The sequence below is a fragment of the Sinohyriopsis cumingii genome, chromosome 10, assembly GCF_028554795.1.
Source record: "Sinohyriopsis cumingii isolate HCF-2022 chromosome 10, ASM2855479v2, whole genome shotgun sequence".
NCBI classification, from domain to species: Eukaryota; Metazoa; Mollusca; class Bivalvia; order Unionida; family Unionidae; genus Sinohyriopsis; species Sinohyriopsis cumingii.
The window spans coordinates 97,885,083-98,029,261 of NC_142970.1; the positions used below are offsets into that span (position 1 = coordinate 97,885,083).

The window sequence follows — 144,179 nt, forward strand, 5'->3', positions numbered from 1 at the left end:
CTGAAGACCTTAATGAGTCAGTCCTCACAAATTAAAGCTGTGTATATATATGTATCTCATATTAATTGGGCATTCTGACTCTTAGAAATAAAGCTTGCATCATTCCATCTCTATATATCACGAAGAGATGTACTTATTTTATAATTTCAATTTACTGTATTTTGTTCATTTTCCTTTCAATTTCCATCAAGGCCTTATAAACATTTTTTTTTCCAATCCAAGATTGCGTACGGTAATATAATAAATAGAAAAACTTACATTACTTCTGGGAAAATACTTTTCAATAGTCTTTTAACTAAACAGAGAAATCGCAAAATATAGGTTTATTCGTACAATTAGTAGGCAAATCGATGTTGTCTCAATACAAACCATTTCTAATAAAAAAATACGATAGTACTTGGTTCTCAATGCGAAATGTTTCTCCTAAATAGTACGATAGTACTTGGTTCTTGTGTCATGTATATGTAATGTGTATTGTTTGTTTGTTTGTTTCTCCTTGATTATGTGTTATGTATAGTTGTATTTTGTAATTGACCTTAGTCCAAAGTCAAATTCACTGTGTACCTGACATGGGTTATTGATTTTATAAACAACATAATACATAGATAATATTTCTCTGTGAATGAACATTACATATATTATGATCATTATCAGTGGAGCTAAACATGTTTATTTTAATCTGAATCTGGTAGACTGATATTTCCCCCATGGTAAACCTGGTGTATCTGATGCTTGCCGTATTCTTTACTAAATTATTTTTTAAGTAATAGACCTTATCTTTTTGACAATTCAGAATGTTCTCGAAATAAACTTTTGACCCGCATCTTGGTTCTCATGTTGTGTCTTAGCTGTTTGATATAATGTTGATTTTTCATTCTTGCCTTAACATCTTGAAGCAGAGTCAGTCTTATTTTTTGTGTTGAGATTTTCATTTGGGTCTAATTATTCATTAAAATTAGCTTTCACTGAGAATACAACGTGCTCATCAACAATATTCTTGGACTGGAACATCAGATTCTTAGAACATTGCCACAACCCAGGCCACTCTAACATAACATAGTCGAGACTACAGGCACATCAATACATTAAATACTGGAACCTATTTGGATTACCACAGGGATTCATGTGGAATTTCACACATTTGGATTTGTAATAAACCTTTTAGACTATCTGGGATTTAATTCACAATACTTTAAATTCTTTTTAAATTTTCACTATGTTTTATAGGATAATAAATTATTTGTTCACTTCTACAAAACTTGTTGGTGTTCTTTCTTTTCTGTTACTTAGTTTAAGACCATAGAGTCATAACACTCATTAAGAAATATTTCTCCTAAATAGTACAACAGTATTTGGATCTCGATACGAAACATTTCTCTTAAAAAGCAGGATAGCACACGGTTTCATTTGTTATTAAACCAGAAAGGTGTTAAAGGGACACGGACGCCATATCTCAGTGTCTGAAAATTGACTTCAGTAATAAACCTAACGAGGTGGCATGCAAAATAACACTATAAGCTTGAACCATTGTCGTACGGAGCATAAACACAACGATATACACGCGCAAGAATATTTAAGTTGCCTGACTCTTATATCGGACGATTTAAACAACCACACATACGCGCGCGCGCACGCTGTGCACAGAAAAACAACAAAAACAAAACTATTTTATTTTAAGAAAGTGACATAAGCATTTTCAAATCAAATTTGATAGAATATAGTGACAAATTTAATAGATTCTGCTAACTAATGTAATTTATAGAAGTGCTCTAACAGAAAATTATCATTTGAGATCCAAACTGATAATGCTTCTATTGGTTACAAACGCGCGAAGAAAACTATGTCAGAAAAGTTTCTAAGAACCGATCTGTCACTACCAAGTGCACCATAAATGCATTTCAAATACACTCTGTCGTTATTATTAACTGAATCGTTTTAGCAGATATGTGACTGAATTGCAGCAGTTATACATGAGATACATTGAAATATCTTATCTAAGCGTGACAGCCCCAAGCTGGGAATATATTATTACATCATTCGTTGCCAAGATCACGAATATTCCAAGAGCGAGACTCGTCTGGAGTCGATAACGTTGGAAAAGGTTGCTACACTTATCTCTTCCTGATGTACTGGTTTATGGCTGATAAAGCATACATAGATAGCAGATAAAACTGGATGGTGATATCGGCCGAAGAGGACACTTCCAAATGAAGGATATCTGATTGTATGGCGGATTCTTACATAGTTCACTTCTTTATTATAAACGTTGGGAGTCCTTAATACACGGGTTTTACTTAAATATGCACATATTTCTTAACTATAATATATTGTACGTATTCCTTTACTAAAAAACATTGTATATATTCCTTCAGTAAAATACATTTTACATATTACTTCACTGTAAAACATTGTCCCTATGACTTCACTTTGTAAATAATATTCACTGAAATACATTGTACATTTAACTTCACATAAATACAGTGTACATATTACTTCACTGCAATAAATTGTACATATTTGCTTCAATATATTGCATATATTACTTCACTGATATATGTACATATTACAGATTTAATTGCTGCTCTAGTCTGTTTTATTGACTCTCTATTCAGTTAAGCGGCCATGACCTGGCCTGTGGGATGAATCCATCTCCACAATGTATAGTCTAATTAGTAGAAGATCATTTATCTTGAAGATCAGAGAATAATGCCTACGGAAACTTGATTCATGTTTTATACTGATTAATTTACTTGGTTATAGCAGATCGGTGTCGTTGTTTGATAACATACTAATAAACATAAACTGACTGCCTAATGACAAGCATTGAGAATGTGTGAATAGTATTGTAATGTGGCAAAATTACAACACATGGCATTTTTATTTTTGTACTGGTACCTATCAAATTTGAATCGTATACAGTGCTACAAAAACCGGATCGGCCGACGCCTCGTGTCTGTCTGAAACTATATGAATCTCTTTAGGGCTAGTATATTTTTTATGGGGCAAGTGCCCATGATCTTAGTAGCAGCACTATTCGCGACGATGCAATGTGTTTTGTTTAGATGAATTAGATCTCCATAAGTGATATCGACATTTGTATCGATTGCCTTTTTACAGAAATAGATTTCTAGTTGTATGCATAAATACATATATTATGTCACTAACAGTTTTCCCATTATAGCCGTGATCAGTGCAGTGAACGTGTGACAGAATTTTGAACTTCTCTGGTGACTAGGACTTGGTAAACATATTTTCCTTGAAACTGGTCATCGTTTCCAATAACCCATCCACTGCCCAGTAAATTCGAAGAGCTCGTCGAGCGATGATAATATATTCCTATCCACATGAAGCCTGCTCACACAAAGTCTATCTGAGTGTTGTAGAAAGATTTACTGAACGTTTTTCTGTTGTAGTATGAACAAATTACGTCAAAGCCATTTTTCGCGTGTCAGGATAAATGTTATCACCAGTCTGCGCCAAGACAGGGCATCAACTTTACTTGCATGTCGACTTGTTTATTGTACTCGGTATGTTTTCCAATTTTGCGAAAAGTGCTGGCTAGTGTAACAACATGTTAACGTTATACGGCTGGAAGACACTTATAAGCTGTGTTTCCCGCCTTTCCAGCAATTGTATTTATCCTGGCGAATCACTGTTTATTGATGTGACTTTAATTGCTGGCCAGCCTACATGGCCGTTTGGTGCTGCAGTAATATATTAAAAAGACATGCACGTCAGTGTCCTCTCGTTGAATAACCAGTCTGCTGTCTGTGAAGTGGATGAATCAGTAAATTAGCATGCAGAAGCATTCATGTATCGAGGTCTTCTTCCCTCGAGTACTGAAGTGAAAGACCAGGCAAGTATTAAACATACATGCATGTTGCATGCTTTTTTGACGTGCCAACCATTATCGAAACCACAAACTCGCACAATAAATGCTCCTTTCCGGGAACAGGCTTGACTCATTTAATTTAATGTGTTTGGTATGACATAATTCTTATCTGGTTTTGTTTCAAGGACTTATCAGAAAGCGGTCCTTTGACATAACGTATTTTCCTGAAAATGCTTAAGTCAGATATCACCTCCAGCTTAGTTTTGTCGTTCGCTGAGCTTTGCCGAAAGTGTTTCGTCGTATCTATGGAAAACAACCACAAGCTCAGCGATAGATATTTTGCTACATATCTTTGATGCCAGTCACCATGATACAACCTCAGCATAGTAATTTAAACGTATATAAATTCTTTACTAAGTGACTGGAGGAAACCATATAGTTATTGTTACTCCGTGAATGGCAGATGGCCTCTGGATGCTTTACCTATACAAAACGCCTCCAGCAAAGTAGCAATGTTCACTCAGGGCACACGATCCCACCAACTAGTAAGAACAACTGATTGTCACAACAATAGTCTAGACAACGTCACTGTAAGGTCTGCAAGCATTTGTTGTCCATGTTCGTGAAGGTTGCAAAGTGTCTGTTCTATTTCCACAGACGCAACTAGGCCACTAACAAGTTTGATAGGTGGTTAGGGACACGTTCAGGTTCAGATAGATTCCAATACTGACATTTCATGATATTCTTAATCTATGTTATGCCTGGGTCATTTTTTTTAAAGCATTTTCTACACATACTGATCTTCATCATGCTGATTTCACACACTTTTTTGTTTCAATGCAGCGATTTTAATGTTTCAACATTGTCTTCACTATTGCGATTAGGTGTCAGCGACTAGTTAGTAAAACTCTTTGGACATCAAAAAACACTTAAACATCCTTGACCTTTACCATTTATGGTGATTTCGTTTTCCAGTATTTTATATCTGTTAATAGCTTGAAACTGTCAGGAACCGTTATGAGTAAACATAAACCACCATTTGTAATTGCTGTGTGACCTTAGTATATTCTTGTTAAAGTGCAGCCCATGCAAAAATCAGTGTTTTGGAATAACTTTGATCAGCTGCCATAAGATGAAAAAGGAAGCTTGCCGAGTGAACTACGGTTTTGCCCTGAAACAAAAACACAACTTCAAATTTCACTGTGCTCTAAGCAGCGCGAGACAGTACAAATCATTTAACAGGTGTCGACACAATGCTTGAGCTAAAACTCTTTGTATGAACATAGGAACATTCTGCAGATCTGTGTGCACCAATGGCGTTAACAATTTGGTTCACCCATCATCAGTCAGGCCTCTACTGCTATGAATAACTGTAGCCATTTTACGGCTTTTTATACCTCTAGCCATGGCCTGACCTTCGATCACAAGAGGAATAGTAGAGTCTGAATCCCACCAGATTCTGCCAGGAAAGACATAATCCCGACTCAATGAAAACATTCAGGTTAACGTGAAAAAATTATTTGTCAGGTGGCTGACTCAAGTTACTGCCAGTCAGTTTGCTCAAATCGGGCCCATACAATTACATGAGCTGTGAAGCAGATCTCAGGGTAAGCTGCAATTGGAATACTAGTATGCCACTAACCAGATGGTGATAGTAATTGGAGCTAGTAACAGGAAGGTAGTATAAGCTGTTGACAGTCTTGTTGGCAAAGCAATATCAGTTGCCACTACAACACCAATACAATAATATTGTCAGCTGCTGACCCATATGATCCCGAAACCGGCCATAATGAAATAAACTGGTTTAGGTTGTTTTTGTTGTCGATGTTGTATGTAAATGATCAAGAAGAGAGCTTTCGTCTCCGCGATCATGAAACTCGAAACTTTTTAAACTAAAACGTTTACAATTACAAAAATATCCACCGGTTGCATATTTTTGTTATCATCTGCCAAAACAATAAGATAACATCCGTGTGTCATAGTCAAACCAGGATTCTTGAACCATCAATTTGTGTTTCAGACATATTCGAATTGTTCCTGCAAAAATCCAGTTTAAGTAATCGTTTAGAGCACAGATGTTTACAAATTTCAACTTTTCTTATCATGGTAACCATGTAGATTAAGAAGTCAATAACCTGCATAACATTTCCAAAATCATCTTTTTGTTATTTCTGAAACAGTTATTGTTCAGATGGCTATGTGATGCTCTAAAGTGGGAATCAGAAACTATTTATTAAGAGGCTGTATGAATGTTTGGTCAAATTCCAGATTATAATGGTTGATCTTGCACGATATAAAGCCCCAGTGTTTCATTTATTTACTCCAAACGTGCTCTTCAGGTGACGCTCTCACTTGCTCGAACGTCACCGTCACCTTTCTTGCGGAAGCCTACGCAACTGTTTTAACATAATTTTAGAATTAAATCGCAATATAGAACGCAAATTATAATAATCACAAGCCTCGAGCTAGCAGATGAATAACATTTATTGGAAAATGATTGCCTTTTCTCGCTGAAATTCAGCGCAAGAATGACAGAACAAAAATACACTCAAACAAGCATAACCCAAAGGTCAACAGTTTTCTGCATGCATAATGGCATTCGAAATATCCTTTTTTTTCCGTCACATGTTTTTCGACTCGCATCAGAAAGAGACAATATGTTCCGAATTATATTGATGTTGCTTATTATGTTATCAGGTGACCAGATTGTTCTTTACATTGGATCTCGATATTACAATGAAAGACCATGTCTTCTGCGTTGCGAACACCACGGTTTCAAGGAAGAAAACTGTCACCACTAAATCTATATATAATTGTGAATTTTTTAAAAGAGAATCGATTTTGTAATACTTTTAAACATTCATTCAACAAACGATCACATGTTTTCTTTGGGGTGTGGTTGTGTTAATTTCCCCATGTAGGTGTTTGTGCCAGGAAATGTCAAAAACATACACCGCGTGATAATTCCACCTGCACAACTACGTAAATTTACCAGGTAAGACGCCAGCCAAGGCAACCCCTACGCTTAGATAATTGCATCACATTCAATTTAGATGCATTTTATCTAATCATTTTTCTACGGTGGCTTTAGTTCATAATATCAAGATTTCATCAGAATACTTAGAAAAAGATAAGCAAATTTTACTTGCAAAGTACGAGTATACTTCTAACGATGTTACAACGTTGCACACGACAGATGTCACAATATACCGATAACGTCACAGTGAAGAGCATCGGAGCCACCTTAGTAAGTCTAGATCTTTATCTGCCGCTTTTGGTTCGATCTTATTCTGTGATTAGAGAAATTAGGTAGGATCCAGTCCATGTACTGGTGTACTAATAGAAAGAGACGAGGATCTAAAGTTTCCATGACCAAATGGTCAAAAAGCGGCATGGAAGTCATCATTTCTGAAAGAAAACTGAAAGGACCGTGTGTCACGGAATAGTATAAATTCTTTTATTTATTAAATACATGTACTCGGGTTTCGTTTTTCGTGTACAACGATAACCGAGGGCGATTTATGTAGATTGTGTTGTATTTCGAAATAGCGAGTTCAGTTCATCCTATGCCGCATGTGCGAAGTGCTTTCGATGGGAAGAACCGAATGCCTTCAGTGCACAGACGATATATGTGTATAAATACCTCGCCGTAGGTAAAGCTCTTTACATTACAGATAGTTTTGTAAGTCAGCGGTCTACTATAAGGACTTGCATATCTTCAGCTATAGAGGTATCTAAGTTTATTAATTTCTTGTATATAAGATATAACTATTGTACTACCACGTTTATTTGTGTATGTTTGCTACGTAGCTTTGGTTTATGCAGTATAATGCACGTATTTCTATTCTTGTTTGCGACTTAGCAAGGGATTTATATTGGTCATATAAGGCTGTGTATTTAAGAAATGTTTAGTACAGTAGGATTCTTATCGAGCATGGTTAGGTTTACTTCTGAACCTGTTGTTGTGTAATTATTGTACCGGTAATGTAATCCGTATAACTTACCATGTATAACGTCATTACGTTTTTATGCCCTTGTCGTGTATATTACACGGTATTGGATATATTTTCAGCTGTTCGGAATGTTCCGAGTGTCCGGAGTGTGTAGAGCTGTCTGGAGTGTCCAGAGTATCTAGGATGTCAAGAGTGACCCGAGCGCTCAAAGTGATCAGTGATCGGGGTCGACGTGGGTCAAGCTGTAAAGCCAACCACGTGAATTAACCGTAGCAGCTGTGGAGCTGAAATAAAGTGTGCTGGTGACAGAGTGTATCTCCTTACATATAATCAATTAGCCGTTGGAGTGAATTCATTTTACTAGGAGTAAAATTCTACATTGTTTACTGCTACTTAGTGTGTGTGTGTGTGTGTGTGTGTGTGTGTGTGTGTGTGTGTGTCCAATATCACAATATGGAATCACAATATGGATGATTAATTGTAACATTTACTCAGAAGTTGTCTTGCCTGTTAAAGGAATAACGTAATATTTCCTGTTTGTTGTTTTGATATTTCCTGTTGTAAACGTCACGTACAGTGACACATAATGAAGCTGGTACAGTCTCAGTGGTTACTTTCACCAAGATTGTTTGTATTTATTCGGCTTTTTTCATTATTTCACTTTCTTTATGGATATAATACAACTAAGTGCGTAATTTATCCATGGTTTTTTGTGCGCGCTTCCGTCTATACGTTCGTAACAAATTTTGCACGATATCTCACAATGATCATATATCTCTTTTTTATACTACCTAAATTCTTACCTTACGAATCCATCTAACATGTATAATGAAATCAAACAGGACATTTAAATGATATTTTTTTCCTTCTTTTAAACATATAATCATTATACGAAACGCTATTAGCCGCTCTGTTATACCGATAAAACAAATTTCATCATATAATGGAGTCAACGATCGAACTCAAACTGTCGGAAGTCAGGATAAACCTTCCATTCCTTTAAAAATCACGACAACTTCTTCGGGTCATCAACCGTAACTTGGCTGTCTGCTGTCTTTCCCCACTATGTGATGCACAGTTATGGAGGTATTTTCCTTTCTGCCTTTACAGAGACTCTCCCTTTTCTATAAAACAGAATCTCTCTCTCTCTCTCCCTGGGTCAAGTTCTCTCAACTTATTCCAGAACAACGTTCCTTGGACGATAGAATTTAACGAGCAAAAGTAGATATTTCTTTTCCTCTGAAATAAATTCTAGCTTCCCACAGAAACGAAGACTGATAATTTCGTGGGGGAGATTACTTAAACAATGGATTTCGTCTGTGAACACACATCCCCTCGTTTGGCTTAGCTAATTAGGATTAACTTTATTTAACTGCAAATGTTTAATACTCCCATAGAATTCAGAATAATTATCTCTAGTCCTCCTATATTAGTAACTGTTCTGGAAAATATCATTTTATGACACCTACTTCAAATTGCCCAAGATATCCCAAAAAGTTGTCTCTGGCTTATCCCAACCCTGTCATGTCATACAAATAACCCTACATTGACTTATCTATGGGATCGTTATCCTAACGGATCCTAACTGAAATTTAATTTATGCCCCAAACAGAATATATCCATCCATTCGCAGGCAGAAATTTATTGCAAGCCCATACGTAAATCTTCATTGTTACCGGTCACCCTGACCAGGACAGACTGTACTGCGAGATTATGTACAGAATTTAGCGCCATGTATATATCGATCGGGGAGCCATCCCACGGACTACCTTACAATTCGTTTTCTACCGTTGTCTTTTCTTATCTATAAAGGCTTCAGGCAGCTAGATTCTGAGCTATTAAAATGGACAACGTCTACTAAAGAAGAAAATAAGATAGAATGTGGAAAGAAAATATTGTCAGGTGTAAGAAAGAAAAGAGAAATATGAGCAGAATAGAATAGGAAATAGGAGTCTTGTCAAAGTAAAAGTAAATAATTGGTTTGCATATACGTCTCATAAAACTAGCTCCTGATCATGTGTACAAAAGTGTAACCAAGAGATAATTAAAGATTGTATATACATCAACTGATTTCATAAATGTATCTAAAACATTTCCAGCAGAAAATGAGTACTATTAAACTAAATTAATAAATGTAAGCCCTTCAGTTTCAAAATATTCATTTTGTCGTTTCCTTTGGCTATTCCCATCTCACAAGTTAAGTATCGTATCTAACAGAAATAAAGAAAGGTATGGATGGGGGTTTTCTATCATGGTGCATAATATATATGTATCTTTTAGATATCAGCAACATAAAATTAATTACATTGCCTGCTTCTAACATGCCAACAAATATAAATTACTTTAAGTAAACGGGTATGCAGGATTAGTGTAGTTTTTAATCCACTGGCTTAAATCTCTCCAAAACCGTTTAACAGTTGCAAAAGGACATTTATCATTATTTGCTATTCCAATTGTTTCTAGAAATGTGTTAATTTTATGTTCTAATTTATACTGAGACTAAATTAGATTATAATCTTTTGTAATTTTATATGCTAAGGAAAAATACCATCTCCAATGCAAGTGGTATACAAGTTTAAGTTGCGTTTTCCATTTAAACATTGCTTTAGTTTTTAATAATTCTATGTCTTTCACCAAAATACTATAAATATTTCTGCAACCTTTCTTAGTTTCAAGGACAAGTAAAGTCTTTTTGCAATCCAAGGTTTTTCAAAAATTTCTGGTTGGGATTCTATAGATAATCTATTCATATAAGATTTCAAGGAATTAATGACCCTAATATATTGTAGAAAGTTAGTTACAACATTATAAATTTCATTAACTTTTTGACATGAAAGATATAGTCCATTATTCTGGACATTATAGTTTAGAATACCTTTTTCAAAACCGTCATTTGTTATACAAAAATAAACTCCCAACTTTAAAATTTTCATTATACAGTAGGGCCTCAGTAAAAATAACCTTAAACTCATTGGAATAAACTTCAATGAACTTTTGATTCACAATACTGTAAGTTCTTTTTAAATGCTCACTTTGTATTCTATGGAAATAAATTATTTGTTGAATTTTTACAGAACTTGTTGGTTTTTGCTCTTTTCTTTTGCTTTCTTTGAGACCATGAAGTCGTACTAGTTTATATCTGAAATGGGTAAAAGTGATCATAAAATATTTATTACTCTTTAAAATGGTCCTGTCAGTCAGGGGGTCTTTAAAATGGTCATGTCAGTCCGGGGGTCTTTAAAATGGTCCTGTCAGTCCGGGGGTCTAAAGTTAATGGTGTGCTGCAGCATTCAAAAGGTACGAAAAGCATGGTGTCGCAACTATGAAAGCCGTAAGAAAACCTATGGTTCACAGTGGCGTGCCTTCCCCCACCACCACACCCCCGCCAAGCAATCCCTGCAAAATGAGGGAGGTGAGACCATTAGGGGCCCAAGCGTTCCATCAAACATTGAAAATTTGATTTTGAGGTTCCTCATAATTATGTTTTGGGGTTGGGGAGGACCGGGGGCCTATAATTGCTTGCCACGCTACTTTGTGTCGCTAGAAATCAGCTGCGACGTGCGGCAAACAGTTAGGATTTGGGTTTCAAACCCGTTCCTCACTGACATCGGTGGCATTTGCCAACGTTTAGGACATTTACTGGGTCTCAAATGTACTTTGATATAATTGAAAATGCAGTACCATTTTTTCGATATGATATTATCAGCAACTTTGCATGTTATATCACTTGTTTTACCGACGTTTGTGACACTCAGATGCACTAAAGGGCTACACATAAATGCGACGAATGATAATGTTCAATGTTACTTCAACATTCGCGTGCAATGCATACATCTGCCCGGGTGTACTTTCTGCCTGTGTGGATATCAAATGTGAACACACGTAAACTTTCTTGACTGTATTTGCAAAAATATATGCGCTCACTTTCTCGGGAAAGGGTCAGTATGACCACCTTTTGCCGCTGGTTCATGGTAACCTTCAAAGTAAAGTAACTTGTTTTCATTCAAGCGTTCTATAGGTACCAAATGATGCGAGTATTTAGCTCAGTGTCATTTCTGAGTTTCAACAGGAAACAATGCGGTCAGAGTAAACACCCAGTATTGTAATGCAAAAGTGTATACTAAATATTTTAGATTAAACCATTAATATTAGCCAGATCTTTAAAGGTTGTACTTATTACGACATTATGGCCTTAAGTAACAGAAAAGAGTCAAAACCGATAGGTTTTGTAAAATTCAACAAATAATTTATTTTCTTAGAATGAAAAGTGAAAATATAAAAAGAATTTACAGTATTGTGAATTAAATCCAAGTAATCCTAAATATCTATCACCAGTCTTAATGAATAAATTTCTAAGACATGCGACTAGAATCAGGATGAGAGTCCCAAGTTCATTACTAGAAGATGCTAAGGTGTCACCAACTAGAAAAAAAATCTGTTACTAAAATTATAATAAGGAATATGGTAAACATCAGGTTGAGCTGGTATTTAATGGGGAAATAAAATACTCTAGACCCATATCTAAATATACATGTTTACATTAATAATAGTCTCAATATTTAGTCAACATTCATAGAGAAATTTTTTAGCTATGTATTATGTTGTTTACCAAAATGTATGAACCTAGTCCTGTACACGATGAACTTGACTTTTGACATATATCGTATATACATTACAATTATTCATATCATTTGATTCATAAGAAAAGCCATAAAATAATACAAATTAAATATACACACTGGAGAAAGATACATTAAGGTATATTATCCATACGAGTTAACAAATGTGGACTAGTTGTAATCATATTTACGAATTCATTAGCTCATTTAAACTGGTGCAGAATAAGTCCAACTTCAAAATACAATAGAAGCATCAGCTAAATCGTATTTTGGATGGTATGAGATTATTTTTATTTTTCTAATTGGCAGTTTTACGCGGCAGAAGGTGACGTTTTGTTCCAACCGCGGAGAACATCCATCAAATGACTGGTATCATCATGGTTTCCAAGCTAAAGCCTATAATACGTATAAAAACAAATGTAAAGAAACCAGTAGATGTAAAAAGGCTCGATCCAAATATTGTGTACATAGGATGTGCATGGTTTACAAAAAAATATGAAAATTTGATGCGGATTATATAAATATGAAGAGGTATTTCATAAATTCTAAATCCTTTTGAACGGGCGCTTACCAATTGCAAAAAGGCCTTAGGACACCATGGACAACCGCAGATTCGGCTAGAGGAAGTTGAAGTTTGAGAGTATTAACCTGCGGGAAAGTCTTATGTTACGTGTTTAGGTTCTAATAAACAGTAATAAAAAAAGAGTTAAAACAACAACCTTTGAAAAATTTGACAAATAATTTATTTCCTTGAAAACACATTGCAAAAATAGGAAAAAAACTTACGGTTTTAAGAAATCAAATCCCAGAATAATCCAAGAATAATCCACGAATTAAATTTAAGAAGCGCTAGTAATGAAATGTTCTAATGAATTCTTGTTCGAGTCCCGAAGAAAATGCCAAAATGGAAGGCGATGACGTATACTGTTGTCAGTATAGCGCTGATGTGTTTGCAGCTCTTTGTGAACCACAGAAAATAATATCCCGCTGTTTGAATTCCGAATAAAGTTTAAATAAATGTTTTTGTCAAAGAATTCTGTTTAGCACTCAAATATTTCCAGGTAAAAGAATTAATCTTTCAGTATCCAAATAATTTGAAGAAAAAAAATATGACCCGAAACTGGTCACAAACACAACGAACACCTTACGTCCCAGAGTTTAGAAGCCCGACTGACTAATTTCTCTATAAACAAAGGTTATGCAGTAACTCGAGACGTAAAACAGATTCCCGGATGAGGATCAACTCTCCAGAATTTCGAGAACAGCGTAGAAGTATTTATGTCTAAAGTTATGTAGTCGCCAGCCAGCCTCGATTTCACTATCATCATTCACACATTACGAATGGATTAAACAAAGACGTTGTTTACTTGAGTCTCAAAGTCAGAAACTAGGCCAGCATAAGATACAAAGTTCGGTGTTTACAACAGTCAGGTCAAACTAATTTCTGGAAAATATCAAATTCCAAGCAAACAAAATTACATTACTTTGATATGTAATGAAATTAAAAATAAAACGATTTTAAAACTTACAAACAATTAAGTTAAATCAAATATACACAACACAAGAATGAGAGAGAGAGAGAGAGAGAGAGAGAGAGAGAGAGAGAGATTTGTACTACTTTAAGTAATGCAGGTTTTCGACTACGGTCTCGCAATATTACATATCTCAGTTTATTTAGCGTTTATATGTAGCACATTCTTTTAATACATGTTCATTAATGCATACAGTTTCTTTCATATATCATTGCTTTATTTCACACGATACGTGGTTAAAATGTCATTTGAATTTGGAGTCATTGTCAATGTCGGTGTCGCGTTCTCGTGCAGACATGATAATGTAAATATGTATTATTTTATGCACGTTTTGACAAGTAGGGAATACATAGTTTTATTCAAACTTATCAGTTACATTTTTCAATTGTAATATTTGTATCTATACAGGATTCGCAAACTGTCAAGTTCTAACCATAGTCAGGGGCAGCTACGCGTGAACTCCTACATGCCTACTTGATACTTGACAGAAGATCGATACAAACCTACTGTTTTTGGCTAATAATTAAATATTACATTTTCCCAAATCATTCTTTACAGTGGACTTTACTGGATTTATTTATTCTTTAAATGGTGACAAGGTGAAAATTGTTAAGTAAATGGATGAAAATAAGTGTTCGCAAGTCATTCAGTTGAGGACAAATAAACTATTAAAACAACCTTGATTTTGATATAGTCGAAGAAATGCCTCTGCAAACAGTATTGTACTAGCTGGGGGCGGGGAAGGGGTGGACCACCCAGGTTATCCAGGGCATCGGAGGTCTTGGGGCTTAAAACCCCTTTGGGCCTTCATCCTCACCCTGGCGCCATTTACCCTTAATATGCCACTGTCTGCAGGCGTATGTCGGCAAAAAAGCCAACTCAAGAAATTTCATCAATTAACTCGAATGAATATCTTCCATTGAACATTATCCAATAGGTTGCTATGTAACCTGACCGAAAGTTCCAGTCATCGTCGATTAATGAGTATCCTTGGCTTAAGTATGAAAATTTTTTTCGGTTCAGTGTCCGTCCATTTGTCTGCCTGTTATTAATAATACAGTTATTTGCCGAACCCTTACAAATCTATCCATGTATTTATTAATATATATAGATGTATATGTCTATCCTTGATCTTTTGACTATAATTGCATTATATCCACTTTGTCTTTTCACTTACATTTGAATATTAGCATATGGTTTTAAAGTGCATGCAAAGATAAAAAGAAAACAAAAGTACTTATTTCTAACTTAATGTAATGAGATTTTCTTTTTTTAAACCCATAGCTTTTACCTTAATTTTTAAACTGATCTTATGTTGTATATTTTAGGGCAAACTCAAATCTCATGGGCATGTTCAATTTTGCAGTCAGATTTTCCGGTTTGATATTAGATTTGTAAAGCTATACAGTATAAATTAACTCCATGTCTCTCGTATTGTTAAAGTTTTCCGGAGAAAAAAAAATGTAAACTTCTGTCCTCTATAATGTCAAAGACAAATGGCGAATATATAAACGTTATTTAAAAGATCTATAAAATAACACTTAATGGTAGAAACAGTAAATTCTTTAAAAATGTACAGGGTCCTGTTTTTTATACTTCATTTGTATTCAACGTTTTCGTTTAGATAATTCAAGATTTCCTCTAATAGCATATGATAGAAAAGCTTCTTAATTGAGTTAAAAAGGAAGAAAAATAATTGTCTCGTAGGGTTGAAGTCGACACATACATAGTTCGAGGGAATTATGTTTAGTACATTATACCGTGTGTTTACAAATACGTTCGAGCAGTCCAGGGTATTGGAGATATTGTTATAGCCATTGATAATAGGGGCCTGTAAAATGTTTAAACGAATTTTGTTAAAGCCTTCATATTTACATAAACCGTGCACATTTATACGTAGTCACAAAGGAGAATAATTTGGTAGAGCTGAGACAGAGAGACAGACTCGCATAAAAATAGAAAGCAAAATTAAACAAGAGCACATTGATACGATGGCGCTCTAATGACTGGTATCAATTTGCAGAAATTCAAGATAAGACCGCTTTTGTCTTTTAACTGCATCGTGTTAAGGAATTTTTAACGTTTCTCAGCGATATAAAGACTTTCAAATTAACTGATATGTTGGTCTTATTGTATGTCAACTTCGCACTGTTTTCATATAGGACCACCAAGGCATAATAAAAGGTGTTCTGGTGGTAACTGCGTGTTGATATGACTTTCCGTTTGTGAGAAGCAACAAAGATTTTCAAGACCGATGCCATGCTGGCCATATTTGGTATCAGATTTGCACCATTTCCATTTAGTACGAACTAGATATCATAAGATGTCTTTCGATAAAGCACAATTTCGATACGACTTGCCATGCAAGAATATTGATAACAAGACTTTCAAGATGGACAATTGTGGAAGTTGTATTAAAAAATGGATGGTACCGTCTTCATTTGCGACCAATTAGACAGTATTAGAAGTCCCACTGAAAACCCCACGCTTATATGACCATTAATCTAGGAGAAACGATGACTGCAAGATTTTTATGATCGTCACTGTAACGGGCATTTTGAATGTCTGAATGGTACCATTAGAACCAACTAAACATCATAAGAAGCTGTTCAGCAAAATCACCATGTTGATACGACCATCCATTCAGGAAGAGTAGGGAAAACAATATTTACACGCTGGTCGATGTTGTGGTACTGGACATCAGATCGACTCATTTTCACTTTGGACCAACTACGGTACGCATCATAAGAAATCTGGTGAAAAGCTCATGGCAATATTACTTTTCATTCAAGAGGACCAGCAACAAGAAGAAATTCAAGATGGGCATCGTGGCAATCATATTGGACAACAACAGATCGGTACCAATTTGATTTAAGACCAAACATACATCATAAGAAGTTCTAGTGAAAACCTCGTGTGGATACGACCATCCATTTAGGAGGAGTAGCGATAGCAGCTTTTCCCGATGACAATTGTGGCGGTCATATTGGATGTCCGAGCAGCAACATTTTCATTTAGGACCAGCTGTTGTCACTAGACCAAGTGATGAATGTGCATGTGTGTAAAGTGTCATTGTATGATTAGGAGTAACGATAACAAACGGGCACCATTTGGCGGACACGAAACGGACGACGGACAACAAAACATCCCATAAGCTCTTCTGGTCTGTGGAAATAAAGAGAAACAACTGTACAGTGAAAACCGCACAATATATAATATTCCTGCTAGTAGGCACAAGAAGTGACCAACAAATACAAATGACATGGACCGTTGATCTTGAGCTAACCATAATGTGCAGAAACCATTATTTGCATACTAAATTTACCGTGACTGTGAGCTCTGATCTTTAGTCTCTAGAATCTACAGGCTTATTATCCAAACTGCAAGTCATCCACAAAGATTGGTTAAGGAACTTACTCTTTATTAAAGATATATTATCTAGAGCCAGCTTTTCTTTGTGGCACAAAGGTTTTGTCAACTGACATTTTGACCAAACAATTACAATCCTCTTCCATGCCGTAATGGCAAAAAAAGCCCTCCTGAAACCTTGGTAAAAGTATTTGGTCAAGAACTAAAATTATTCAAAAGCCCATTTGTTTCTTTCAATAACAATGACATGACCTTGTCCTTTAGATGTTGGACTACAAAATCAGCACGAATTTTCTTTACCCCTGGTGAAAACCATCCACAAAGTTTGGTATACGTTCATGGTGCAGATTTAATCATATTGCGCGGAAACCAGTTGTCTTTCTTTCAGTTGCAGGAACCTGACATTTTGATGTTTCGACCCTAATGTTGATCAGGTTCTGCCCTACCCCGAGTGCAAGCCATCCTAAAAGTTTGGTCCAGGTATGCTATTTTGCGTAATCCAAATTAATTTTTTTTCAGCAACAGTGGCCTTGACACCTGACCTCATGACAATGAACTTTATAAGATTTCTTCCTTATCCGATGTCAAAGCTTTCCACAAAGTGTGTGGCAACCGCAGCTTTTGTGCAGAAACAAAATTAGTAAGACAGACGAACATTAAACATCATTAAAAAAAAATACACTCCGTCTTATGGCAGAATTACTGAACAAGGAAAGTAGATAAAAAATAAAGTATGAATTGAAAGAAACTTAAGAAAGTGCGTGCATTTCAAGCACATGAATAAAATCAAAACCTTTACAGTCTGTTGAAATAACTTTATTTTAATCATTAATTAAAAACAAAATGAAAATGTCAATAAATTTGCATAGTTAACACTCAATCGTACAACTCGAATCGACTAAACTGACCTGATTTCAATCCCGAAGATGTAACATTAACGAATGTCAGCATGCAAAACTGTTTTTACAAACAAACAACGAGAAATAAGGAATTCAAAAGAGGTATGATGTAATATTTCTTGTTTACAGATTGATCACTTTATCTAAAATCTAGAAAAGTGCATACACCATACAAGTATGGAGAATAACTAACCAATCATTCAACTTTCATGGGGGGAGGTGTACCTGGACTTTTTTGGGAAAGAAGTTTACCCCCAAATAAATGTAAAAATGACGTACTTTACTCTGATTTATAGAAAAACTAAGAACTAACAAATTATTAATTATACCCATTATATTAGCTGAAAAATGCATTATTTCACCCCACCCCACCCACCCCCCCCCAAAAAAACTACACAACAAACAACAAGTTTTGAAAAATCAGCCCCTCCCCCATTAATTTGTTGTCGTTAACATTGGTCTTCTGAATTTCTGGAACATTTTGTTTCCTAAATGTGAATTTGGTGTCCTATGATAGAATATATATGCCGATAATAGTCTATATACAAATATATTACATTCTGTAATTCATGCTAAAATAAAGTTTCATCTGATATGCGAGTTCTGAGTTCAATATGAAAAAATGCAAAGTGCATCTAATAGTAGTTGTGAAGAAAATACATCGTCTATCCTTAAAGGAATGGAAATTTAAATGTACAAGAATATACGCTTATCACTCAATATAAACCCAAACAGATAAAAGAGAAACAAATTTACCAATGATGTAAATTTCGTTGTGAAAATGTTGTATCTGCATTAATTATTACGCCCAAACTTTCATGCACAACTCATAAAAATATTAAATAAATACATAGAGAAATGGAAGAAAATGTAGTGTGAAGAATGCACTGAAACATAGTTCCAAACTTTTTATTATGGTATTTATGTTCCCCCTATTAGGCAGTAGTTTACACAAATATCCCATCAAACATATACAGGAAAAATAGACCTTATATGTGGAATTTATGTAGGAATGTACTTACAAAAATAAAGAAAATTAATCATTTATACATACTGAACACAACAAATCAGAAATTTAGTTTTCTGATTTTACAAAGGTCTAATTTATGTGGCTTCCAAGAAAAGTCTGTCCTCTGAATCTTGTATTAAAAAAGAACATGTCATTTATTTTCCTCTGTTTGTGTTGCTGAAGTCTGACACCGTTATATTATTTAAAGTTAAGCACAAAATAAGGTTTGTCCTTAATAATTGAAAAAACTGAGTAGAAATAATAAGAATTCGAACTATACATTACAACAAAAAAATTATCTAAGCTACACATAAAGAACTGTATGTGAACTACTTAATACAATCTAAAAGTGAATTGTTTTTCTTTATCTGATGATCACAAACAAGACTGGCCATACAAAAATTTGAAGTTAACACTCCCATATTAAGGTATGACACAATACTGTGCCAAATTAATTAGACACAACACTGGGTCAAATCAATGACTCACAACACAGAGCCAATTTAATTAGACACCACACTGGGTCAAATTAATGACTCACAACATAGGGCCAATTTAATTAGACACCACACTGGGTCAAATCAATGACTCACAACATAGGGCCAATTTAATTAGACACAACACTGGGTCAAATCAATGACTCACAACATAGGGCCAAATTAATGATGCACAACACTGGGTCAATGTAACAACACAAAACATTAGGCCATATTAAAGGCACACAACATTTGAACAGATAATAGCAGATCGATTACAAAGTTTAATGCGAAAAAGTTTTTCTTTACACATGTTTGTTATTTCTCGACAAACTCAGCATTAAGACAACATAACCCAAATTTGAGAAATTTTGTAATATTTTTTTAGACCTATAAATGTGGTAAGGAAAAATATATCTTGTGTTTCAGGTGGCCCTAAACTGTGGTCAGATATAAAAATAAATCTAATTATGTGACGATTTGTTTAATTTTTTCATCAAAATGAAAAACAATGAGTATTGTCCTTGACAAGATAAAAACTTCACTTGTGTGGTATAAATTAATGTCCACTAATATCAGCATTTTGAATTCAACAAGGGAACCCCCTATTTGTCAAGCATGTCCTTGTTTTATAGCTAAACAATAAAATTTGAAAATTGAGGTTAATCTTGATGGGCATGCTCAAGGACATCAAAGTGATGGCCATGCCAAGCTTTTACTGAGGCCCCCTTGATAAAAATTCTTCTGAACTATATATATATATATATATATCCCATCAACTTAACAAGCGCTCTTGAGGTTCATCTGACTAGGCACTGGACTTGAGACTAGATGGATACTGATTCTATTCCACCATTCTGTCCACCCAGATTGACTAATATAGTGTTCCTGTGAAATTTACTTCCATTGGCATAATATAACCTAAAATGTGAATCTGTATCATAGAACACCAAACATGAACCAAGCCATCAACTTATGGGCTGTCTATTTTTATACGTGTTGTCCATCAAATGTTAGATCAACATTATCACTGTACAATAGGGGAAAATAGTACTGTACGATGGGGAAAATACCACTGTACAATAGGGGAAAATACCACTGTACAATAGGGGAAAAAATCATTTTCTTAACTGACTGAAATACAATGTACGATTTGACTCTAGTTTGGTAACAAAGATAACTGAACATTTGACTGAAATATTATTTAAAAATAATTTTATCCAAAAATTTCAAGGAAAAAGCCAAAACAGGGGTTATCTGTGTTGATTAAGCAATGACAGATGAATGAAGCAACTTGTGCCAAAAAGATGTTAATAAACAATTATTCACTGTCACCTATTCATCAAAAACAGACATACAAGAAAAAAACCATAACCAGTCAGTCATGGTCTGCTGGAATGCTAGGTGTTCATAGATAACTTGGAGTATAGAACAACAATCAAATACTCCACCAGTAACTTTTTTTTCTCTCTCACAAACATAAATAGTTTAAACCATTCTTTGAAACAGTATGGTAACACAACCCAAAGGATGGCAGTGAAATAAATGACATGATGTAGTAAAACATGAACTGTTAGAAGTAAATGTGCTGGGTACAGAGATAATAACAAAATCATGCCAATTCGAGGGAACCAAGCATTGTATAGCTAACCCCAGCCAAGTGTTTAGCATAAAAATTGTGTAAAGAAAAATTCACAGCACCAATATATGTAACAAGATTTACAAAATGGCATTAACATCTCTCTCTCTCTCTCTCTCTCCATAATTAAGGAAAGTCTCAACTGCAATCAAAAACATCAAACATTCTTAAATACAGTACAGTAATACAACCCAAGGATTATGGTGACAAAACTTATGGGATAAAATATAAACACAGACATGGGGCAACAATTCCCTAGCCCATCCAGTCTGAATAAGCAAATGTCATTCGGAAAGTGAAATTTCATGCATGACAACCAATTTTTTTTAAATTTTTAAGAAAGAACTAAAATTGCAATGTTTAAATCATTTACTATCCATTTTCCAAGTAGGTCTAGTAGGTTAGAGTTGCTGCCCCTGAGCAAGACTGCTATAAAGTTGCTCCACAACGAGATGACACAATTATGGCATTTTTTTAAAGTTAAACAAAGCAACTGTCTGACGTTGAAACCATCTCCGATACTCCTGAGCAATAAGATTTTCAGATTGTTGCTGTGGCTAATATTGGATGAGAGATCAGCGCTATTTTCATCTACGACAAAGTTGACACTATTAGAACCCCATGCCAATATGTCCATCAATTCAGGAGAAATAACTGAAAGATTTTCAAAATGTTCATTGTGGATGCCATAATTATGTCTGCAGGGCACCATTTTCACTTTGGATTAAGTAGAAAACTCTTGGTAAAAACAATGTTCACATGGAAACCACAGTGGCAATAACTGAAGTCAGATTGCGCCATTTTCATTAAAACCAACCTGACACCATTATAAAGATCTTCTGGCGAAAAACACCATGTAGATATGGCTTTCCATATAGGATGTAATGACAAGAAGATTTTCAAGATGGCTTCCATGGTAGCGATGTTGGACATCCAAGTGGATGTGGGTTGAGCTAGACATCACAAGAAGCCTTGTAATGAAAACCCTACATTGACATGGTTTTCTGCTCAGGAGGAGTTGTAACCTATTTTTCAGATGGCTGCTGTCTGTTGGCAGCAATACTGGATGTATGAGCAGTACCATCTTCATTTAGGACCAGGTAGACCTTTGGTTGGAAGTGAATGTAAAGTTTAATGGAATAGTCTAGGAAGAGGAACAAGAAACATAACACAGGCTAACAGACCATCATATGATGGACATCCCCTAAGCCCATATGGTCAATTACCAGTCAAGCTAAACACAGAAAAAGGTTTACAAGGTGGCAAGGTGGCATGAACATGTGGCAATTTTGTGGAGCCAGAGAACTAAGATCTTAGATTTAATTACTCTGACAAATCCATTTACTCAAGATCTATACATACACACATATACCTATATCTATACAGATATAGATATATGTTTACATATATTAATATATGCACACACACGCACATAGAAGGCGAGTCCAACTTTATCCTGCACTGACCCATAACTGCTGTTATATGATAATAATGATAATATGGGCTGGCAAATCTGGATCAATGTAATTTGTGAGCAGTAACCAGTGGAGAATTATGGCATTGTGCAATGGCTGCTCAAGGTACATGGCTACTGCAGTTGGGCTTGGTTTAAAAGTGAGCAGATATGGTACACATTCTATTGTCTATTTCAAATGCAATTTTCAACTCGTACAAATGTATAATTTAGTGTAACAAGTGAAAATATAATCCTAAAATGTAATGCCCAAATTCACGCTGAGCAATTGGTCAGTGAAGGCTAAGAAAGATAAGGACATGTATAAAGCACAACGGTCAATGCAGATCAGTTAGGAAAGAAACTGTTTGTATTATCTAAGAACACATTTCAACAAAATGTCCTTCCATCAATTTACCTGACCATGATCTTTGATTTTTACACGATATAAAAAGTATATAAAATTATTCACATTAGTGTAGCTAGGTGTTAAATATGACAACCATGTTTACCCGATTAATTCCTATACGTTAAAAGGATTGTACACATTAGTATGATTAGAATTAATCTAATTAAACTATTATGTTACACACTATTTTGTTAAGAAAAGGAAAGCCAGGTTAACTTTTTGTCCAACTCCAATGTGTTGGTTATTATATATGGAAAGATTCTGTTTGAGATTATATGTAAAAAGAAAACTACCTTTTGCTAACATGGTTACAAATGCTATTCTACTATACTGGACTAACATGACCTTGTTAAAAAATAACCTATATATACATTTATCTTAAAAAAGTCAGACTATATACACTTTGTTCATGTGCTCTCCAAACGACTAGCGTCAACAAATATTTGCATGTCTTGGTCTGCATGTAAGGGGCATACTGGTTTAAGTTATGTCCAATAAAAATCAATATGACAAATTTAATTCTTAAATTCACCAAAAATATGGTTACATACCTTGACTATTAATAGTAAAACCCTCTACCCACCACACCCAATTCCACACTGTGTACAGTTCATGTTGCTGCTGGCAAGGTCCAATCAGATGTCAAGTTTTACTACTAAATAGACTGCAATGTGCTCAGAAATCAGCTTCCACCAATAAAGTGACAGAACATATTAGAAAAACCCAATTATATGCTTGTTTTTGCAACCAGAGTTGTTCAGTTTTACAGCTGAAATTTGACAAGCCATAATCAAAACCTTGCATATATATATATATATATATATATATATATATATATATATATATATATATATATATATATATATATATTCATATTCAAGTGAGGTCATTATCATCATGTTATGTTACACAAAAAGATACTGTAGCCAGTCTTGTACTTTACAGCTTTGAGTGAAATAAAAATTACCATGTTAGGGTACATCATACCAAAGCACATATGCACGTGTCACCAAAATACACTCTGCAACACCATACACTAGCAGTAGTTGAGCATGAATGATACACACAACTACACTCTGCAACAATATACATGCTGCAACACAAGCATGAGAACCCTTTCCATGCAGCACAAACACCATACACCAGCATGGACAATACACTCAACTACACTCTGCAACACCAGCATAAGCTGAGCATGTGCAATACACTTCAATTCACTGGATGCTCCTCACCATAATATATTCAGCTTGTGGAAAGTTTTGTTCAACATACTGTACCTAGTATACGTTTGCTTTATCTAATAGACATTTCCTCAACTTATGTACTAAGAACATGGAATCTTACACAGCCATGTATAAAAATATACACTATACTTATCCATAAGCACGCCTTTAATGACACGAGGTAAATGCTTGTCAATAGAATGTCACTGCTAAAATTAGTTTTTCTCGGTAACCGTACCTTCTAATTGCAAATTTACCTGTTACCTCTGCATAATCAGTGTATGCATCCCATAAATAATTCTGCTGTTACAATTAAATGAAGTAATTCCCAAATTTGAGAATAACTTATGTCTGTCATATATCAGGCCCATTTCGCTTTTCATTGGTTCCGATGGCAAGTTGTGCAAAAAATAAATATGCCATCGTCATTGGCGACGCAGCTTATTTAAGCCAACAAAGGACATAAAAGAACACCTCTTAGTCTAAAAGTCTGTCTTGAAGAAGTATCGAAAATATAACTACTGATACTATAGAGTGTATCTACAACACTCTTCTAAATATCAGTACAATTTCAAAATTCAATAAGAAAATAAGTTGATGTGGGTTTATCATTAAATTTGTCTTCTTTTATCAAACCAATTGCTACAATCTACTATTATTTCCATAATTCAAAATGGAATGGTCTGCTTCAAGGAATGTCTACATAAAATCTGGAAACACTCTGGTACCATTCCATAATATAAATGGTGCCTAAAGGCATAAAAAGAATGAACCTGGAACCAGTCTTATTCCATACAGTATGCGCATCCTCAAGCATAGGTATCCCTATGGTCGGATTCGTTACTTAGCGCCTTTCGTATCATAGGCTTATCTCGGTAGATTTCCCACATTTGACCCACAAGATCTGTTAGAAGAATGTCACTTGAATTTTTACCGACCAATCGTAGGACAAATATTCCATCGTCACGAAGATGTGTGTCTGCAAACTTCTGGCAGAGTTTCCTGTCGGTGTCTCCATTCATCTTCTCGCCGATTTTTAGGTATTTCCTGATGTACCGTGACCTGTTCATTCGGAAGAACGTACGCCAAATCCAGAAAATAAAGTTTCCGCTTGTGCAGATGGCAACAATGATGTACCAAAACCACAGAAATAAAAAGATCTTTTCGTTAAAAAGATTGATCGGTAAAACGCATTGAACTGTCCATGGCTGAATGTTCTGCAACTGTCGAATTTTGAAATCACACAATGTCACACGTGGGAACCTTAATGACTCCTTCATCTCGTATTCTCTCGCGAGACTGTCAATGGCTTCGAAACCCCACATACTGTAGAATCCACCCATGAACGCATTGAGGATGAAAAACTGAGATACTACGTTTGCAACGTACAGTACCTTCGTTAGCAAATACAAGCCCGTGAGGAATGTACCTTCCCTCTTATTACAAAGAAAGCATAATTTGGAAGCCTTTTGTCTCATTCGGACCAGAATGTTCCAATGATACTCTCTGTTGTGTTCCAACCATCTATCCAGATACATCGCTATATGCTTAACGGTAGTGTCTCGTTTATCGGGATCTCCAATTTGCGTTGAACCAGTCATATCCACAATTTTGTTTAGGTTGATTCCAGAGTATCCACTTAACATTCTCCAAAACATATTGGGGACTTTAAAAAGAAAAGCCATAAATAGGAGAATGATTGGTACCCATTGGTAATACGTTATTTCACGGCGTTCCCTCTCTTTTTCGTCTAGAGGTATGGTTTCATGCATCGGCGTGTAGTACGTATTCTTTATCCAGCAATACGACTTAGTATATGCAACGTAAGTCCCCGTGAAATGGGCAGGGCACCAACACTGGATGGGTTCCCCAACGTACTGGCCACCTCCTGTGAAGAGGGCAAAGATGATGACGAGTACCACGGTGTATACATGGTTCAGACGATCACACCAGTCGTCGTCGTCGTTCCCGCGAAGCTTGGCCCACGTGGCCCATCCACCGATTATTGCGGCAACTCTAAAAGAGATAAAAAAAAAAAGCAATGTATGACATATTCTTAACAATCCGACAATTCAATTCTTTAATCTCTGGTACCTAAAAATGCACGTATATGCTGAGTACAAAGAGCAAAAGGTGGATGTCCAACAAAATAAATTAACATTAAAAAAAATATCTTCTTTAGTTCATTCAATATGAAACTCCAATTACGTGTGAATGAAACTGATCCGATTGTTCACTACACCTTAAATAGCCTGCATTTCGGTAATGTCATCTTCATTTCTGGGGATTACGAAACCTAATCACGTGATCTCGTCGTTGAACTATTTTATTTTCCACAGAAGAAAGAGTACCATGAACGGTACAGTACATAAAAGGACAATGTTCAATAGTCCTCTATGCATATCACTAATATTTTTCTGCATAGGACCATTTCGATTTTTTTTCCCACTCATGGTGACCTTGACCTTTACTCATTTGGCCCTGAAATCGAAATACTTCTTCCATACCCTAAGTGCAAGTCATCCAAAAAGTCTGGACCAGGTCTGCAAGGATTAATTAGCGTTCCTTTGCGGATAAAATTTTTCTTGTTTCAGTCAGTAAACTGGACATTTTAACCTTCTGACACCAAAATTAATAACTTTCTTCTTTAACTCAAGCGCAAATGATCTAGATTATAAACTGTACAAGTAATGTTATGGTGCGGAAACTATTTTAATAACTTTTCCTGCCATATTACATTTGATCTTTTGACTCCATAATCAACAAAATACCTCCTCAAACCATGTACAAACCATTCACAGACTTCGGTAACTGCTGATGGTGGAAAACTACAGTTACTGTTTGAAAACTATATTTCTTCATTCAGTCTTAATGACCTTGATATATGGCCTCTTCAGCCCAAAATGTACAGGGTTCTTCCTTACTCCAAGCAAAACCCAGTCAAAATCTGGTGGTTAACTGAGCTACTGTGCAGAAACGATATTTCTCCTATTAGTCACAGTGACCACTGACATTTTACCTTTTCAACCTGAAATCGAAACGGCTCAAAAACAGCTTTCCTACTTTCCATCCCTGCGAACTTAAGATTCTGAACCCGAAATCAGAACGTTTCTGTTACCATAAGAGGAAGCTATCCACCAAGCTTGGTAGCTGTAGTTGCTGGAAAGCTAAAGTTATTGCGCGGAAGTAAAATTATGCTGTGCCTATATTCTTAATGTGACCGTTCCGGTGGCCGGGTGGTTAGAGCGTCCACCTCGGATGCGAGAAGTCGTATGCTCGATCCCCAGCCGAGTCATACCAAAGACTTACAAAATGGTACTAACAGCTACCTTGCTTGGCGCTCAACATTAAAAGGTTAGTGTTATGACTGGTCGACCTGGTGTCAGGATAATGTGACTGGGTGGGCCATCATGCTACATGTCTGCGGCATGATGTCCAATTGCTAGACATTACTATAAACTGCAACACTGCAGACATCGTAGCGATCTGGCTGAAAACCTGTTAAAGCAACGTTAAAAAATCAAAATCAGAATATTGTTAAATGTTCTACTTGACGACATTCTAGTGTCTGAATATAATAATTTATGATGTGCCTATATTTTGAATAATTTACATTAGTTTCTTTAACATTTCAAAAACGTCTTTATCTTTTTTTAACACATATGTGGGAAGACGTGCTTGCTTTATTTTGAGGGGGTCGTCTTGAAAAAGATTTTAGCAGTTGTTTACCTGTGCAATTTTACAATTTTACAATCCAACTTTAACAGGCCACTATTGTGCCAAGATTGTCACGGCGCAACAATGAAAGTTCATCCATCCATCCATCCATAACGATCTAACGCAGTACAAACGTAATCGCAGAGTAATAAATATATGCTGCTCCTACAAGAAAGTCTTTTATATACATGCAAGCGTGCCTTAGAGCAATGAAAATTGCATAACCTCATGACAAGACTAAGAGATAAAGTGAAACATTTCAAGAGGCCTACAGGAAGCATGGTTGATTAATTTGTTGTACAGAGCTATTAAAATTAACGTAATAAGAAAATGCTGTTTCCAACAGTAGTATTGTGCCTTGCCACTACATCGGCTTGAAATACTGCATATACCCACAGGCATATCTGGTGGGAAACAAATTTGATCAAGGCATAGACAAATTCAAAAAAGCTAAGGGGGTCACGACGCGGAAAGTTAAAAACAGACGACCTCAACCCCAAGTCCTTTTTCTCCTAATAACAGACACACAATTTTATCTTTACACTCAATTTCTTTCACAGCATGCGCCTGCGAGGAATGCAGTTCTTTGTCTGGTTTGTTTTTTTTTTGGGGGGGGGGGGGTTCTCCCAGGAGGGGAATGCACACACTGGAGAAGAAAAAAAATAACCACCAGTAAATCAACGAAACCGCTGCAGTAACGATCTATACAAAATGTGATGTGTACGCAATCTTTACCATGCTAATCCTATACAAATTCCTGTACGTTTCCACAACCTTTACCATGCTAATCCTTTTATTTGTCGTTATAATCAAGAAAGCCAGATGTGCCAGAAAAGATCTACTAATTGTTTAAGCAAAACAAATTGCCCGTGAAGTTATTTTGATAGCTTTCGTTAACGACTATGGCTGACTCTCGTCGTGTGGTTGGTTGGTTTGCAACGGCACTTTATTTTAGCCATAACATGCCAAGGAAATGGAAGCTAAGTGTCTTGACCAAGACACCCCAGTGCAAATGTTTTGGGTATCGAACCTGCGAGTATGACCCTGAGTTGCTGTTACACTAGAAACGGAACTGACAGAATATAGCCATAGAAATCAAGAAAGTATGGACATGCGTACAAAAAAATACAATAGTTCAGGAAATATTAAATCAGATCATAGCGACTATTTTTGTTTTGAAGGACGCTTTGTTCAGGATGCTAGCATGTTAAATTGTAATGCTGCACAAGCCCGAGCATAGATTTTTTAAATATGTAAAACAGTAAAGTCCAACCAATCAGGCATCTCCGTACTGAGGGTTGTTCTGATGGGGAGAATTATTTATTTATTTTCAGTCACACTTTACTGTACATTAAATACATCTTTTCCATAAATATCTTCATGTTGTAAAATATTTAGCGTCCTTTATAAAAGGTTGTACATGACTAGTACACAACGATGATGACACCGACCATACTGAAAGGTGCTATGACATATCGTATGTACTCCCGTATATATCGGAAAGAACGGATTTAAAAAAAAACAAAAACAAAACAACAACTTATAACCTGATCTGCTGTTGCATAGTGCGCAGGCAGATCAGTATCTGTTGTTTCTTCTACTATACAGCACAAAATAGCAAAGACCCAGATGTTTCAGTGCAATATGCTACTGCAGATGTTTGCAGCGGAATTAAACTTGGACAATAGTAAAGACGCTAAGCTCCCATCCACTGCTAAAGTTTCAGATGTGTGTCTATATATATATATATATATATATATATATATATATATATATATATATATAGCGAAGAAGAAAAAGGAATCATCCCACAAGCGAATACTTTTCCTTCATAATCAGGCAGATTACTTAGAAAGAACCCAGTGATCCATTCAGTCACATATTGATGATCTATATAAATGTGGCATCCTCCAGGCAACGGATACTCGAAAAGAAAGAGAAAACTACAGCAAAATGAGAGTTGTTTAATCAGGAAGAAAGATATATATAGTACCCGTCTTTCCGCTTTCTAAATTATGAATAAGGTTAAAAATAGTGGATATTGCCGTGTAAATCAACAAGATCAGACGACGAATCGAAGACGGGCCCTCTGCATAGGGGATTTTATAACTCTAATTATTTGGGTGAGAGGAACCCGTCTGATTCTGTGGAAACATTTGGCTCCAATGAACAAGAGAGATTATATTTTCTTCATTATGGCACTGGAAGAAATATATATTCCAAAAAATAAGAAAGGAATATAAAACGATGAAAGGAAGCTAGAATCGCTCTTTTTTTTATATCGACAAGCAAGCTCAAAATTCAGATTCTACAGCGCTTCACTTCCCGCGCTTGTATCTTGAAAAGTTACACGGATCAGGAGCTAAGCTCGGCAAACATTATATTTAAGAGAGAGATGTCCATCACGAAGTACACTGTCAAAAACATACGCTTGTGACCAAAATGTACTATTTACTGTCGAATTTATTAAATGTACGGTCTAGGAAAATATGCGAGCGTGATTTGGATTTTTAACCTGGCTTTAACAATGTTTCAGTCGTATTCCTACGATGTCTACAGTGTGGCAGTTTATGGTGATGCTTATCTACCACTGGGGCATTATGGTGATGTTTATCTACCACTGGGGCATAATGCCGTGACAAGTAGCATCACGTCCCACTGTCATATTGTCCAGACACCTCCCCAACCCTAACCTCTTAATGCCGAGCGCCAAGCGAGGCAACTGCTAGTTCCATTTTTTTGTTGTTGTATAAGTCTAATTTACGATTCGGCAGGGGTTAGAATCCGCGACCTCACTGACGCTCTAACCACTCAGTGTGAATAATTAAATAGTTGTGTTTGACCCGTCACCCACACCAGCCCCATTCGCTGCTACCATCGGAACACTGAACTTAAAAATTGCCTATATACATGTAATTTGTTATATTAACGCAATGTCAATCTGCTAGGCAGATAACAGCCTTGGCCAAAAACAGTATAAACCCAAGCAAAGACAATCATCACGTCGGCTCCTAGCCTGGGCAATAAATATATTTACACGCAGGCAATGACATTAAGCATGACAACTATTAGCCCAATCGGAAGATCATTCGCCTCTTCCGTCAAGCAGAGAAAGAAAGCCCAGCTGTAATTAATTCGTCGCCATTAAGAACAATCAGCAAGACAGCTTCTAGCCTAAACAATTAAAATCAGATCACTGTCGTACGTGAAGATCTGACAGCGACCGATGAAGGATCATGTTCTGGTGACTCATGGTATTACCATAAAAGCAAATTTTATCAGCCAATCAGATAAAGTCTTATATCTTCGAGTGTGGGAGACTATGTTGTATGACTGAAGAGCAAAGTGATGCGCCGAAGGATTTTATTCACTTTCAAATTTCCAAAAGGTGCATTTCCTTCGGCTAATTCAATAGTCACCAAAACATGACCCCTAAGCGGTCGCTGTCAGATCTTCACGTAGACACTGGATATGTGATTTTAATAAGATCGTTTCAGAACAGACCCATAGGCACTATCAATGTCTTCCTTGAGTAAGCATGCATCGGTCAAGAATATTTGTTCTCTAAGCAAACTCTTAACGACCCACGGGCTAATTCAGTTTCCATAATAAAGCCTATATGTACACCCTGATTTAAAATAAAATCAGCAACATGCTAAGTTCAGTATGAGTACAAGGAATTCTATCAATAAGACAATTTCTCCATTTCTTAAAGTTAAAACGGGAGATTCTTTTTCTAAAATCATACCTTCATTATCAACCAATCCTGGCCAGTCAAATCCATCTGTACTTTATTTTACGTTCACCTGTTTCTAAACTAGTTCGCGTTCTTGTCATTATTACCTTTGGTTCTAAAAGTACATGCGGTAATAATTACATGCAATAATGGGAACCAGACGAGAAATGCGTTTACATAAAAAAAATTTTTTTAAAAAATTGCTGAAAAGAATCCTTTGTGAGCTTATTCCATTTGTAACTAAAAAAAGAAAGAAAAAGAAAACGATATGTTGATGGAATTTCACTTCTTGAGCAATACTGACTTTGGCACCATCATGACCGAAGAATTTTAATTTTTTGGGGAAATCCAACTGAGCACTGTATTCATCGTTGCTAGACAGATATACGTACCTGTTTTGTCAAAGTTGTATCCGTCACAAATACTGGATGGTAGGCATAAACAGAAAACAAAAAGTTATATGTAAAAGTTAACGAATTAGCTGCATGTATTCTGTTAAGCAAGCACTTATTTACTATGGAAAAGTGTGGAGCCAGAGTAGCTCGGTTGGTAGAACGTCATTCTCTTACACCAAATGTCACGGGTTCGATACCAGACCAGGCCAGTCGGATGCGACTGTCCTGGTTTGTCACTGACCAAAAGCACGTAGCTCCATTATTTCGTCATTATATCACCCATTATGTGTCAGAAGAGCCGTTAAGGGAAAACCTAGCATGAATACACACACTCTCTCACGTACGTAATTCATTTAATAATACTGTACTTAATTCTGTAATAATGTACATCATACCACTGTCATTAGTTCGAGACAATTTTATTCTCACCCACCGAGCGCTCATAAAAGTTGAATGCCACGTACGCCTATGCCAACAAATTCTAGGTCTATTCAATACAAATGAAAGGCACTTTAAGTGTATCACACACTCATTCCCTGATAAATCATAGTTAATCTCGATATTATGTAAGAGTATTTGTTGACCTTGTTTCTTCACAAAATTAACCATGCTTGTCTCGACCTATCACTGCGGCAGTTGTATTGTTATGGTTACAATATCCGCTTGGCTTCGAGGCTCTTGCTCAGCCGATGTGGGTATGTAAGAGGCGCCGTTGCGGACAATAGCTAGTCCAGTGAAAAAGTTGCAGTTTAAAATTACGATGTCGAATGTCGAGAAATCCAATATCACTAGTTAGAACAAGTTGCATGTCCTTAAAGTTCCATTTTCTAGATCGAGATTTTATATTTTATACGATGGAATTATAGAGTGGTGGTTTAAAGTTTTATTTCATGTGTTAACGTTTTACAGTATATTTTGAATTACACAGCGGTGGTAGAAATTTCAATATCATGTCGCGATTCCTTAATTCACACGTCTTATGCAACTGTTTGTGGTGAAAGTTCCATTTCATATGACGAATATTTAGATTTCATCTGTTGAATTTCACAGCAACGAGAAGCAGCCTTCTTGTTTAAAATAACACCGTCCGTTCACGACCGCGACCTTTAGTGAAGAAATTCATAGTAATTCTCGACCTGTGAATGGTAACTTTCAAACTGTAAATGCATGAAATGCAATGGCGCCTCATAACTGAACACACGAATTATGTATCTTAATACTCGATATTATTTTGAACTGTTTAAGTGGACATTGTCTAATTTTACTTTTAACACAAAACAAATCACGTCACGATATACAAATAAAAATTCTGACAAGTACAATAAAATGTCCAATCACCGATGTGTAATTCAGATACAATCTAAAAACTCAACATACGAAATGGAACTTTCAGCACAATTAATGCGATTCAACATGTTAAATTGAAACTCAGGATATATGACATTAAAATTTCAGCAACCGCCGTGTAGTTCAGAAGACACAATAAAAAAACCCTCGAATGTACAATAACCGCCGTGTAATTCAACAGACGAAATCTAAATACTCAACATATGAAATGGAACTCTGAAGTTAAACTCTTTGAACCAATATGTAAACTAGGAATTCTCGACGTATGACATTGAAATTTCAACCACTGCCGTGTAATTCAAACTACGCAATCTAAACCCTTGCTATAGAACATATAACTTTCAACCACTAAAGTTTGATTCAAAAGATACAATCTAACATCTTGATATAGAAAATGGAACTCTAAGAACAAGCATTTTGGACACACCGCGTGAAATCTGAATTCTGGACATACGACATTAAAAGTTCAAGAACAACATTCTGATTGGACCAGCTTTTGTCCGCTACGACGCCTCATAGGTATATGAAAAAGATTGCCAGTAGCTTCCTGTTGGTTGCTGGCTCTAACGGGAGTTTTGTTTGAGGCGCCGTAGCGAACAAAAGCTGGTCCAATGAGAAAGCTGCAGCTGTAATTTCGATGTGTGTCGAGAAATCCAGTATCACGTTGTTGGATCAAATTGCATGTCCTTAAAGTTCCATTTTCTAGATCGAGATTTTGGATTTTATATGTGGAAATATTCAGTGGTGGTTTGAAGTTATATTTCCTATGTCGACTTTTTTTTCGTTTGTTGTTGTTGTTTACAGTGTATATTTTGAATTACACAGCGGTGGTTGAAATTTCAATATATGTCGAGAATCCGTAATTCACACATTGTATGCAACTGTTGGTGATGAAAGTTCATTTCATATGGCGAATAGTTAGATTTCATCTGTTGAATTTCACAGCAACGAGAAGCAGCCTTCTTGTTTCAAAAATAACGAGAGCGACCTCTAGCGAAGAAATTTGTAGTAATTCTCGAACTAAATGCATAATTCAATAAAAGAATGATGTACTGTAATACTCGATATAATTTTTAATTGTTGAAGAGGACATTCTGTAATGTTACTCTTAACACCAACATATCATTTAACCATATAACAATAACAGTTCTGACAAGCACAATAAAATGTCCAACTATCGCTGTGTAATTCAACAGTCGACGTATGACATTGAAATTTCAACCACCGCCGTGTAATTCAAAAGAAACAATCTAAAAACTCGACAGAGAAATTATAACTTTCAACAACCACTGTTTAATTCAACTGATACAATCTAAAATCTGATACAATCTAAAATCTCAACCTAGAACATGGAACTTTAAGGACAAGCATTTTTTAAATAACACGTGAAATTGGAATTCGGAGCATATGACATTAAAATTGTAACGGCAACGTTCTGATTGGACCAGCTTTTGTTCCGCTACGGCGTCTCATAGTTTTCCCGGGTTTTTCAATCACCAATTATACTGGCCGTCGTGTATAGCCAGCCTGTCGTGTGTTGAAAAAATGGCGTTCGTTAAGTTGTTGTTGCTGTGTTTAACGCCATACATGGCGGCCAGTATTAATGGTGGAAAAAGAACCCGGGAAAACCCCGGACCCACGAGATACTACCGGCAAGCTTTCTCACATACCCACATTGGCCGAGCCCAAGACTCGAACCCACGCAGAAAGAGGTGAGATGGCAGCGATCCGTAACTGAGCTCTTTAGACCACTCGGGGACCCCCGGCGTTGAAGTAACGCCAACTAGAGTAATTTGCTTGTAGTATCTGTATGTCTGGCAATTCCGATTATAAACAAATTACATTGCGATTTATGTTTAAAACAGACAAGAAGATGAAAGCAGAATTAGGGTGTACATTAGAAAAATCATGGCTGGAGTTTTGAAGGAGAATTAAGCAAAACCTTGATATTTATTTAAAAAAAATTAAACAAAAAAGCATTAAGGAAGCAACCAAACAAAAACACTAGGAAAACTTAAAGAACAGAAAATAGCATTAAAACACGAGCAAAACTAGAAAAAGGAAATAGCAACATATAAATACTGCAAAAAAAGACTGTCAAATATACACATGCATACAAACGTGAAACATATATCACAATGTTCACGCTTATTGAAGTCATATTTTCTCCCGATAAATACACTACAGCGGCCTTAAATCAACCACGTGGACCATATTGCGATATTTCGATGACCGATTTGGACAGTGGTCAATGTACTTTATACAATGAGAAATGAAACTGAATATTTCTGAACTTCAATTCTTCTGAAAACATTTACCGCTTTCAAATTATTCTAATTACGAATTTTCCCGTCTGATGTTTTAAATATAGTTTTTTTTTTTCTGCTGTTCCTGACAGTGACATTCGTTCAGTGTCCAAATTTGTACCATCCTTAAATTACCTCTGGTCGACGGTAGCACGGGACAGTTAAAATCAACACCTGGTTGAGAGTACGGTACTAAACAACATGAATCAGACTTGAAATTATTGTCCGATTTGCTGAAACCTGAAGCTGAACGTGGGACAAATCTAATCCTTTTAACTTCTGACAGGCTTGCCCGTCTGACTTCAGCAATGATATATGATCACCCGCAAAGGTTCAAGCTAAGTGAGAGGCGCCTTTATTTTTCTTCATCGTTGTCTTACGAACAAACTCGGTAAAAGTCAAGTCTTAGAATAGATAATGGGCCGCTGACCTAGCAAACTAGGGGTCAGCAGACTCGGCAACCCTCCATTTAAATTTCAAGGCCATTTTCAGTATGCAGTCTAGGAAGGAGTCGACACAGTAATTCCGTACGTGCAGTCGAACTGCTTGCTACTGATGGGTAAATTGTCCGTCTAAACAGTATCTTTAAGAACATCAAGACGATGAATATTTAAGATCATGCGACACGGATTGTCTGGTGGTATTCTAGTGTGTTCACAAATGTGCTTATTTCGTTGTTTTCACTTCTGCAATATATATCATAAACTGGAATAAGTTAATGCCACCTGTTGGAAAATCACATTCCACAAAAGTCATGATTTGCACTGTAACATACTAGTACCGCATACAGTTTCCAATAAAGCAACTCCAACGGTAAAAGAAAAGACCCTTAACTGCCGTCGCATAATGCCACCCCCACCCCACCCACCCCCTCCCCGGGTCAGGCTTTATGCTGCTTGTTCTAATGATTACATTTAACAAACTGCATAGACTCGGATCTGCCGGTGAATAATGCCCTGGCACATCTGAGTTGTTGCATTTTTTAAATGGCCATGTCTTTAAAGTGAGAATATACGGCATGCCCTATTTACATAAATTTATAAATGCACTGGCTAGAACTCTTAGATAACAGTTGATGCAAACTTTGATCGAACGCTTGTAATCTGATACTAATTATACAACAATATGAAAGTTCGTTGTCAGGAGTTTGCGATTGAAGAGCACTCTTCCATGATACGGTGTCCTTACTGCATTTCCGATCAAGCTCCCTTAAGCATTGTACAGAATGATTAAAAGCTCACTCGTGCATTATTTGAAATTGTAACGCTTGTAAAGATTTACATCAAAATCGCTTAATGACAAAAGGACATTCTCTCCTCCAGTCCTACTCCTTTTCAGTGTGTGTGATTTGGATTTTCAACGTAGCTTTAAGACTTTTTCAGTCATATCGCAACGATGTCTGCAGTGTGGCAGTTTATAGTGATGTCTAGCACTGTGACATCATGACGCAGACATGTAGCATGATGTCCCACCCACTCACATTATCCTGACACCAGGCTGACCAGTCCTAACACTAACCTCTTAATGCTCAGTGCCAAGCGTGGCAGCTGTTAGTACCAATTTTTTGAGTCAGTTATTGGTATGACTCGGCCGGGGATCGAACCCACGACACCCCGCATCCGAGGCAGATGCTTTAACCACTAGGCCACCTGAGCGGTCTATTCCTTTTCAGCACAGTACTGAGACAGTTCTAAGTTCTCTCTCTCTCTCACACACACAGTAAAGGATTTTCATACCGTTATATTCTATATCGCAGATAGTATCAAAAAACTACCTTAATAATATTTTGGGGGTCTTTCTTCTGGGGTGGGGAATCGCGTTGAGAGTGGGTAAAATCACAACACACTTCTCGTTTATTTCTTTATTTTTTCCCAAGCGAACAAAGAAGGTAAATGAAGCTGACAAAGGAGACTATTTAATAAAAATGTATCGGACAATCCACCTTGTGTGGAAAGCAACAGGAGTGGCTATTTTTGCTACCACAAATGGGAATACATCCGTGACTTAATTTAGTTAAATTTATTTTCATTGCAAACTATGTACCTGGGGATGTATATCAAGTTCTAAAAACTGATTATCGTCCCGATAAAATCTGATGCAGTGAGGCCAAAAAAAAAGTTTCTAATCGGCCGACCGTCCCCGTTTCTCACCACCGACATATCACTTTTTCCACCATGTTTATAAAAAAAAATAATCATAAACATATATATATATAGTTTATTAGAATAAAATATAAAAAAACTACCTGTCTACTCAGATTTTAAAGCCAATGCAATAGGAAACAAGTACTTCTTGGAGGAGGGGGGAAATGGCGCATATTTTACTGGACAACTGCCTAAACGTACTGGCGTGTGTGTGTGTGAGAGAGAGAGAGAGAGAGAAAGAGAGAGAGAGAGAGAGAGAAGCGTTTGGCATTTGACTGCGTGAGGTATTAAGTGCATGACAAGTAGCGAGTGTCGAGTGATTATCAACTGTAGTGTAAAATGCCACTGCTGCTGATCACCCCGTGACAAGCTGTACTGCATTGCTGGGGCAATTATGCAGTTTCTGGCAATGATAATACATTATAATGATCATATCATATACAAAGTAGCACGTAGCAAAATAAATAACAATTGGTTGCACCATGCGTGTAAATTGCATCCACGGGGATTCCATATTTATTAGATCTTAATGCGACAGATTTCTCAACGAAATGCTTAAATTCAACCAACCGATCAATCCATTCATAATCCGTTTTGTCACACGATCAAGACAGGATATAAAGACATTTGTACGTTCATCTACTGATTCAATATACACCAACAAGTAGATCTTGGTTTTTTAAATTATTTATTTTATTTCGCCTTTTGTCTGACATAACTGGTAGTGCTTCCAGTAATGTCTAGGGCAAAAAGTAATAAAAAAAGATCTACCTGTTGATCTAGATTCGGTGGTACGTAATATATAGAGACGACAGTACAGTGTTCAATAGATGTAAGTAGCCGTGCATTACGGATCACGGACATTCTTCACGATTAAAAGAAATAAAATGTACCAAAATCTTGTATTTTCATATGAAATATGTTGCAAAACAAGTTACACATTGTATATTCGAACCCTTCATTTTCACTGTTATATCCCAGCTGTAAAGAGAACTTGTTATTAGTAACGTTCGTGCGTAACAACGCATTCAAAATAACCCCTTCAATTATATTTATGAGTGGACCCTTCCAGGCCTCTAGCTATATACACCATATCCCTTTGAAGTGACCCCCTCCCTTTGGGCAATTAGCGGGTTCGTCCAAGTTATTATCAGGTATCAGGACGGATGTTAGTCTAATAGTGTACAAACATGTAGACAACAGTCTCCTAGCAACGACAACCACGAATCTGCTGGAAACACCTAATTAAAACATGTTACGTAATTAATCCAATAAGAAGCAATTAACGTCGTTCTTGAGCTCTTAGCTTTCCAATAAAGTGTCAGAGCAAAACGTCAGTTAGCATCAAGGCACGCCGAGTGGCAAACACAATTACGTAACAGTGCATTTGCGGTTTAGACAAGGCTTTGAAAAATTAGCTCGCGCCATGAGCCCCGGTGGGTGAAATCAATGCATCTGGATTGTTAAACAGTTCGTATTATGTCACAAACTAAGCCAATTAATACGTATGTCTACCACACCCAACACAATGGAGACCAAAAAAGACACCACCACCCCAACAACAACAAAAAAAAAAAAGTTCAAAACTGACATGAGAAAATCACCAATAAATAAAACGCTGCCATTTCTCATTGAGTGTAAATGCATACAGTAGGGTCTTGCGTATCTTACTCTATGTTGGGATGATAATCAGGAAACACATACTTATGTTGTTACCGCATTATGGTTAATTACAACTATTCCACTTACATTACACGTACTTATCAAAGGAAGCAAAAAGAATGACCAATCACACGCACACAAATCTTTTGACGAATAAACTGATCGCATTAAGGGTGAGTGGGGCATTAAAAATGCACGATGCACGAATTCTGCTCCGGCCTAAAAAGATTGCTTGTGATCACTCTGACAGAAACGCTTTTATACTCATTCAGATTTATCTCTCTTGATAAGCATACGCCATCTGTTGGGTTTCATAAACATTTTTTACTGGAGCAAAATATAAACAGTAGTTGTCAAATAGTATTGGACTGATATGGGTCGGAATTTTGTTTTCAGTTAGGTAAAATCATTGGGTATACTCGGACCGTATCAGAATCCTAAGTCAAAACTCGTAACCCAGGCAATCAAGTTTCGTAAGAACGAAAACGGCTCCATTTCATTAATATGCCTACTATATGCTAATGAGATTTATCAATGCATGTAGAAATAAGTACATAAAAAAACGTTAAAATATCTCTCATTCTCAGTGCACGTCATCTTTAATACAGGACAAGTTTTAATACGTGATTATTTCGTCCTTAGCAGAATTAAGAGTTGCGTACTCTGTCAGTTTTGTTTCACAACTGCCAATGATTTATCATAATTTGCATCATAAATAGTAAACAAGTTAAATCATGGAAAGGGTCTAGTGGTTTTCTGTCATCACTGACGTCTGAATCATGTGTATATGTGACCTTGTTGTTGCTGAGAGACATTTGCAGTATTATGATGCGCTTGATACTTTTAGGACTGTCATATTGGAGCATGTTCCTTTGTCCGAAAATGTGGGCCGTTTTTAGCTTTGATATATTTTTGTTCATAAAGAACTTGAATGCAAGTCTACAAACAAGGAAATCATTCAGCATTATCCGTCTAATTTGAAACACGTAATTGAAACAATGTTTTATACGGCAAATCTGTCGCCGCTAGGAACTTGCACGCCAATGTATGAACGGAAGACGATGTTTTTCTTTCCCAACAACAAAGCTCGACGATTTCAGACGGTAATGCCAGGGTCATGATACATTTCATGCAGGGCCATAAATGTCACTATACTGATATATATATATATATATATATATATATATATATATATATATATATATATATATAGGCGTAGATGTGATTTTACCAATGCCTGGGGTTGTGAGATTTGTGTTGACGATGAACAACAGTTCTCGTGCATAAACCGTATATCCTTCGAAAAACAAGTGATCAATCAAATAAACTGAACAAAGAGCCATAGATCCGCTGTTAAATTTTAACTTAATGAATATGTAACGTCCTTCCCACACCAATGCAGAATCATGAGTTGGGTGCTGTTTTCAGGGTTAATGCCATTACTCTGCGCAAGATGGACTATATATATCGGCCAGAGTAACTGGTGCCGGAAGAAACCGGGAAAATCCCGGTAAGCACCACCGACCCACGGGAAGCTATTGGCAGCTTTCATACATACCCACACTGGCCGACCCCAGGGTCATATCTTGGTAAAGAACACTTAAATCCGCAATCTAACGTACACGCTTTTTTTTTTCTTCATTTTTTTTATCTACCCTTAAATACTGCAAAAACAATGGCCAGCACAAGTTAACTCTAAATAAAACACGACAATTGATATTGTAGACGTGGGGCCCAAAACTTGGTGCCGAGTGATACGAGTTCATTAGTCAAACTGATATCTTCGCAAAACTGATTGTCCACTCTGCTCATCTGTGCTTTTATTTCTTTAAAACCAGAATTCATCTGAAGTGAAGTGAAAAAAACTAAGGACAGTGAATAAAACCCGTAACATAAAAGTCTTCTTAATGTATCAAAACATTTCATTTTAAACAAGAATTTAATAAATTTTACATGGGCAAGTTGTTCATATGCCAGCTGATTAGGGACCGACCATTTAAATGGAGAGGGGGGTAGTAAGAGATGAACCATACTTAGGAAATCTTTCTACGATTTTATCGATAAAATAACCATTCATATACATTATATTAACTGTAAAAACAATTGTTTTGCTGAAGAAAAACAAAACATAAAATTTTGGAATCTGTTTACGCGATAGTTGAGATGTCACCCTCTGCCGCGGGGTCCAACTGAATGCCAAACCATCAAAGAAATAGTAATGCCATTTTTAATCGTCAATGACAAATATACAGAAGTTAACAAAAGTAGGGACTTTACTGCTTTTGGTATAATGCAACAGTTAAACCATTTTATAATTGCTCCGTCACATACAATATCGGACACCGACTGAATCTGCGATGTGATTTGGATTTTTAACGTAGCTTTAATAATTGTCAGTCATATTGCGACGATGTATGCAGTGTGGCAGTTTATAGTGATGTCTAGCACTGTGGCACATGCCGCAGACGTGTAGCATGATGTCCCACCCAGTTACATTATTATGACACAAGGCCGACCAGTCCTAACACTAACCTCTTAATGCTGAGCGCCAAGCAAGGTATCTGTTAGTACCATTTTTGTAAGTCTTTGGTACGACTCGGCCGGGGATCGAACCCACGACCTCTCGCATCCGAGGCAGACGCTCTAACCACTAAGCCAACGGAGCGGTCTCCGATCGAATCTAATTAATGCTATCTCATAATCCAGTGGGTATCATTCCGACAAAAACAACTTATTCCAAAAATTTGAAAAAGAAAAGCCGATTGAACAGCTTGACACGTGGACAAGGGACATATGGGATCATTCTACTTATCCGAAATGCTGCTCAAATTATGTTCCAGTTCACTGGCCAAACTGCATTATTTTCGTTAAAACCGTAATTTTGCGTAATCACAAATATGTGTATATGTAAATTAATAAATCACAGAATATCACAAATAAGCCCGTCATTTCTTTTCTACGTTTCTAAAGCTTTGTGTCAAAATCCTTTCCATATTAGCTATTAAATATAGCTAGTTCTTACTCGGTGGTAAATATTTTGTTTTTGTATCTATAACCGGCGACAAAAACAATGTTCATGGAACACGAATGCCCTACAACAAGGCCTAAAAACCTACATCAACGCAAAACAGAAACTTTAGAATGAACATAGAGTCTGAAAAAATATTTTGAAAATTCTGCATGATGAAGCGGTTTTGACATTAATGAGATTATGTCGTCATATTTCCCGAGGGGGTACATACTTCCCGACTACGACTAATCTGCAGTCGATATATATATTTCTGTCAATCAAAGATCGCGTGCCAGAACTGAAAGACAGGTATATACGCAGATTTGAAGAAACATGGCTTGTCATTTAAAGGACCAGGAAATTTAATAAAATGTCTCAATACAAAACGATAAAAACAAAAACAATAATATTTTTTTATTTGCCCATTTCAAAATGTATAAATGTTGGGGTTACGCCATGTATATCATGCATATAAAAAATACGATTTTTTTCCTGATGAAAATGTCTACAAAATCGGAAGATCCTACTAAATTAGTGTAACGCGATAGAGTTACTTCCCTTTAACTACTTGGCGGGGGGGGGGGGGGGGGGCAACGAGACTATCGAGGTGAATGAAATTCAATTTTACATACATGATCTTTGAAAATGTCTGAAATTTAATTTTTATATTTGTTACGATAATGGATATGCGTAAATTATAAACGAAATACCCTGACATTATTAGTGTCTCTACACCGTGGGAAAAGTGTCCACAGAAAAGATCCAACAGGAGAGATGTACAACTAATGCGGAAATGAGACAAGACTGTTGATGTCTAAACAGTTTAAGTGTTAACGTATCCTTTCTCAAGCTCAACGATATTATCGTTTTGGCGTCTAAACTGTGAGTGTGACTATAGGGTTTAATGACACGTCACTACAAATATAACTACAGTGACGTTCACAAGTCAAGCTGAACAAATACCCAAAGGATAATAATTATATATGATTTTAAGGAATATCAACCCAAGGTTTAAAAAAACATAAACATGTTCACTATTTTCTAACACAATCCGAAATCTGTGACAACTTTTTGATAGGCAAAAGGGAAACACAGAGTATATATATATATATATATATATATATATATATATATATATATATATATATATATATATATATATATGTTTATGTACGGCAGCGATCTTAGCTCAGACAACCAGTGGACCCTTTGATGGACCTTATATATTTTTTCTGAGAGCTTTAACGTCAATTTTTATCCTGAGGAGAAACGCCAAGCTACAGGAAGCTAATGGCAACCCGCACGGACAGAGATGAGATCTGAATGATCTGTAAAGGCAAGCGCCTCTGACTACTTAGCGCCCCACCCCAGCCCCTTGTGCCAATGGCCCACGTTTCTATATAAACAAATGCAAAATTAAAAAAACAAAAGAGCAATTTTGAAGAAAAAAGGGGTCCCAAAAAAATCTGACGGGTCAAGTTTCTCTTGATATTGCTCTTGGAGCAAAATAAATGGCCGTATAGAGGGGCCGTACAAAGCTGAATTTAGTTTAACTGTATCTGTTGCATTTTTCTTGCAAACTGATGCCCGTCCGGAAGCGTACCTAGTAAATACAAATATTACATCATTTTAAAAAATTTAAATTACAAGATAAAAGATTTTGGTTTGGGTGTTCTATTCAACATCAACATCGGAAGGTTATTTTATGCCAAGAAATCGGAGTAAAAAAATAAAATAAAAAAATTTGCACCGACTCACATGATGGTAACCAAGGAAGGCTGAATTATTGGTAGTATCGAATCCGGGTCCTTTTGATAGCAAACCACTGAATAATCATGACTCCAAATGTAAAGGATGCCAAAGGTCTTTGAAATCAAGGGGGTAGCTACCAAGAATATGCAAAGCATAGGGGCAAACGAATTTTTTTTTACACTATAGATTAGGCAAGGGCCCATTAGTAAGCTTCGCACAGGGGTCCAGATCGCCTAGCTACGCCACTGTTTGTAATGTATATAAAATAGTAAATACTAGTTTACAACAGAACGTTCTTACAATACAGTACCAAAATGTGCTGTATGAACCACATTTTTCAAGTACAATATATTTCTACTGGAACACAATGATAGAGACAAAATCTCTACATCGCAGTCTGGAAGTCGACATGCTAATACTAGCATTACTACGACTACTACTACTACTATCTTGCATTATTATATACAAAAACTTCTTAGCAGCAATACCAGTATCTGTACAAGCGACAGGAGTTTGATCCGTCAGTGGACACTTGTATGGTACTCATTTCTGTGAAGGTTCACCAATCAGAACGAGTGTGTGTGTCCTATTGGGACTTTAATGATCTATATGACGTCACTGCGTTACTTCAGTGAACGGCAAATAATAAGGAGATGCAAAGGTCAGTGACGAATTAAGCTCAATAATGAAAACTAAACGCAAAATTTTCGCACATGTTGATGATACGGTCTGTCCAAAAAATGTTCAACATCATTTTAATCTACTAGCGAATCGGAAAAAAATTATTGGCTTTTATATTTGTAAAAAATATTTAAAAAATTCTAAGTGATGTAAGTATACATTGGGTTGCAATTGAAAGGTGAATCACGTAATCATACAATTACGTGCACGGTGTGGAATTTAAATAAAACAGAAAAACAGGAGGAAACAATGCCACCTCACGTCTGCGATATGTACACTACACTATTTGTGTGTGTGTGTATGAGAGAGAGAGAGAGAGAAGACAGATTGAGAAATATGATTTATATCAGTTACACAGGCCTTACCCCCATCGGATTCATGGAGTTCTGATATATACTCTGAATTAAAATGTTCACCCATACCATCATAAGTATGACCACGACATAAAACATGTACTACGCACTCCTCCAAAAAGGGTTTCAAATTACAAAGCTGACAATACTATCTGCAAAGAAAATAAATCGCACAATATCATGCACAAATGGGAAAATTTACAAGGAAGCAATTCTGTACTAGCAAAAAATGTCAGTGGTAGGTGTTTTATCTGTGCATGGTGGGTGTGTGTTCGTTCAGTGTAAACAGTATAACAAAGACGGTACTTACGACATGATAGTTCGCTAACTCGACCACGAAGTCTTGAGACTCTATTTCTTCTCACTAAGGAATATGAGTCTGCTTTCCCTTGAAACCAGAAGCGTTGATTTTAATTCCTGAATCTGAAAAAGTATCGAAAACATCAGATCATCAGTCTTCTTTGGCAAAACTTTGATCACTGACAAGTACTTTGCCAGACCTATGCTCTATCCACATGACGAAATGTCGCTAGCGTGGGATAAGTGGGTCATGACCTTCGTATGTTTACGACAACCAATCAGAGAGCCATCAATTCGTGGCGTCACGTGAGGGGTGTGACCATAGATATGAAGGTATTTAAATCGTACAACTCGAAACACTGACTTAGTAAACAGATATTCCAACGTACATTGAGACGGAGATTTAGTTTTGTCATTGGGTAAACTACTTTACTTTCCTTGCCTCAAAGTCTGTCTTTGTGTCCTTGGGAAAAGCACTTTGCTCCTATTTGCTCGGTATTGATTTATATGCCTATTGTAGTCATTATATCATGTAATTTGGGCTAAATGAATTTTAATTATCACGCCCCCCGCCAAAAAAAAAAAAAAAAACAGTTGCGCTTAATTCTGACTGAAATAAATAACTACATTACACTACTTAATTACAAATTTGGAAACAATTTAAAAAAAACGTTAACAAATAATGACAAAGTCCTTAAGTTTAAAATTCTGTATTTGAAGTAACACTAATCCCTCAAACTTGTGGCTACAAAGATGATGTTACTCAACCGTAGCCAGCGACCATTATGCTTTTAAAAGACTGACATTATGGCGTGAAGACTACTGTGCATGTACATTTATAGGGGTTGTTTCAAAACAGCTCTGAGCGGATTGAAACGAATTTTTTGTGAAGATTTAGACCCCTCCCCTCTCCAAAAATAAATATATAAAGTACCACAACATAAAATATAAAACGTACTGAGGTTACGATTCGGTAAAATGTACATAAAATAACTGATAAAGGTAACAAATACTAAATCTTCAAAACACGATCACAAGTTGTTGCATAAACTGCATTCCCATAAAAAGTTGAGGAGTTTCATAAGGTGAAGCTGAGGAAACTGATAATAATAATAATAATAATAATGAGGACTTTTTATAGCGCCTAATCTTTAGACGCTCTAAGAGCTTTACAACATTAGGCAACACCTATAAAATAAAAAATAAATAATATTATTACAAAAACAAACACCATGAAATTAGAAGAAGAAAAAAAACATTAAAAAATTAAAAAAAAACATGCTGAGAATATTTCAGGTAGGAAACATTATTAGATCTTTAAGTTTGTTCTTGCAGTCGAGGAAACGATTATGACATTTGTAAGTAATTTCGTTAGACAAGTTGCGAGGCTAGAGCGGTGGGACCAATATATCACTTCTCTTCTGGCACTTGCAGAGTTCCACTATTACAAATGTAACAGTGCTGCAATTTATGGCATCAAGCTCGAATGATGATGGTGATGACGATGACGACGATCATCATCATCATCATGACTGATGTTGTCATACGATTGGTTATTAAGAGTTTGCAGTAAAGGAATCAACAAATACAAATAAAAAGTGTAACAAATGTGCGTTTAAGTTTGGGCGCTCACGTTTATTATGTTGACCAATTCAAAAATGTTTTTATTTCGCCTGAAGCAGAATTATGAGGTGGTTCCTGCACCATTTTTGTTTCACAAATAGTCAAATAATTTCAAACTAACAATTATATATAATAATTTTTGCATCGTAGATAGTTAATAAATTAGCTCATCAAGACGGTCCAGTGGCTTTCTAACTAATATGGCGGATGTGTGAATCTTGTGTAGACGTGACTTTTTGTTATTGTAAAATACATTTATTTAATACTAAATGAGCAACATTGGATGCGTTGGATACTCTGACATTGGTCATATTGGAATAAGGTTGTTCCTCTATCCGTAAATTTTTTTTAAACAGCACTTTAATGCATGCCTGCATGCAAGGAATTCTTTTATGCCTTTTCAACATTTTCCGTCAAATTTGAAAAACAAATGACATAACGACTTTCATACGACATGATATGATGACGCTAGGAATGTGCATGCCAAATAATGAATGGAAGTTTTCTTTTCACAAGAATAGAAGCTCGAGGATTTCAGACGTATTGCCAGGGTCATTCTGTGCTTTTCATGCAGGGTCATAAATATGTCACCTTATTATTAGTTATGGGCATATTTATGATTTTCCAATGCCCGGGGTTGTGAGATTTGTGTTGACCATGTATATACCGTACATCCTTACAAACAATGTAATCAATGAAGTAAACTGAACAAAAAGCCAATGATTCACGGTTAAATTTAACTTTTTAAACACAAAGCGTTCTTCGCATAAACCAGCGTAGGATTATAAGTTGGTAACGAACTCATAAACATGCGATATAACGTGCAGGTTTAATGTATCATTACATATTTTAAAATAAAGGCAAGCACAACAAGTTCAACTCTAAATAAAGCAAGTCAACTGCTATTGTCTACGTAGGGCCTAGCACTTGGTGCTAAGACGAATGCTACTTCACAAGTCAAACTGATCTCTCAGGAAAACAAAGTCCAGCTTACTTATTTGCACTGGTCGTTCTGAATGTTTATTTTATGGGTTTAATGCCATTTTGCAGCAAACGAAAGGCTTATACGTGGCGGGCTGTATACTTGGTTGAGAGAGAACCTAGGAAGAATCAGTGACCCATGACTACTGGAAAGCGTGCTCACACGCACACGTAGGCCAAGCTGAGACGAACCCACGCGGACAGAGGTGAAATGTCAGTGATCTGTAAAAAGCGAGCGCCTCAGAACACTCAGCTATCCATGACCCCAATGTTGAAGCTTTGCTTAAAAACCATAACTCCAAAAAGAGTCGAGACATGCGGTACATTGATGATGATGATGATGATGATGATGATGATGATGATTATTATTATTATTATTTCAAAGCTTTAGCGCCATTACTTTTCATATACGCTCGGTCAGTCTATCAGTCTGTCATTCTTCATCATATCTACACCAAATCATCTGTGCGGAATTTACCTGGTAGTTTGTAATTTTATTTGTCTGTAAATGTAAGACCGGTATTAAAGTTGACTCCCTTCCAATGAATTTCTGGAGTGTAAATGAAATAAGAAATGTACAGAAATTTAAACTGATATTTTAGAATAACGTTTAGTCAAACTCAATGAAAAGTAACACCATTAAGAGTGGTAATGCTACTCGGACCACCTCGGTTATCATCGTCACTAGCCAAAGTTCCGATATGTAAACCTTATGTACAGAGGCTTAACATATCTGAACCTTGGCTAGACAAAATGCTTAGCTACTTGTGCGAGGCAAAACTATTCGTTAGATGAATGTTGGCTCAGTAATTTACACAAAATTTGTACAATTTGTTTGAAAATGTCTTAACATAAAAAGAAGTACTAATCTATTCGGACCACCTCGGTATTTATAAGCTGGGACTGATTCGTTGGTGCCCAGCATAATTTAACGTATCACCGTAAGTCACTCATACCCTCATACACACCGCTACCTATGGAATGCAGAGCAATTACTATAAATTTTCGGCCTAAAGTCCGTCATCCATCGAATGCCACTATATGTCATATGCATATCCAAATATTCGAAACGTTTTAGTTTCTGTTGTTTTTTAAATAAATATATCAACCATTTTTCATGAAAAAATGTTTAGTATTCACTAAACAATTAACACAAATTTATGTGGATATAGTGTCAACATAGCATACTTTCATTTTGTTAAAGACTGGTAGCTAGTAAAACCCGCATCTATCGAGTCGTGCAGCGAAATGCGTAACAGAAAGGATACGAAGCCAATAATAGCGTTGCATCATGGGAGGAAAAGGTAGGTGTGTGTGTGTGTGTGAGAGAGAGAGAGAGAGAGAGAGAGAGAGAGAGAGAGAGAGTGAGAGAGAGAAATTTGGATTTGCAACTGAGCTTTAACAAGTCATATCGCACAATGGCTGCATTGTAACAGTCTATAGTGATCTTTAGTACTGGGGCATCATGCCGCAGACATGTAGCCTTATGTCCCACCCATTCACACTATCACGACACTAGGGAGACCAATCCTAAGCTGTTAGTATCATTTTTATAAGCCTTTGGTATGACTCTGCCGGGGCTCGAACCCGCGACCTCCCGCAGCCGGGCCGGACGCTCTAACCGCTAGGCCACCGGAGCGGTCTAGGGAGGAAAAGGTACACTGAGTCTGTATCTTCACTAACATGGTGGATGCTAGTTATTTGCGGTCGTATGAGCACCGGAAGTATGACTGTTGTCAGCGCATTGGACTTGCCGTACGATTGACTGAGAATCTGCGAATGAAAAACTTACTTCAATGCATAAGTTGGAGTCCACCGGGGGGCCGGGTGGTCTAAAGCGCTCGCCTTTCTAAGTTAGTTAACATCTATCATCGCTACCTAATGTTCCGATAAGTTAACCCTATCTAAATATTTTAATGCAAGGCTTTCTCACATATCGACATTGGCCGAGCATTTCACCTCAGTCTGCGTGGGTTAGGATCTCGGGCTCGGCCTATGTGGGTATGTTTAGAATGCTTGCCAGCAGCTTCTCATGGGTCGGTGGTTCTTCTTCGGAGTTTTCCTGGGTTCTTCCTCTACTAGTTATACTGTCCGCCATATATAGTCTATTGTGTGCTGAACAGTGGCGTTAAACTCACAGCAACAAGAACAACATCAATGCATTCGAAACTCTACGGTCAATCTTTATCGGGTATAACCAAGGTGGTCCGAACGGCAGCTAATGACAGTTATCAATAAAAATTCCAGGTACGATCTGTAGGATTGACCCGATGTTGCGAATGCGAATAATGTATGCAACGTTAAAGCCACCAGATGCGTAGAGTGGACACTACGTTATCACGTAAGATAAGTAGGGCGAGCAAGATGATGGTGATGATGATTATTAGTATTATTACTGCAACGGCGATTACAATGACGACTATAATTATTATTATTATTATTAGTAGTAGTAGTAGTAATAGTAGTAGTATTAGTAACGGCAGTGGCAAGATAAAAAGTTGCACGATTGATGCTTTATCGCATAGCAACACAAGAAAGTCATTTGCTGCAGACGCGACCGGACTAAGAAAAACCAAACGTATTATCCAAGAACACCACAGTAGTCGCCCCGGGCTGATCTGAGTGGTAGGATTCGAACCCGAACTCTTTTCGCATGCGAGTTCGGTATGATAACTACTGCAAAACTGTCTTCATTAGTTGCCTCTAACAAAATGCGCGAGGACACGTCAAGAGGCAATGAGAAAACTGGGGTGGACGAGGAAAACGGCGAAATCGATTTACCCCACTCCACAACTATTTTCCCAGTTCAGTGTAAGGTCAAATGCAAAGTATGAGAGATGGTCGATATTATTTCTTAAAGCTCGAAACATATGCTATCCACATTTTTACAGGTTTTAAGTTTATTTAACATACTACATGTTATATATATATATATATATATATATATATATATATATATATATATATATATATATATATATATATATATATATATATATATATATAATATACCAAAGGAGACCCATTTCATAAAAGCCTCAATGGACAAGAGCCGAAAACTTCCATTTAGCTCCACGCCGTTTGCCTATAAATGCCGTACTATCCATATTTTAATTAAAGCCACCGAGGTCACCCCGAATACAATGATATACACGCTGCGTCTCAAGCCGCATGCTGGGAAACGCGCTTCATGCCACTTGTGCACTAGGCAAATTGGAAGGGTTCACTTGAGCACAAAGAGGTCAGGAGTTTAAAAGTCAGGAAGTGAAATGACGGTCAAGTGAAATTCTATTCTCAACATACCAATGCCTAAATCCTCGTGCTCCGTACAAGTTTATTCAGGGTAAGCGAATTGAGCCGATGAGAGCGGAAGGCTGATGAAATATCGGAATGTAGTCAAGCAAGAAGAAAGAAACCTGAAACTGGTGTTGCCATTTCATCAGTCATCCTTATCACGCAGAATTAATATCTTAATTCTGATGCAATCTAGGTTGTTGTTGTTGTAGGGTTTAACGCCATTTTTCAGCACACGATAGGCTATACATGGCGGCCAGTATTAATGGTGGAGGAAGAACCCGGAAAACCCCGGAAAGAACCACCGACCCACGAGAAGCTACTGGCAAGCTTTCTCACATGCCCACATTGGCTGCAATCTAGGTAGCAGTATGTACGCAAAAAATCTGCCAAACCAAGAAAATTTCATTTTGTTTAAAAATAAATAAAAATATTAGCACATTCAAATCTTTTGAGTTGTTAAATATCATGGATGTTGTTAGTAATGGTTGAATTAAGTATTTTTTTTATACTTAAACTGAATTTAAATTACGTGAAAACGGATGAATAAAAGTATTCTGATTCCCACGTAAAATGATAATTCTCACTATTACTAATTATACCTTAATCTTGTCATTGTACACTCGTATCACACTAATCCAAACTATGTTATCTTTTCCTATCTCTGGTAACCTAAGTGGTTAGATCATCCGCCTCGGATTCGGGAGGTCGTAGGTCCGAAACTCGGCCGAGTAATACCAAAGACTTACAAAAATGGTACTAGCAACTGTCTCGATAGGCGCTCAGCTTTAACACATTAACCCCCGGAGCTTTCTGCCATTTTTGCCTGAAAATCGAGTAGGAAACACATTTTGAAAGCTATTTCTGAATAGATTCGAAAACACCAAATCCCCGGTCATCTTTCAATAAGATACTGCCTAGTTGTGTTAGAGACATCATTTGTTGTTGTCTATTTGACTCGCGCATGAGCAGATGGGTAAAAGTTGGACTTTTTTTTTTTTTTTTTTTTTGCTAAACGGAGCCATTATTTTTGTATGGAGACCACTCTTTATTCCAAATGCCCATCTTATCCTAATTTTTGCAAAGGCTCATCTGTCTGTTTGCCGTTCATACCGGTTTGCCTTAGATCCGAGACCAAAAAGTCTAAAATCCGGACACAAAATGGGATTCCGACCACGGGCGAATTTTGCGTAACAAAAAAGTCGGGTCCAAAAAATGAGGTTTTTCTATCTGTATTTTGTAGTGCAACTAGATATTCCAGATTATTTGGTATCATTGTAGAGCTACATCTGTCTACCTTTCTATAATACCACCCACTTTAGTGTATAATGCATGACCATGACGCTACAGAGATCGGCAGTAGGCTACTACCTCCTGCCCTGTAAAGTCGTCGCTAGGGGTTAATGTGTTAAGAGGTTAGAGTTAGGACTGGTGGGTCTGGTGGCAGAATAATGTGACAGAGTGGGACATGATGCGACATGTCGATGCCCCAGTGCTAAACATAATTATAACCTGCAACACTGCAAGACATGACTGAATTTGTTTTAAAGCTACGTTAAAAATCCAAATCACACACATCTTTTCCTATCTTCCTCTTTCTTTCTTGGGTAGCCATGGTAGTTCAGTTGGCTAGCGCCAGACTCGTAAACCAAGGTTATCCTCCCAGACCAGTCAATGTGTCCTTGGGAATGATACTTGGCTCCCATTTTTTCGGGACTAAACCTTTCCTTCCCCTCCATACAGCCGCTGATATTAGTATATTGCATGTCTTCTCATTTAACTTCATCTGTCTATTAGACTTGAATTGATAATCAAGTTGTATATTCAGAACAATAGGATAAGTTGTTGTTGTTGTTGTTGTGGGGTTTAACGCCATTTTTCAGCACACGATAGGCTAAACATGGCGGCCAGTATTAATGGTGGAGGAAGAACCTGGGAAAACCCGGGAAAACCACCGACCCAAGAGAAGCTACTGGTAAGCTTTCTCACATACCCACATTAGCTGAATCCGAGACTCGAACGGGCGCAGACAGAGGTGAGATGGCAGTGATCCGTAACGCTTTAGACCACTCGGCCACTCGGGGCCCCTATAGGATAAGTAAATACAAGGTTCAGTTCGTTTAACATTGCTCACCTGGCTTACACAGACCCAAATGCAAGCATATTTGGTAAAACAGTCTGGTTATTTGGATGTTTTGTGACAAAATCAGTCAACTTCAGTTTTTTTTTTCCCCCCAAAACAATCGTATGCAGATTATTCAGTGACTCAACATCAGTTGAGTAAAACTGAATGGGTCTGAAGCAAATATGGCGTCTGAAGCTGCTGGGAAACTTCGGCTGCGAAGATTTCTGGAGTATTTGATTCTTCCATTTTTAGTAGCGGCAAGCTATATTTAAAGCCGATTCGGAGTAGGTCACCTTCACTCTCCTGAAATACTGCGTTATAGTATTATTATAAAAAGTTACGCAACTGTTATAAACTATATAAAGATTCATTTATTCTCGAACTTTCACATACACAAAGTCATTATCCATGACACACACATGCACGCACACACACGCGTGCGCGATCTAGTATCAGCATTTACTTTTCAAACCGATTAGATTTACACCCACATTTAAATAATATTAGTTGCGACATTGTTTATATTATATTTAAAACTATCCCACAGCTGTTCCACCCAAAATGGTCGATCAATGCATATGACACAGCTCCCAACTCCTAATGTATCATCTTACCTGGGACGCGACAAAGATGTTTTAAGATTACGAGACAAACCAAATGTTTTGCTTCATCCCTTTCCTATATACATACATACACACACACACACACACACACACACACATACATACATACATACTATTTCGATCGAGTATATAAATCATCCCTTACCGAATTCGAATCCCCGTATATATATATATATATATATATATATATATATATATATATATATATATATATATATATATATATATATATATATATATACACGCACACATACATACATACTATTTAGATCGAGTAGATAATACTGCGTGTATGTGTGCACCAGTCGTCCACACTTGACATACATACAATGTCTACCCCAACGGGTGATAGCGAGATTAAACCTATTAAACACCAAGGTGCAGATTAAGTCGGATTATTTGTTACGTCCTGAGGTGTTCGTCTTAACCATTTTCCGAACTCCCAGCAAAACACCCACCCACACGCGGCCAAGACAATGATACAAATTTCAAGATATACCCCAGTAGCAGGAGTTTCTGAAAATTGACACTCACTGCGCAACCATCAAACAAAAGCTTGTAAAAGTGTCCTCAAAACTGAACTAATCCTGCTGGTTAAAACCAGTGAATACATATTTACGAAAGGACAAAGTAGTATCACCAATCTATTAATCCATCTACCGATCTTCCTAAACAACTACCAATCTACCCATTCAACGACCAAGTTATTAACCTATTTACTCATACACCCTCCTACATGCATACCAAGGCACATACCTAACTTCCAACCTACGAACCGAAGCACGGAGCAAAACTGTAGCGTCGGTCAATCCCCCTCCCCCCAAAAAAATCAAAACAAAAAATCAGCACTACTGGTATTTACAAAAGTGAAAACGAATCTTTGGTGGACGGAATTATTCATGGGTGACCTCGTTATTTTGTTTTAAACAGCTTTTGTTAAAAATTAAACACGACAGTTACAAAAATTGTAATTCTTATTATTGTTGTGTCTACGAAATTGACTGATTTGACTTAGTGGTGTTTCACGTACATCAGTACATAAAGACTATCATTAATGTTAGTAAAGCGCAAGGGCAATAAAAAAAAAAACTCAGCCCAAAAGCCGATGTAGACATGTATCATAAATGACAAAAGACATTGTTCTACTTTCTGAGTTAAATTAAATAAAAACGTCCATTTTAAAATCAAGCTGATATCCATTTTCTCTTTTTTGCGGGGGATGATTTTTTAAAATTATTTTCTTAATATAGCATTTCACATCAGAATCAACGATTTTGAATGAGGAACCCGACAAGCATTTTCTTCATTGTTGTATATCTGATTTGCACCGGACTTAATGGGAAACAAGGAAATGTCGATACAGCACAGCAATACAAATAGGTCATTTAATGCCAAATTAAATAAGTAAAATAACATGTTCAAGGACATGCCACGGCAGCTGACATAGGTTGGTCAGATGGGAGGATTCAAACCAGCACCCTTTGGTTGCGAGTCCGGCACGCTAACCACTCAGCCACCTCGACTTATTCAGTAAAAAAAAGAAAGAAATGATTTGTTTGCTAGTCATAGGAAAAAAGGTAACACTTGTTCCATATGATTTACCATAGTCTACGTACGATTGGTTTGGTTCTGTAGCACATGAAATACCAATGTATTTGGTTGATGAAGAAACTGGGAAGACCCACGGTGAAAACCGCCGATTCATGGGAACCTACTGGCAAGCTTTATCGTATACCCGCGTTGGTCGAGTTCAGACTCGAACTCACGCTGACAAAGGCAAGACTTGTGAGTGACCTATAAAGGCAAGCGATTTTAACCACTCGCTCCCCCCCCCCTCCCCGGGCCCTTGGTCCATGTATGAGGATTTGCATATGTTTGTATTGTAAATGCATATTTTGTATTGAACAAAGTGGCCCTTGAATCTGTTTCTTTAGTTTTCGAGGGGGTGGGGGGGGGGGGCGGGGTAGTATAGGATCAATTCCTCAACCCAGTAATCTGGAACAAGTAACACAAAATGAAGACTAGTTGTGTCGAAACATGGTGACCTCTTATCACATTTTCTATACAGATATTAAGGATTCCGATGATGTCGTGCGCTACCTATCTCCTAAACCTTGCATGTAAATTTGTCAGTTTCCCTTTCTCTAATGGACTGAGATAATGGCTTAACCTTCTTGTTTTACACGATGATAATAAATGGACCTTTTCTCCATTTTCCAACTTTCCAGTGTTTCATTCACCACCACCATTCAGTCTCCTCGTCTCTTGTCATTTATTGCGTTGACATGTCAGATACTAGAGCCAAAAATAAAGTCGTCTGGCACAGTTTAAATTAGCTTGCTGGCTTATTATTTTAGATTACAAGAACCTGTAACGTCTTGTCTCTGCTTACAATATGACAATACGGGTTTTGACTTTAATATATTATCAACGTTGCGAAGTTTTTAATAAAGCTTTGCGGGAGGGATACTTAAGACGTGTTTAAAGTCTCAATCTAAGGTAGAAGTGGGTCCATCGTATCGCACTTACGTGGCATGCACGGTCCTGCATCATATCGCACTTACATGTCATGCACGGTCCTGCCTCATATCGCACTTACGTGGCATGCGCAGTCTTGCCATCGTATCGCACTTAAGTGTCATGCGTTATACCGCCACTGGATCTGTCCGTATCGGCTTGCAGCCTATAATCAACCTGTCTAGCCACGAAACTGCCTTCCTGTGTTGATAATCGTAAAACACGCAAAACTACTCAAACAACCCAACATTAATCTATTTGACTAGCCATGATACACCTTTCCTGTGTTGCAATTCCGTAAAACACACAAACTACTCAAACAACCGCACTTTAATCTATTTGTCTAGCCACAGTAAGTCTTTTTGTGCTGATATGCCGTAAAACACATAAACTATTCAGAAAACCAAGTGCTTTAAACTTGTCTAGCCACGATATAGTCTTCGAGTGGTGATGTGCCTCAAAACACCAAATACTATTCTGACAACCGACTTATACAGAGGCAATTAACCTTCTGGATTTTAGGGCAATGATCAGGCCACTCTTTAAGAGTTGCAATTTCTCCAAAAATACCAATTAGTTCTTACCGACTACGAATAAAAGAATGACAAAACTTTTTTTAAGAAAGATACACACACACACACACACACACACACACACACACACACACACACACACACAATTCCCACATGGACAATTTATGAATAACCTTTGGGGAATTTCCATCTTGTAGCTTATCGATCGAGAGAGAGAGAGAGAGAGAGAGAGAGAGATGGAACAATAATAATAATAATAATAGTAATAATAATAATAAAGTCGATGTGTTTATAAGAATTGTTGATTAAGAAGAAAAATGAAGCATGCATATTTGTTATCTACTCCCGAATATTTGTTATCGACCTATCTTTTAAATTGCAACAGAGAACTATACAATACAAAAATCCCTCGATGGGTCTGACGCTATATTGGGTGAAAAGAATTTTCTGGAATTCAAGATAATACCATTTTTATCAAATTAGCCATCCCTGATATTTTTCAACAAACATTTTAAAATTACTGTTGTGGTGGACATATTGGCTGTCAGTTTGGCCATTTTCATTGAAGACAAAATTATACATCATTATAAGTCTTTTGGTGAAAACCCCATGGAGTTGGGGTGTACTGGCGAAATGAGCTTCATTACAGTCATCATGGCAGCCATGATGGATGTACGACGGACACCATTTGCACTGAAGACCAACTAGATATCGTAAACAGTCGACTGGTGAAAATATCATGATGATAGTGTCATCCATTTGGGATGAGGGGAGATAAAAATAGTATAGAAGGCAGGTTATTTTCATTAAGAAACAACTAGACACCATGAGGGGGGCCCCGAGTGGCCGAGTGGTCTAAAGCGCTCACCGTTCCGGATGGCTGCCATCTCACCTCTGTCTGCGTGGGTTCGAGTCCAAGGCTCGGCTGGTGTGGGTACGTGGGAAAGCCTGCCAGTAGCTTCTCGTGGGTCGGTGGTTCTTCCCTGGGTTTTCCAGGGTTCTTCCTCCACCAGTTATACTGGCCGCCATGTATGGCCTATCTTGTGCTGAAAAATGGCGTTAAACCGTAGAACAACGACGACAGACACCATGAGAACTCTTCTGATAAAACCCCATGTGAAAATGACTTTTCACTTAACAGGAGTAGCGAAAGGAAGAATTTCAAGATAGCCATAAACTGGACTTCAGATCAGCATAATTCAAATTTAGGATCAGCAAGACCTCATAAGTAGTCTTTAACTGAAAACCACATGACGACGTGAGCATTGATTCAAGAGAATTAACGATAACAAGAATTTCAAGATGGCCACTGTGGCAGCCATATTTGGCATCAGATCGGCACCGTTTTCATTTAGGACTATCATAAAACTTCTTGTGTGAAAAAAACAAAACCATGACTGTTCAGGTGGAATTATAACAGCAATATTCTTCCGAAGGGTTTCGTTGCGGCCATATCGGGTGTCAGATCGGTAATAGTTTTAGTTAGAACCAGCTAGGCAATATAAGAAATATTTCAGTGAAAACCAATGATGATATGACCATCCATGTATGAGTAGTGATAACAATATTTGCAACATGGCCTATGTGGCAGCCACATTGGACGTCGGATCACCATGAATTTTATTTAGTATCAACTTGACATCAAAGGAAGTCTTCAAGTGCAAAGCCCATAATGACATGACCATCGGTACAGGAGAGGCAGCAATGAAAAAAATTCAATATGGCTGCTGTGGCGGCCATAATGTATTTGCAAGAAGCAAGATTTCTATTCAAGAGGAACAAGACCATTAGATGAATGGGTGTGTGAAGTTTAAAGGCAATCCTCTAAATTGTTAAAGAGTAAAGATGACTTGTGATAACGAACGGATGGCGAAATTTGGACAAAATATCGTCTCATGTGACCAGTAGAGCTAAAAATGTGTCGTACGAAGTTATGGCTGGAGAGGTTTATTTCCCTTCATTTTAAAAGTTTAATTACGAAAGAATTCAGCATTATCTTTGTACCACGAAGTATTGCTTAAAAGTTCCTAATTTAAATTGTAATGTATTATTAAATTATCTATTTTCTAGAGAGCGCAAAAATATTTAAACAAAGTAATTTTCAAATATAAAAAAAATGTTGTCCGCATACACGAATCTCTGTAAAAACAATGGTATAATTTCTTGCAATTAAGGTGGTGCAATCTGGGGGAAAGATAACGAAGAAATCGTACGATTTTCAAAGGTGGAAACAACTAATACAGATTGGGTCTAAAATTTTGGAAAAATCACTTACCTCTTTCCCTCGCCACTTTTTATTGGGCCACTGGCCTTAAGCCTACATCAACTACCTTGACCGAACACGTATATAATTTGTAATCTGAAACACTGAAACCATCCTTTTGTTGACATCACCCGGTCACATACCGCTCACATTCTTCTCACCATAAGTGACCGACCATTTAATTGGGAGGGGGTGACGGTGGGGGATGGGATTTGCTTTCGAGCCCGCATATTTGTTTTCAATGGGTATAAGTGGTGGGGTAGTGGATGGTGCATGCTTTTCTTTTTAAAAAATCAACATTATACAGGTCAAAGACGTTTATGACACCGAAATATTTATTGTTTAGTTTTTAACTGAGTTGAACGATGATAAATAAAAATTGATTTTCGAAATACAAATGAAAGCGAATGTTTATTACACATTCAGACTTTGCTGTGCTTTAAAAGTTATTAACCAGCTCACGGATTAAAAACAACGACTTATTTACAACGCAAAATGTCACATCCGAGCCTTCAAGCTTATTCACAAGTGTGATAAATGATCACGATTAATGGCTGAAAAATTAATGTACAATGGGTGATGACTGTGAGAGCCGTTACCTGTAAATACTGCTTATAGTTATTGTGGATGATTTTATATTATTCCCAAATAAAGACAAATACATTGTTTACCTACAGTTAGAAGTCTTTCGGGTAAGCTCTAACGATAACTGCGAAACTGACTAAATAAATCCATGACAAATTTCTTTTTAAAAAATGACAAGATACGTGTTTTACTCCACGTTTCCCAATTGTCTTCAGTACAAATATTTAAAAATGTGATTCAATCTTCAAGACGAACCTTCCAAACAGAAGCAAACATTTTCTTCTACAATAGAAATTATTTAAAAAAATAACACTAAAATCCTTTAAAAGTGTATTAAATAAAAGATAAAAGGTAAAAAAAAGTAAACTTGTTAAAATATAGGGTTGAAATGTTGTGAAAAGTCAAGATTTTTCCCCGATGAAACATCATTAAACAAGCTTAGAGCTGATGAAATTTAAAACGAAATGGAAACAAGCTTCTCACTGAGCGGAAGCTGAGCCACTCAATAAGGAATGAACTCCACTGTGGAACTCTACAATCCGCGCAAAACAGGTAAGAACCCTGTCGACCCATCTTAATAATGTTAAAGACAAAATACGGCAAAAAGGGTTCTGTTCTGTTTTTACAATGTCCTCTTCTTTAGAATGAGAATTTAAAAGTATGTGACGACGATGACGATGATGACATTGCTACTGGTGATAATGCTTTATGTATTGTTGTACGATGATGGCAGTTTGTCGATGCTAACAATGACTTGGGTGGGATGACACAATCGATATTTGCGGAAGACGAAATAATTCGCCTATAGTAAACATAAATATGGATCAAACATGTATTTAAATGTTCGACTTTGCATTTTTATATCCTTTCTGTCCTTTTCTTGACCCCTAGCGTCACAGTCTGCCGAACACTGGTTGATGACCTCAAGTATGTGCTTTATAAAGAGCTATCCAGAAGTCTAAATATCATTTCTTTGTTGCATGACCAATATATACATTTCCTATTTCCAGGTTGAGCTGTCCGTATTCAGTGCATATCAATTAACATGTATATTGATGCTGTTTTCATAAGCTATAAACCAAAGTGGTCGTCACACAAAATGGTGACCTGTCTGTGCCAAACTTTGATTTGAAATCTCTCTCTCTCTCTCTCTCTCTCTCTCTCTCACATACACACACACACACACACGCGCGCGCGCGCGCGCGCGCGTGTACGCGTACCAATTGTTACGACCATGTGAAACCATGGTTCGTACTGTTAGATTCTAGCACTAGAGTAAAGTAGGAACCTTCAGCCTTGCTAGAATTGTAAGAAGCCAAACATTTGATATGGACCTAAAGGGCGAGCGCTCTTACACATTTTCCATTTATTTCATGGCGGTTGCTTGTTGTTTAGAGTGACGGACTTGGAAACTTTAAGGTCGTCGGTTCAAATCCCTCCCAAATCTGCCCAGGTCGGATGCTGTTGTTTGTGTCCGGGTAAGGCACTTTACCCCTACTGCCGCGGCACTGTAACGCCTTTCAGGCGTTGATCTACCATTAATCCCAAGTCTGAGGTAACGTTTTGTTACCCGAAATGCTGAGAAGAGATTTATTATAAAGTTTATAATTAACCTTCACAGACATGGCCCGTGGGGTAGGGTGGTAGTCCTGGCAAATAAAAAATTCCGAAAAGAGTCTTTAAAAAATCACACCCTTATTGGTAGATTAGGATGATCAACTTTTTGGCTTTCTTTCCAAACTAATGCGCCATGTGTCACTTTTAACGCACTTGCTGAAAGAGCAACTAGCTATCCTTTCGAAAAAAAACTTTCAGTATTTGTTTTTAAAAAAGATCCTGTATAATAAGGACGCCCTTTTGTTATATAGTGTTACAGATCATGACTGAAATTTGAATTTAGAAATCCAGATTTTTATTTAAAATTATCCGTACAATAAAAAAAGACATCAATTAAAGACACAACATTTACTTAATTAATTACGGAATCGTGACAACTGGACCATTTTCCTTATTAAAAGAAGACAGAAAATCAATGTCATTAATTTTTTTTAAAAATGCATTTACAGTGGATTAATAAACACACCTAATAACATATAAGAAATACTGATGACATGTGACTAAATACTGATGTGATATGTGACTAACAACTGATGTGACATGTGACTAAATACTGATGTGATATGTGACTAACTGATGTGACATGTGACTAAATACTGATGTGACATGTGACTAAATACTGATGTGACATGTGACTAAATACTGATGTGATATTTGACTAAATACTGATGTGACATGTGACTATCTACTTATGTAATATGTAACTAGCTACTAATGTGACATGTGGCTATGCTGACGATGATTCCATTATTAATCAAGATCGAAAATCGATGTTATAAAAGCAAGGTTGATGAAATATTTTTTAACACTGAAAACTGTATACATTAACAACAACAAAAAAGAAACAAACAACAAAAAGGAAATGCAACAAAAACAGACTTTACGGTCTAAACTTAATAATTTCTGATATTTAAAATGAGCTCCACGCTGACTCATTCCCTCTATACAAAATGAAATAGTCTTTTTTCTCTAATCCATAATGAAGTCTAAATGTACTTATCATAAATTAAATTGTCTTTCTTCAGAAAAAGAGCAATTTAAGACCTCTACCTTCTTTGGTAAACAAAGAACAGTAATTACAGACTTTGTCCTATTTTGTGTTATAGAAAGAAAGTCGAAGTCATACAAGTTTACTCATGTTAAAACAAAGGACAAATTAAATAAAGCATATGCATTTTAAAGCACTTTTTACACTCTTTTAGGTTGAAAAAGTGACAAACATAAATGCAGATTTAATCTTAAAAATTTATTCTTATATTTTAATATGGATAAATAACAAAGCATGTTCATCGAAGAAAAATAATACACTTACCTAGTTGTAATACATTTCAAATATAAATACCAACAATACAAACTGACCAAAATTTTAAATCACTGACGTATCAAAAAGAGCTCTTTCATATAATATCAATGCATATATAGAAATGGAACTCTCCCCCCCCCCACACACACACACACAAAGTTTGACTTAACTAACGGCGGCTATAGTAGGTAGATTTTTCAGTACTTTTGAAATTTCTCTGTTATTAGAATGGCAGTCTGGAATGGTGAAAGGTCATAAATGTATACACTGCCTTCTTCTCTGTCTACTGTCTATTATGTGTTATTTTTTTTTACAGCACAGTATTATTGTATAGCACTTAAATTACTCCAGATAGGTCGCTTATATAATATTTTGATCGCTATTCGACTTAGGGGTGGGGGGAAGCTGGGGTCAATGAGTTCAAATGTTGGACGTCGTCAAGATATGTCATCGTTGATATCAAATCAAAGGATTTTGATAGCATTTACAGATACGACAGATTAAAATGCTCTCACTGACCACCTAAGCCCAAGGGCTGAGGTAATAACTGTATATCAAGAGGATGACATTTAATCACGCATGTTGTCTTGGCATTATACTGAAGGCCTGTACGATTTCTGTAACTGTAAATAACGTTCCACATTTCAGTCGAGTCCCAGTTTCCCCCTCCCGCTCCCTGCCCAACACATATAGCCTCAGTGCAAGGTTTTAAGGTCAAAGACACATCTCGGCCATTTTATTATGTTGACTGGGCTTTCATAGAACAATATCAGCTTTTATTTTCCTCTTGGTTCAGTTACCAAGATATAACGTGTATGCTATAAAAACCATTTTGATCCCAGCAGGACTGGGGTAGGAGGTCAAAGAGTGGGTATCACCAGTGGATGTTATCACAGGTGTCAAATCACAGGTCACTGGCGTGATAGCTGTAACGCGCATCAAATCTGGAATAAACTATACACAGATATGTTTTGGACATTGTGCTATTTTCTTGGTGATACCATAAATCGTACCGCAAACCAATGCACAGGGGCTGTAATTGTAGCTGTTGTAGGGTTTTATGCAATTTTTCAGTACACGATAGGCTATACATGACGGACAGTATTAATGGTGGAGGAAGAACCTGGGAAAACCCCGGAAAGAACCACGGACCCACGAGATACTACCGGCAATCTTTCTCACATACCCACATTGGCCAAGCCCAAGACTCGAACCCACGCAGAAAGAGGTGGGATGGCAGCGATCCGTAACGGATAGCGCTTTAGACTGCACAGGGGTACTCAAGACAAACAAGAGTCCCTTAAACGGGCAGAAGAGATTTTCAAGGAATCCAAGATAAAACCGTTTAGTCCAGTGATTCCCAACTAAAGGTGGCGACCCAAATCAGGGCCACGAAGAGGTTCTGTAGAGTCGCCATGATTTTTCTTTTGAGGATGGCAAAACTTATCAAAATGCAGAAGTCGTGAGGCTCAGAAAATGTATTTTTTAAGGTCGCGGCAAAAAAGGGTTTGAAACCACTGGTTTTGTCTATATAAGAGATAGCTCTTGAAACTATTTTTTATATTTGTCAGCAACAGCAATATTTAAAAACTGCCGCCGTTGCATCCACATTGGATGTATGATCGACAAGTTTAATTTACGACTAACAACCATTTGCAAAGTGTTCTGGTGAAAACCCACATATTTATATAACTATTCATTCAGGAGGTGTAGCGATAACAAGATTCGGAAGATGTTAGACAACCACAGAAGTGTATCTATGGCAGTATATATTAACAATTCGGTCGCTCGTATCGAGAAATTATTCAATCATGACTGATGTAGCAATATACACACATAATAAATGTTGATTTTTGTTCAAGTTTTTGGGTAACCGTTAAAATGGTGAGGGAGAAGGAGATGTAGGATTTGTCATGGCAATCCAACGAAGCAGCACTTCTTCTAAATGTATTAAATCTAAACAGACACCATACCCCCCCACACACACACACAAACAAATCTGGTATTATTTGATGATGTGATATGTTAAGTTTGTATTACCCCATCCCATAGACTTCCAACATCGACGAGCGCATCCATGTTATTGTGAATTATCAAAAATCTACTGCAGTTTGAACAATCAATTCTGATGAAGGCTTTTATGACACTTCGTCTTCCTCGTCGGGCGAGTGGCATTTGAAAGCATTTTACTATATCTTACATGCCATAGCTAATGTTTGCAGTACCAGCACGTAGAATTTTCTCCTGATTTTCACACCAAAGGCTGCATTTTCCCTATCTAAAGAAAGCGACACGAAAGATATTTATCTTTCGTGCTATAAGCGGTAGCGTCAGTGACGACAGCGATGTCACAACATCTTTTGTTTCGAGTTAATCTACGTAACATCGTAGTTTTATTAATGCTACCCTCGTAAGTGCTTGCGCCGGCGAGGCACGCCATTTGGCAGAGATCTTTATTAGATTTACGTTTAAAATATAAATATTCTAACTATTTCTGGAACATCGACAAAGTTATGTCAAAGATTATGACGTATATTTAATATTCTGACATGTTTTCCTCTTGTACACTCTATACATGTACATGCTCAGATCTATCTCGAGATAGAGACAAAGATAAAGACCTTCATTCGTATGTTACTGCAAGACATGCACATGTCACTAAAGTCTTGGTGTGATCTTTATTCATTTTTCATTCAAGTGCGGAAATTCTCAATACTTCTCCTGCCCCTAGATCCATTTCCCAGACTAAACTCCCAAATCATTCACCACTTCACCTCCAATATTTACCATGGTCACTGATTTTCTACATGCCACAACAAACATTTTATAAACATTATTCAATTTTCCTTAAGCAAACGTTTATTTTACTGATACTGAATAACAAGGTTCTTACAATTCGTCTTTAATGAATTCATCCATTAAAGATCCGAATTTAAAAAGGGGAGCTAAAGAAAAGAACAACAAAAAGGGGGGGGGGGGTATGATAAAGCTTATCACAATGTTGGTAAGACCTGTGCTAATAAGAACTTCTTTTTGGAAAATAAATATTACGTCCTGTCCCTATTTCCCCAATATTTTCTGAACGTTTGAGAATAAAATTGCACTTATTTTCTTTCTTTTTTTAAATAAACACAGACCTTTTGTTATGATGACCATTAAGGTACACAAAAAACGCGTTTCCTATTGTACTGTTTTTAAAATTAGGGTCGGCCGGTCGGTATTTTTCTTAAACATTATATATAATGCACTATGCACTTCAAGTACTGGCTAAAAGCAGCTCAGTTATATCCACACATTAATTTTAACTAAATTTAGGGAATTTTTGTTTAAAAAATATTTTTCATTTTTTAAGGGGTGGAGGAAGGGGTTGGGTGGGCAACGAAAAACGGGGACGGTAAGCCAACCGCAAATACATATTTTCGGGCTTTAAATGTTAGTTAGATGTGGATTTTTCTTTTCTACCTTAAAACCTGTGACCTATTAAAAAGTGTATTCCAGCTGGTATTGTTATGCACATTTAAGCTGCAAATGTTGTAAAGCTACAATTTTTCTTATGACATTAAATTTCATGTTTTCATTAAAATGAATAACTGTTTCATCTATATTATGCAATATACTGCCCATAAAAAATATTTCTAGTATGATACTAAGGCATATTATGCAATATACTGCCCATAAAAAATATATCTAGTATGTTGTTGTTGTTGATGTTCTGGGGTTTAACGCCATTTTTCAGCACACGATAGGCTATGTATGGCGGCCAGTATTAATGGTATTTCTAGTATGATACTAAATCATATTATGCAATATACTGCCCATAAAAAATATATCTAGTATGTTGTTGTTGTTGTTGTTGTGGGGTTTAACGCCATTTTTCAGCACACGATAGGCTATATATGGCGGCCAGTATTAATGGTATTTCTAGTATGATACTAAGGTATATTATGCAATATACTGCCCATAAAAGATAGTTATAGTATGTTGTTGTTCTTGTTGTTGTTGTGGGGTTTAACGCCATTTTTCAGCACACGATAGGCTATATATGGCGGCCAGTATTAATGTTATTTCTAGTATGATACTAAGGTATATTATGCAATATACTGCCCATAAAAAATATTTCTAGTATGATACTAAGGTATATTATGTAATATACTGCCCATAAAATAATATTTCTAGTATGATACTAAGGTATATTATGCAATATACTGCCCATAAAAATATTTCTAGTATGATAGTAAGGTATATTATGCAATATACTGTGCATAAATATTTCTAGTATGATAGTAAGGTATATTATGCAATATACTGCCCATAAAAAATATTTCTAGTATGATACTAAGGTATATTATGCAATATACTGCCCATAAAAAATATTTCTAGTATGTTGTTGTTGTTGTTGTTGTGGGGTTTAACGCCATTTTTCAGCACACGATAGGCTATGTATGGCGGTCAGTATTAATGGCATTTCTAGTATGATACTAAGGTATATTATGCAATATACTGCCCATAAACTGCCGTATAAAAAATATTTCTAGTATGATACTAAGGTATATTATGCAATATACTGCCCATAAAAAATATTTCTAATATGTTGTTGTTGTGGGGTTTAACGCCATTTTTCAGCACACGATAGGCTATGTATGGCGGCCAGTATTAATGGTATTTCTAGTGTGATACTATAGTATATTATGCAATATACTGTCCATAAAAATATTTCTAGTATGATACTAAGGTATATTATGCAATATACTGCCCGTAAAAAATATTTCTAGTATGATACTAAGGTATATTATGCAATATACTGATACTAAGATATATTATGCAATATACTGCCCGTAAAAAATATTTATAGTATGATACTAAGGTATATTATGCAATATACTGCCCATAAAAAATATTTCCAGTATGATACTAAGGTATATTATGCAATATACTGCCCATAAAATAATATTTGAAGTATGGTACTAAGGTATTTATCTCTAACCTAAGAAGAAATAAACAACAGCTGCACGATGAAGGTTAAGAGGCCAACCATTAATTTTCTGAGTGGCGATGGTGATGGTGGTGGTCATATTATTTTCTTTCGAACCGGGATATTTTTAAATTAGTTCTTGTTTTGTACACATTTCGGGATCATTCAAGTTCAGCGTGATTGTCCTGTCCTGATATATTCAGCAACTGCCTTTAAACCCTGTACACGCATGTACATGCGTATACGTGCGTGCTTGAGAAATGCAGACGAATTGCGGTGGGTGGGTGGGATAATGATCTTTGATAATCTCACTCTCACCCGTAACAAATACTAAGCACTATCAGAATTACTACTTTTTGTTTGTATCGAAGTGATGTGGTTCGTGCCACTGCACTTCTAATTCATTATCAATCAATTCATCATCAGATTTACTTTCATTCCATTTGCACGTCCGGTTCCATAGGCTGTGTAAGTGTCGCTGTTGCCATCTGTTCCAGGCGAACTATACACATGTTTTGTATATGGCAGTGGGGACTAAGTCTGAGGACGAGTAAGCAAAAAGAAGGATAAAATATCTGGCCTTACCGTTGTATATAATGGCAATACCTGCAAATTTTTTTCTTCAAATCAATAGTTATGTCAACTGCATTTATCGTCAATGATACCGGAAGTTTCGAGATCAGATACGAAACAGTTCAAGTCATGTATCGATGACCAGGACACGGAACAACTATTGGACACGGAATTAATAATAATAATAATAATAATAATAATAATAATAATTATTATTATTATTATTGTTGTTGTTGTTGTTGTTGTATCCGTGTTCTGCTGTCGCCATTTTCTTTGCATTTATTATGATAGTACGTTTGATTTGTTCACAATTAAAATATCGAAGACTTCAAGGTAATTAAATATTTACGCCCTAACAACAATGACAACCTTCACCTTTACTAAGAAATAGGAAGGAAAGATACAAATGTTCTTATCTACAAACCCCTCCTCCACTCGAAGGAAAGAGGGAAGAAAAAAAAACAACCTGTATCTTTTGAAACATCCTTGATTGTTTACGATTAAGTATCAGTGTGTGTGTGTGTGTGTGTGTGTTTAACTTAAAGCATATAACATTAATATAAAATAATTCGATAATAATGATAACATTGTTTTCGCCAAAATGTGTTGTATCTTTTTCCATAAGAGGTTAAATATTATGCATTTCCTGTGCTGGGTAAATATTTTAAGCAGGGACGTTATTTTAACTTTTTTCGGGGGGGGGGGGGTGGGTTACAGGCTTGTTAATTTTCGTATATAGGCCACAGCAATTTTACAGCACATGCAAATTCGGGAGGGTGGCAAATTGCCCTCCCCCCTCCCCCATGACGTCCCTGAGTTCGAGGTGAAATTTGGCTGGCAAAATCACAAACAAGAAACATTGAACAGATTTAAATCTGTTTTATTTGTTATATGTAATATTATGTATAATAATTCTTTAAAATAATTTACAGTTTAGCACAAAGGCTGTCTTTAATATATCGATTTTAATGAACATTGAACGGCATATTTGTATTCTTCTTATTTAATCATCCTTACACCACATTATTACTATAAAATGGAAAGGGACTGACGGGTCCATCTTCCGGGATTGTAAGATATAGGGTAGGCCTTTGCGGCTTGGATGGAAGATACAAAGTTCTAAAAATCAGTCAAGATTCAAAGATAATGAATGCTATACCGGTGGTGTTGGGGAAGGAGGACACACTCCTCTGCTAGCACCTATCGCCCCCGCCCCCCATGCACTTATGAACTACTCGTTTAGAGACTGAATCTCAATATATTCTATGCTCTAGTATATGATCACACTTATGGGCCTGCGTTCTGATTTGGAGTAAAATTACATGTGATACACTCCCCACCCCCACACTTACAGGCCTGCGTTCTGATTTGGAGTAAAATTAAATGTGATACACACCCCACACCTACATTTCCACGCAAATGCTTATGCAATATTTACCTGCAAAGTTTCACGTATTCAACGCGCACATCCTTAATTTTCCAACCCATTCTACGAAAACTGTCATGCATTTTAAAGTTAATGATTTAGTGGTTGTCTCTCTCTGGTAAATTTCCACCTTTTGAGAAATGCAGTTCCTGAAAACAGGCGGCCCGTAACGTGCTGTTAATCACCTATTTCGCCCCCCCCCCCCAAGCCCCCCCGGTTTCTCCCCATGTCCCCTACCAGGGAGCTGCCTCCCACCGAACATGTTAACACTCCTGACACTTAAGGACTCTTTTCAGCTTCGATACAAGGAAGTATATACATTACACAGTACTTTCATGCGTTACAAAGCTTACGGCTATATGATTATTTGCTATGCGTCGAGGAGCGGTTTTGTTAAGCTACGCTAGGCAAATAATCAATGACTACCTGTTCTCTGAATTATGAACTATGACCTTTGTGCTGTAAGAGAGGAAATCCATTGACCGACATGTATAAACAATATGGCGTCCTCCACGCAGGAATATAAAAGAGGAAGTGAAGAAGGAGAATCGCGGGACGTTGGAGCCGAAAATGAGGACGAAAGCTTTAAATTATTATCAGGCGAAGGTACTGCTGGTAGAGGGAGAGTATCCATATTTTGTAGGAGTTGCTTACACCCCAACAGTGGACAAGAGAAAGGCGGATCGGTGATATTACGCTGTGAGAAATGCGGACATAGAGACGTGGTTCGCGAAGAAGAGGCGGCTGACATAGACCCCTCTGAGTATTCCGGTAATTTGATGCTAAACAGGTTCCTGAATGTTATTCAGGACAAGACAATCACGCTGAACTTGAATGATCCAGAATTTGCTGGCGACGGGTACGAAGAACTATGTGTTGCTTTGGAGGATTACATGACTTATCTTCAGCGGGTGTTTGATGAATATCAAAAAATAGTTATCGCTGCTAGGGAGAGACACAATACAAGAGTAATGGAAGAATATAAAAGCAACCTTCAGAAGCGAATTGCCGAGTGTCTTCAAGATGGAAGTAAAAAGGTTTGCGAAAATGCTTTCCAAGAAAGTGAATCGTATAACCTTGGGGAAGTAGAAACGTCTATAAGCGAACCAAAGCCTGTAGTGTTCGGCCTTCTTAAAGCAGAAGAGTTTGGCCTAACACCAGAAGAAAATGCAAAGCTGAGGGAAGTGAGAAAAGACGCTCTTGAATTTGTAAAGGAGATTTGTGAAAAAAGAAAACTGCCACAACAGATATTAATAGATGTGAGTACAAGAATCAATTGCCCACTTCCCGAAGACCGCGAGGACAGCATAGCGGCGGTAGTTGCTAATTTAAAAGAGCAGGAAAGATTGAGAAGTGAGGGACGAAACATGGATGAAGAAGAATTTGAAGAGTTGGAAAGACTGGTAGAGGAGGAGGAGAGGGAGGTCGAAAGGAGGTCAGAAGGGAAGGAAACTGAAACGTGCGTCGTAAATATGAATAACGGTACCGATGTTAGCGAAGTAGACAGTGCAATAAAGAAAAAGGGTGACACGTCTTACATGGATGTGGATCTTAAGTGCGAAGATAAAAATACTGGAAAAAATGAAAGTAGGAATAAAAGTGTCTATGAAAATGACACTGCAAACGTGTCAGAAAAGCCTAGAAGCAATCAGGTGAAGTATACAGAACAAGAATATAACCCTGGAGAGAAAGAAACTGTAGAATCTAGAAGCATGGTAGATAACAGAATATGTGAGGAGAAAGATACAACCCATAACGAAAATGACCAGAACCGAATGACCCAAGAGGAGAAAGACAGATGGGAAGAATTTCAATTCCAGGCTGCTACGAATGGTTTTTTGAAGGCAGTACAAAGGCAAAAAAGGCTTAGATTGGTGCGAAGAAGACGCAGGGCGATGGAAAAGGTTCATCAGCAAATCGAAGCGATGAAAGCAGAGGTCTTCAAGGTGGAACAAGAGGTATGTAGAGAGCTTCGAGAGGCCTACACAGCGAAGATGGAGAAAGCGACCAACCAGAGAAAGGTCATCGAGGAAAAGCGTCAACAGGTCAAGGACTTGAGTGAGTTAATACAATTTTACACTGAAACAGGTCAAGACGATAAACTGAGGGAACTGTTGAACTCCTTAGATTTGCCAAAGGAAAATTAAACGAACTTTAGCCATTTGATTAGAGTTGGATGAATGTTGTTTTATTTTTTTTTTCTACAGACGATTGCATTTTGTAAATGAAAGTGAAACTGAAGTTTCCGTTGCTCTAACTTCTAGATACAGTTTAGCAACCTCTGGAACTTGTGTGTTTGTACACATGTAGGACTTATTTTAGCGGCAATATTAAACATCTTTTCACTTTAATCAGGATAAAGGAACGCATTTAGAAGTGCCTGTATGATAATTTGCATGTACAAGTCCATATTGTTTTTAAAACTGAACAAAACCTGAAGCAAATAGGACAACACTATATCACTGTTGAACCGTCCACATTGATTAACCCTGGATTTTAACACTTGCTGAACGGTCGGCGTAAAAACACAAGAACGGGTTTACAATAAAAGATAAAGCTGGCAAAACCCAAGACAACGGAAAAAAGATAACGGAATTAAATTTGCTTGTATTATTCTTATTTAACTGAATTATAGCATGAAGTATTATTCCAATCTTGTTCGTTCACGCGCTTGGCTGTTTTCAAAACTGAATACACTTTCATTATTTGATCACGTTTGTTTATTTCTTGTTTTCAGTTTAATTTGTGCACAAGTACAGTAGACACTGTTTTTAGAAGTAATGAACTCAATTTTGAAATTTCAGTCGGTATAGAAGGGGTTTACCGGTTTTTCCGCGACAGGCATTTCCGCACCCATCATTTAAGTGACTGCATTTCCACGAATGAAATTTCGTCGCCGATGTTAGCGACATCCATCCACATCAGCAATTAACTGTGTGCAAACGTTAGTATGAATAGAAGAGTACTACGCGCAAGTACACAACGCAAATATTACTAATTAATGAGTTAAGCAAGCATAAAAATGAGATTTCGGCAACTGAGGAAAGTAACAGAACCTTTCAGTATGTAGCAATTATTATCAGGATAAATGTAACAGATATGTACATAAACCGAAGGTACGAGTAGACAAAAATAAAAGCGCTGCGCAAGTAAACAGAAAACATTGTTGCTAATTATTGCATGAAGTACGATTCTGGCAGTTGACCAAACTAAATTAATCCTTATAAAATACAATAAGTATTACCAAAATAATCATGATAACTGTCCACATTATAAATATCGGAAACATGTACGAGTAGATAGTGAAAAAAAGTTCGCAGCGCATATTGCTGCTAATTGATGCATAAAATAAATATAGCGGCGAGAGTCTGACAATTGAAACAAGGGGTTAATCCTTTTAATATGCCGTCACAGTTACCATAATACCGACTGCAAACCTGAATAAATGGGGGGGGGGGGGGTACCAGCAGATAACAAACGGCACGGAGCGAAATTAACCTTAAAGAATCGCTGCTAATTAACGCAGGAAGTGAACATAAACTGTATATTTCGGTAATTGAGCAAAGTAATTAATCCTTTTAATATGCAGTAATTGTTATGAATGTTATGACAAGCAAAAGACAGTATATGCAATTATGTGTAAGATAAATTGGTAGATATTTGTCGAGTTTCATTTGTCTATATTTTATATTCCGCTCTTTCTGTTTTAGTTCTAAATGCCCTTCTTATTGCCTTCTTAAGATTTAATTTCACTTGTTGATTTTCAATAGATGTTTTATTTATCGTCCGTCTGCCTGTCTTGGAAATGACATCAGCGAATACGTATGACGCGGAAATGCATATCATATCAATGCCGGATGCGGAAATGCCAGTCGTGGGGAAAAAAAAAAAGCATACCTGGTGGTGACTTTAGAAATAGACATTCATTAAGTATTCGAGACTTTAAATAAAATTGGGACCAGAAATAATGTATTGATACACATTCTGTTTAATATCAATATTCTATATTATGCACATTTGTGTCAGGGTTTATCTTTGAATTTTATAAACACAGAAGGGGCGAGCAATCTCTAACTATGGTTAAAATCAATTGTCGTTAATTATACATTAAACAACATTGCCTTTCCACTGTGTATTTAAATTATTGCATATAAGTTTTATTGAACATATGCACAAATTATCATTACAATCAAAATTAAGTCAATACATAGAACATGTACAATCCAAAATAACTCTTTCTCTCTACAGTATCTTATATTGTTTCCAGTGAAATGGATCTTTTTAAAACAAAGTAGAGTTATGGTGCTTTAAAGCTTGTTGTTTTTGTTATTTGTGTCAAGAAATGCATTGTCAACAGTCGTTTCTTAAAAACTATTTCATATGTTGTGTTTCATGTTACTATCAGTATGATAATATTACATTCTTAATACAGACTTGATTTTCTTAGAACATGTTTTTGTGATTTATCTTGTGGTATATTTTATTGATAATTTGACTAGCTAATATGAGCCCTCTCAAATACGATTTTATTATTTATTATGTGATACCGTGTACAATCTCTTTTAAGTAGAGTCCGGCTGCAAAAACATAGACTCTGATCTGCAGTCGCATAATGCGTTGGCAGATCAGAACCTATGTTGTTCGTTCCAACCACTATATTCCGATATACATATATATAAACATCCACCAATCCATCCTGATTCTATCTATCTATCCATCCATCAATCCATCTTTGAACCGCTCCGGTGGCCTAGTGGTTAGAACGTCATACCAAAAAAGGTACTAACTTACAAATAAAGGTACTAACAGATGCCTCGCATGGCGCTCAGCAATAAGAAGTTAGTATTAGGACTTTTCAGCCTGGTGTCAGGATAATGTGACTGGGTGGGACATCATGCTACATGTCTGCGGCATGATGCCCCAGTGCTAGACATCACTATAAATTGCCACACTGCAGATATCGTAGCGATATGACTGTAAAATTGTAAAGCTACGTTCAAAATCCACACACACCATCCTTACAGTCTTACTTACAGACAGGCATACTGATCATATATGACTTTAGGTGTCCACACTTGTCACGTGCACAAGTTCCTATGTCACTACATGCTTGCTTGCATTACGACTGGTAATTTCTTTACACGGAAATAGATGTATATTTAGTACCATGTTGAGTGGTTAAGGACTTGTGGACTCGAAAAGCTTTTTTTTTTTTTTGTATATATGTTCTGCACTTACTTTTCATCATCGAACTTAACGATACGTCTAGATCCGAATAAACCATGTTGATGAATGATACCCTCCTAAACAAACTTAAGCGAAGTTCTTGTGACAGGTTATCCGTCATTTTGTGCACGGGCAAAAACTGCAAACATGACAACTTGTCAATGGTCACAGGTTTCACTTCCGGGACAGCGGTAGGGTCAGATAACTCATTGTAAGTAGAACAGACAACCACAGCACAATCCCCGTATTCTAATGAAACTTATACTAACAGTTTACTTTTATCAGTACCAGTAATACCCAAAACTAAGTCAAGGAACGCTATCAAAAACAAGAGAAGAAAACTAACTACTCAAAGAAAGGATTGTGATAAGGAAGTAAGTGTGATCCGAGTCTTATTAGAGACCCAAAGGTGGGGGATTCGATTTCCACCATAGGATGAGCCTGGATGAGTAGATGCTTTACTCGCCTCGGCACGATATGACCTTAAATGTGTTACTGTGCCTTACAACAATAAAACTAAAACAAACGTGTCCGTTTAGACTGTTCACTAGTCCTGAAGACAAGTATTAGAACGTATTGGTGATTAGGCATGTACTAGACTACCTACTTGCCAGACATACCCACTCATTAAATTCTCCTTGGTTTCAGCAGCGTTTCTACCACGTTATGTTATTTGTTATACCAACCGAGGGAATGGGAGTCAAGTGCCTTTTCTGAAAACACTCAGAGGCAACCGACCCCAGCATGTCTATGCGGGTATCGAACCTGCTTCCCATTCATTACGAGTCCAGTGGTCATCCACCTGTGCTATCGCAGCTCCGAAATAGTTTTAATAATTGATTTCGAGGATCCCCATAATCATAATCAACCTTGTTATACGGTAAGTGTGTTTTATAATTCGGTATCTTCCTTAATGACACATCGTTAATGACAGCAACAGTAATAACCAAGAACTAACACCCTTGCTTTTCATTGATGTGAGAGACAGCAAGAAGGATACTAGTCCGATAAATCAACCTCACAAATCTGTGTTGATACTGATGGACGATGTTGTGGGTATGATGTCACCTGTTCATTAAAAAATGCAATTTTGCTGCATGCAAATCATTCCGGAACAAACCCGCGTACACTTTAGACACACACCCTTAATCTCCGCGTGGGGTTGAGTCTCGACTTGGCCAAAGTGGGTATGTGAGAAAACATGACAGCAGTTTCCCGTGTGTCGGTGGTTCTTCCCGGAGTTTTTCCTGGGTTCTTCCTCCACCATTTATACTGGCTGCCATGTATGGCCTACATTGTGCTGAAAAATGGATTTAAAAACCCATTAACAACATTTTCTTACGTGGGTTTGTTTATTTGAAAGCTTGGTATCGACTAATAATAATAATAATAATATTATTATTATTATTATTATTATTCCGAGAGAAAGTTTTGGGCGCGGCAATGTGCCCTCCCGTGGTCATGCACTTGAATGGGCATGGTGTATACCATCGTGAATATGTAATGATGCAAAGCATTACTTCTAATATAGGGGCCCCGAGTGGCCGAGTGGTCTAAAGCGCTCTCCGTTACGGATCCCTGCCATCTCACCTCTGTCTGCGTCGGTTCGAGTCTCGGATTCAGCCAATGTGGGTATGTGAGAAAGCTTGCCAGTAGCTTCTCAAGGGTCGGTGGTTCTTTCCGGGGATTTCCCGGGTTCTTCCTCCACCATTAATACTGGCCGCCATGTATAGCATATCGTGTGCTGAAAATTGGCGTTAAACCCTACAACAACAACTTCTAATGTATACAGTATGTTGGGAGAAAAAAACCCCCAGTAAACAACTACCCTAATGAGTAAAAAATATATGTACGCTTACTATGGTCATGCAAAAGAAACAGTAACCCGAGATCCCGGGGATGAAACTAACAGGGGCGTTACTGGTCACAATCATGTACTCATTGGGCAAGTTGATGTTATAAATATAATTGATATTATTTACCCACAACACACTGCGTGCACCGCCATATCGATTTCAACAGAACAACGTATGAGGACTAATGATATGAATTATATGGAAAATGGGAACCAGTCTTAAAAAAAAGATGCATCATTTTGATTTTGTTTATGGTTAACAAGCAAACGAATACGCTTTGTCTACCACATACAGAATTTAACACGAAATTAAACATACATTCAGAGACCTGAAATGTTGCCATGTAAATGGGGAGGGGGAGAAATTGTAGATTTGACTCTGTAGGTTGGGGTGTTTTGCACATGTGTAAGATCTATGTAACCAAATATATGCAATTTTGACATTTGTTGTTGTTGTTGTAGGTTTTAACGCCATTTTTCAGCACGCGATAGGCTATACATGGCGGCCAGTATTAATGGTGGAGGACGAAACCGGGAAATCCCCGGAAAGAACCACCGACCCTCGAGAAGCTACTGGCACAATTTTGACATTGGATCATTTTGCAGAGTAATTATGGTCACTAATTTAATATTTATTAGCTAAAACATTATGCTTTAGATTTAATCACTGAGTTCCTTACCACCATTTTTATGTCGATGACCCCACATGATTTTCTGTCTCACAATTTCATTCCGTGAATATTTTGAAACTTAGTACTTTGTATTTTAATTGGCTTATGCCTATCTTACTTTTAAAGCAGGGGTCTCAAACACGCGGCCCGCTAAGCAGTGTCGTGTAGCCCGCAAAATGATTGGCGTCACAAGGTGTCATGAGAGTTAACAAAGGTTGTGCGGCCCTTGGGCCATTGAAAATGCACGCATGCGGCCCTCAGGGTGGTTTGAGTTTGAGACCCCTGTTTTAAAGTACGTGTATGTGTGTTTTGCAGAACCTTTACATAATTTCTGTTATTAATTTGTAGTAATACATGCACATATAGATGTTCCCATTGGCATTGTACTGCCTAACATGAAAGGCTGATAATGTATTTTAATCATAAATTAAAGAGAGATAAATGTTAAAAGCAAACACTATAACTCTTAATTAATTTTAGTTTAATATTTTTTAAAGATTTTATAAGTGAAGCTTACGTACTAAAAATGTTGCATGAAACTCACCGTTGCTGATGGTGTCACACTGTTTACTTATGCATTACTACTCCCAGGGCAGTCAAGTAAAACAATGGTACATATAGGACTAGCGGTACTAATTTAATGAAGGAAAGGGAACCAGTCTAGAAATGAAAATATAGTATATGTATAGGTTTGGAGGGCCATGATTGGTTGATAAAGAAATAAAATATCTTAGCAAAAATAAACTTTTGAGAACCTATCCTGATTGTAACAGAAATGAAATAGTGACAATGTTTTATTGATGGGGTTCAAGTCCATTTACTGACTTGACTTTAGAACAATCGTTACTGCAAATATTACATGATTGTTTAGGTGTGGAATCGAAAACACGTTTCAAAACATGTTGATAAAGAAAATAATTCATCATGTCCTTATGCATGAGCGACATCTTCACTAGCAAGGAGTCGTCGATCCACTTCGACCGTTGGCATTTGTAGTTAGACCAAAACCGTATATACTGCTGTGGTATCTGATGGACGCAGCCGAAAGAAAACGACGCAATCCGATTGCTCGTTTTTTTGCTTAGAAAGACAGCTGGAAATGATCCTCGCGGCTTCCGTAGACTACGGCACGGGTCGCATGTCCGTTTTTCGAGTTTAAATCTATTACACACAAGTTTTTCTTTTGAGTCAGTGCATGTGGACTTCGTGGAAGTCGTCAAATCAAATTCCCTGCATGCTTAACGAGCTCTCACATAGGTAGATAGATATGACGCGTTACGAGTAATAACTCTTTTATCCTCAAGAGGGCACTTGTTCAAACCACAGTTCGGTTAGTTACACATGCAAGGTCGCTGAGGAGCGAAGTTGGTCGAGAATCCTTCAATAGCGAAGATAAAGGGATATCTGTGGCCTTCGATTTCTCAAGCCCGCCTTGAGATAGGTACCCTTTTGCACCCATACAATCAAATCTGCATTCTAACACAGATGACCTGATTAGAGTTTTAGACCATTACAGCAGTTGTTCTATTTTTTTTCCTAGCAAAATATTTACTAAAAATGTTACAAATGTTTTTGAAGGCAGAGAAACGAAATTATTCAGGCATATCTGATTTCAGATATAAATAACATTTGAGTTTCGGGCCATGTTGCAAATTGAAATGTGGTATTACACATTTTACAGCGTTCTAGACTTCAGACTATACTTTTTGTCTTGCATGTCTTGGTGGGGACATACGATCTTTACAATCAAAAGTCTAATTTTAGAGCCGTAGTAGTTAAGTTGACAGAGCATCGGACTCGTACTCCAAGGTTCGAGGGTTTGATACCCGCCCAAGCCAATCGTTGTCGGTTTCCTCGGCATGTCCTAGGGACAGGCACTTGGTTCCCATTTCATCGGCATGATATAACAAGTAATGTGGCATAAGTGCCGTTAAAACCAAATAAACCATAGCCAGACCACAAAAGTCATTTATATTGCCTTAGATTAAGGCTTAGATTTTTGTCTAATTATTTCATCGACAGTCTTCATATTTTTGACACCGCAATGTTGCTTACAACAAGGACTTTTCTAGGAAAGGAGGACTTGGCTTCAGGATGGGTTCTTTACAGTTACGTCAGTACCAGTTTGTGTTAGCTCTTTTCAACAAATTTTCTCGTGTCCTGGTTCAACTTGATTTTTCAGTTTTCCTAAAATTAAGATTTTTTAGTGTCTTTCTTAAATTTTAATCTTTGACAAAATGACACTGAAGTCTGAACATTATGGGGATAGTCTGGTTTGAAATAAAATCCATTTACGCTTGGATCTTCTGAAAACAATCGTCTGTATTCTTTGAGAATATTTAGATTTCTTATAAATTTTAAAATATTCTAGTGGAATTTAGTGATATCAAAAATTATCATTTAAAGTCGGACAGGTTTAATTTTCGTCATTTTTTTTATATCTATACCAATGTAAAGAATAGATTCAGTAGTCTTCAATAGTGTCGTGAACAAGATCGTGCGCAACAGCAATAAAGGAATTGAATTTTTAGATTTTTGGGTAGACTGATTTGCTTTCCTTTTTTTATAGGCCGGACAGCTAAACGACCTTATGTATTGATAATGTTTGTTTTTCAGCCCGTTTGTTTGTCTATCTAGCATTACACTTAAAATAAAGGTTTGCTATTTGCTCTGTTTTAATATACTATTGTAAGCAAGCATGTAATTTGACATGTACAGTCATGCACAGTAATACTCCATTTAATCGAAAACGGGTCAGTTTGGCAGACATTTTACGTCCCAGTGACCTGTTTATTTCACGGGGATTCTTGTTCAGGAAAATTAACCTCATTCTTGTTAACTGGAAACACCATTTGAAGTGAAGAAAGCCTTTCGAACCCACCATGCCACTATAGTCGGTTTACTTATTCTGTTTTGGCTATTACAGGGACGACACTATAGAGACTGAAACGGGAAGCATATTTTTTTTTAAATTGTCTAAATCAACCGACAACGCAACGAGAAAATAAATGGGTGGCTTGAAATTATGTGATGTTTTCTTAATGATACAGTACAGACCCTAAAGTCACCTACAAGTGTTGAGCTTAATTCTAGATCTAAGATAGATAGCTGGTAAATGTTAAAGTGCCATAACAGTGTATCTACATTTATTCAGTTCATTTCTTGGTGAATGAGAATATATATTCAAATTACGAATGTAAAACATCCGATTGAAAAAATTTCAGTAATTGCATGGGAGTCGACCTAATATCGCGTTCGCACCTGTTTACGATAATAACCGAATGCAACCGCTGACAACTTCCGGTATTTAGTGGGGAGGAAAAAAGCGTGACGTCACATTTTGTTGTAAACAAAGGCCGAGTTGCTATCGTCATAATATGGAAAAGTCTTCAGAAACCCAACACGAAAGCTGGACATAGGACACAATTAATTTTGCTATATGTTCTCTGCATTTGTTTCTCAATACTGACCTTTCCACTGTGTGACAATCAATATAAATCGTAAGTTAATCTAAAATACCTTCAAAGATGACTTAACGGTGAAGTTCTTGTCAAAGGTTGACCTGCATTTTATTTTTTGAGAGGCTGGGCTGTCAACAGAGCAGCATATAAACAACACAGATGATTTCACTTCCAGACCGTCCCCAAGGCCTTATTACTCACTGTGCACTGTCGCCGAAATACACACGGAAAACCACACCCTGATCTCATAGTTTCAAGAATAAACAATTACCTTTAAATCCCTACAAAAAAATGCATAAATATAACTCTTCTATCACCACAAAAATGAGAGGAATAAATATTCGGAAAATAGAAGTACTATTTGTGACTTGATTCCAGCTGCGATTCTGAAGGAAGTGAATTGTCACTGTCCTGCGGGTCTTCGCCATTCGAAGATGGGGAGATAATAAGCTCAGAAGATTCTGATAATTGTGTAGAAGCTGCTGCCGGCACCCAAATTAATCCGTACCAGTTTGAACCCTATCAGAAGTTGCAGATGAAGATGACAAAGGAGAAAGACAAGATAGATTGACAGACAATTCATGGTAATTGTTTTCTGAATATGTCTACGGTCTAAGTTACCATAAATATACGTATCCGACAATATTTACAGTACTGTTCAACAGTCTCCTGTTCGTTTACAAATATATTCAGCTAATGTGGGTATGTGAGAAAGCTTGCCAGTAGCTTCTCATGGGTCAGTGGTTCTTCCTGGGGGTTTTCTGGGTTCTTCCTCCACCATTAATACTGGCTGCCATGCATAGCCTATCGTGTGCTGAAATATGGCGTTAAACCCCACAACAACAACAACAACAAATTGATACGATTTAGAAGTACTTAAGATTCCCTGGGAGAGGAGGTCCTCTTTTGCACAAGTGTTGAAATAGGCAGGATATTACCCTCATGACAGTAAAATTGAATTCATATTCAGTACACTGTATTATCAGTTAAAATTTTGAATTTCTCATATGTATGCTGATAGTTGATTTTTTTTAACTATGAAAAAAAAACTTTTTTCTGTGGTAAGCATCTACTTGCAACTTCTGTTTTCTTTCATATCTAATTTAATTTTACAGTGCTGTACATAATGTTTTACCTGTTCATGACTTTAGTCAGTTTGTGTCATTGTACAGTGCTATTGATGTGTTCATAAATATGAGATTCAACTTGACAAGCACTCTATTTTATGTGTAATTGTGGACATTGGTAATGCCCACAGCAAGGGAATGTGTACGTTGTGACATACAGAAGGTTACAAGTGTCCACAACGAATACCAGGGGATAAAATGTACAACACACCATCCGGGGTTCAGTCCAATTTGTCTCAACATCCATGTTTTAAAAGTTGCATACTTCCAGTATAGACAACAATTTGGAGAACGTCCAGAACAAGGAAATGAGTAAGTAAAATGTCTGAGTGATTTTTCATGTCTTTTGTTTTCATAAATTGTTTTCATGACCTATGCATGACAGCACAGTATTGGGGTTATTAATACAGCAAATAAACAACTCATTTATGACACCTTCATGGATTTAACACCTGTTCTGGAGGCCTACACTGTCTCATCCTTATACCACAGTGATACTGATAAATCATGCCCAAAAAACAACACATATACATGTACAAATATTATTTTATTTCATCTGTCAGAAAATAAAATGGTTATATATATATATATATATATATATATATATATATATATATATATATATATGAATCGTTCAATTATATTGATATACAAAATAACAATAAATTACACTGGGCCACTTCTATCACTATCTACTAAAACTTTTGATTTCCTAATTTGATTTAATGCATAAAACACATCTTATTTCAACTTAACTTTCAAATTATTTCAGGAAGACTTCGGTACACAACTTATTTACAATTTGCTTGATGGTGTTGGAACTTCTTGGGCATTGAAGTGATAGTCGCCATTCCATGTGCTGTTCAGAGGATCCGCACTGCCTTTCCTGATCAAAACCTGAACTACACTGGCTTTCATGAGGCTGACAGCGATTAAACCTGCTAAGAATTTGAGTAGCAATATCCTTGTCAGGCCTCTGATGCAGACTACACAATAGTGGTGGTACGTCTACCCGACGTTTTACTCCTTCATTATTCATGTGAGACACCTGTCCAATTCTGAATGCTGTTTTCTTCAGACATTTCAACTTAATCTGTAAATTAAAGTAAATTTAATATGCATTTTATTGTACAATCCCAAAACTGCAACCTTTCATTGAAGTTGATACATGAATTAAAAGTATTTGTCTTTACAATTGTTTGCATATTTTAATTATTTTACCACAGGGCAAAATCATAAGATTTAAAAGTAAAGGAGTGTCAAATTTAACAAATATTTTGCATTTACTGTTTGAATTTAATAATAAAAAATAATATAGGTACATACACTTGGTACAACAGTATTTATATCTCTAAGTGATATATTCCTTTCTGTGCATTAATTACTAATGTATATTCTTGCCATATGTTGAGTCAACAAGGATTTCCCTGACAGTGTATTCTCCTTTCTTGTACTTTCGATACACTATTTTATATCTGGCTCTCCCATCCTTAGTGCATGCTTGCTCTGTTTGGCTGTTTTCATTAAAATGCAATGCATCTAGCCAAAGCCTATTTCAAAGAAAATAAAGATGCAAAATACAGTATACAATTCTATCATAAACCAGATAACTTATTTTTATAGATACTTTTTTTGCAAACATTCCAAAACACTAAAAACTGTTAAACAATTTTACGTTGTAGGATATCAAAAGATCAGATCTTGATATCTATGATTTAATTTGAAGATGTATATACTGGACAATAAATAAAGCACTGAAAAAACATGTATCAGTATTTGTTTCTGTGCAATAATTTAAGATTTACCTTGAAAGCATTCCATGATGGGAGAAACCAGTTTTCCTGGGTGCAAAATAATTGGTCACAGAGTGGTATGCCTCCAGTGCTGAAGTTTATTGTCCAGAACTTTTCTCATTTGTCTCCTGATCACAATCTCTTCAAGCTTTTCAAATACTAAAGATCCTATAAGTTATAAAATATTTTCATCAAAGCTTGGTTTTATGCTATCTTGCATGCAAATTAAAGTGTGCACTAACAAAAATGTATCTAACTTCAATCTATTACTAAACCAATACAGTTAAGTCAAAGTCACATAATTATATGACACGTACTCCATAAAATCCTTTTGCATACCAAATGTCATTGATCAATAAGAAATAGATCTTCTAAATGAACAAACTCGATCGACCTAAACAATTGTTGCCAAGAATACATGTATGTTTGTTTTTTAAAAAAAAAAAGATTTCAACCATTTTTTTATTACTTGTCTACAACCACTTCTGTCTCTCTCTTCTCTCCAAAGTACCATGTTCACATGATACAAATAAATCACCATGGTCAGAATGCACATTACTGATGTGGCTTATAACAGACAGCCAGGTTTCCAGCATTACTTCTTATTTTCGGTCAGGCGATGCTGCTGCAGTCCAATACATGTGGTTGATAAGGAGTATCCATGGAGTTATATCCGAACAATCTTTTTCTTTTGATAAGGCAAACAGTTTCTTTTTCAGTCCTGCATATAGAAACATACATTAAGAGCATCACGAAATGTTTGTTTTAACAATACCTTTTGCAAGTCAGTTGGAAGCTTTTTTATTTAAAAAATCATTTTTGACAAAACTGATTGAACAAGGTAACATATTATGCATATCTAAAACTTCTACACTAAATTAAACCATTTACATTGGGTATGATTATGAGTGTCACATTTAAAACATTAACACTTGTTGCACTGACATTTATTTTACTCTGGTTCTTCTTCACTTTACAAAGGCAAGTTAAAAGTTCAATTTTATTTTTCTTACCTTTAGCAACATGCCAGACATCAAAAATGTCTGCGATATTTTCCCTCACCCATTTCACTATGGGTATGTCTGTCTGTAATTAGGGATTTGATTGGAATCCCACTCTCCTTACAAGACCTTCCTTTTCCATGTGGAAGCTGCTCTTTACCTTATTACTCTGTAACATAATGTTGGCACAATATTAAATTTTAGATTTGATTTTGAGGTGTTTAATGCTGTGCCCAACAATATTTCACTTACATCCTGTCAGCCGGTTTTATTAGCAATTTTTAGGCATTTAATGCCGCTTTTAACAATAATTCAGTTATTTTGTGTTGGCCAGTTTGTAGTATTTGTACAAAACCTCAAACCATGTACAAGCAACTGACAAACTTTATGATGTGATTCAAACCTGTACATTTGTGGCAAGCTAGTAATCAAGAGATATGAGTAAACAAATGACCATAAAATGATGGCCACTATGTAATTAAGAATATACATGATAGGTTAAACTGTAAATTACAATAAAATCATCAGACCCATTGATAAATTTTGTTTGATTAAAATGTACGTTTTGGTTATTGTGTTCATATATTATTTTATACCTGTACAAGTTCCACATCCACAAAAATGCCCTTGTCTAAGGCGAGTACACTGTAGCTGCCATATCTGGCACTGTGTCTAGGAGTGTCACCTCTATCATCTCCTCCAAAGCTGCTGTTTAGTGATCTCTTGCACACAGGTTCTTTGAAGATTGTGCCTTAGCAAGATAAAAGTAGAATTTCTGATTAATAAATGTTGTGCAGTATTTATGCAAGACACGTTCATGAATTTGTACATGCGTAAGGATTTGCTAGGAATTAAACTAGAAAATAAAATTCCTGCTGATATTAGCAAATTTCTAGCTGATTTACTACCAACAAAAGGCTGGCTAAACCAGTGATGCACATAAAAGCAGTTCTTGCATTCTTGTTTTATTTTTTTTAACCAAAGATACATTCACAAACAATGTCACCAACTGTTTGAAAAGCATTGGTGCAACATCTAAATAAATCCATCACATTTGATTCAAATACTAAAAATTAAGTTTCTGCATCAGCTGGAACATTCCTGAAAAGTAAGTCTGATCCATACATTGAAAAGCCATTCTGTGGCAAAGCATACTACATGTGAAATACATGTCTTGTCCTACAGAGCAGCTTTGTAACTTGAACAGCACGATTTTCTTCAATTTAGCATACTCGTACAGTCATACTGTCCATTATCATCTTCCATATCCTTCAATAAGCAATTTATAACTTGTGTCTTAAGAAGGTACCGTCAGTTTATCTCTACAATGTAGTAAAGGGCAGAGGGGGTATTTATGGAAAGTAAATATTATTTCTTTTTTTTTCTTTTTCCACATTTTTAACGATTCAAGATCCTCGCAGTATCTGTATCAGCTACCTTGGCATTTGTCTGCATGACTGTGCAAGTGAATTCAGATTATAGGCACATAAAATAAGAATATTTGTATAACTGCATGTTTGTGCATCACAAATTTTTATAACTGTATGTTTGTGCATCACTTTGTACCAGATGATTTCACAAAAGTTAGTTATACCGCTACTAAAAAACAAAATTGGTAACCTGGCAGACAAAAATAACTACAGACCTATAGCTCTTATGACTAGTATGTCAAAACTATTTGAATGCATCATACTGCAAAGATGTGAATTCACAATCGCTGATAATCAGTTTGGTTTTAAAAACCAGCATTCAACAGATTTATGCATATATGCATTTAAGGAAACTGTTAGCTATTATGTAGAACACGGCAGCCCAGTGTCTGCATGTTTTTTAGACAATAGCAAGGCATTTGATAGGGTCAATCACTGGAAACTCTTTAAAAAGTTGACTGACATTAAAATACCTATCTAAATAGTTCATACTTTAGTCAACTGGTATGGCAAACAGTTGTATTGTGTGCAATGGGGAAGAGTAATACCCAGTGCTTTCCATGTAACCAATGGGGTGAGGTAGGGGGGTATTCTTTCCCCTTTGTTATTTAATATATATATATATATAGATGAATTAAATCGTAAGCTTGGTCAGTGTCACGTGGGGTTACGTTTGCCACCAAATGCGCTGTTCCTTAACAATTTTAGTTTTACTGATGATATGTCATTGATAAGCCCTTCTATCACAGGTTTAAGGAAATTATTAAAGATATGTGAACAATACGCATTTGAGAATGATATCTATAATACAAAAAAATCAGTATGCATGGTCTTTCAGCCAGCTTCTTTCAAATTACATCTTAACGGCAATGCTCTTACATATGTCAACAGTTATACCTATTTGTGTCATATTTTGAAATCCAATTGGTCAGATAATGAGGATATGATGAGACATTACCGATTTTTGTGTACTCGAACAAACATGCTTCTACGTAAATTTAAGAATTGTTCATTGAATATCAAAATTAGATTATTCAAATCTTATTGCTGCACTATGTATTGTGCTACTCTGTGGACAAACTTTAGTGAATGTATGAAAATAAAACTAGTCATTGGTTATAACAATAGTCTTCGTTTTCTGTTAGGGCTTCCTAGGTGGAACAGTGCCTCCAACATGTTTGTAAATTATAATGTATTCAGTTTTGATGAAGTAATGAGAAAGTATGTATTCTCAATGATGACAAGAATATCTAATAGTAAAAACTGTATACTGAAATCTCTTTGGAACTATGACATTCATTTAAATTCTTATATTATTACTAGATGGAACAAATTACTCTTAAAATTTGCCATTTAATGTCATTCTTAACAATGCATGGCACAATTAATTGTTGTAGATGGATATGTATACTTGGATGTATGGTATATATGTTCTTTTATGTTTACAATGTTTTTACTTCATAATTATATTTTAATTTAGAGGTATGGAATTTGTAGTCTGAAATAAAGAATTCTTATCTTCTTATCTTATCTTATGTTACCTGTTTTCCTGTTCAACAATTATGTTATCCTCATATGATGACTGAGGAGATGTTGGTGGCTCATAGTCACTGTCTGCCAAGTCATCTTTCACTGGTGAGGTGAGTAGTTCCTCAAATCTGCTGGCTGATGCACTTTGTTGGAAAATGCTTTTAGCTGTTAGACTGATATCAAACTAAAAGTAATTGGGATAGACTGGATGGAATGCATCTCTCATCACTGGTTTATTATCAATAAAATCAGTCTGCACTCCTAGATAAATGAAAATAGTTTATAAAAGCAGAACAATTTTACATACATCAATACAAGTTTTTTTTTAAATGTACTTTTATCTACATTGGGTTACATCACTCTGGTGGCCAAGTGGTAAGAGCTTATGCCTCGGATGTGGGAGGTTGTGGGTTCGATCCCCAACTGAGTCATACCAAATACTTACAGAAATGATAGTAACAGCTGCCTCGCTTGGTGCTCGGCATTAAGAGGTTAGTGTTTAGGACTGGTTGTCCTGGTGTCAGGATAATGTGACTGGGTGGGACATCATGCTACATGTCTGCATCATGATACCCCAGTGCTAGACATCACTATAAATTGCCACACAGCAGACATCGTAGCGATATGACTGAAAAATTGTTAAAGCTACATTCAAAATCCAAATCACACACATCATCTTCACTGTAGGTTGAGTCATTGATTCTGGCACCTTAATATAAGTCTGTCATTTCTTAGAATGATGTTTTATCTTTTTTGTTGAATTGGCAATCAATGGATGCAGTCAGAGGCTTTACTTTATCAAATTCATATTCCATCTACCTGAGAAAGGTCAATTCAGTCAGTTTTATTACTTCTGATTCTGTACATTGTTTGGGCAATTTATTTTAGCATTTAGAAATTTTAAGAAGATGAAATTATTTTTGGGATAAAGAAAATAGTTCCCAAATTTCCTATGATGAATTCAGTAAAAGCCCCTATCCACCATAACAGAATGTGTTTGAAAAATAAAAATATGTATTTTTAAATACCAACATTTTTTCCTTATGATGAGCACACCTATCCTTTTCTCCAAACATTTAAGCTGTAGTTTTTCCTTTATTTCTAGAAATCTGACATGCATTTTGTTAAAACATGTCAGAAATGTCACTCTCATATAAATATATATATATATATATATATATATATATAAAAGCTAAATTTTATGTACGTATTTCATAATGTCAAATGAATTTTCTAATCTTTGATCCTGAGTTATCTCACTGACTGACTGTTGTGAACATTGTTCCTCATGTGCAGCAATAATCTAATCTAGTGGTTAGAGCATATGCCTCAGGTGTGATAGGTCATGGGTTTGAACTCCGGCTGAGTCATACCAAAGACTTACAAAAGTGGTACTAACAGCTGGCTTGCTTGGCGCTCAGCATTAAGAGGTAAGTGTTATGATTGGTCAGCCTGATGTCAGGATAATGTGACTGTGGGGGACATCATGCTATGTGTATGCGGCATGATGCCTAGGTGCTAGACATCACTATAAACTGCCACACTGCAGACATCGTAGCGATACGACTGAATTTTTTTTTAAAGTTATGTTAACAATCCTAATCACAGACATCACACAGAGAACATTTATCAGTCACTTAATACTGATGGCTATTCACTGACTTCCTAAAAATAATTAGTCAGGATACGACTGAAAAATTGTTGATGGCAACATCAACACTTTGACAAAATTTATCAAATGTTTTTATCTCAGTTCTTGATTTTTTTAGATATTTACTGCATTTGTTTTGGAAACTATGAAAGAACGTTCTACAGGGTACAAACATAAATGTGGTGACTGACCTGTTGAATATCATAGACAAAATGATATGGTACTTGTCATTAAAAACTCACCATGGCCCCTTTTTATTTTATTTGGGCGGTGACACCTGACAAGTTAATTCCTCTGATGGTGACAAATTTTCAAGCCTACACAGCTGATGCTTTGGTGTTGAAGGTTCTGATACATTTGCAGTTACCATGGCTTGGTTGTCAGTTTCCCTCACACAAAAGATAGACAGGACAGCATCATCATTGAGTCTGACTTTCTTTGGTGCGCTACCCATATACTCAACCTCAAATGGGCAGCATTCTGGTGTGAAATGAAAGGAGCATCCTAGTTTGCTCGTTTGATTTTTACAAAATCTGTCCACCTACGACGAAGTGCTTCGTATTTCGGGAAGGAATGAACGGAAAACCCATCAGCATTTGTATTTCCACAATTTGCCTCAACATATCTGATCCCGCTGCTCTTGCTTATATCTCCAGAATCTACTCTTGGCAAGTTTGTGATGATAAAACTTTCAAAACTAATAGTAATATGGAACGGAACACGTGCTTTGTTTATGTTTCGATACAAACGGAAGTAAGGTGTCTGTTCAAAATATGACGTTAGGCGATCTACACATTCCGGAAATTACAGAGCGATAAAATCGGTCCTATCTATTTTATTTTCGAAAACACACCTGAGCGTATTTCTCGGTTATTATGGCGAATTTTTCCATAGTTTATTTTATACCGCTTTCAGATTTTATTTTCTGTTCAAATATTGAATTTTATTTACTTTACCTACACTAGTATTGCACTTTAAAGTTTTTCAAGTGGGCATGGGTTGAATTGTTAGAGGACGCTCCAGTGTACATTTTATTAGGTTAGTTTTTAACATACGGGTATTGTATGACCGTTTTCATTATTGAATGAAAAGTGTACATCTTTTATTGAAATGCCGTTCGCAGGATCGTTAATAAACGTTTACCATTAGAGCAGTATAATTTATGTGGTACGTAAGCTGCAAATAGAATGGTATGCCCTACACTATTGGAGTGTCTATCCCACAGTTACGCAATAGACACACTTACGTTATAAGAGGAGAATATTGCATCCGGGTAGCCAGAAAGAAAAAAAAAGAAAAAAAAAAGAAGAAGAGTACACGATAAGAATAAATTTTTCTCGATGGTATCACGTTTTCTTTCCGCTGCCTGTGCATGAACTGTAGGTAGGCCTGGAGGATAGTTGGAAACGTAGAAAGCAGCAACTTACCAAGCAAACTGCCTGCTCTAAAAGGATATAAAAAAAAATGATTCAAATAAACTAATCTATCTGATCCATGGACATCTTTTAGGAATTATAGGTTTTATAGTCTCACAACAAATACACCTGAAGCTTGTTTCCTTTTTTGTGAAACTCTTTAATATATATTTATTGAAAATATATATATATATATGTATGTATATATATATATATATATATATATATATATATATATATATATATATATATATATATATATATATATATATTTAACATTTTTCCCTAATATATTTTTTCCAATTTTTTCATGTATTATTTTTTTACATTTTGCTTTAAATAGTGTTTCCAATACTTAAAATCAATTGTTTCAATGTTTTTTTATATAAAGAAAATTCACATTTTTTTCAATGTGTTATACATTTAAAATCTTCTACTTTGTTTTTGGAAAGAAAAGTAGTAAATTACAACATCATTATTGCAGCGTATTGCATTTAGGGTGTGATGATTTTCCTTTAACATTTTAATGCATATATGATAGGTAAATATTAAATATTTTGCTTTCTAATGTTTGTTTTTAATTTATCACAAATAATAAATTTGCTATTCATCTCCAGAGCTAATGTGACCTAATAGTTACTTAAATATTCCTCTCAACTTTTAATATTTCAATTCCTAATGGATAACAAGTATGTGTACCGTCCGTTGAAATCCACATAAAATTAGAAATTGGTAAAGTTTGCATCATTGCCTAGCATTACAGGTTGGTGGCTTAAAATACACAATCCAAATATTTGTCATATTTGTATCATAATCTCTATATGATTATTTGCTTTAGCCTATTTTTTCATGCTTTCGAAATACCCCACCCCCATTATATTTCAAGAACTTAAATTTAGCAATGCATCTCAGGACATTCATTGACTGCTAAAATAATGGTCTGGACCTGAACCATAATATTTTAGTGCCATATTTCTGAACTCTTCAACAAAAACAAAAAAAACAAAAAATCATTAACCGTCCCCTATCAGGCTCATGGCTATATAATCTAGTAACCGTTGAGGTGTCCCTCTCGAGCCGAACAAATGCGTACGTACAGACAGCAATATAACGCATTAGAGCCCACACCAACATGGCGAGTCTACACAGACGCGACCAATCAACTTCAAAGACATATATTTCTTGCATTTCAAGCAGCTGCTCGAGATAATGATCAAGCGCTCTACGTGATAACGCTGTTTGGATACAAATATTCGTGAGAATAAAACGTATTCAGCATCCAGTCTTACTATCTGGTTTTAATCAAAGCAAATTAAATCATAAGATAGAGCCTTCTGTAAATTGAGAGACTGAAATAATTATATATAAAAAAATGATAAACAATTTAAGTTTGTAAATTGTTTTTTGAAAATGTCTAAATTTAAAGTGTGTTCAACGTTCAAAGGATGAAATTCGTGTTTAAAGAAGGTCAGCTGCAGACGTACGAAGGGATTTGGAGCCCCGAGTGGACTAAAACGCTCACCGTTACGGATCATTGACATCCGGGGTTTTCACGGGTTCTTCCCCCATCATTTGTACTGGCTGCCATGTATAGCCTATCTTGTGCTGAAAAATGGCGTTAAACCCTACAACAACAATAACAAAGGGATTTTCCCAGCTAAAATAGAGGTTGAATACTTGACGCCTCAGAGAGAGAGAGAGAGAGAGAGAGAGAGAGAGATGATCATGATGATAGGATTGTACTCACACGCAGAAAATAAATTAGAATAAACAACCAAAACACCCCACCCCTGAAGCAAAGAAACACTATAAAAATATATAAAATAGTACTCGACTCGTAATCCACACTTTAATGGCATAGATATGTTTTGGTACAACACTTGACTCGTAATCCAAAATGTCGCTGATTCGATACTCACACAGGCTAACCCGGTCGGCTGCTTCGACGTGTCCTAGGTAGCAGCAGGGAAGTTGTACAGACCAGAGTTTCCAGACCAAATAAAGCTTCCTACGCAAACTTTCTCCGTAGAAGCCTCGGATTTCATTTTTACAGCCTTCTACGGAAGCTAATTTTCATGCATTTCAGACCGGGTGCATCGGGTGGTCGCGCCGTGTGTGTTAGTAAATATAGCGTTCGAGACAGGAAAAATAAAAGTCAGGGAATAATTTTTTGTGTTATATTTTTTGTTGCATGGTTGGGCTGCTTTGGTCCATTTTACGTCGCATTAAAATAATATACTTGAAAATAATATGAGTCAGAAAACTAGTACAGTTGGAGAGCCTCATTCTGCTAGATTAGCGCGAGAACAATTAGCGGCACTAAAGAAACTTATTCCAGTAAAAAAATTATTCAAGGAAAAAGTTCGTGAGCACGAAGATACGCAATATGGAATTACCGAGATATCGTCGAAATGGCTAAAGCCAGTTACCGAAACAACCGAGCGAGTTTTACTTGGTGACATAAAAGATCCGGATATCAAGAAACGTGGAATTCTTCCTGTGTTGAGAGATATTGAGGAACATACTCGAATATTACCGGATTTGCCAGCACAAATACAACCGCGTGCACAAAGTCCAGTAGCTACCATAAAAAGAATTGTTCTCGAGGAAATTGAAAATTTTTTTACCGATGATGGTTGGAATACAATAACAAGAATACCAGTTAAAAATACCGATGACCTTTTTAAATTTGGCGCGTTTGCCGAAGATTCTTTCCGTGAGAAAAAATCTTTTTTATCATCGGAGGGATTAAAAAAAATTAAATCGCGTGATACCTGGTATAATACGATATACAGAATTAAATTTGAAAAATCACGGGTAAGTAAGGATGACCCGATTTATAATACATTTTTAGCAGGTGCGGATGAAAAATCGCGGCTTAATAAAGAACAGGCGAAAGCACTAAGAACAACACCTAAATCTTCACGAAGAAAAACAAAACCAAAAGAAAAAGTTCAACCACAGGAGTTTGAAGAAAAAGTTCAACCACAAGAAGAAGATATTCAACCACAGGAGTTTGAATTTCGACCACAGGTGTTGAAAGAAGAATTTCAACCACGGGAATTAGGGGCCAGACCAAAAGAAAGAAGTCAACCTCAGGAAAAAAAGAAAAAACCCAGAAGTAAAAAAGATAAAAGTGACCAGGAACCAATATTTCAACCAAGCGATTACAAGCCACCTGCGGACGAGAGAGTTCGAGCATTAACTGAGGAAGAAATTGCATCTCGTTCAAGAGAGGAGATTGATTATAGTAAATCTGCCGATTATTATTTGAGAGAAGACAATATCGATATGCTCGATGATAAATTTGCAAGATTAGCTGTCGCTGCGAATTATATTCCAGAAAATAGAAAATTATTCTTGCGAGAAAAATTCGTTGATACAATCAGATTAGGGGATTGGTCGGCGATAATTTATTTTGGTAGTTTAAGAAAGCCGATAAATTACTACGATCTCGGATATTCGGATTTTTTACGGGAGGTCAATGAAGAAAGGGAAAGGCAAAAAAAAAACGATTATCATCGTCACCACCGCAACATCCTGGAAAAAGAACACCATCACCACCAGATTATAGACCAAGCACACCGCCACCGCAAGATCCTAAAATAGGAAGCGGATATACTATTTGCCCTGACAGCGTCGTCAACGACGTATCTCGCCTCGAAATATTAATAGGAGGAAAACGAGCCGGAAATAACTCTCATGAAATAATCAACGAGGCCTCAGATATTTGCCAGCGATTGTTTCGCGGCGGTGTTATTAACTCCCACATTTACAAAGAGCTCGTTGACGAACTCATCGATTAAAACAACACAATTGAAATAACATGATTGTTCACAAACATCAACGCAGACCTAGACAGGTCCGCATAGTTAACTCTCGATTGCCCGTATACAAATATATTCACGGCAATGGATTCGGCGATATTGTTGGAAGCCTCGTTACGCGAGTAGTCCCTAAAATCGGACCCGCAGCTAAGCAAATTGCATCAAAAGCAATAGGAAAAATTGGCGAGACTGTCATCTCTGGCGTTGGTAATTTAGCCAGTAAAGGTTTCGATTTTGTCAAAAGCAAAATATCAAATTTGATGCGCAAAAAAAAGCAGCCCGTCAAATTACCTAGCACCAGTGAAATGCCCGCCGATGTCAGTAAAGCTATAAACGACGCAGCAAATAAAAAAATAAATGATCTAGCACAGGAAGTTGCAAACACAAGTTTCGCAAAGGAAGTAGCGAACACAAGTTTCATATCAGGCAGCGGTCTTCGTTTTAGATGATATTCTTAATAATAAATGTTCGCACAAGTGTCAAACGAAGTGTTCGACATGGACGAGCCTGTAGGTAGAGACACCTCCGTGCGTGATTTCCAGTATTTCTCGTACGACACAGTGACACCAAATGCGACTAATCGCGTTGAAATTCAAGTTCACGATACAACAAGATATTTTCTTCCATCTGAGGCATATATTGAATTTGTTGGTACACTTACAAGAGATAATAATACCAACTACGGAGCAGATTTTAAAATCGGATTTGTCAACAATGGCATCATGGCATTATTCAAGAGCGCCACTTACATGATCGATGGAAGAGAGATTGAGTCAATCACAGGTAACGCTGATGTTGCAACGACGATAATAGGTCTGGCCAGATACTCGGATGATTTTATCAGGTCAGCAGGTCCTAGTATGATGTTCTCCAAGGATAATTCTAATAACGCTGATCATAACCGGTATGTTGTTAGACAACCGACTAATCGCGCTAATCCCGCTGTTCCTGCTGCCATCGAAGACATGATAATTAGCACCAATGATGATTACAACCTTGGGTTTGCCACGCGAAGAGTTATGTTAACAGGAAATGAACGAAATTTCTCCTGTGCAATTCCGCTATCTCATATTTTTGGATTTTGCAGACATTTCAGGAAAGTTATTTACGGAGCAAAACACACGATTTCTTTTGTTCGAGACGACACAGGTAATAACAGAGCCATCTGGCGAGAAGCAGGTGCGGGTGTAGGTGATCAAGGTAAAATATCACTAACTAAATTTACATTGTGGATGCCAGCGATAGTTCCATCGATAATTGCGGAAGAAAAATTATTGTCATTCATGAATCAAGGTGGTAAGTCTGTTATGTCCTGGCTAACAACTACGACTGACTCTATCGACGTTAATATTAACGGAATGTTTACCTGGCGAATTGCGTCACAACAAGGCGTCTCGGCGCCAAGACACATCTTTGTTGCTCTTCAAGCTGCAGATAGATATGATCAAGAACACAGTCACATGATATTCGATGCATTTGCAGCAACAAACGTATCTTTGAGAGTAAATGGGCAACAAGAACCATCCGAGGATATATCGATTGATTTTGCCAACTATTCGACGGCCCGCGCATATCATCGCTTGCTAAGTTTCATGGGTCGTGATCAAAATATCGATACCGGATTGCAAATATCACAGCTAGATTTTAATACTCTTTATCCTATCTATTACTTTTCCCTGGAACATCTCGATTTGGTAAAACAATCTGTCGTTGATATTCATTTCAAGGCCACAATTAACACAGGTGGAGCAGTAGCAAGAGCGATTGCGGTGATTCTCAGCGATAGAACAATGATCCTGGAAGGCATCAGTGGCAGAATGAGAGTCATCGACGCTCCTGTCGAGAAAATGTAACTTTAAAATCGAAGATTTTTAAGATTTCTAAATTTAGATTAAACGATTATTAATATGCCATACGAACACGTCGGCGTAACTCTGACCCCGGGTCAGATGAAAAAACTCCAAACAGCAACAGCAAAGCGATGCGGTGTGAAATTAACCCTGAAAAATGATCAAATTCAGGGCGGGCCTAACAAACTGTCGCTAACTAAGAATCAACGTGAACGTTTCACCAAAGCCAAATCAGCGAATTCCGGCGTTCATGTGAATCTTAGTATAGGTGCCATCAGAGACATGGTCAAAACGGGCGGAATTTTCCCTTTCCTAGCTGCTATTCCTGGATTATTATCCGGGGCTCTTCCGGCAATTGCAAAAGCGATAGGATTAGGTGCGGCCGGAGCTGTAGGCGACAAACTAGTACACAAAGTAATGGGAGGGCGATACGGTAAAAAAAAGGGAAGCGGCCTCTATCTAAGACGCCCCCCGTACGGATCCGGCCTAAGATTAGCACGGCCTATTCAAATTTAGATTTATTCAACGAAGCAAAGAAAAAAAAAAAAATTTTTCAGAGGCGTATTTATGCGGGATCAACTACCAGAAAAACCAAATTCCACCGAGACAGGAATAATAAATCTCGATTCAAATACTGGCCCTGGCACACATTGGGTCGCCTACGCGATTAATCCTCGCGAAGTTGTTTACTTTGACTCGTACGGACTAGCTCCACCAAAAGAATTTATCGATTACGTGTCAAAGTTAAATATTCCAATTTGGTATTCGACACTTCCGACGCAGACGTTAATGGATCCACCGATATGCGGTCCTGAATCAATTAATGTCCTTGATGCAATTTCAAAATCATCCGACCCGTATCATAGGATCGTATTTAAATACGCCGTAGATAAATATCATGGTTGATATTTACGGTAGATCTCTCTACAGGAAGAAGGAGGTAGACGACGTTGATACATCAAAATTCGCCACCAGAGATGATATTAATAATCTTCTGTCGCTGTCAGAAGTAGATCCTGGCGAAGTTGCTGTTTTTCAGAGCTGCGAAGGAAGATTACAAACCAGCAACGTGAAAATAACAGATATAATCAAGCGAGACGAATATAACGATCGCATTAATCAATTTACTCACCTATCAGATTCGGTATCAAAATCCATCGCTGATATCTCCGATTTTGTAGCGAAGTTGTCACTGAAGGCCAATATCGCAGATGTGGAACGAAGAGATAGCGAATTATCAGCAACGTTGCTTCTGAAGGCCGATAAAACATTATACGACGATCTTCAGGACAGATTGACAAAGAGACTTAACAGGCTAAATAACGATCTTAAAAAACTCGACGATACCCTAACTAAATTTAGCAAAAAATTGACGAGGACATAAAAACATCTATTGATAATATCTCCACCACCGCAAACGAGCTTGCAAAGAAAAAAGCCGATCAAGCATCGCACAATGATCTCAACGAGAGAGTAAGAAAAATCAACGAGGATATTACTAATATTCTCGCCGATATTACCGAAATAAATATCGTAATGAGTCAGAAAAGCGATAAAACATCATACGATGATCTCAGCGAGAAAACGAAAAAAATCAACGAGGATATTGCCAAAATTAACGATGAAATTAACGTGGTGCGTGAATTGGCGCGTCAAAAAGTCGATACATCTGTGTACGACGGAGAAATTCGAGATTTGAACGCGAAACTTCTCGACGCAACCACAAAAATTAGCGATATTAACACAAAAATATCATCAGTGAATCTTGGGACATTAGCGCGTATTTTGACACCAATGGAGTTAGAAACAGAAGATATTAGTTATTATATACCACTTGTGGTACAAACACAAAAATTCACATGGACGCCCGAAGGAAATCTTAGTACTTTTGTCGCGCCATTTACTGGCATATATCGAGTATATTTTATTTCCAAGATAAAATTCAAGGTAACAACCAGATTTCATGAAATTCATGAATATTATCCTGGATTTTTTATTATTTCCATGGAGAAAAATGCCAGGGAAATATTTACATCAGAACCACCAGATAGAACCACGACAGAACCAACACCTCAACGTATGATTGTCGAGTATTTATCCATATAGACTACAATTGTTGAGATAACTAACTAATAAATGACCGCATCGGATTACCGATACAATCAGGCGCGTTCGTGGCAGGATTCGCTAAAAAAGCTCCTCGACGAATATCAGATAAAAATAAAAAAATATCAACGCAGATTAATTGCCATCGATGTCGCCGTGTACGCGGTAAGTGCAATAGTCGCCGGTGCGGGAATAATCTTATCCGCGGTGACAACAATCGCGCCAATCGTAGCAACGATAGTAATATCATCGACAACAACAATCGCTGGTGTTCTTAATATTATCGCAAAAAAAATATCCTCATGCACAAACGAAAAATTATCTCTGTACACGAGTAAACTATCCCAGGTCAACAAGGCGTATTCGAAATTATCATCGCTGCTTTCTGAGAGTCTCAACGACGGCGTTATATCCGACCTAGAATTTTCCATGATGGTAAATATCTATTCTGAGATTGAACAAATGAATATCAATAATGTCGGAACTAGCTCAAATCGTGACAAACACGACACCACCGATAACAACGCTGATATCGGCAAGCTCAACCAGGCCAGAATTTAGTATCGATTTTCCAACACCAATTAGCGTTAAAGAAATTGCGCTGTCACATTTACGCGTCTATAACAGCTGGCCCAATGTTAGATCGAAATCATTCGGTAGATTATCGCCGAATAATTCGCTTGTTTTTGCCAATAAAAACCGTCCCGATGGAACTCCCGATTGGATCGTCGTTGGCATACCAACAGGCAGTTACGAAATTGAGCAAATCGATAAGGAATTTACCAGTAGAATATCAAATATAACCGGCGATGATAAGCCAGGAATAAAAATAATAGCACACGAACCAACGCTGTCATCGATAATCGAAGTAAAATCGCCATATGTCGTTGATATTTACCAGTCATCGATTAGGACAGTTCTAGGTTGGCCCGAAATCACACCTCTGGTAAAACCAGAAAAACCAGATTTTATTATTCCAGGTTGGCACGAAGAAGCTCCTCCAGAGCTACCGGAGCCAAAAAAATCAGATTTTATCACCGACGAAGGATGGTACGGAACTATCAAACACAAGTCTCTAATCCACAATGCCATCAACATCATGAATATCCACAAATTTAACATGTTAATGTTCGCTTTTACTTTTAGGGACGAAAGAATTCTCTCGTGGTTGGTTCTTCCCAAAATTCCCCCCGGCGTGAAAATCTTCGACGCTACTAACATTAACAGGACAATATTCCCCATAGAAGGCATCATGATTAGAAAAACCATCAACGAATTTAATCAAGAACATAAATTACATTTAAATTTATTGCGGGAATCCTTTCATGAATGCATCTTAAATAAATCAGGTTCATGCAGCGAAATTATCGGACGTGTGAAGATTTTAAATCAACTCGCGAATGATGTTGAATATTATCACAACATGTTCATTCGGGCGATAATCGATGATATATCAATTGCCGATTATGTTCTTCCTATTAGCAGCTTCACGTTGATCAGAAATTCAGGAGAAAAACAAAAATTCATGAGAGTATTTGGATTAACCGAGGAAACGCTACCAAATTTCAAATTTCCCGATTATGACGTTGATGAAATGAGAAAATCCGTCACTGATACCATCGATGATTTATTTCCGAAATTACATGCCGCGTGGACTAAAAAAAATACAATCAGAATCAATTCTCAAACACAATAATGATCAAACGGAAGGGGGACGGCATATCTCGCCGGGTATCGTCAATATAACGGAAGTTATCGCGATTTATCTTCACGCGGATGTCGTCGAAGGTAGCTACAACGTGGATTCGTCTGTGTCAGAGCAGGTGCAGCAGGGATTTATCTTATATTCGTTTTCACCTAGCGCCTCTCCGGGATTTTTGATAATAAAGGAGCCAGTAAATCCGTTTTACCTGCGATGCCACAATCGATTATTATCGAAGATAAATTTCAAACTGACGGACCAGAATGGAAATTTACTTGATATACGCGAGGAAACGCTTAATATCAATTTGTTGGTGAGATCGTAAAAAATAGAATCGAAGATTCTTAAGATTTTCAAAATCTGCCCGCCAGAGAAAAATGACCAAAAAATTAAATAAAAACCAGGAAATTTTTCAAAATTAGTAAAATTTCTTAATTTTGATGGGGTAAATACCCGTCAAATTGAGTAATTTATATAATTTAGTAAATTTGTTGCGGTAAATACCCGTTAAATTGAGTAATTTATATAATTTTATGTTTTTGATGGGGTAAATGGTAGTCAGAAACAAGAAAATTGCACAATTTCAGTAAAATGAATTAAAAAAAATAATAAAAATCAGAAATTTTGTTTTTTTTTTGTGGCAAGAATCAGGAATCTTCAGAATCTTCGATTCTAATTCTAATTTTGAGAATCTTAAGAATCTTCGATTCTAATTTTACTCTCATCAACCAGCTTTTTTAGCTGCCTGACGCGTGAGCTGGTAATTTTTCTTGACTCATACTCGTCTGATAAACTCGACCTTACTTTTTCTACCAGCGTTGATAATTTAACAAAATCCTCGATTTGATCATCGCTGACGGTCGCAAGTGATTGATACATCGCAATCTGGATTTTCTTTATAAACTTGTATTCAGATGGTAGCGTGTACCTGTATTCGAGTTTTCCTTGGACGATTGTCTCAAATTCGGACCGGATTTTACCTGCGTCCAAATCAGAAGATAAATTTACATTTTTATTTTTTAAATCCTCGATGGCTTCTATGATGTTATTTATATTCTCCTCGTTCATTTATATTTATATTTGTAATCTTCAATTTAATTTTAGAAAATCCTGAGATTTTTAATCGGATATTATCGGAATATAGTAAAATTCGAACCATTCGCCGAATTTGTAGGAAAACGTCGCGTTGATTATTTTTTCTGTCGCACGTTGCACCGATGCTGGATTAATACTAAAATATCTTGCAGCGGCACTCATCGACGTGAATACAATTTCCTCGCTTGTTTCTCGATTTACTGATTTAACCGCCTTAGATGGTCGCCGTACGCCACCGGTATTACCAAATTTGGAATTTTCACTCGGAGTTACCGCGCGAAGATTGAATATCTTGTTGTTAAGCTTATCTCCGTCGATGTGGTCGATAACAAGACCGACTTTTATTGGTCCGTGAAAACATTCAAATACAAACTTATGACAAAAATAACTTGCGCATCTTCGTTTTTTGTTTTTGTTAATGGTAAAAATAAGATAACCTGAATTACAAACCTTACCGACCCGATTCTTTGTTCTAATATTTCTAACGATACCATCGGACGACGCCTCGTATCCAGTGATCGTTGGGTGAGATTTAAACTCGTGTGTCATTGTTGATTCAGGAATCTCTGATTTCAGGCTCATATATGATAATCTATATGTCTAAATCGTTATTAGCTTGAAATCGATTAATATAATCTTCTTCGCATGTTATCACGGACGAGGATTTGTTTTTTGTAATACCGACGCAATTCTCGATAATTCTTTCCTCCACAAGCCAAACACAACCGAGTTTTCCCTCGCGTGCCAACTTGACAAACTAAACATCGCTGTGGTCCTTTGCTACCACGCCGAATCGCATGTATGTGAGCGCCGCAATAATCGCCTCTGCAGGATTTGTCACAATTATTTGTTGAACCGATTAGTATCCATTTGCAATGCATTATAATTTAAACATATGTCTAAAATATAATCATGGACGCATTTGATCTTGATGAGGCAGAATATATTATACCTGAAGTTGACCGAGCGAAAAAAGAATTCTTCGACGATGGAGCGGTTCACACTTGGTCGACCTGGAAAACGAATTCTGTTGATGCTACGATGATCTGGAGCGAGCTAAGAAAATAATCGAGCACATAAAAACCGAACACAAAGAAGACCGATTTATCTTTGGAATAAAATTTATCGCACAAATGCCCGATGATACCTGGATTATTCGCGATAAGCGAGATCCAGTGCGTGGCGGTAAGAAAAATGTTATTCTCGATAAGAATTCTAAGCCAGGATTGTTACTGGGAATCGATGGCCCTTATTATGCTAGATCTTATCCAGCCAGCGCTGTTGTTTATGGAATTTATCGGCTAAATAACAACCCGGATGTGAAAAACCTACCTGCGATGAAAGAATCACCGATGATAAACTGCGTGGCCGAGCGTGTTATCGACCACATGAAAAACGCTCGACGTGGATCTGGTTTGACCCAGTTAAGGTTGGATAAAATTAACGCGTGGGCGAAGACTGTCGCTGATGGTGCATCAGTGGACGACGTAGCTGCGTTGAGTAAAAAACTTAAATTTCCAATCACGATGAAAACGTTATCGGGAGAAATATTATACTCGTCGCCGTACAGATCCCGAGGAGCGCCAATCGAGATTATCGATCATAACTCCCACGCGTGGTCGCAATCGGTAATGATATTTCCGCGGGATCGTATGGTCAAATTTTATCCTGTAGATGTTGAGAATTTCGCGGAGAATAATTCCGATGATATGTTCAGATTTATCAAAAAATTAAGCGCATCTGATCCAATATCGATATGGTTATTCTCGAGCGAGGAAAGATACGATCAGTTTATCCTGCCATGCGGCGATATTTACAAGGGCGAAACATTACACGAGTCGATGAGAAAACTCGCGATGAAATATTCGTCGAATCCCGATCAGTTACTGACAAATTGCTTTACAATTTCGTCTGTGGCCGCTCACGCCGCTAGAGAGAAAAACTCGTGGAAGCCTACAAGAAACGAATTTCTCGCTGATATTCAACTTAGCTGTATCGAGTATGGCCATGGTGGTTTGTGGAATACCAAGTACGATTTCGAAGATATGATCTCCGTTGACATGAGCGCGTGTTATCCTGGAAGTTTTCTTGGATATGGCGATTGTGCCGATTATTTTGCTAAATTCGGCCATCCTACCAGCGAAATGACAAGGGTAGCAATTAACGGACCGTTGCCTGATCTTGTCATGACCGGATTCGCTTGCGTCACGTCGTTTGAGTTTGCTGAAAATTTGCATAAAATCTGCTATATTTGGTTCGGCAAGCATTTCTCCAAGCTTCGTTGGGTTCCTACGGTGTTATTGAGATATATGCTAGATTCGTCGATGTTAGTGTCGTTGACGGTGAGTGAGGCGATTATATCTTACAAAAAACAGATCGAGGTGTGGTTGCCGACAGACTGTGACAACGCGAAAGATATAGGAAGAAAAATAATCGGTAAATTTACTCAAGGTGGATCCGTTGATCACAAACATCGACACGCTAGATTATTTATCAACGACGCCGAGATGGATTTTATAATCGCCGATACGGTATCACGAGGAATATTTTGTAACAGAGAGAATATTATCATTGATGGAGCAAAGTTAGGTACCGTGATTAGCTACCTTGACGGAGAATCAGCGCAATATACGCATTTACGATCGTCGATGCTCGCCTATGTAAGTATAAATTTACTCTCGATGATAAATAAATTTTCTGATATCGCAGTAAGGGTCGCGACGGATTCGTTTTATATCGATAAAAAATACCAAGATAGGTTGGAAAATTTAATCACCGATGGTAGCTCATGGGGAACCTGGAGGATAAAAAACGAGGATATCCTAGATTATTGTGAAGACGCCGATGTTGAAGATCGCAATGAATTTCATCAAGGTAAATTTGGAGAATCTTCGGCGGCCGCATCTGCGTTCGATCCAATTTCACGCAGCAAATTTGTTTACCTAAATGGGCCTGGAGGTAGCGGTAAAACAATGCGAGTAATAAACTTATTTGCGAACTCCGATATGATCGTATTGACTCCGACACATAGATTAGCGCGAGAAATAAAGCAGCGCGGTGTTAATTCTTGCACGTACCATAGCTATTTCAAATACAGCGGTGGATCATGGGACTCGGCACGCATGGGCGATAAATATATCAACAAGATCATAATATTTGATGAGATTTGCACGGTGAATTTAGATATATTAAAATTGATATTAGCTTGGCTGGGAGGGAAAAATACCGCCGTAATAATGTGCGGCGATCATGGCCAACCTAATCCTATCGATGGTGAATCGCCTCACGAATGGCTCAGAAGTTTCGTTGACTATTACGAGGAAATCGACGCTGATTATAGATCGACAGATATTTTGTTGACCGAGTTTAAAAAATTAATTCGATTACAACCAAACAAGATTCAATGTGACGTCATGAGGAAAATAATCGACGAGACTCCGATGAGCGATTTTCTAAATTTGTGGCGTCCTGATCATCTGATCGTTGCTAGTAGAAAAATTGTTCGTGATATTATTCAGAAAATGTTGTTCAAGCTGCATTGTGAGAAATTTCCAACGTTGCAGGTACCGTTATGCTACAGGCCCGCTAATACTCGACGACAAAATATTAATATTACTTTGCCATGCGGAGAGGAAAAGATTTTAGTCCTGAATGATATTATCTTTGTTGATATTAATCTTGTTAATGAAGCGTTAAATGCAGAAAAATCACCGTGGAAATTAGGCTACGCAACAACGATACACTCATCGCAGGGATTGACCGTAGATGGCCAAGTTTGGATCGTCGATGATAGAATTTCTTGGTCAAATTTGGTATATTTGGCCGTGTCGAGAGTAAGAAAATTATCCCAACTAGGACGAATTCGAGTAAATTACATTAGTGACGCTGGCGGTAGTTGAGTATCTTCGGGGACTATTTGTAATTCTTCTTTGGTAAATCCGCGTTGTGGCGCTAACGAATCTAGGATATAAATCGCTGGTCTTCCTGACGATCTTGTTACGGCGGATATTTTGTGAGTTGTGACGCTCCAGGTTGGGTCGGTCGCTCTTTTTCTGCCTCCTTCAGCTTCGCCTTCTTTATATAAATATCTGACTGTGACGCTACCTAGTACAGGTTGAATTGTGGAATTTCGCTTTAGGGGTATATTCGATTTTGTGATTGCAATTGCGGGTTTCATTGCTATTGTTCGAGTCGTCTCATTATTCAGCGCGTTGATTACATGAGGCAATCTTGATACCCAATCGTGAGATCGATTATCTTGAATAAATTCACGCGTGTATTGGTATCCAAATAATCGTTCTGCGAGCGTTTTGTTGAATCTTTCGACGATAGCTTGATTGTGATGAACACCTACAATACCGCGACGGATTTTGACGTTATTTTTTTTTCATCAGTGAAGTAACCGCGCCAAGAAATTCTCGACCTGGATCAACCTGGAGAAGATTCGGCCATGTTAACGGGGATCGGGAATAAATTTCGCTAAATGCCTTAGCGATCTCCGTTGCTGTTTTATTCGATAATGGCTTTGCTTCTTTATACCTGCTAGCGATATCGACGATTGTCAAAACGTATTTGTATGTGACGCCGTCAACGGTATCGTGAGGAAGAAACATTAGATCCGCCTGATGGACCTCATTAGGGACACTGACGGTGAAACTCGCGTATGGTATTTTTTTAGGTGGAGGGAGATATATTTGCCAAATTGCCTGTTTTGATAACCACGATTCAGCGACGGATTGTTTTACTTTAGCGGCTTTAGCGAGTTTGGCAATCGCTGATTTTCCTCGCCAGAATCCTCGCGGAGAATAATATATCTGCTCCATATTATTTACCAGCACCTAATACTAATTTACCTTTCATCGCGCCTTTTACCAGCCAGGTTGCTAATTTCTCTTTGAAACTTTTATCAGGAATCGCGTCTAGTGCGTGAATTAGCTTGATATCAGCAAGATGTCTCTGTTGTAAATCTCCACTACGATATGCGAGATCGTGATAGTAACAAGCTTCATCGATAGCGTTTATTGGATTTTCGCCCTGATTTGGTTGGTTATTATCGTCGAGTCTGATATCGAGTCTCGTTCCGGGTCCACAATAATTGTATCCAGGTAGATGCTTCTCTCCAGGATATTTCGCCCAGGGCAACCCAGGTAGATTTTTTAATGAGGCGGCAATGTCTCCTCCGGTTCTAGTTTTTTTTTTACAAATCTGAACTTGCGCGTCTTACAAACTTCGCATTCTCCTGCAATTGCGTTCCTGTTGTTGCGTGTAATGATTTCGGTTGGATTTATCGTAGCTGTGTGCTTGCGGCACTTCACACAATATAGATCCATGTATTCTAGTAACATGAATGTAATTGATTTTTCAGCCACGAAACGACGCGAGCAGGTGAAACATCATGCGGTATTACCGAATTCGATTAGAATGATAATCATCGGTCCATCTGGATCTGGTAAAACGCAATTGTTATTGAATTTGATCATGCGATGGCTGAAATGGGATAAATTGTACTTGGTTGCACAATCCGTGGACGATCAACGTTGTTATCAAGTGTTAAAGGAATTTAGTGACAATACCGACGAAGGCACAATCGAATTTATCACAGACATCAATGAAGCTACATCCGTGGAAAATTTGGACGGCGATATTAATAATCTTGTTGTATTCGACGATGTTATGCTGGACAAGCAAACTAATCCGGCTAGGATATTCTCGCGTGGCAGACACAAGAACACCGATGTTAATTATTTACGTAACACAGAGATATACGCAGATTCCAAAGGTGATTAGGGACAATTGCAATATTTTATCGGTGTTCAACGGCGTAGACACGCACACGCTGAGAAATATTCATCAGACCTGGTGCAACGGTGACATGGATATAAATAAGTTTAAAAATTTGTTCAACCGCGCTCAGGCAACGCCGCACGGTTTCATCACGATAAATCTTCATGATCCACGCAGTCGGTATCGAATTGGTCTTGATCAAATTTATTCATGAAAAAGCAGCCCCACCATGCAACAAATCCAATAACACAAAAAATTATTCCCAATAATTTATTTTTCCTGTCCTGGACGCTATATTTACTAACACACACGGCGCGACCACCCGATGCACCCGGTCTGAAATGCATGAAAATTAGCTTCCGTAGAAGGCTGTAAAAATGAAATCCGAGGCTTCTACGGAGAAAGTTCGCGTAGGAAGCTTTATTTGGTCTGGAAACTCTGGTCTGTACAACTTCCCTGCTGCTCCTAGGTAGAAACGCTTAGTTCTCATTTACTCTGTCTGATTTTGCAAATAATGTGTAAAAGTCACATTAGAAGAAACGAAAATATGCTGCCAATTTTATATTTGCTTTGTAGGATCCGCCACCTCAGAGACCCTTGTCATACAACGCCTGGCCCACTGAGAGTCTATGATGTAAGTTATGACCCCTTGTGGTACAAACAACGTAAAACAAATATTCAGAAATATGTAGTTTATTTTGCACTTCGTTATTCTGGTTTTTCGGAACATTTGCGCGATCTCAAAAAGCCTGGTGAGGAATGGCAGTGTGTATGTGATCTGGATTTTTAACATAGTTTTAACAATGTTTCAGTCATATTGCTACGATGTCTGCAGTGTGGCAGTTCATAGTGATGTCTAGCACTGGGGCATCAAGCCGCAGACATGTAGCATGATGTCCCACCTAGTCACATTATCCTGACACCAGGCCGACCAGTCCTAACACTAACCTCTTAATGATGAGCGCCAAGCGAGGTATCTGTTAGTACCATTTTTGTAAGTCTTTGGTATGACTCGGCCGAGGATCGAATCCACGACCTCCCGCATCCAAGGCGGACGCTCTAACCCCTAGACCACCGGAGCGGTCTGAGAAATGGCAGCATTCAAACTTTGTGACGGCAGAAAAATACGAGTGTTCTGACCCCCTCCCCCTTTGTTTTGGGTGCCATGTTATAGACATACGTTAGACATAAACTTGTCAATGTGGGAATTCGAGCAGGTGTTATATTTTGACCATCCATCATGATTTATGAAATTCAGTATCGCTTTCCTAATTTAAATTTTCTTGACATCAGAAGAGGTTTCAGTCTGTCAGATGAGTTACAGCGCAATAAGTGTATTATCTATAAGTAGTGCCATAAATATGTTACTGAAGTTTTATATCAACAATGTTTCGAACAAGTACACCCTCGCAAGAATTAAAATATATCAGAATAGGTGTCTTTTGCTAAAGAAATAAGCATGTATGTATGTATGTATGTATGTATGTATGTATGTATGTATGTATGTATTGGTTTTAAGTTTTTAAATTAATGTTAGTGTGTTATTAAGAAAATGAGGAAGTCACTAAATATATATGCCTTATTGTTGTGCTCAGTATTTCTTTGGGTGGACTTGTTCATATTATTTATTCACTGGAAATACAAAGTGCTTATCAATAATATTCATAGACAGCAACATTACCTAGGATTTAAAGTGAATTTAACAAGGATATCTTTGATTATATGATTGTGATTCATCGAATGACTGTTGGCACATGATCACACTTCAGGCCATAGGTAAATTACTACATTCCAGACTACAGGCACATCAACACCCTCAGGGTTGGATCTTATTTGGAATACCAAAAGAATTTAACTAGAACTTTATTCATTAGGACCAGTGATAAAACCTTTTGGACTATTTTTTTTGTTTTTATTCGCATTACTGTAAGTTGTTTCTAAATTTTCACTTTGTCATTCAGGGGAAAAATTATTTGCTAAATTTTATGAAATTTGTTTGTGTTTGGTCTTTTCTATCATTTTGTTTAATACCAATGAGTCGTGATATCGTAATGATATGTAAACATCTTTCAAAGAATATGATACACATGGAGATGTACTGAATTTAACTCTCTGTTCTAAGAGTCTCGCGAATTATAACCAGCAATGTTATCAAAGTTTGTGACAGAATAACATAACGGGAAAGGGTATAGGATAGTTTGCAATATTCTCCTGGGTTTTATTATACTTTAAATTAAATTATTGATGCATCTAGTAATATCCAATTTAATCTTATTTTCAAAAATAAATAAATAAATAAAAAGTTAGATTTGTGCCCTGAAACTTAATGCTTTAATTCGCATTGCCGTAATACATACACATAAAACAATGAAGAGGAATAAAATCAAATATAACATCACTTTGATTAGGCAAGACAACTATAGAGGTCTGTCAATCAGTGCCAGTTATACAAACTCGTATCTCAGTATCGTTCATAAAATTGAATATCAAATTATATTTTGACACATTGATATTCTGACCACTGTCCAAGTGCGTCATTAATATTGGTTGATACTGTTGTTAAAATCTATGACAGAATAACAGTCCATGGGGTGGGGGTGGGAGATTGGATGATTTGCAATATTCTATGTTGCTCTATGTCATGTTAATGGCCAATATGCATTTGATGTCAATGCCCGATCGAAGATTAAAACTGAATGAGATTGGAGGATGGGTGAGATATTTCATAAACAACTAAATATGATACTTTGTTCGCAGTGGTCGTATTTCGTACAACAAAAGAAGAGTAATTTAAACATCCAGCTCGTTATATGTCCGTAAACACAGCTGCACGGGTCAATGAAACAATGTCAAGAATACAATGTCAGAGATATATCTCAATATCTTTTTAAAAATATCTAAATGTGATATATGTATAGATATTGTTAACTACACTTAAGTACGCCATGCATAACGGATACCGTTTTCGAAGTAAACTAAAATATAGTAGTACAGAAGGTCGTTCGATGAATTGATATATCAACTATTAAGGCTGAATTCTACCTTTCTTTTACTGCCCGATGTTGTTTATGTCAAACTCTAAAATATGTGCCAAACTTATAAAGAAAAAAAGAATGTTTTGAGGACTATAATTAGATCGTCGGTCGGTGGGGGTGGGGTGTGAATACGGAATATTCTTATGTTTCTGTTAATTTGAGGTCTCACAGGACGGTTGTTTTTGGCGAATGTTCATCCGACTGACCGGGTGCTGTAAATGAAGGATCATTTTACATTAAAGATACAAATAAAAACTAATGATTTTTGTAGAAATCATACTTGTGAGAATTTGTTGGAGGTATTCATCTTAATTCCTTATACAATCGGTGGATTTTATACAGAACAGACACTACCACCAACTCTTCTATTTTACATTCATTTTTGACAGCAACGTGCTGTTTTGAATATTTTCCAGCGACAAAGCAACTAAAGGAATCGGTACGCGCCATATGCATGATCAATGTTCACTAGTACGAAAACAAATATGCATACATGCACTTCTTTCTCACCAGCCCTCGACCGTCACTAATTTTAGATATTTGACCTCTATAGCAGACATAATGAAATACATAAGCCAAGTAGGCTATTCATTTGCAGCCAAAGTTACGTATTTGATCTCCAATGCTGGTCTAAATGTGGCAGGCAGTCATCAAACAAGCCATCCCACTTTCAAGCCTAACTTAACGTAAACGGCAACCACATTACAGATTTACCTTATGTGTTATTTTTTTAACGCTAGGCTTATGATAATTATGTGCATGCCTTCTATCTTAAAAATTAGAGGGTGTCAAAATACAAAACTATCCAGCGATACCTGAAGGCTATTTGCCATGTTGGTTGTGGAAAAACAACGGAGAGGAGTAGATTGCGTTACATGGAGAACGGATCGGTGGTTAGGATGCATCTGATTGGAAGTAAAGTACATGTATCAGTAAGCATGCTTTTCCCTGTGTGGTTATCTTATTGCACCAATAAATAGGAAGTACCAACGCTGAGTCTCTCAAATAGTCCTTAATGAATGTAAATCAAAATATCCAAACAAGCAATCGAGCACAGATTAGAACCTTACACACATACACTCGTTTCGTTATAACACCACGCGTTGTACCGCTACCCTTGCTCATCAACAACATTTGTCCAGATTATTTAATTTCCACGCCATATTGTCACCTTCATCCACCATAATCGAATTTTGACAACATATATAATGTTCTACCTAATGATATTCAGTACAACGCCACTTTTTCTGACCAAGTATTACTATCTCGAACTTACTTTAGTGTAATGTTTTAGATATATATTGCTTTCAGTGTATTTGTAACAGCTATGTTACGGCCCTGATGCTGAATAGACTTTGGACAGGCTGAAATATAAAAATTGTAGCAAATCCTCTGCAGTACTCGAGATACCACTTTTAGATTGCCTCCGTAAAATATACTTTTTGCACATTTAATATTAAAGTTATTGAAGGTTTAAAAGTATAATTTGGATTTTCGACAACTTATTAAAGAACTTTGTTTCCTTTATGAACAAATCTATTACAACCAACTATGATAACTGTTTTGGGATTTTTAAATTTAGGTTCTAGCGACAAGAGCCATTCACTTCTGCGATAGTCTTCCATTAACGTATCTCACAATCATTACATCATCTAAAATTAATGATTGCAGTTGACATTTTTCAATTATTGGTCATTACGTTTAATATATATAAAGCGTTCTTTAAACCGTATTTGTTATTCTGCCCACTGGCTATATATCAATCTATTTTTCTATCTCTTGTTTTTAATGACGAGTAAGTTCTAACTCCCGTATACCGTCAACCTTGATATGATGTAAATTTTGTCAGTGGACAAGGGTCCCCTTACCCTCGCTCCCCCCGTATAGTCTTGGCAATCACAGGTTTAAGAAGTTCATTTATAAAATTAATTTTTACAATATCTATTCCGGCCTTATGAATCGCCACAGCAAATAAGGCCGATAGGAAACACGTTGGGAGGGCAGGTGAGGTCCAAATCACTCTTCGGCAGTTTAGAAAAAATTATGTCAAGATTAAAAATGTGTAATCAACGGAGCTTAGATGTTTATTTGCATGCAAATAGAGGTTAGATGTGATTTATTGTCAAATACCACGCATTGCCGTCTTGATCAGAGCCACGTCAGCTGTACTCATTTAAACTATTCAACCAATCTATCTAGCTTGTTCTTGATAAAAAAAAACATACATACATACTAGACATGCGTACATACATTCATAAACACATTCAACCATTTAATCGTTTATATATATATATATATATATATATATATATATATATATATATATATATATATATATATATATATATATATATATATATATATATATATATATATATGGGGGTATTTATGGAAAGTAAATATTATTTCTTTTTTTTTCTTCACATTTTTAACGATTCAAGATCCTCGCGGTATTTTTTTTTTTTTGTTGTTTTTTTTTTTTTGTTTTGTTTTTTTTGTTTTTGCAATGCTTCCTTATTTTTGGTGACTCTTAGGCGTCATCTGTCAGATTTTTGGAAGGTCTCGATACTTTAAACAAAATATGAACCCTGTAGTAGTAGTAGAGGAAAACATTGATGTACCTCCTCTAGATGTATGCCCACATTTGACAGACTATTTAAAAAAATATCCGTAAAGAATGTTGTTTTTTAAAGTATTCCGAATCTAAAGGAAATTCCATGGGTTCAATTCAAAAATGTTTTAGTGCGCTCAAACTGTAAACATCGTATGTTAAAAGACATAGTTTATCTCATTTATTTATTTACTTATTTATCTAAATTTTGACAGTTGTCATCTCCATGGATTTTGCACAGAATATCGATATAATAAATATATACTGATATGTTAATGCTAATATGTTAATAATAATAATAATAATAATAAGGAGAAGAAGAAGAAGATGATGATGATGATGATGATGATGAAGAATAAGAACAAGAACAAGATGATGATGATGATAAAAAAAACAGGAGAAGGAGGAGTTATAATCAGTCAAATTGTAGTTGAATCTATTATTTATTTTTGGAAGAAGGTTTAGTAGCACACATCTGAAGTAAGATCAAATCAACATAATTCTAAGTAGTACGTATTTTCCTGGAAATACACTGACTAACTAAACTGCCCACGTCCCCCCCCCCCCCCCCCCCCCCCGTTACAAAAGAACTCACACAATATTCGTTTCACAAGTATGATTAGGCGAGGTTAGAGATGCAGAATGCGCCCGATGCGCTTTCATGTATGTCGTTGGAGGCAACTAATGGAGAATGGAGCCGCGGTGACTCGGTGGATAATATGCAGATCTCGTGACCAAGCGTGCGCGAGGTCGAATCCTACCACCGGTTGGCCTGGGATGACCACAGTGGCAAGGAACTCTATTCTTATTGCATTGGCACGAAATAGGTAACCTACATGCGCTGCAGGGTCATTATGTTATATATAATGAAGGATCTTTAAAGAATACTCATTTCAAATTCAATTTTAGAAAAGTAGAAATTTCTGTCTGTGCGAGGATTGGTGAGCAAATGTTTCAAAATGTTTGAGTAGTTTCATAAATGTGATTTAAATTGGGCAAACATGTAATATACTGTTTATCGTATGATGGAAACTTATTTTATTTTAAAATGCTGCAGAAATTCAGACTGTAGACACGTTTAACGAAGTTCATTATAAAAAAGGAACATATGGTGTATTGATTAAATGTTAGCTAACGTGGTATATAAAATGGCCAAAATAGTGCATTTATTAAATGTTAGATAAGTTATTATGCAAATTCACGTAGTTAGATAAAAGAAGAGTTACATTCCAATCTTGATCTACCTACCTTCGTAAAATTGTATAATTTATGTATCTCTCCTGGAAAGTAGTTGTGTAAGAATAAAAGCAATCAACAGGCCGTATAATTTTCCTAGTGTCGAGTTTCCACTGCGCTGTCAAATTTCATTGTCACAGAAAACACGTGTTGGCTAAATCGGTGACTAAATTGTCTCGCATTTGGAAACTTACGATGACTCGAGAAAAAGGAATAAGAAAACACAAAGGAAGAAAAAGAAGCAATGAATAAACGGAGAGGGGAAAAAAGAAATAAGAAGATGAAGAAAGAGGAAATGAACTAAGGGACAGACAAAGGCCAGAGTGGTAAATAAGAAGACGAATACAGATAAAGAGATAGAGAGAAGAAAGTTCAGATGAAAGTCAAAAGAAGGAAATTAAAATCTGAAAGAATGAAGGATAGGAAAAGGAAAACTAAGGTAGCAAAATGAGAGGAAGGAAGGAATGAAAAACGGATAGAATATGAAACAATATCTACAAAAGTGATAAGTACATTATTAATCAGCCCATAAAAGCATTTCGAGTCAATGACCTAACAAATTATTCTCAGGTATACGTGCTTAGGACAGTTATGGCGAACTATGTCAGCTATTGAAAACATTTCTACCTGACGTAGGCCATTAGAACGGTTCAGTTGTGCTAAATATAGATTATTAATCACACTGGTGCAACATTACTTAATGTCGCCATCAGAGAGAACTCAGGTGCAAATGAGCCAGTTCCACAGTTTAGGAGGTAGGGGCCAGTTTTTACGTACAAATTTAATACCACAATCAGCGACATATTATATTTTTTTAATAAAAAATCAAATACACAAGTGAGGTCAAAAAGATCCATATTTTTATATACATATATTAAAACAAAGCATAAGAATATTATCCACTTGACCAGAGAAGTCAATAGCAGTTCATAGCAAAAGAAGTTTATGCACCCCAACCCCTATTTTATACATGCAATTTTAGGGTCCGAAGATCATTTTTGACACAATGTGATGCTTACAGTGCAAACACAAGCCCTTTTCCTATATGATAATTGTGCAAAACAGTGTGTACTAAACAGGCTGATGCAATTGAAAATAGTTATCACCCATGCCGTTTTTGATATATTCACTTGCACAAAACAAATATGTTTACTGTTTTGAGAGGCTAGCTTTTCTTCCTACCAGACTATTGGTATTGCACTATCTACATATTACAGAGTAACTATGGAAGAAGTACATGCCTGACATCAATTTCAAAAACAACACAAGCTCGAAACACCTAGTTCACAAATATATCCATATCTATAAATAGCAAACAATAATAGCTGAAAAAGAAACACCATAGCCTTAGGTTAAGAAATTTGCCAGGGGCCAATTTACGAAACTGGACCCTGCTACCTTGGGGTTGAAAGATCAAGAGTTTGCATATTTTTTTATATCCCGTATAGATAGCTATCAAGAATCATTCTTTTTCCAACCCTGTCCCCTCCGTGTCTCTGATAACATAGCTAGTTTATGGCAAAATGTCAGGGCAGGTATTGATCGATCGATCTATCGAGACAGACAGACAGGTAGAGACAGAGACAGACAGAGAAGGTGGGACGAGGTACTGCGTAACGGATAGCAAAGCAATAAAAAATTAGATAACTTTAAAACTTGTTTATTTGGGTCATCTGACAAAATTAATCAATCAATCAATCTTATCAAGCGCAAATCGATACTAACATTGGATGTGTCTTTTTAGTCAATGAGAACGAACTAAGTTTCCATGGTATTATATCTCACCTGCATTCCGCGCTATGACAGTAACCTATATATCTCGCCTGCTAACCGCGCTATGACTGCCGCCGAAGAATAAATTCTACACGTATTGCTCTGTCTGCCTCGGACATTGCTTACCACGGACAAGTGCATCTGCCGATATCGAAGATTGGGCTCAGGACATTACATTGTAATCGTTACTGTGTGCCATATCCATGAAATAAACACAAATCAAAGAGTTTGCTAATTTTTCACGCATTTAATAGACAATTGGAAGGTCTGTGCTATAGATCACCGTGTCTTCCTTCTATTTTACTAGTGTGTAATTCAAAAACACATCATAGAAAGTTTGGTAGGAAAAGTAGATAACTACAACTGTCTCTTTCATAGGAGCAACAACATGCATAGGACAACAAAAAAATGTGATTACTATATTTCCTCTGCGTTATCTTTGGCCTCGGATATTATTTATAGACACCATATCATATAGCGTATCGTTTACGTTAGTATCTACATCCAGACCGCTTGTAGGCATCATTTCTGTAAACATCTACATCCATTTCTACCTTGCGAGCAATGGCGAGCGAAAGATTGAATAGATAGACGCGTTTCATTATTTTCGTTTGAAATGAGAACCGATGTACGATTCTATGTATCGCATGACGAAATATACTGACTTTATTTTAGGAAACCACAGAAAATGTCGACTGTACACACATCTATCCTTGCCTATAAAAATGCTTAAATGTTGCATTGATTCAGATGAGTTATTACACAACCTCACTTATATATGCGATACACAGGGGTTACTTTCAAATTTTGACTTATCTGTCTCCACAGAATAGAATAATTTATTATAAAGTGTATGCAACTATGCTAATGTATCTCTCCCGGAAAGTATTTATGCACACATGCAATTAATAAACAGGCCGTATCATTTTTCTGGTGTCTAGTTTACACTGCACAGTAATATTTCATTGACAAAGAAAACACTCGTTAGCTAAATCGGTGTCCAAACTAGGACAAATTCCGTGGGCCAACACCGATCAGGGGGTCCGACAACTAAGTAAAGAATTTGTTTTTAATTCATTGGGTGCTACTGGAGAATTGTTCATAGGATCCACTAATCCTTTATTACACCCTGTCGGTGTCCAACATATATGGCACTCATTTTGAGCTTACGATGAATTTAAAGTAGAATAAATAAAAATAAGAACAACTAAGGCCGCAAAAGAAACAAGGAATAAATGGAGAGAGGGAAATGGGAAAAATGATGAGAAAAAAGATGATGGGATAGGGAAAAGTTAACGAAAGGAAGAACAAAAGCAAAGCAGTAAATAAGGACACGAGAAAGAAAAAAAGGAGCGAAAGAGGAAAACAAAAAGGAACGAATGAAGAAAAGATAAAATGCGACAGAAGGAAATAGACGCGTGACAGAAAAAGAGATGGGATAAAGAAAACTAAGGCAGCAAGTCAAAACGAAGGAAGGAACGAAACGCGGAAAGGACAGGGAAAAACTATATACACAGGTGACAACTGTGTTAAGAATCGACCCACAATGCCAGTCTGTGACCTAACATATTAATCTCAGGTACACGTGCTTAGGTCACTCCTGGCAACCTGTGTCACCTATTCCAAACGACTGAACCATATGTAGGACATTACTAGGGTCAGTTCTTTTAAATACAGATTGTCAATCACGCAGATGTAAGATTAATAAAAAGACGATACTACCGGGAACTAAGGTGTAAAAGAACCAATTAAGGATTGAAAGATTAAGAGTTTGCTTTGCGGTTTTTGTTTTATCCCGTATAGCTATCTAGAATCATTCTTTCCCTATCCCTGTCTTCTCACCATCGGACACCATATATTCAGTGCATGAAAACAATTGAGAAAGAGAGAGAGGTGGTGGGGTGAGAATGGGTCTTGATTCTTTCATAACATCAACTTATCTCATCGAGCGACAATAATGATGCTGTATGTCTATTTAGGCGAAGAGAGCAGTCTAAGTTCTTGGGCATTATATCTCACCTGTGAACCGCAGTATGATGATTCCGTTTCGATATACAACTTGAGCAATAAAGCTTCAGGTGGCTGCCACTAGGACTGTGACTTCTGCTGTTGTAGATAAAATTATACCCATATTGCTCGACTAGAATCTGACCACTGACAGGTTCGGACTCGGGATCTTAGTACCAACAGAGAACGCAATTGAAATTACAGGAGTTGTTTCTGTGTTTAGTATCCATGACATGAGTCTCAATTAAGGAGTTCTCCCTTTTTCTTCGCTTTTAATGCATACCTTAACAATCTCTCCTCAGTATGAACAAACAGGAAATCCAATATGTCATGAGGTGGTGGAGATGAGTGAGAAATCCCCCCACCTCTTAGAATTTTTTGGGATATCGTTATCTAAGAGATGATCAACCACTGTGTTATTGCCAGGATCGAGTAATCAAGACTGTGGGCACCGGAAGTGTCAGGAGATCAGGGTAGCAAGCGTACATGAGTACCAAAGCTAACGGGAATGAGAGATGAGTAATTGAGTCAATGACATTGACAACTTGTAACTGGTCATCGATTGTAATATTTTAAATGGTTTGATTTTGAGAAGTTGTAACGGGAATTATATAAATCATTGACTCTATTTTATTAACTTGTTATAATTTCCATCTTGAGTTATTTATATACCTAGACCGTCGGCATTGCTGACTTGAGGCTCCGAGCTATTTCAAATTTTAATTGTCCAACTTACGTAATTAGAAATAACATGTGACAGAAAATTAACAGAACAACATCTCTGTCTCTTTCACTCACTCACTTCCGTCGTAACAACAGTCCAGGAATACTGTCTCAAGTTTTGGACCAAGTTAACCAAATTACAAATGTCAGGGAACTTTTGTTTCAAAACTCATCATCCAATCTTTGTAATAGTTTTTAATCCGCTGGCAAAAGCACCCAAACCTTACTAAATATCAAAACAATGTTTTATCTCTTAAGGCAAGATAATAGAAAATAACATTTACTGAAACAAATCAGCAATGCGGAACTTGTACAAATACCAAAATTGAAGACAGCTGTGACAGGTGTAATTATTACCACATTGTCTCATGTAATATTGAAGTATTCATTGTAAAGAACTACTTGGAACAGTCAAATATGAAAATGGTACCAACAAAGTGTGAGTCTCCCAAAATCGTCTGTCTCCTCCATAACAGTCATCGGGAGGAGCACCAGTGCAGGACCACGACATTCAACACAGGCAGGTGAACATTCAAGATTATGTGTGCAGCAATTGGCATGGTGCAGTGCTACAATCAGTCTTACAGTTGCATCTAATCATCTCCAATTAGCTACAATCAGTCTTACAGTTGCATATAATCATCTCCAATTAGCTACAATCAGTCTTATAGTTGCATATAATCATCTCCAATTACCTACAATCAGAGTTACAGTTGCATCTATTCATCTCCAATTAACCACAATCAGTCTTGCAGTTGCATCTATTCATCTCCAATTAGCTACAATCAGTCTTACAGTTGCATCTAATCATCTCCAATTAGCTACAATCAGTCTTACAGTTGCATCTAATCATCTCCAATTACCTACAATCAGTCTTACAGTTGCATCTAATCATCTCCAATTAGCTACAATCAGTCTTACAGTTGCATCTAATCATCTCCAGTTAGCTACAATCAGTCTTACAGTTGCATCTAATCATCTTCAATTACCTACAACCAGTCTTACAGTTGCATCTAATCATCTCCAATTACCTACAATCAGTCTTAAAGTTGCATCTAATCATCTCCAATTAGCTACAATCAGTCTTAAAGTTGCATATAATCATCTCCAATTAGCTACAACCAGTCTTACGGTTGCATCTAATCATCTCCAATTAGCAAAAGTCAGTCTTACAGTTGCATCTAATCATCTCTAATTAGCTTTATTGCACAGGAAGAAGCGCTCCGTGGACCTCTTTCCATCCCCACCTAGAGTGGTATAATTTCGCATTACCATGCCGGATTTAAACTTGATAGTAGATTCGGAGCGAGTGGTACTTGAATGAAGCAGATATAGAAGGCAGTGACCTCAACCTCAAATGTGATGTCTTCTTTTTTTGTCTGTTATCAGTTGATCTACCACTGTAAACAACAGCAACTTTTTTTCTCCAGTCAAAACCATATCGTCAACAGCAGAGCTGGAGTTGTTGAAAACCTCTGCATACTACTGAAGCTGCATGATCTTCATGAAACCATCACCTTTTCCAATCCCTGCAGTTGGGCTGTTGTATCACAGCTGAGGGGAGCATGACTGGAGAGAAGTTGTTGCAGGTTAAAATGCCTAAGGAAGTCTTGTTTCTTTTGATGTTACAGCATCTGACTTTCCAAGAGGTAAGCTTGAGTTTCTACTACTTTTTCCCTGCTTTCAATGCTGGCAAGATAGCAAAAGAGCATAAATTTGTTAGCGTCATCAGCTACAACTATTACATATCTTTCAGAGGCTGGAGCAGCTGCAGACTGCAAAAAAGAACATCTGCGTCTTCAGGTGCATGTGTTATGTCACATCCGGCCTTTTCAAAACATCTTCCCAGTATGCACATGAAATGTTTTGTTTATTTATTTATTTATTTGCTAAACAAGAACACATTCTTGTTTTCAGTGATCGCTGTTCTTGCATCATAGTCAGTCTATACAGTTGTGCCATTTGTTACTGATCTTCTTATATGTGTGTCATCTTTCACTAATGCAACCTCTTTATAACCGTCCAATAACATCAAACATTTCCCATGCTTTCTTGTCACGCAGTGCACATACAAAATGCAAATGTCTCGAAATGTCGAGTCCTTATTCAAATGCAAACAATGCAGCAAAGGTACCCATCTTAAACATGTAATGGAAGATAAATGGACAATGTTGTATTTTGACTGTCTTGTACTTCCTTCCACAATGCATCAACAAGTACTGCCTTGTTTGCCTGTTTCATACATATCTGACGTAACAAACAAAAGTTACATGATGGCTGCAAAGCTCATACTTAAATAGTTCATCCATGTCTTTATTTTTGTTTATGCCAACATGTTTATGAATTCGTGATCAACTTTAAATAAGATATTTCTACCTAGAGTAAATGCTGCTGACTGTTGATGAAGGAATATTTGAAGATGTCCTGGCCTTTCATAGGTTCTAGTATCTTCTGTCCACCACTCCTGACACTATGCTGCAGAGACACAGAGATCGTCACAACTGAATCGGTTTCTTGCCTTCAAGACTTGTACCAGTTTTTATATGTCTTTGCAGTCTCTTTCTTTCTTTGCATTAGACGTTTCCTTGTGTTTGTCACTTGTTGGGAAGATTGATCCAGATAATTCTTCTACGACATAGTTGATTTCAGTGCAAGCTGGTACTGAATTGACCCAGACACGCCTCTGACGTTTTGACATACCTCTACCACTGGTAAGTCCTCAAGTGATCTTAATGATACACATCAGCACGTGATCAACTATGTGGCCAGTGGGAAGGCCTGTCCAGAATCTCTCAGTAAGTCCTTTTATAAAGTCTTCACTTGGATGATTTGTTAAAAGATTCATTCGTCTTGGCACAGAGAGTATCCTCTGCTGCAGCAAAATAAGGGAACACGTGCCTTCTGGAGGACAAATGGAGATTCCTACTGGCAGTTCTTCCTCCTCTTAGCAAACTCTTTAAATATCAATCATGTCCATGTACTACGTCCATAATATGTGTTCTCTGCTGCATTTGATCTATTATTTTGTACTCTCCAACGAGCTTGATGTAGCTAGGATCGTTTTCACATCTTATTCACTTATATCACTGCCTTGCATTACACATGTATATACATTCTTGGCTTCAGGCATCAAAATACAAAGTGATAGTCATCTGCTGTCGCAATTTCCTCATTAAAGTATTGTAAGTCTCCACTTCAGACACTGCTATCAACGTCCAAATTCGTAAGTCTCCACTTCAGACACTGCTATCAACGTCCAAATTCGTAAGTCTCCACTTCAGACACTTCTATCAACGTCCAAATTCGTAAGTCTCCACTTCAGACACTTCTATCAACGTCCAAATTCGTAAGTCTCCACTTCAGACACTTCTATCAACGTCCAAATTCGTAAGTCTCCACTTCAGACACTTCTATCAACGTCCAAATTCGTAAGTCTCCACTTCAGACACTTCTATCAACGTCCAAATTCGTAAGTCTCCACTTCAGACACTTCTATCAACGTCCAAATTCGTAAGTCTCCACTTCAGACACTTCTATCAACGTCCAAATTCGTAAGTCTCCACTTCAGACACTTCTATCAACGTCCAAATTCGTAAGTCTCCACTTCAGACACTTCTATCAACGTCCAAATTCGTAAGTCTCCACTTCAGACACTTCTATCAACGTTCATATTCGTAAGTCTCCACTTCAGACACTTTTATCAACGTCCAAATTCGTAAGTCTCCACTTCAGACACTTCTATCAACGTCCAAATTCGTAAGTCTCCACTTCAGACACTTCTATCAACGTTCAAATTCGTAAGTCTCCACTTCAGACACTTCTATCAACGTTCAAATTCGTAAGTCTCCACTTCAGACACTTCTATCAACGTCCAAATTCGTAAGTCTCCACTTCAGACACTTCTATCAACGTTCATATTCGTAAGGCTCCACTTCAGACACTTTTATCAACGTCCAAATTCGTAAGTCTCCACTTCAGACACTTCTATCAACGTCCAAATTCGTAAGTCTCCACTTCAGATACTTCTATCAACGTCCAAATTCGTAAATCTCCACTTCGGACACTTCTATCAACGCCCAAGGTGTTGGCAACTAGAAGTTGGTTTAGAAAAAAGGATATTAAACGAGCATCCACAAGAAAGTGACACTTTCTTACTCTTGCAGTAGCATTTGCAGTCATTGTGTGTATAACTGCATTCATTCTATATGAAATTTCAAGCATCTCTTGAAGACCAGAACCAACCACCTGATGTCCAATACAGCCTAGAAAGCCATCATCAGTGCGAAGCCCATTAAGTTAAAGCACGACCGACTTCAAAGAGCTTCCATGTGTCACGTTGCTTATGATAGTATGAGCTTTGCATCACGCGGTTGGTCAAAGATTATCACTGGTGTCAAATTATTCTTTCTAGCTTGATCTGGGAAAAAGACCAGTGTAGAATAGATACAAGACATGTCACTTGGGTCAATCATTGATAAGAATGTGACATGCGTTTCTTACATGATTCCCTTGATGAATCATTTGCATAAAGCCATGGCAACTGATGCGTTCCCACCCACCCCATTACTATTTAGTTTAGTTTTATATTGAATATCAATAACAGATTTAATCTCTATTGATGGAGATCATACATTATCCATATATTCAACTTTTTATAGTTATGAAAAAGAGATTTTAAAAAGGTAGGCAGACATTATTAAGAAAGGCGAAAATGTAAGCCTACAAAGTGTGACAATTTTTAATATTTCCACCAACTATATTTTCCGATACTTTCAGAATGTTAATGTGCGGACTTTACCAAAATGCACTGTGCAAAAATCTGTTTAATTGCAATTTGTTTGACCTTAAAAAAGATTATTCCTAGACCAAAACGAAATCTTACGATAAATATCCCTGTGGGAGCATTTTGGTGTAGAATAGTCCCACTTCGCTTTCATGTATGTCGTTAGAGACAACTAATGGAAACAGTGGTTAGAATGCTTAATTCAAGGCCAAAATTATGGGGGGGGGGGGGGTTCGAATCCTACAATCGGATCAGCCTGGGTCAACACAGTTGCGTGTCATTGGACAAGCAACTCTACTCCAATGGCCTTGACACTAAATAACATACTTACGTTGATGTGCCATGAAACACGAAACCACACAAAACCCAGTCGTTTTATAAATAGAAGATTGTGAGTCCTCATTTCAGATGAATTTGTTGAAAAGATTCGAACTTTTACCTATGCTAGTTGTATAACTATTATATGAAATTCGAAGATATTTACTATTTTACATATGTCAGGACTAATGCTGACTTCATTGTACCAACCCGTTGAAAATTCAGACTGTAAACATATACATCGTTGCCATTAAAAATGATTAAATGGTGCATTGAATATTTTCAGGTAACGTCTCTGTTATAAATAAAGTGCATTGATTAAATATTCATATAAATTATTATACACACTCACTTAGTTATATAATGGATGCAAGCTGTAAAATCTTTACCTATTTGTGCCCAGATAATTGAATAATTGATTATAAAGCGTATGTAATTATACTACTTTATCTCTCCCGGAAAATACTTAAGCAAAATTGCAAACAACAAACAGGCTGCATTGTTTTCCTGGTGTCAAATTTACATTGACACTGCAAATTTTCGTTAACTAGATCCGTACCCAACTTAGTTGTCACTCATTTGAATGTTACGACAAATTGATAGGAACAAAAAATACAAATAAGAACTCATAAGAACTAGAACATGAATAAAGAATGATGGAAAAATATAAAGATGATGGGGAGTGAAAACTTAACTAAAAAGACAATGACAAAGCAGTAAATAAGAAGAGTAGAAAGAAAAAATGAGAGAAAAGGGATAAAGAAAGAAAGATAATTAAAAAAAGGGAAAAAAGATGATGGGAAAGAGAAAACTTAACTAAAGAACGAATAAGGTCAAAGCAGTAAACAACAAGATATACTAGTAAAAGAAAAAGGAGAGAAAGAGAGTAAAGAAAGAACCTATGAAATGAGAAAAAAGCAAAGTCAGTGTTTGAGAAAAACAAGGATGGGATGAGGAGCACTAAGGTAGCAAGATGAAACGAGAGACAAAAGAAAGAAGGAAAGAAAGGGGAAAGGACAGTGATAACTGAGTTATTAATCAGTCCATAATGGCATTGCCAGTCTGTGACCTAACCCATTAATCTCCGGTACACGTGCTTAGGACGGTCTTGGCAATATATGTCATCTATTGCAAAGGACTGAACCATATGTAGGACCTTACTAGGGTTCGGTTCTTTTAAATATAGATTGTCAGTCACGCAGATGTAAGATTACCTTAATGTTAATATTACAGAGAACTCAGCTGTAAGTAAGCCTATTGCATAGTTTTGGGGTCTAACGATCAAAAGAAGACATTTGCACAGTTTTGAAAGATCAAGAGTTTGCTTTCTTTATCCCGTACATTTATCAAGAATAATTCTTTTTCAACCTTTGTCCCCTCCCCGTGATCACATAGTGTATGTGAAAAGTTTAAAGGCAGTTATCAATGAGAGAGGGGGGGGGGGGAGGGGGAGGGAGAGAGAGAGAGGAAGGGAGAGAGGAAAAGAGAAAGAGTTTTTAACTTGTTTTTTTCTGTTATGATTCTCTAATAAAATCAAGCTATTTCATTCCATCACCAATACTGACGCTGGGCATCTTTTTAGGTGAAGAAAGCAGGCAAAGTTTGCGTGGTTTTCCATCTCGCATGCCAAGCGCGCCATGTTTGTAACCATTCCTAATACAAGTTGAGCATCGAAGCATTAATGCGGCCAACGCCATCGCTTTACTTCTGCAGTCGAAGAAAAAAAATGATACTTTTATTGATTTTTCGGCCTCGTCTTTGCTGACCCCTGAAAATTATATCGGTCGCAACGAAGGATTGAACATGGGTCTTGTCGAATCAGCTCGAATATCAGTCTATCATATATCGTTATCTTTTATTATTGTTACAAGAATAACGTTATCAATTTAAAATAGCACCAAGAGAGGACGCGAGTGAACTTGCATCAGTTGTTTCCGTGTTTTCTATCCATGAAAGCAACCCAAATTCAGAAGGCGTCCCTCCTCGTAACCTTTTGATGCACACTCTGAAGTCCTCTGCTAAGAATGAACCAACAGGAAATCATGTAGTTTACCATGTCTCGCCTGCTTCACTGGTACATAACTTAAAACGCATCATAGACACTTAGACAGAAAGCAGGTCATTACAAATCAAATTGCTTTTTATGGGTGGTAGCATAAATGACAAAGTTATTTGGTGTTTAACAGCATTGAAACACTTATATGATATTTACTACTTAGGGAATTAAAGTAAAGAGCCCAGATACAAACCATGGTAACCAGACCGAGCTGATCCGATTGGAAGATTCGGACAAGCACCCTTTCGGCCGGGAGACTAGCACGTCAAATACTAATCCATCGCGAGCAATGCAAAACTGTTGTGGAACCAGAAAGAGCGATTAATTTCATAAGAGCGTAAAACTACAATAGACGATTACACAAACAGGAACATATAGACAACAAAAGAATGCAATCACTTTAAGGAATCTGCATGCTGTTTAGATGCAGATATTTATAGAAATTATATCATTTTGGGTATTTATAGAAATGATACCATTTTGAGTATTCATGGAAATGATACCATTTTGGGTACCATTTCTGTAGATATCTTCAGCCAGATGTCACGTGGGCATACTTTCTGTAAATATTTGCTTCCACTTAGGTATAGTTTCTGTAAAATGAATACAAAATGAATACAACCATACATCTGATATATAACGTTTCTGTAAATATCTACCACCAAACATCTTGTAGTCGTCGTTTCTGTAAATATCTACTTTCAGACATCATGTTGGCATCATCTCTGTACATATATACACCCAGGCATCATGTAGGAATTGTTATGTAAATGATTCTCACTTTTTCGCACTAAATTGTAACATCCTTGAGATGGGTACTCTTTTAAAAATAATAGAAAAAAAAAATAGAATTAGCTTCCAACATTTGTTAGTGATATTTTGTTTTCGCGTTAGGTATTGGGAAACAGATATAGAAAAAGGTAGAACAATAGATTGGGAGCAAGATAAATATACACACAGATGCTTATGTGTACATATTTACAGAAACAATACCATTTAGCGTATCATGTATATAGATATATACAACCAGACATCCTGAAGGCATCGTTTCTGTAAATGTTTATAGCCATACATTTTTTAGGCTTGGTTTCTATAACTAACTACAGTCAGACATCTTGTAGGCTTGGTTTCTATAAATAACTACAGTTAGACATCTTATAGGCTTGGTTTCTATAAATAACTTCAGTCATACATCTTGTAGGCTTGGTTTCTATAAGTAACTACAGTTAGACATATTGTAGGCTTGGTTTCTATAAATAACTACAGTCATACATCCTGTAGGCTTGGTTTCTATAAGTAACTACAGTCAGACATCCTGTAGGCTTTGTTTCTATAAATAACTAGTTAGACATCTTGTAGGCTTTGTTTCAATAAATAACTACAGTCAGGCATCTTGTAGGCATGGTTTCTATAAATAACTACAGCAGACATCTTGTAGGCTTGGTTTCTGTAAATAACAACAATCAGACATCTTGTAGGCTTGGTTTCCATAAATGTCTACAGTCAGATATCTTGTTGGCATCGTTTCTATAAATAACTACAGCAATATATAATGTAGGCTTTCTTTCTATAAATGTCTAAAGTCAGATATAACTTGTTGGCATCGTTTCTATAAATAACTACAGTCCGACATCTTGTAGGCTTGGTTTCTATAAATGTCTACAGTCAAATATCTTGTTGGCATCGTTTCTATAAATAACTACAGTCAGACATCTTGTAGGCTTGGTTTCTATAAATAACTACAGTCAAATATCTTGTTGGCATCGTTTATATAACTACAGCCAGACATCTTGTAGGAATCATTTCTATAAATGTCTAAAGCCAGACGTCTTGAAGGCATCGTTTTCGTAAATGTCTACAGACAGATGTCTTGAAGGCAAATGATTCTCACTTTCTTCCCACTACATTCCAACATTCTTGAGAAGGTTACTCATTTTCCAAACAGGATTAGCTTCCAACATTTATCAGTCATATTTCATTCTCAAGTCTGATGTTGCGAAATAGTTAAAGAAAATGGTTTAACGATAGATTGGGAGTCATGTAAATAGGAAGGCAGATCGATAAGATAAATGTGATAAACTAATAACCTACCCAGTATCTAATTTGTGTCGTGTTTTCACTCATATAAACCCAATGAGTACTAATTTCAGAGAAATCTATCCATCCATCCATCCATCCGTCCATCCGTCCGTCCTTCCATCCATCCATCCATCGGAATTACAAGCGACTTCGGTGACTTATTTATTGGGAGAGGGTCATCCCCTAATTTTAAACTGAATGTTTGATCGTTATTGAATAATATCTTGATTATTTCAATGAACGGTTTATGTCAGATAGCTTTTTATCAAATCATATGCTTCTTTCCAAATTTTAGTTACACTGGAAGAATGGTGAAATGCATGAATAAAAAAAAAACTGGCGGCATTTGGGACTTTAACAATTGTGTTTGTTGATATTTTAAACTCACGTAATGGTAGCATGCGCTGTCAGGATTCATCACAGACTAAAATCTGATTTGCTCTCCGCTAGACGGAAGAGACCAAATAGAGTATTTTGAGTCGCAAATCGTCCATCTGGCGGCATTGGAAATAAACCCTATAGGTGGTGATTGAAATCGTTATTCTAGTGTCGTATTAGTGATTGATGGACAGAACAATGACTGACCTTTATTCGTGTGCCATATACGTGTGTACATACTGAAATGGAGCTGGATATGTGGAGCTCCTACTTACATATAGCTTCTGTGTGTGTTGAAATTTGGAATGCGTCTATTATATTGCGTGACTATGACCTACTGTTGCCAATAGGTAGCAGTACATTAGAAGGTCAACGTCAATGTAGCGTTAACTCGATACAATTTTTATCAACGGTTACTTTATATTTTGGGCATGAAACACGATGCAGTCCGAATAATTTACGCACCGAAATGTTTCCTTCGTACTTTGACTAAGCAATCCTGATCGATGGATAAATATAAGAACAAACTTTAAAACTGTCTTAACTCATGTTTCTGTCCTAATTTTAATTGCTAACATTCAACTATTTTGTTTACCCCTAATTGGCCTTCGGATGGACCTCTCTCTGTACAACCAAACGACGTGGCAGGTGTATCTGTGCAGGCTCTATAAAACCCAGGTCTGATGTGAGTTGGATATATATGGAGCATGTCTGATGTGAGTAGGGTATCGAAGGAGCATGTCTGATGTGAGTGGGGTATCGAAGGAGCATGTCTGATGTGAGTTGGGTATCCATGGAGTATGTCTGATGTGAGTGGGGTATCGAAGGAGCATGTCTTATGTGAGCTGAATATCCAAGGAGCATGTCTGATGTGAATTGGGTATCCAAGGAGCATGTCTGATGTGAGTGGGGTATCGAAGGAGCATGTCTGATGTGAGTGGGGTATCGAAGGAGCATGTCTGATGTGAGTGGAGTATCCAAGGAGCATGTCTGATGTGAGTGGAGTATCCAAGGAGCATGTCTGATGTGAGTGGAATATCCAAAGAGCATGTCTGATGTGAGTGGGGTATCGAAGGAGCATGTCTGATGTGAGTTGGGTATCCATGGAGTATGTCTGATGTGAGTGGGGTATCGAAGGAGCATGTCTTATGTGAGCTGAATATCCAAGGAGCATGTCTGATGTGAGTTGGGTATCCAAGGAGCATGTCTGATGTGAGTGGGGTATCGAAGGAGCATGTCTGATGTGAGTGGGGTATCCATGGACTATGTCTGATGTGAGTGGGGTATCCAAGGAGCATGTCTGATGTAAGTGGAGTATCCAAGGAGCATGTCTGATGTGAGTGGAGTATCCAAGGAGCATGTCTGATGTGAGTGGAATATCCAAAGAGCATGTCTGATGTGAGTGGGGTATCCGAGGAGCATGTCTGGTGTGAGTGGGGTATCCAAGGAGCAGATAAGCTGGATTGTTGGAAGTAAATTAGTCCTGTTTTCATATTAGATCAAACATTGTGTATTAAAACTGCTTATTTTGCACGATCCTGACGATCAACTCTTCAACCTTAGCTGTGTAGCCAGACCATGCACGAAGCTTGCGAAAATCTTCGTTAACGCATGTCTGATAAACAAGGATGAAAAACAAACAAAATAGTTCTCTTGTTATCTGAAAACGCGGATTTTCCTTAAATATGGAACAGTGATTGGATTGGTTGATGAAATGAGATCACTTGTGGGGTAATAACTACGATGATATGACGTTATACTTCACGTAAAAATTGAAAGCTTATCTTAACATATTGGCATGAATGGTCGCGGACAGTTCGTCTAGACAAGTTTTGAGATATCACAGACGTACTGTACCAGATCCTCTTATGACGAAATACCATAGAACTCGAAAGTCTAGTCAAATGAGATAAGCATGGAACATTATATGGATAAAAATCTATCGAGTACACAGTTCTCTTTACAAACTGCATGACATGTACATAATTCTCCTGTTATAGTCAAGATTTGGCTTGAAATAAGATAACACATGCAGTCCAATATTGGTTAGTGTCATGACTAACGATTGGAAGTATGCGGGTTCAAAAATTACCGAGGTTCGTCTTTGGGCATGACCCTCCACTCTAAGTGCCTTAACACTACATAACTTCCTTGTGTAGGTGCGCCATACAAACACCAAATCAAAACATTTGTTTCATAAATAAAAAGTATGTCACGTGATAAAATAAGATAGGATGTATGTAACCTTTGATGAATATCAGACAATAAACCAGTATGTAAAGTAGACATCATACGGATTCATTAATTATGCCTTAGTCGAGGCACAAAATGAAATCTCGCCTAGTTAAAACCAGCAATGCAAACATGAAACTTTTGAACTTGACTCGTCCGTCTCCACATAATAGCATAATTTATTATGATGACAATTTCATTCTATTGCCGTATCTCACCTGGACACAAGTTATGCAATGTTTATGCGTAATGGATAGGCCCTGTCATTTTCCGGCTTGATAATTTACGTATGTCATGTCATTTCCTTGGTGTTTAGTTTACTTCGCTTGCTCATATTTCTGATATAAAGAAAACTTGTATGCACTAATTCGTTTTCCAAACTGTTTGTTGCGCATTTGCAGATTACGACGACTCGGTAGAAGAAAAAGAAAATAAGATGACGTTCAGAAAAGGAAAAAAAAAAAGGAAAAGCAAGGATTTAACAAGAGGAAGGACAAAAGAAGAAATAAAGGAAAAATGAAGACGATAAAAGGTATAACGAACTTAAAGATAGAATGGGAAAGGAAGGTAGAAAGAAGACAAGAATGACAGTAAGCATAACAAGAAATAACATATGAAAAGACGAACGAAATAAATAACGGTGATAGCAAAAAGGAACGGAGAATGAAAACGAAGGTAACGAGACGAGACGAAGGAAGAAATGAGGAAAGAAATAAAAGAGAAATGGGTACAATAAGGATATTTGCATGGGCATAGACTATTTAATGAATCAGTCCCTAACAAAATGCAAGTCAGTGACATAAAGAATTATTCTTAAGCCTACTTCTTTAGGACATTAATGGAGACCTGTCATCTGTTGCAACGACTGTAACGTATCTAGGACATTATTAGGTTTACTTCCGTTAAATATACTTTGCTAATCAAAAGTGGTGTAGCGTTACCTTAATTGACGATATAAGAGGGAGCTCAGGTGTAAATGAGCCAGGTGCACAGTCTGTAACGGTACTATAAAATCCATGTTTGACTTAAAATATGATATCCAAGGAGCAGATAGGATGAATTTTGTGAAGTAAATCATTATTATTTTCATTTAGATGAAACATATTGTTTCAAAACCACTGATTTTGCACGATCTGGCAGATCATCCCCGCCACCTCAACTACTCATGCAGAACAAAATAGACTTATTCAATCAGCTCTCGTGTCTGGCTTTGTAAGACCTTTGTCAAAGTATAGCTAAACAAAACAAAACAAAACAAAACAAAACCAGATATAGTTTCCTTATAACGCCAGAAGGAGGCTTTCCCAAAACTTCGGAGAACTGATTTTGTTTGCCATTGGGATGAGGTGACGTATTTAGTCATTGATATGCTTCACGTAAATATTGGTTGATTCCGAAACACATCTTGCATTGCCGTTTGATTAAAACAAATGAAGCAAATGAAGCCAAATGATATCATTCTGAGTTTATATTATGAATTTATTATAAATCTTTTCATGAATGATCGCAGAAAGTATGTCTAGATAATTGTTGATAGGGCTGTCAAAGCTTTTGTAGTTTCGCTTGTACAAAGTGGGTTCCAAAGGTTTTCTATTGGTAACAGCAATCAATGAAGAACTGTACCAGATCCTCATATATGGATATCAGGACTCATGGTACTTACGATATGAAATAATATGAACCAGTCAAACAAAATGGACGAACACATAGCATATATGGGTTTACCTGGACATGATCGGTTGATAATGAAAGTAAAGGTTTAGTAAAAACAATCGTTTGAGAGCTTTTATTAGCTGTAACTGAAAAATAGAGATAATGTTTTACTGACGGAATTTCAGTCCTGTTAGAGACTTGAGTTTGGAAAACACATTACTGAAATTAGCACCCGACTCTTTGTTGCAGAGTTGAAAACACGTGTCAAACACATATGGTTTTATCTACACAGAAGTTTGCATCAAGATATGTCTCTGAATATAGAGTTTCTCGTGAGCATTTAGGATTTAAAATTATTGAATTTTTAATATCACGATCTTTCAATAGGTTTTCTCTCGGAGCTGAATTAGTATCGTGGGTCTATCATAGAACAAGCGAACAGCTGGTTCTATAAGACAAGCGGGGATGGGGGCACAATACCAGCGATCAAAATATACTTCTGTCGACTATTCGTTTCTTGTTAGACGCTGCATTTGAGAATAAAAGAATACTTCTCATTCATCGGTGAAGGATAGACAAATTCCACTCGAGGGTCAGAATTTTGCTTCCGACACAAGGCGGTGCCAATTGTCTGACGAAAAAATTTGATCTCGTGGTAGAAGTATCCTATTTCACGCAGAAGCATGATGATGGATTCTTTTCCTCACCTTTATGAGCGAGAAACGAGAGCTGAAGTGAAAATGGCATATTACGAATATTGCTAAAACTTTTAAACACCGCAAGACCCATGGGAAATGTCCTTATCCTAGGATAGGGCGTAAAACGTTAGGTTTACGCTGAAAATGTTCAGTGAAAATAGAGTGACATTTAAACACATTTTAGTCTTCAAAGAACAGCGGTTGAAATTTTTTACAGCAATAGTAACACAGCGCGTGAGTACTATACTGAAAATATCGTGCGCAACGACACAAATGTGAAGAGGTAAAAAATAAGGTTGCGTTTAATCCGTAAGATTAATAAAGACTGAAAAAACACAATGAAATGGCCCTGAGTGAGATTTGGCCTAGACTTAATTTACCCTTGAAACATAATAATAAGAACATGAAGTATTTTTAAATATAAAAATAGCATTTAAGACAAATGATTTATCGACTTGAAACGAGTTATGAAAAACATATATGTAATTAGGTCGATCAATGCGAAACGACCTATTTATGGAAGAATTAATTTCAACGACTGCTCGTTCGTTACGTAAATCTGTGTATTGGTTATTACGAAATAAAGTACAGTTACAGTCACAGTTACATTTACAGTTACAGATGCAATTACAGTTACAATTACAGTTGCAATTACACTTAGTTACAATTACAGTTACAGTTACGATTACAGTTACAATTACAATTACAGTTACAGTTATAATTACAGTTACAGTTACAATTACAGTTACATTTACATTTACATTTACAGTTACAGTCACAGTCACAGTTACAATTACAGTTACAGTTATAATTACAGTTACAATTAAAGTTACAGATACAATTACAGTTACAGTTACAATTGCAGTTACAGTTACAATTACAATTACAGTTACAATTGCAATTACAGTTAGTTATAATTAGTCACAGTTACAGTTACAATTACAGTTACAGTTACAATTATACAATTACAGTTACATTTACATTTACAGTTACAGTCACAGTTACAATTACAATTACAATTACAGTTACAGTTATAATTACAGTCACAATTACAGTTACAGATACATTTACAGTTACAATTACAATTGCAGTTACAGTTACAATTCCAATTGCAGTTACAATTACAGTTACAATTGCAATTACAGTTACAGTTATAATTACAGTTACAGTTACAATTACAGTTACAGTTACATTTACAGTTACAGTCACAGTTACAATTACAATTACATTTACATTTACAGTTACAGTTACAATTACAATTACAGTTACAGTTACGGTTATAATTAGTCACAATTACAGTTACAGTTAAAATTACAGTTACAATTACAGTTACAATTACAATTGCAGTTACACTTGCAATTACAGTTACAATTACAGTGACAGTTACAGTTATACTTTCAGTTACAATTACATTTATAGTTACAGTTACAATTACAATTACAGTTTCAATTACAGTTACAGTGATGACCGAAAGTGGGAAGTTCAGCTACAATGTGTATACTATGCTCGTAGTAGAAGGTCCAGCTAGTTTTTAATTTAGCAATCCTCTACCGGCCCTTCACACTGGGATAATAGACTGATTCATATGCATAGGGGTAGTATAGAACATTTCCACTCCAGGGTCAAAAGTTTATGCCAGACGCGTGGCTTTACCAATGCATGACATAATTTTTTTATCCCCAGGGTGGAATTTTCCTACCATACAAAGAAGCACAATGAAAGATTATTTTTCTCACATTTCTGAACGACAGGGCGTATTGTAAATACTGGTGTAACTTTCAAACAGCAAACAATTCCCATACCTTAAGTTTGAACGTAAGTAGTTAGGTTTACACTGAAACTGTTCAGTTTAAACTTTAAATGACCTTTTAACCCATTTTAGGTTTCATTGAACAGTGGGTTCAAACGCCTATGGTACTGGCAATAGAACGCATACGAACTGTACTAAGATAACTTGCGCAATGATACTAATGTGAACAGGTGAAAAAAGTCCACTCTTGTTCGCACTCATGTGACTACTTTTGCTCCATAGCCAATACCCATGAATGTAGCCCCCGGCTACTGTTATAGCAATTTTTCTCTCTCATTTTGTTGATGATTCATGCGCTGGTGTTATGCATATTTTGGTCCTGATGTAAAATAAACTGATTATTCTTTAGTATATGGTCATTATGGCATGTCTATGTGTAATTTGGCGACAATGCACAGTGAGTAATGAGGTATTTTTTGCTGATGCGGAAGTGAAATATGTGACCCACTGCACGTTTTATTTTCACCCCAGCCTCGCAAAACATGATTAAAACAAGAACTTTTGATGCACATATGATTATTTTAGGATTTGGACACACTGGAAATTTCATTAATGACAAACAAATATATACAGGAAAAAATAATTGTGATCTAAGTCCATCTGTAAGATTAATCTAGACAGACGGGGAAAAATGATGTAGTCCTCGGTTTAACTTTGATCTAGAATTGATTTACCCCTCAGAAAAAAATAATAACGACAAAAAGAATGTTTACAATGAACGTTTTACAACAACGGCTTTTTCGACTCGAATTTGCACTCGTGGAACCGTTCATGTATGCAGGTCGATCAGTGAGAACCGGCCTGTTTGCGGGACACTTGAAGTTCAACCATTGCTCGCTTTAGTGCGTAAATATGTTGCAATTTAACGTTTATTTTGATTATTAGGAAAGACTATTCAAGTGATGATATAAGTGTTTGCCACTTTGTGTGCACTATTCTCGCAATTGACTGTCAAACAGTACTGGAGTCGGGATAAAGGTCACGTGAGAGGCAGAATGGGGCTGTACTTCACTCGCGTTCCATAATGGAAAATACGATCATAATACACGTAGGGGAATTTGAGAAAACGTGATCATACAGATGTAGCGACATGAGAACTTAGAAACACAGTTCGTCTTTGATAGTCTCTACCTTTGAACTGAATTAAGCTACCATATACTACTTAAATACAATCTAAAGGCGGACACTATGAGATATTCTATTATTATTATTATTAGTAGTAGTAGTAGTAGTAGTAGGAGTAGTAGTAGTAGTCAACCCGCGAAAATATTATCAGGTTCCGTGCATTTTTTTCTTCTCACCTGTCTATACTAATGTTTAATCCTTACCTTAACAATAAAATTGCTAAATACAGACAGACAAAGAGACGAACAGTTCCAAGAAAAAGAAAAAATCTACACGTGAACAATAAAAAAGATTCTTATAATTATATTACAGGACTACTAATCTTGTTTGCAAGTATTGTCTTTTTTGTTGCAAAAAATATATTTCTTAAAGTAAGAGGGTTCCTTACCGCTGTGAATCATTTATCCATCACGATATTCCGTATATGTAGATAAAACACAAACACACATGTGAACGTACAGAAAATAATTTGTTATCTTGAATAGATGTACAATAGCATGTCCGGTAAAAGCCGACTACATTTATCTGATACTGACTAACTGGATATGAACATAGCAATTTCGGCACCTTTGACGAAGAGAAGGTGTCCACATCTGATGGTGTCGAGTTTAAAAGAGAGTTGATAATGTCAATTGTTACATAGCTGGAGTACCTTTTGCTGTATAATTTAGTATTTTTCATGAAATATGTTAAATATAAAAAGAAAGAAGAAAAGAAACAAAAACAAAAACATAACAAAAAAAAACAAACTTAAAATATGTTTTATTAGAGACATCATTACAAAGGATTTTACGGACTTTATCATAGGCGAGATAGCGCACGGTTGCCTCAGAAATCAACTCCGTCCCATTATAATTGAAATTTAGTAACAAGACAATAATCACGTAATGTTAGGTGATGACGTCGATATGCAAGGAACCAGTAATGATATCAATCCTTCATTTGAACGAGGGCTCTTTACATTCCAAAATGAGTGACAAAGACAAAGTCGACACGCTGATGTCAACATAGATCCCATAATTGGTCAGTCACCAGGACGCAGTTAACGCCCGTTGACATTAACGTGTCAATTTAGCAGAGTCGAATAGCTACCATAATCCTGAGAAGGCACCTGTTGTTTTATGCCACGTATCATATATGTATATATCCCATGTGCACAGAATAATAAAAGGCCACAGCTTTTGTTTAGCGTGTGAAATATGAACAATTGTTTTGTTGTTTGTTTTTTTTTGTTTTTTTTTTGTTCTTTCTCCCTTTATCTTCATTTCTGTAAAACTGCTTCATTTATATTCAAGAAAATCTGAGGGGTGCATTCAAATTTCAAGCCTCTACGCATCAGTAGCAAAAGTAGGTCACATTGGCTTATTTTGGGGGTTAATGCGATAGTCCGGAATTTGGTTTTATATACAACAACCTACGGCCCTCTACCTGGTTTCGTTGGCTTATGTTCATCACAGCACGTGACTTTAAAAACCGCGTAACTAGCCCATGCCGTGGAGGAAGTTGCACGTGCCTGATATAACAGCCAACACTTTCTTCAAATGATGTTTAAACCCAACACACAAATGCACAAAATCTGTGCAATTTGCAGAACAATAAACAGACGTTTAGTCAGATCGTGACAGACAACTGTCCACATGTATCACGAGCCATGCGGTTTCTTTGGTCACCTCCTCTTCGGTTAGAGGGGAGGATGAGGATTGCCTGCTACCCTGGCTAAAGATGGTGCTGATGATAGTTCCAAGGACTATGGTACCAGTCTAGGTGCAACCTTGACATTTTAGAAGTTTACCAGGAACGCTAAAGTTTCAAATGTGATGAATAGGACTGGAGCAGGAGGTGTCAAGCTTTCATTTTCAACCCAAAACTCCAACGATCGTTCAGTTATGACGAAACAGAGGTACCAGTCTGGAGCAATACTTTCTCACTTAGAAAGAAGTCTTTTTTTTTTTACGTTAGTACAAACGAAAGCCTGCAAACTTTTATTTCAAGGGCACATAAATGAAGTCATGTTTCTACATGCCTGTTAAAGCTTGTGCGCGCACACGTGCTAATGTGTGCGTTTAATTCTCTTTTAAACTATGTATGCACGTTTTTGAAAAAAAACATTAAATAATCATTCGGTTTGATAAATAGTGATGAATATTCGACTTTGATTTTATATCGTTTTTGAGGATATGACAGGAAAAAATTAAAAATCGCTCATAAATATTCAATAAAAGACAAACTTTTAATAGGACAATAAATCCGAGAAAGCGGTTTTAGAAATTCATATTGATCGTGTTTACACTGAATTTGTATGCTGAGGCATTATTGGTGTGAACGTGGTGGTGGTGGTGGTGGTGGGGGTAACGGCGTAAATCTGCTCAAGATAGGCTAATCATGGTGGCCAGTATAACTGGTAGAGGAAGAAACCTAGGTAAGAACCATCAACCCTTGGGAAACTACTGGCAGCTTATTCACATTCCCACATTGGCTGAACATGAGACTCGAACCAACGCGGGCAGAGGTGAAATGATACTGATCGGTAAAGGAATGTCGTAATATAGTCTGCGGCGGAGGCATTTTGCATCACAGAGAGTCAAGCAGAATATTGCTGACATGTACGTTTACATTAAACACATTGTCTGCAAAGTAAATTCTGACTGATGTTAAGCATAGCGCGAGTTTGCAATAAGACTCGTTACTTGCCGGTTTCAATGTCACGACCGAACGGGACCAAGGTACACAATCCTTGTAAATTTTGTTCTCTGTTTACGCATCTGAACACATTCTTGATTTGCAGGAAAGTTTCTTTCAAAGCTGAGATATGGTTTGATTATGATTATCCGTGTTTTACCTTTGTATCGTTTACATTGAAAGGTATGATTACAAATGAGCGATTGGTACTATTGATCTATTTACCATATCTATCCGCATTAAAACAGTACGAATTCGATTTTTGATTTGTGCATATAGGAACAAAATGATTAATGAACTACTAAACGGGTCCAAAAAAATGTATATGATTACCTATAATTGACGATAATAAATTTTCTTGCAATTATTCCCATTAAATATGTGAGAAAGGTGATTGTTTAAGTATATACTCATGGATCATTTTAAATGTATAGTCGTTGACTGTTTGTAATAGAAAACTATACACTAAGTAGTACGATAATAGCGATTTTGCATTTTTCTTACTGATCTAGGTCAAAGACTTCTACCTTCTATGAATGTCCTCACATCACACATGCAATCATGCTAGCCCAAAGTAATCCGCGATCGTTACCATGAGGCACCCATGCCAGGGGAAAAACCATGTGGGGTAAAAGTCTTTAACCCCAATTAACACCAAAACAAAGTCTCCACTATGCCCATCTCTGAGAATGTCCGTCGAGGTGACAAATACAGGATGCAGACATGTCGCTGGTGTAATGAAGCTACGACGCGAGTATGGCGCGAGTACCTCACAAGTACAGATTCATCCACGTTCTTGTCTACGTTCATGTACTTACGTCCACTTACATGGACGCTTTATGGTAAAACTCGAAGAGTATTTTATTGAATATTTATATGAACAAGACGACGGTCAGACGGCAGAAGACATTGTAAATGAAATCCGGAAAGAATCGGAATTTGAATAGCCAGCTCGCGAAGCCGGTTAATCCACCGATTATGTTGTGCCCGGTCGATGTTCCTGGTACAAGTCAAATAATTGTGGTGGTTTCTTTACCACGAGAGTATTGATGCGAATCAAGATCGTGTAAGTGACTTGTATACGTGAACATGATCTGTACGTGGACGTGGACGTGTATTTACTACTTGTGTAGTAATCGTGCCGTACCTTGTTGTATCTACGTATCATTCATGTGGTATCTGCGCCTGTATTTGTCATGTCGAGGGACAATATCAGAGACGTGCACAGTAGTATGATAATATCGGTTTTGTTGGATTATTGATCTAGGATGAGGTCTTCCACCCCACATAACATTTCTCAAGAATGGGCGCCTCTTGGTGACGTTCGTGGATTACCAGTGTTGGTTCGCATGAGTGCGTGGATGATGTGAGGACAAAGTCATGGGGCTAGGTAGAAGACTTTGTCGTAGAACTGTAATAAAAATACAAAACTTCAATTATCATACTACTTATTAACGTAATAAGACCAGACTGGTTCGTTATTATCCCACAAATCACATGACACTTTTAGTTACTCTGTGTGTGTGTGTGTGTGTGTGTGTGTGTGACTTGGTTTTTTAACGTAGCTATAACAAGTTTTCAGTCATATCGCTACGATGTCTGCAGTGTGACAGTTTATAGTGATGTCTAGCTCTGGGGCATAATGCCGCAAACATGTAGCATGATGTCCCACCCAGTCAGATTATCCTCACACCATGCCGACCAGTCATAACACTAACCTCTTAATGCTGAGGGCCAAGCGAGGCAGCTGTCAGTACCATTTTTGTAAGTGTTTGGTATGACTCGGCCGGGATCAAACCCACAACCTCCCCGCATCCGAGGCGGACGCTTTAACCCATTAGTTACTAATTACGTATATGACGCCATTAATTCCAAAGTATGGTGCATGACATACTTGAGAAACAGGAAAGGTTTTAATAACCTTTCACAGAATGAAAATTATCGAAAATTCATTAATAATTGAAATTTCATTAAAGTAAATGAGTCTGTTTTAATAGGATCGATGGGTAATGAGAGAGAGAGAGAGAGAGAGAGAGATTTGTAGTTTGTTATTTGCCCCCGGCAGGTCATAAATATATAGGATGCATGCTTGTTTACCCATTAGTTACCGATTAATTTGGTCTTAATCTGGTAACGATTACACAGGTGGTCTCAAATATGTTGGGCCAGAGAAACTTGTTTCAACGACTGTGGAAATAACACGCCTAACTTGATTCAACAAAGCAGATTGAATAAAGAGTTGGTTATTTCACAGTCTACCAAATGATAAGCTATTCAATACAATAGTAAGCATGTGCGTTAATCGTTGGGATTCCAGCTAAAACTTGAATAATATAGATTGTTCTGCAAATGAGGTTAATTTCGTACAGTGTTTTAACTTGTATATGACAGAAAGAATTATAGATAAACGTCAGCTTAAGTATTGTTCCTGTTTTCTGGTCCGTGGGGTAAACGGACAGAAAGTTACAGGACAAAGAAAATCACGGAAAAGAAGTAAAAAGGCATACACATAAGTCTGAAAGTGCCAGGACAAAAGCATCAATTTGAATTGTATTAAGGTTGCAGATTTAGGGCATATAGTCAGCGGACGTACGGTCACACTCTGCAATGATTACTTTTAATGATTAGATTAAATGCATGGCTTCAATGGAAAATGTAAATTGTTTAGCAACTAACGTCTTAATTGAAAATTGCAAAACACACGTTTGACACTGAAATTATATGAGGTATATTTGAGGCTTCTGTTAGACAGAATAATGTAGTTTTGACAAGAATATACGAGTTACATTCTGGTTGAAGTCTATGATTGCTTTAAAACGAGTATGTAAATAAAATAAACCTCTTTTTTATTTTGATAAGTATGTAGGTGAAGTGAAACCCTTTTATTTGTGCTAAATGATTTCACCTTCTATGACTTTAAAAATGGGCATATGAAAAACACACCATACGTTTCATTGAAGAAAATATGAAAACCAAAGGCGTTTGTCAAAGAAATAATTCGAAAATTAAAATCACTACAAGCATCATGGTGGTTCCGGGGGAAGAAATAAAAGAAGCAATTCCATAGCTTAATAAAGGTACGTCACCTGGTTCTGACGACGTAACCATAGACTTTTATAGAAAATTTTGTGATCAACTCACTGATTTTCTAGAATATGTATGTAAGAACATGTTTTTATTTATAAATAAAAAATGATGTCAAACAATATAAAAAAGGGATAATAACCTTAAACTGTAAAGAACTAGATAATTGTAGACTCATATCTAACCCTATTAAGTACTGATGGCAGCCAAATCTGGAGTAAATTTTTTATCAAACAGACTTAAAACATGCATGGGGAGTATTATTAGTTGTGGGGAGGGTGTGTGTATATTAAACAACACAAAACAGTGATTGATTAGAATCAATAGTTCAATCAATCTATATATTCTAATATATATATAGAATATAAAGGAGATAAAGGAGGAAACGCTCTTGTTTGATCATGAACAAGCATTTGATAGGACCGAACATGGATTTATAGATAAAATTATGACTAGACGTGGTTCTGGGATATATATTTCTACAAGGATAAATATTATATACAAAGACATCACTTCGAAAGTAATAGTCATTGTGGCAAAAACCAATAAATATCAAAACTGAATGATCAGTGGGGCAGTCTTTTCCACTTTCTATACGTCTCTATGTTTTAGGTATTGAAGTTTTAGATATTGAAGTTTTAAATATCAAAATTAATATAAATCGGAATACTCAAGATATCAAGAAGTCAATATTTGACGTAGGAGTTGAAAATATCATGCAGATGATTGTAGTAATTTGAAGAAATATGGATACTCTTTTAGGCACCTAGAAAACGAATGTTCGAATTTTGGAAAAGCATCAGTATCAAAATTGAGTCAAGAAAAGAACAAAAATACTACGGATTGGAAATTTGATTTGTAATCGCCCAGATGTGCAGCTAGAACTAATTATAGAAAGCATTGTAGCTTTGGGTGCAGTCTAGAGAAAAAATATGAGATTTGGAACAACTTTAAACAATTCCTAAACAAAATTAGAAAACAAATTGAAATCTGGAAATACTCGTGAATAGATCTAGTTGAAAGAGTCCATGTGGCAAATGCTTACGTATTCAGCCAAATACAGTATATAACTACAACGTTCGACCTCACAAACCCAATGATTTATAGTCTAGAAATGGAAATAATGCACTGTATTATTTTTTGGATGGTGGGTGGGATAACTTTACACACAAAAATACGTTTACAAATCCAAAGGAAATGGCAGTCTAGGAATTCAAATACACAAACAGCTAATGTTAATAAAAGGATTGTGAATATAGCGCAAAAAAGAGAAAATGCGTAGGGAGCAATACACATTTACTCATCGGATATTTGATGGGGACCTACCTGAATTATAGAAAGAACACTCTTTTAAAAATTATAAAACCACTTAAAACAATGAAAGTCATTACAGATATGATTTTAAATTATAGGGACACCAGGCGTTATGAATGGGTGAGGAAAAGAAAAAACACAATCGACATTATAAATAAAATACAAAACGAAGAATTAAACAGAATAGAAACGAAGAATCGGTTATTACAGTGGAACAATACATGAAACGTGTGGAACAGGAATAACTTTACAAAGAAACACTAAAAAAACCGATATAAAAATATCCACTGAGTAAAACTTTACCAGGTGTCATGTTATAATCGAATGCAAAACTTCAGAAAAAAGAAAGGATGGAAATTAAAGATGTAATACAAGACAAACAGGGAATATTTGCAGAAAACTAATTATTATATACGAACAATATTGTAAACCTAGCAATATATAAAGAAATAACTATATATATATATATATATATATATATATATATATATATATATATATATATATATATATATATATATATATATATATATATATATATATATATATATATATATATATATATATATATATATATATATATATATATATAATTAAAAACAAATGTGATAAGTAAGGTATGGGACTTGGATGGATTATAATGTAACAGTAAGTTTAACTAACCCAAAAATAGCGATAACGTATGCCGGGTTGGGGGTGGGGTCTTGGCAGAAGCTTTTTGGGGTCGGTATGCCATTAGGAAATGGCAATAAACAATGGCTATCTTTGTGTTGACATAAGCCCCGCCTCTTGATAGAGAAGGGATCATTA

At 36.7% G+C, this 144,179-nt stretch overlaps 2 protein-coding genes and 2 long non-coding RNA genes across 5 annotated transcripts; 2 read left to right on the forward strand and 2 right to left on the reverse strand.

Annotated features, from left to right (window-relative positions):
* Positions 1 to 18,105: 18,105 nt before the first annotated feature.
* Positions 18,106 to 46,066, reverse strand: LOC149790696 (innexin unc-9-like). The gene is made up of 2 exons (XM_089972748.1): positions 45,827 to 46,066; positions 18,106 to 26,429 (listed from the first exon to the last, which is right to left on the reverse strand). The coding sequence occupies exons 1-2, from the start codon at positions 45,829 to 45,831 to the stop codon at positions 25,223 to 25,225; spliced, it is 1,212 nt and encodes a 403-aa protein (XP_089828874.1). The 5' UTR covers positions 45,832 to 46,066; the 3' UTR covers positions 18,106 to 25,222.
* A 24,439-nt stretch (positions 46,067 to 70,505) lies between these two features.
* Positions 70,506 to 73,551, forward strand: LOC149790697 (uncharacterized). Its single transcript, XM_089972749.1, has one exon. It carries the CDS (start codon positions 70,752 to 70,754, stop codon positions 72,396 to 72,398), a length of 1,647 nt encoding a protein of 548 aa, XP_089828875.1. The 5' UTR covers positions 70,506 to 70,751; the 3' UTR covers positions 72,399 to 73,551.
* A 5,009-nt stretch (positions 73,552 to 78,560) lies between these two features.
* Positions 78,561 to 83,786, forward strand: LOC149790698 (uncharacterized). Its single transcript, XR_016423887.1, has 2 exons — positions 78,561 to 82,048; positions 83,364 to 83,786. It is a non-coding gene; the product is annotated as an uncharacterized LOC149790698 (long non-coding RNA).
* On the reverse strand, positions 83,548 to 88,344 carry LOC149790699 (uncharacterized). 2 transcript variants are annotated; one of them, XR_016423885.1, is made up of 4 exons: positions 85,398 to 88,344; positions 84,854 to 85,105; positions 84,397 to 84,552; positions 83,548 to 83,684 (listed from the first exon to the last, which is right to left on the reverse strand). It is a non-coding gene; the product is annotated as an uncharacterized LOC149790699 (long non-coding RNA). The 2 variants fall into 2 exon arrangements; XR_016423886.1 differs by lacking the exon at positions 83,548 to 83,684 and having other exon boundaries at positions 83,932 to 84,552; positions 85,398 to 85,554; positions 85,982 to 88,344.
* Positions 88,345 to 144,179: the final 55,835 nt, after the last annotated feature.

Coding starts and splice junctions, on each gene's coding strand:
- LOC149790697 (XM_089972749.1), top strand. CDS start 70,752: ATGGCGTCCTCCACGCAGGAATATAAAAGAGGAAGTGAAGAAGGAGAA.